This window comes from Barbus barbus, assembly GCF_936440315.1.
Source record: "Barbus barbus genome assembly, chromosome: 19".
In the NCBI taxonomy this organism is placed as follows: domain Eukaryota; kingdom Metazoa; phylum Chordata; class Actinopteri; order Cypriniformes; family Cyprinidae; genus Barbus; species Barbus barbus.
In genome coordinates, this window is record NC_136747.1 from 7613417 (window position 1) to 7757595 (window position 144179).

At 37.0% G+C, this 144179-nt stretch overlaps 6 protein-coding genes across 7 annotated transcripts; 3 read left to right on the forward strand and 3 right to left on the reverse strand.

The window, feature by feature from the left end:
- Positions 1-260: 260 nt before the first annotated feature.
- On the reverse strand, positions 261-45119 carry LOC306885703 (glucocorticoid-induced transcript 1 protein-like). Its single transcript, XM_079442418.1, has 8 exons — positions 43703-45119; positions 18504-18655; positions 10700-10789; positions 7626-7775; positions 7383-7532; positions 6443-6653; positions 6222-6342; positions 261-3350 (listed from the first exon to the last, which is right to left on the reverse strand). Exons 1-8 carry the CDS (start codon positions 44088-44090, stop codon positions 3044-3046), a joined length of 1569 nt encoding a protein of 522 aa, XP_079298544.1. The 5' UTR covers positions 44091-45119; the 3' UTR covers positions 261-3043.
- Positions 45120-46852: 1733 nt separating this feature from the next.
- On the reverse strand, positions 46853-57102 carry LOC306885704 (UBAP1-MVB12-associated (UMA)-domain containing protein 1-like). 2 transcript variants are annotated; one of them, XM_079442419.1, is made up of 3 exons: positions 56652-57102; positions 51803-51888; positions 46853-47155 (listed from the first exon to the last, which is right to left on the reverse strand). In XM_079442419.1, exons 1-3 carry the CDS (start codon positions 56728-56730, stop codon positions 46877-46879), a joined length of 444 nt encoding a protein of 147 aa, XP_079298545.1. In that variant the 5' UTR covers positions 56731-57102; the 3' UTR covers positions 46853-46876. The 2 variants fall into 2 exon arrangements, with proteins under 2 accessions (XP_079298545.1, XP_079298546.1); XM_079442420.1 differs by lacking the exon at positions 56652-57102 and adding an exon at positions 52136-52351.
- Positions 57103-57618: 516 nt separating this feature from the next.
- Positions 57619-59289, forward strand: LOC306885611 (replication protein A 14 kDa subunit-like). Its single transcript, XM_079442257.1, has 4 exons — positions 57619-57852; positions 58074-58148; positions 58232-58340; positions 58431-59289. Exons 1-4 carry the CDS (start codon positions 57754-57756, stop codon positions 58511-58513), a joined length of 366 nt encoding a protein of 121 aa, XP_079298383.1. The 5' UTR covers positions 57619-57753; the 3' UTR covers positions 58514-59289.
- A 6087-nt stretch (positions 59290-65376) lies between these two features.
- LOC306885850 (uncharacterized protein) lies at positions 65377-93116 on the forward strand. The gene is made up of 35 exons (XM_079442636.1): positions 65377-65506; positions 66767-66911; positions 68266-68831; positions 69063-69083; positions 69364-69423; positions 75149-75202; positions 75293-75337; positions 75445-75471; positions 75671-75715; positions 75802-75846; positions 79339-79392; positions 79490-79558; positions 81715-81783; positions 81921-81989; positions 82185-82253; positions 82333-82401; positions 82509-82577; positions 82883-82951; positions 83083-83154; positions 83430-83498; positions 84599-84670; positions 85024-85092; positions 85316-85384; positions 85458-85526; positions 86352-86420; positions 86537-86605; positions 86684-86752; positions 86841-86909; positions 87015-87095; positions 88088-88123; positions 88208-88244; positions 88335-88889; positions 88963-89117; positions 90827-91094; positions 91255-93116. Exons 2-35 carry the CDS (start codon positions 66791-66793, stop codon positions 91425-91427), a joined length of 3522 nt encoding a protein of 1173 aa, XP_079298762.1. The 5' UTR covers positions 65377-65506; positions 66767-66790; the 3' UTR covers positions 91428-93116.
- On the reverse strand, positions 93015-102655 carry LOC306885851 (glycoprotein-N-acetylgalactosamine 3-beta-galactosyltransferase 1-like). The gene is made up of 3 exons (XM_079442637.1): positions 102359-102655; positions 95315-95979; positions 93015-93297 (listed from the first exon to the last, which is right to left on the reverse strand). Exons 1-3 carry the CDS (start codon positions 102501-102503, stop codon positions 93169-93171), a joined length of 939 nt encoding a protein of 312 aa, XP_079298763.1. The 5' UTR covers positions 102504-102655; the 3' UTR covers positions 93015-93168.
- A 1011-nt stretch (positions 102656-103666) lies between these two features.
- On the forward strand, positions 103667-119726 carry LOC306884900 (succinate dehydrogenase assembly factor 3, mitochondrial-like). The gene is made up of 2 exons (XM_079441139.1): positions 103667-104057; positions 119401-119726. Exons 1-2 carry the CDS (start codon positions 103890-103892, stop codon positions 119593-119595), a joined length of 363 nt encoding a protein of 120 aa, XP_079297265.1. The 5' UTR covers positions 103667-103889; the 3' UTR covers positions 119596-119726.
- Positions 119727-144179: the final 24453 nt, after the last annotated feature.

Sequence of the window (144179 nt, forward strand, 5' to 3'; positions counted from 1 at the left end):
GTCTTTATAGGCTTATAAGCTAATGATAGAATTCAATGGATTAAATTTCCCTATTGACTGTTGCATTCTATTGCCAATCACTGAAATTATTGAAAATGTTCATTACTTTGGTGCATTACACCCTTTTAGGCATCTTTTGGCATTTCAAAAAGTCCCAAAAACAAATTTTCTTCAAAAAGATTTTTGTACTACAAATAGTTTTTAGGAAGCATGCTGTAACTGACTATCTTAGGAAAGATGGAGACTGGAGACTTTTATTTCTAATGATTATTTTATTTAAATAAGACACAATATTCCTATTATTGAAATAAAGAAACAATTAGCCGCTCGAGGCTAAAAGTTGCAGAAAGTGTGGCTTTTGATACTGTCACCAGACACGGACAGTGGGCCTATAACCTTGTGCAAGCTCAGCAGCCTGTGCCGCAGAAAAAACAATTCAAGCTACTAAGCTTTAAAAACCATTTTCTTGATGTGAGAATTGGCTATAGGCAAAGAGTAATCACTATGCGGCTTCCAAAACAGTTTTGTTCTTTCGTCCTCAGTCAATATTTCCCCCTTCAAATCAAACGACGTCCTCCATTCACACACATATCTGGTTTGTACAGTCACAACAACAAAATGTTTTATTGCCATTGTGTGTGAACAGACAACAGGTCATCCTGACAATCTCCCATGATGGCCAGCAATGTGCTCTTAAACTGCAGTGCTGGATTTGATAGCAGTGGATGGCTTTATCAACAGGCTCCAGAATCACACATGGAATGGAGACAAAATTATGCAAGATATTCAAGCATTTAAAACAAAAGAACATGATTATTCCAAACCCTTCGAGTTTCATCATATTCTTTTGACATAAGGTGCAGCATAAAATGTTGTATTGTTACTTTTAAAGCCTTTCTTATTGATCGTGTAATATTATGTTGGTTGCCAATGGTTGATCTTGTAAGATGGGTAAATTATTATCTTTCTATTGATTGCAAAAGCACAATATGTTATTGTTTGACAAAATAAAAATTCTGCTTTGAGACCAGAAAAGCCTTCACTGACAAATCATGCTTACCTGTCATTAGTTCATGGACAAAACATTGATTATTCATAATTAGTGAAAATCATAAATGCATGCTTTTGTCACAACAGCCAACATGCGTATAAACATGTATGATAATGTGAATAGATTTGTTTTTTGTTGAACTGCAGATGACAAAACCTTTGGTCATAGATTGATTTAAATATTTGAGGCTTGGTGTTTTATGACTGTTGGGGTTTTAACCGAGCTTTTAGGTGAAGCTCTTGAAAGCTCTCAAATTCATATTTCTCCACAAATAAAAAAGAAAGAAAATGCATAAATGAAATGAACATTTGTTTTAGGGCCCATTAAGATATTTTGCATTGTGACATTTTTGACAATTTAATTAATCCTCAGATTTCCATGACCATAATGTGGAAAATATTATTTCCATATATGCATTATGATTTTTTTCAATACATTGTTTATATAGTGCATTTGTTATAATAATTTTTGATGATTTTAATTAATTTGTGGTCACAATGCCAAAAAAGCAAAAAAGTGATTTTAATGGTCCTAAAAATAGCCTGATTCTTTTCTTTATTTTAGTCACACATTTTTGTGAAATTCACCCCATTATTTTAGACTAATCACCAGCAGCAAGTCCTAATAGCATGTTAAAGCTGAAAAAAATTGAATATTTTGAGAATAAAGTTGTAAAAGTTACAAGACATTATGAGAGTAAAGTTGCAGTGTTACAATAATAAAAAAAAAAAATTAAGAAATGAAGTTGAAAAGTAGGTGAAGTAATAGGAATCATACTCCAGAATGGGATTTACCAAAGAAATTATCTGTCTTTGTATTCTCATAATGTTATGATTTTATTCCTTAAACTTAAATTTCATTATTCATATAAAAGGCTTATTATGGTATTTCTAAAAAAAAAAAAAAAAAGTTACAATTTTATTATCAAAATCAGTTCCAACATGCCATTTAAACAGTACTGCATGAGCCATGAGGGTTGTACGATGTAATGTTTTCAACACAGCGTGTCCGACCCAATCAAACCCGTCATCCAGACAGCACCTCCCGACATGGAATGTGATGGAACGCAGAGAAGGATGAGACAGAGTTTTACCTGAGTTTAAACCGCGTGTGATGCACCTGAAGCGAGGTGGGCCGCAGGCGGACACTGTGCAACAAAGTGTGAAAACAAAACCTTTAGTACATTTCTCGTTTTGTAACATCGTCAGAAAGTAGGAAACCCGACAGTTGTCAACCCGTGGAGTACAGCTCATTTCCCATAATGCACATAACACAGCAATACACGGTTTTAAATTCAACCAAGCTTTTTCTTTATATATATATATACTTCTCATATAGATATATTGATAGAGAGAGAGAGAGAGAGAGCTTATTCATACTGTGGATGTTGAAAGAGAACACGACACATAATTTAATGTTAAACATACTGACACTAGTAAGACCCTCCTGAAAGCGTCAGTCGTCTTTCTCCTCATAAATCGGTGGCTTTGCGCTGATTATAGTGCTCATACAAAAGCCACTTTGCTTAAATTTTAAGCACACGACAAAAGCAAAGCTGCATTTGCTCGGGATCAACGCGGAATCAAACCAGATGGAAAAGTACCACATCCGACACAAAAAAACAAAACAAAATGGGAATATCTGGAATGTGACTGAACTTATCAATAGGCAAATTTAATAAATAAGATTTCCGTATGAGACTCTCACTCATTTATCGAGATAACAGTGAAGCCATTTGAATTTTGGATTTGCATATTCTAAGGTCCTTTTCCCAAAAACGCATCCGTTCCCGTCCAGACGCCGTACTCCAACCCTTCGGCTGCCTCTGTATTTGTGATTCTCGTTCGGGCCGCAGTTGCTATGCCATGCAGATAGTAAAGATTCAGCACAAAGGTGGGGTCCATCAGAGAGCGAGGAGGAAGTTTGGGGTGGGGAACAAACGGTCCTCTACATGGGTGCGGAACGGTGCAACCGAGACCAGCTCTGCCGCATTTAGCTGACTTCAAAGTTCTGAGGCTGGGAGGCGGATTCTGAGGGCGCCGCATGCTGTTGGGAGGGAGATTCGGGAGGGTCGTCTGTGCTCGTGCTGGTGGAGACCTGAGTGGGCATGTGGTGGTGGTGTGAGCCGCTGGGGCCGGCCTGGCTCTCCTCTTTCTCCTCGTCCTCCTGCTGGGAGCCTGAGTGCTGGAGCTGGGATCCCGGGAGCTTGACGGGGCAGAACGCAGAACCGGTGGAGATGAAGTTGACCTTGTTTTTGTCAGGGCAAGAGAAAAGGTGGACGGTGGCTGACTGTCTAGACCTGAGAAAGACAGGAAAGTGATTTAGGAGAATGTTCTAAGTGGAATACTAATATTAAGATGACCAGTCATAGGAACTATCATTTGCCCTATTAAGCCATTGTTGAGTTCTCACAATATTCTCGATCTGATGATCCAATATAAGTGGTTTTATGCTGGCCAAATTTGGATATTTGTGATTTATTGAACATTGCTGCTGTGAATTCTGCTGAATGAAATATGTCATTTGATATATTTATCTCTTTGGTGGCCCTTTTCTTTCTGTATCTTGGCTGACTTGTAAAAATTGTTCCCAAAAAATACTTTAAAATGTTTTTTTATTTCCTATTCATTTCTGATGGCGATCATTTCTGACCACGAATTGTAAAAATGTGCCTTTTTTAAAGACCAAGTACCACAAAAGTCAAAATTTCACATCATTCTAAAAATATATATATATATATATATATATTTTCAGTCAAGTGTTAGACATGCAATAGAGGGCTAATATAATTGTGATTTAATATAACGAAAAGGTAATTATATACAGTGCCTTGCGAAAGTATTCATACCCCTTTTATATTCAGGTTTTGTTATGTTGCCGCCTTATGATAAACTGCTTTAAATGACTTTTTTCCACATCAATCTACACTACATACACCATATTAACAAAGCAAAAACAGAACTGTCAGGACTTTGTAAATTTATTTAATATAAAAAACTGAAATAAGTACATTGCATAAGTATTCAGTATTAAGTATTAACTAAATATTTAGCTGAAGCACCTTTACAGTCTCAAGTCTTTTGTTTGATGTGACAAGCTTTGCTCATCAGCTTTTGGCAATTATCTGCCATTCTTCACCTCACGAGCTCTGTCAGGTTGGTTGGAGGCAGACGTACATTTTCTGGTTTCTCCAGAAATATTTTATTGGGTTCAATCTCAGGATCTGGCTGGGCCACACAAGGACATTCACAGAACCACTCTTGCTGTGTGTTTAGGTCATTATCCTGTTGGAAGGTAAACCTTCTGCCCAGTCTGAGGTTCAGAATGCTCTGGACTGGGTTTTCATTAAGACTATTTCAATATTTTGGTGCATTGAGCTTTTCTTCTACTCTGACTAGTCCCTCAGTCCCTAGCATGAGGCTGCTACCAGCACACTTTACTTTTGGGATGGTACTCTGCAGGTGATGAGCAGAGCTGGTTTCCTTCAAACATGATGCTTAGAATTGAGGTTCATCAGACCAGATAATATTATTTCTCACAGTCTGAGGGTCCTTCAGGTGCTTTTTTGCAAATTCCAAGTGTGTTTCATGTGTCTTACCTGAAGAGAGGATTGAGTCTTGCCACACTACCATAAAGCCCAGATCGATGGAGTGTTGCAGTGATGTTCGTCCTTCTGTAGGTTTCTCCTATCTCCACATATGATCATGGAGCTCAACTAGAGTGACCATCAGGTTCTTGGTCACCACACTAACCAAAGCCCTTCTCTATCAGTTGCTCAGATTGAACAGATGTCCAGCTCTAGGAAGGGTAACACTTTATTTTAAGGTGTCATAATACAGAGTAATTACCTAATTAAGTACTTAGTAGTAGCTGTTGTACTTACACGAAATAAAATGTACTTACCATGTAACTAAGTTATGGAACAGCCTGTACTTACAGTCTGTAATTATGTAGATGTAATAGGCAGCTACTGTTACACATATGTAACAGGTCGAGTCTGTTACACAGCTACAAGTACACTTAAGTACAATCTTGATACACTTTATTTTAAGTAGCTGTATACATAGTCTGTATACTTGCATTTATAATTACGTTGTATAAAGTCTGCAATACACATGTAACAATCTTTTGGTTACATAAGTAGCTGTGTAACAGACTCGGTCTGTTACATGTGTAACAGTAGCTGCCTATTACATCTACATAATTACAGACTGTAAGTACAGGCTGTTCCATAACTTAGTTACATGGTAACTACATTTTGTTTCATGTAAGTACAACGGCTACTACTAAGTACTTAACTAGGTAATTACTCTGTATTATGGACACCTTAAAATAAAGTGTTACCCTAGGAAGAGTCCTAGTTGTTTTAAACTTCTTCCATTAAGGGTAACAGGGACTACATGCTTCTGTGACCCTTCAGTGAAGCAGAATTTTCTCTGAACATTTCCCCAGATGTATGGCTTGACACAAACCGGTTTCTGAGCTCTACAGGCAGTTCTTTTGATCTCAGGGCTTGGTTTTTGTTCCGATATGCATTATCAGCTGTAAGACCTTTCATTAAAACGTGTGCACCTTTCCAAATCATACCCATTCAATTGAATTTACCACAGGCTAACTTCACTCGAAGTGTAGTGACATCTACAAGCAATATGCATGCTCCTGAGCTAAATTTCAACTGTCCCAGATAAAGGTATGAATACTTATGCAAAGGAATCATTTAAGTTTTTTAGTTTTAATAAATTTGCAAAGATGTTAAAAACCTGTTTTTTGCTTTACCATTATAGTGTATGGAGTGTAGATTGATGTGGAGAAAAAGGTAATTTAAAACAGTTTAACATAAGGCAACAAAACAAACATAAAACGTGAACCATTTTCCAAAACTGCAACCTACCTGGTTTACATCAGCATGTTCTATTATTCATATACCAGAAACAAATATGCATTCATTTTTCACATTTTAAAACCAATTCCACGTAAAAATGTTTTGACAACTCATGACATGATGATTGATATGCTGATTTATACATCACTCTCGAAGAAGTAGGTCATCAGAGTATTGAATGCATACACAACATTTGCATGCTGTGCACATTACACACACTGCATACTAATAGTAGCAGAATGGTAGTGTGCTATTTTAGGCTCACTACAGAAATCAAATTCCACTCACGTCATTTCCTCAAACACTTTGATCTTCTCGCAGCCCTCTGGAGGCTCCCGTTTGAACATGTAGCTGTTGTTGGGTTTTGGGGACGAGGTGAATTTAGGCAAAGGAGAACTGCTGCCGCTGTCTGCAGGACAGAATTACAAACATCCAATAACTCTCTGGATCAGACACTTCTCATGATATAATACTGCAATCTGTCTTGGCCTCCGGTGGGCGGGTCTGACCTTTGTCTCTGTCGTCCAGCATCTCGTCGGTGGAGTAAGGGCTGCCATCATGTGAGCGGGGTGGGCATGCGGGCGAGTGGCAGGGAGACAGGCTCGAGCAGCTACTGGAGCGCCCAGGCACCGATGGCGTCTGAGTGTCTATACCGCGACTGCTACTGCTGCGCTGCTGAGGAGGAAACGGAGCCCGTCGCCCGTCAGGAACCTCCAGCGCCTGAGAGACCGTCAGAGAGAGACTCAACAATCATGCTTTACATACAACAGGAGGATAAAATACTGCACAAAATCACAAGTTTGGACACATTTTACAATAGTTAGACTACCGTTCAAAAGTTTGGGTCAGAAAGTATTTGGTTTTTTGAAAGAAAGTAATACTTTTATTCAGCATGAGTGCATTAAACTAACCAAAAGTAACAGTAAAGACTCTTATGATGTTAGAAAAGGTTTCTATTTTAAATAAATGCTGTTCATTTTAACATTCATCAAAGAATCCAGAAAAAAATGTATCAGTTTCCACAAAAATATTAAGCAGCATAACCGTTTTCATAATTGATAATAAAAACATTTCTTGAGCAGCAAATCATCATATTGAATGATTTCTGAAGGATCACGTGAATGATGCTTTGATCACAGAAATAAATTACATTTTAAAATATATTAAAATAGAAAACCATTATTTTAACTTGTAATAATATTTCACTATCACAGTTTTTACTGCATTTAATTAAATAAAGCATTGAAGAGACAACAACATTCAAAAACAACAACAAAAAAATCTTAGATTAGTTTTTAGGCAAACATTTTTTTTTACAAAGTACAGTATAGTAATATAAAACATCTATCTTTTTTTCACCAAAACTGCCACTGTACTCAATGATATGCATTTTTTTCATGCTAAACATTTGTACTTAATGTGATCATGTCTTTAGGAGTGTGTCTGCACCTTGAGCTCCTCTTTCTCGCCGTTGTCTTTGATGAAGACTTTTTCCAGCTCATGGTTGATGCCCTCCATGCTGCTGGGAACCCTGGAGATGGAGGGCTTTGGCACTGTGATGTTGGACAGTGGCATCTGTGCTGACTTCGACATGGATGACTGTACATGAAGAAGACACAAATTCACATTTAACTAACCGCACAGAATTTGCTGGATGTATTTAGTGCATGCACTGATGTAATGTGTGCGGACCGGAGCTTGGCTGGCTGTGCTGATGGTAGTGGCAGTAATGGAGGTGCTGCTGCTACAGCAGTGGAGGGGGGAAAGACACTCTTTACTGTCCTTACACTGCCGGCCTCCGCTCTGCTTACTGCGCTGCAGCTGGAGCCTGAGCTTAGCAATCTGAAAGTCAAAGACAGAGAAACATTTATTCTAAAGTGACGGATACAGATGCACACGATATAATAAAATAAATACATATATGCGTGTATAGAATAGACAGAGAGAGAGGGGTACAGAATTGGCTAAAGACCTCGAGCCGGGACTCAGGTCACTTGAGGTGCAGCTGTGTTAAATGTCAGAGTCCTGTCTATCCCAAATCTATATGACATGGCCAAAATAAAAAACAACATATAGAAAAAAAGAAAAGAAAAATGTATGTATAAAATGAAATGACTGAAAACAAATAATTAAAAAAAAAAACAGGTAAAAAACGAAATAATTAAACTAAATAAAATAATAATAATACAAATAAAAGGCACAGTTTTGCTAAATGTCAAACTGTTGCCCATAGCCCCCTTTGGTCTTCCATAGTAGTCAATATAATCACATATACACATACATATATATATATATATATATATATATATATATATATATATATATATATATATATATATATATATATATATATATATATATATATATATATATAAATAAATGAAAAAGATAAAAATTAACTTAAAAAACAAACAAACAAAATAAGTAAAAATGATATAAACAGAATAATAATGATATAATAATAATAAAACAAAACAGTTTTAATAGTAATAAAAATAAAAGGTGCAGTTTTGCTAAATGTCAGAGTTCTGCCTATAAGACTATATGGCGCAGACAGAATAAAACAATATAAAAGACACATACCAAAAAATACCATCTTGAATTGACCTGAGTGCTTGCCTTAACTCCGCATGGCCTGAAGGGGTCAGTGCAACACAGGCAGCCATGAGAGGAGGCTCACTGTCAAGTCTTTCACTAATACAGCACTGATCAAAGCACATGTATTCCCTGATGTATTAAGATTAGTTACCCATAGAAGAAAGAATGACAAGAAATAAATGATACTGAATCTACAACAAAAATTGCTAAATTATATTTAATCCTCATTCCTCATGGTGACCTGCTCTGCCTTCTCTTGAGATTTTACTTTTGAGATTAATCTGCAGTATATTACAATGTTTCCTGTCTGTAAGTACCAAGACAATGGAACGAGTCTAGACTTGTCCGTTCCAACTGAAAATACAATTATCTGACTCTCTTTCCTCACATGGATGTTTGTCTTGATGATGTTACAGAGCACTGAACTACCTCAGCCGTTCCCTCCACCTCAGTTTACATTACAGAAGCCAGTCGAGAAACTGTGAAGACATGCAAATGACTTGCTCTTCATTTCCTTCAACCAGGCAGCAAAAATACTGAAACAAATGCTGTATTTGAAACTGAAATTACACAGTATATGCTCAGCACTAACAAGAGGAAATCCTGAATGTGCTCTCTTGTAAAGCCCTGCTAAGTATGTCAATATACACAACCTAAATCCACTTAAGAGGTGTAAGGGCTTATAAGCCACTAAGTGGAAGCACTTGACGTGAACCTGGATAAAAATGTGAATACTAAGGACATGAACTTCCCATATGCAGGGACCTTTTTCTTGGAAAATCTCCCAAACTGGAAACAGTGCCATGATTCAGGCCTTGCAGAATGAGCTAGCTGTGATGAGCTCCTAAGAAGCCTCTGTTATGAACTCTCTAATATGAATACAATCCTGTTGCATTTTAATTAATGTAAAATATTATTGTACAAAATACAGTAAGTATAATATATAGTTTTTACTACCAAAAAGTAATATTTAAATTTTGTGAAACCCTGTTACTGCATTATTTCCCCTTGATTACAAGAAATGTAATGAAATCAAGAAATGTTTAAGATTGTGACAACAAAAAAATTAAATGATTCAGACACATTCTACAGCATGACAGGAAGTACGTACTCTTATATATATGTGCTGTCAAATAATTAATCGCGATTAATCACATTAATATATATTTATTAGTCATAAAATGTTAAGGTTTATATTTGACAGGTCTCAACTTTTGGCATAGGGTTGAAAAAGATGTCAAAGCCTATAGAAAATGCATTGCAAATAAAGCAGCTCAATTAATACTTAAGCACATTTCTCCAGCGTCACTGGCTCTTTTTCCCGGTGAAAACTGGTAGAAATAACCTCCGAGCAGCTACAATTTGTTTGAGGGTTTGCACAGGAAACAGATTACTCTGCACCTGCACCCCGCTCGTGTTAAACCGAACAAGTGCAAGAGACGACGAGGCCTTTGTAAACCAGACAGGCTTGCGCACATTACCGATCAGGCCCTTCCATCAACACATAGCTGATAAAAACGTGACTTCAGTGCGAAAGGACACACACGGCATGACTTTGCACATATTACTCGCTCTGAAAGCCACACGCCTCTATTGTTCCAGAAGCCTGGATGCGATGGGAAAGCCATAAACTGGGCGGAGGAGGAAAACGCTTGTTGCAGAGAGGGGAAGTCGATTGTTAAAGGGGGAGATAGTCTTATCTCGTGGTTCCCTGAATCGTCAGGGTGGGGCTGAGCGCCCGTGATAAGGCTGACTCTGCTGTGGCTAGCGCTAGCAATAACACACACCGCGCAGCGCAGGAAGTCTGAAGCCACACAGGAAGTTATATATAGCAGCAAGTGCAGGGGAGATGGATGGGTCGCTGAGACTGGCAGCCTCGTGCAGAGCTGGGTAACATGGGTTTTATTTCCCCCACCCGTGTACATTGCGAGCCACACAAGATGAGATCATCGCAAATGCAGAAGTGCAGCGCTCATCACTTTCAGGACAGCAAGAGCTCTGTTAATAGCTGTTAGTGTGATTGCACTCTCTTGTTCTCCAAACCCAAGGGGGAAAACTACACAGCTGCGTGCGCAAGACACACTTCATATAGTGTTTCACTGTTAAGAGGGAGTGTGTTTTCTGCTGTGGGCGTAAGTGCATGTGTGTGTTTGTGTTTGTATATATACCTCTTTAAGATGGTCAGAGCTGCCCCAGGACGCCGAGCGCTGGTGTGTGTTCCCTTTCTCTTCTCTCTCGTCACTCCAACATCCAGGAGTCTGAAACACAAAGTACATGTCTTTTGATTATGTTGAGGAGTTTATATTTTCTTTACATAAAGCTAATTCTAATAAATATGGACTAACTTTATATTTTTATAATTAAAAAAAAAACTATTAACATCTTGTAAATACATGTTGTAATGCCGTGTCGCGGCGCGGTGAGAAAAACAATAAAACCCACTATAAACGAGGCATTTGTTGCATTCAGTGAGAACATAATTACTGATTATAATGACTCATAAGGTCTTTTTACGCATGAGTCGTGGAGAAACCACGACTCATTTGGGAAATGGGTCCACGTGGAGAAACCCCAAACAAGCACTACTCTACACTGTTCAAAACTCGCGTTTGAATCGTCAGTGGCAAATTCTTTAAATAAGAAAACATACTTACAGGCTGTGAGTCAGAAGCACCAGACTGTCCTTGCAATGTTGGAATTGCCCCACTTTATAGTGTTTACATCACAGCCATTTATAGTGTTCACATTGTAGGCTACTCTCTCCCAGGATCAGGAAACAGTCCTCCGTAAAATGCGCTGCACACACTCTAATATTTGGATTGAACTGTTCTGGAACAGTGTTGTAAATACAACTTAACCACTGATTTCTAGTTGTGTACACATTTGGAGGCCCAAACAAAGTACTTTCGCTTTCACAACGAAACACAGCCGCGACATGGCGGCGGCAACAACAATACTACAGCGAGAATAATAGTTTGATACGTTTGAGCGGTGTTATGCAAATCTTCCCACACCATGACTTAGACATGTGGGGGCGTGTTTGAATGAGCCATATTAGGGGGCGTGTTTGAATGAGCCATATTAGGGGGCGTGGCAGAGTCTCAACTTTTATAAAGAATATCTCTTTGGGTTTGAGACTTTAATCTTTGCAACTTTACAGATCTTATGTATGCACAAACAGATTGTAACCCTCCAAATACAAAGGAAAACATTAAATCGCATCATATGACCCCTTTACATTTCTTATTATGCCCATCAAGGCTTCATTTATTTTAGTAAAAATACAGTAAAAAGAGAAATATTGTGAAATATTATTACAATTTAAAATAAGCATTTTCTATTTGAATATATTTTAAAATGTAATTTATTCCTGTGATGCAAAGCTGTATTTTCAGCATCATTACTCCAGTCTTCAGTGTCACATGATCTTCAGAAAACATTCTAATATACTGATTTGCTGCTTAAGAAACATTCAATATTATTATCAATGTTGAGAACAGCTGCTTTTCTGTATTGTTTTCTTTATTCTTTGATGAATAGAAATATATCTGAATTAGAAATATTTTGTAACATTATAAATGCCCTTACTGTCACTTCAATTTCAAATATCCTTGCGGAGTAAAAATATTAATAAAAAAATATCTTGAACTCCAAAGTTTTGAATATTAGTGCACTGCACCCTATTTACTTTTCTTTCTAAATCATTTTTACCTTTGGCGGTTCCACGGGAAAGTTTTGTCCCCTAAGTGTAGCTAAGTAAACACTGACACACACTGATAAAATCACATTCCCATGCATCCTCCTCCTGACCCACTATTTCACACCAAGATCACAAAGGCCGCATTGTTCCTGCAATAAACGGTTCCTTAATAAACGGTCATCTACATTCCTTCAAAAACAACACTCTCAGTTACTATAGTAAAGTCTGCAGGCACACGTGGATGTGATGTTTGCACCCAGGGATGTGATAGGTTTAGTCAGTCCAACATGCAGCACACACAGTGCATAATGTATAAGCACATGTACTGTATAACAGCACACGAGGGAGGCACTGTACACAAACCAATGTGATTAGCAGCTTATTATTCAAAAGAGGTCTATACTAAAAATAAGCTGATGTCAACTATATTTTCCTATTTTATCATAAATGTTGACTGTACAATTGAGTTTGAGCACATTTTGTGTACGGTTCATGAAGAGTAGCTATAAAGCTTGGTTTAAGAGCTAACAGGCTTGAGTGTTCAAACTACATTTCCCATCATTCTTTGCAGCATCATAAGAATAATAAATGCATATAAAGCATCAAATACATATTTAATGCGCACCCTTGGTTCATAATTCTCTAGCAGTAAATAGCTACTTTGCCAATGTTGAAAAAGAGAAATAAATAGCTCAACGTGTCGAAGTAGTTTTACATGTAGATAATGTAACTGTGACTTCCAAAGTAGCAAACAAGGAATTAATAATCAATAAGAAATGCTTCTTCGGAAGCAAATGAATGCCATTTTGTCAGACAAAATTTAATATAATATTATAAACAATAATATTTAAAATAGAATATTGACATAAAATAGAAATAATACAAATATTAAGAATAAAAAAAAAAGAAGTATGAGGAGTCTCAATAGCTCTGTTAAACAGCAAGACTTTGTTTGTGATCATTTTGGAGTTTTCTTTTTAAGGGCTCCCAGTGGACCAATAGATGTGGTCAAAGTGTGTATTGTGAAAAACAGAGGAAATATATTTTCTAGAGAAAGATGAAAATGACTCTTAAGCATATCTTGCCTCTGTGGGACTACTGCTGTGGCCAGAGGCGGAATCAGGCCTGAGAAACCCCCACGTTCATCAGCCAAACAGACGTCACACTTCAAAGCCTGGCCTTTGGAAACAGATCGACACTAAAAGGCCAAAACGAACAGATAGAGCCTTTGAAAACCTCTCTTTTTCTTTAAAGGACTGATAAATGACAATTCTTACACTATTTATGTTGTTCAAAACCCAGTTTTCCTGAGAAATACACAACAGTCTTATTTACATTTGTCACAAAATGTTAACTATAAATAACCTTATTTACTGAAAATCTTTCCTTCATTAAATGCCATTCACACTTCTGCATATTCAAATGCTTGGAGTGACATCAGATATGAAAATGGAACCAGTGGCTTTTGGAATAATTGATGTCAAATCTGCATGATGTGTCTTCATGTGCCATGTAGGAAACCAGTGTTATTTTACTATCACTGATATACTGAAGTTTTTATGTTGTGATTTTATCATTTTTCTTAGGGTTTTTTTAATATTTTGAATTAGATTTTAGTTTTATTTTTTCTGTTCTGTTTTCTGTTGTGATTTTTTTTTAAAGTATATTTAGTTTTTTTGTAAATAAATTTTGCTATTACTTTTATTAAGTTTAAGTTTATTTAATTTAGTTTTAGTTATTTTAGTACTTCAACTTAAACTGAACGAAAATGAGAAATTTAGCTAAAAAATGTCAAGTCATTAAAAAAAATGTTTTTAATGGTTTTAGTTAACAAGAATAACTTTAAAACAAAAGGAAACAATATTTTAAAGCTGAAATTAAAATGATGCATCTTTATGCGTCACATGAAACCTGTATTTTAGTATCACTGATAAACTAAAATAGGTTTTTTTTTTTTGGTAATATTTTAAATAATATTTAAATTTTACTTTTTGTTTGCTTTGATACTTTTTTTTTTTTTTTTTAAGTTTACCATAAAAACGGTTTAATAATAATTGTCTGAAACACAAATACAAAATTTAAAGCTGAAAGTTTTGTTTTTTTCTTCCATCGTGGAGGAAGGCGAACTGAAGAAATCAATGAGATATATAAAAATAAAGTTTGCCATAGTGACTAATTTTAAGGTACTTTTTCATCCTTTCTGAAGTTTGACAGTTCCTGGTCACTATACAGTATGTTTTAACTGTATGCAAAACAACAGTGTGAATATGCAACAAAATCTCTCCTTGTGTGTTTGCAATAGAAATAAAGCCATACATATTGGAGTAACATGATAGTAGAGTAAAAAATTGGCACAGTTTTCTAACTTGGGTGAAATATCCCTTTAAGAAAAAGTGTAGGGATGCAGTATTCCGGTTATTCTGAGCATAGAGCATCCCAAAGTCACCGCTGTTCACCTGATCTGACTGTGTTACTGCAGAGGAAAGCAGCACGAATCATTGTGACAAAGAGGACGAGCGGTTAAACCCAAGACACTGTTCAATAATGGAGTGAAAAAAAAAAATCAGAATCCCAACAGAGCCGTCGCCCTAATCTATAGTGCTTTTGTGCATGCATCAAACTTTAAAGACTAGCTAAAATGAGAGTTGTTGGTAGTTCTTTGACACCAGTGAGTAATAAAAGGTGAGACTTGAGACGGCCTGTCCTGGTAACACCCATGCTCTGGCAAGTGAACAAAATTATCCAACGTTTTTAAACCGACTGGTCATACAATGTATGTATAAAGAAGTTCTTGTAACCTTGCATGAAATTTCACACCAAGGAAATATAGTAAGCACAAAAATACTTATTATCTTTACGGTATCTTGGTGTCAGTAAGCAGAGTGTGTGTGGCCTCCGTTGCCACGCAGCAGTGAAAACAGGATGCGGCGGGTCATGTGACGCGCTGGAACTCCTCCACTGCTCTCATGACCCACAAGTCCAAATGGACCACAGACCCTGACCTTTGCCCTGCATGTGTTAAAGGAGCCATGCTCTGCTCTTCTGTAGCATTGTAGTCCTTTTATAATGTTACTCAAGATTTCTTGCACAAGAAACATTCACAATATTGTTTTGCATACTCATTTTTCACCAGAAGACAGAAGGGTAATACACTCTTACTCTTACTATACACTTTAAATATACACATTCCATTTATTTAGTTATTTTTTGCAGTAATGCCAATAAAGAGCTTTTCAGCTTTTCCTTGTGTGAGGAGCATGTTTCCGCTATAAAGAACCTTTTGTTCACTGGAAAAGTTCCATAAATGTTGAAGGTTTTTCAGAGAAACACAGGTGGCAAAAAAAAAAAAAAAAAAGTATTTTTTTCAGTTTGATAGTAGTTTTAAATCACCACTTTTATTGTACAGAACATGGAAGCCTGCATACGGAAGGTTTTGCATAGATAATGTGTTTGGAACTACATGAAACGGACTACATGGTGACAAAATGTTCATTTCTGGTGAACTATTCTTAAAAGCACAAATAAAGTTCCAACAGATTTTCATACATTAGGCTAATTCACACTGCACCATCAAACAAGACAGATGTCAGATTACAGCACGTCACTCCTCCGACATTTTAAGACCCAACAAACAGCAATTCAACATGTTCAATCGCCAAAAACAAACACAGAGCAGTGGCAACAAATGAAGAGAGAGGTACCGCCAACGACTGTGACTGTTGGCCGTTGGTCGTTGTCTGTCAGTGCGGTGTGGACGGGCCTATACAGAACAAGAACATTCTGAACAAATGCACAATGTAGGTGTCTTTCAAAACCTGGGGTAACAGTGGAGGCCGGCAAACATGGGGAACGACATTCCTGCGGCATCTCATCTTTCTGAGCGGTTAATTTGACACTCGCTGTATGCTGAAGCACACAATAAGAGGCACGGCAGAGTCATTACCTTTAGACACACTGCACTCCCGCAGGTGCCGAATCTCACCTTCAGTGTAGCGGCAGATGGTGGGTGGAACTGTGGGATTGTGGTGATTGTGTTCCGCCTGATACACCTGCTGACATTTGAGGGCAAATCAGCACCTGACCGTAGGCCAGGTGCGGCGTGAGGTACGGCGTGTTCTCAGGAGGGACATACCATAGTAATCGACTAGTCGAATAGGCTACTTGCTTTGTTTACTGATTACGCTTGAGCTGCAATGACCTTAAACATGCGGACAATATGGACTGTCTGATGGCCTGGGACTGGCGTGATAAACGCTTGGGACAGTTGATGGCTTCGTCACTGGCCTGATCGATCACACGGCAAAGTTATCATTTGCATGTGTTTTTACGTCATGCCAGGTTGAACAATCAAGCAATTTTAAAACATTTAGGTACAAGACCACATGAAAGAGAACTAAATCCGGTACTTTTGTATCTTATTTCTTTTGTCTGAAAACCCCTGACAACACGCAAATACCAAACTGAGTTCTCCTTCATGCGTTCTTGTGCTTTAACAGGCAACTAGTATAGCATAGCATTACTTTTTACTATACAAATTTTATTGCTGAAGAGTGTTGAACTTTCTTCTCCTGCGTCCTATTCTTCATGCAATCCAGAATGGTTTGAGCTATGCCCTCTATTATACAGATATGAATTTACATTTCTGCAAAAGTAACATGTAACATTACTTTCCATTAAAAGTAACTAAGTAACATAATTAGTTACTTTTTTATGGAACAACACTATTGTAATGCATTACTTTTAAAAATAACTTTGCCCAAAACCGTGTGTATCAGTATATTAGATCCGTGAAGTAGGTCTTAAAGTGACAGCAGCCTAATATACCTGCCGCTGTCTGTCCTTAATGTTTGAAGACAAAGAGAAAATCTCTCATTGCGATCAACTGAATAACTTTTGTAACTTTTTAATAAGGATAATATACATTTAATTCATATTCATTGTGGTGATTCAACTGAGTCTTATGTGTGCTTCACATGTGAAATGTGCTTTTTGTGATGCAGTTAGGATGCTGCCTTAGAAGACAGTAGAAAGCAAGGTGGCTCATGTTCATTAATTAACCACTGAATACTCAAACTCCATTACGGTTACAACTGCTGATCACTACAGCCGCTGATGATGTATTACAGTCCCTGAGTGATTTCTGCAATTCAGCTGTGGGTCAAATACCACACCCAATGTGTAAGGTGTGAAAGTGTCGGTTACCAGTCTGTGGGTAATGGTTTATTTAGTGACAATAGGTTTTCATGCCAAATGTTAAAGGTAACTACAGTTTACAACTCTATACTTCTTTGAAAGTTCCCACACCTTTAGACCAATGAAGGATTTAAAAATAGGCTAATTTATATACAATATGAATATTACATTAAAATATTAAGGGACAGCTTGCACCAGTGCAAACCTCTTTTGGCATTAAAAAAAAATAGGATTTGCTAAAGACATGAAAAAATTAGCACTGAAAAGACGTCGACAAAGTTATTTTTGTGGCTGATCTTATTGCATATGTAGGAGTTCCACCTTTAAAAGCAAAATGTATGAGAGTAGAGTACTTAAATAAATCATGCAGCGTGATTTACAAAGTTTTGCCATAGGCAGTTTACTGGTATTTGCACCATTATTTAACAACAAAAAGCATGACTTAACCCATTTGTGATTGACGTCCACAGTAAAAAATAAAAACTAAAATTAATTTCAAATTCATTTATTTCATACTATGTATACTACAAATACATTTACATATTTACAGTGTGTACTGTAAAATATCCTGTAATTATACTTTTAGCATACTAAACTGGTATACTTAAAGTCTGCTAGTACTCCAAATAAAGTTTAATTATAATTTTCATATCAGTAAGCCTCGAGCAATAAGTCTGTAAATATTTTAACAGATTTCAACTATACTTAGTATGAAATAAATGTATTTTATACTACTTTGCTACTAGGAGTGGCTGCAATAGTTGCTAATTGGTACTGCTCTTGGTAGATCGTGTTGGTCACTATTGAAATAATCTGTCTGTAGATCATTAGATCACTGGACCTTTTGAATTTCCTATTTTCACAGCGAGCGCCGACACCTATAGAGAATAATCAGTTGGTATCAGCTTACAGAACTCACACAAAAAAATTAAAATTCCTCAGTGACAGCAAACATGGAAAAACCAAGAAGAATGATGGACCTATAAATGGTGTCAAGCTAACGTTTGCAAACACACCTGAATACACAGGCTTTGGAAGCCAGAGGGTAGATTTTGAACATAGAGGGTGATAGTGCCTACCTGTGTGGACTTGTCTTTCATGCACGAGGGGCTGTGCAGGTGGGATTCACGTGGCCACTGCCCTATCAGGTAGGGCCCGGTGATAGCACCCAGAGAGGAAGTCCGTCTGATAGTACCTGTGCTCTGCACCTGTTGCGACTTTGACCTCTCAACTGCCATAAGGAACAAACAGAAAGAGAAACAGATGGGTGTTGAGCAGATGGACTGAGGTGGTGGCAACCCTAAAGTTATTTCCCCATAAAACACTGAAATGCATAAAATGCACACGTAAATACTACACATTCTCAAAATCAACTAGTGGGTTTCCTGAACTGTTTATTGAAGCTATGTCCAACTCAAAATGGTCTTGGATCAATTTGTTCACTGATCTGATTGTCACGCATCCTGGGATTGCCTTCGGCAAAAAGGATAACCGCTGATTCTGCCTTAAGTTTCTATATTATAAAGTATACTAAAAAGGATAATGTTGTTAAAAACAGTAACTAAAAACTGTTGTTGGAAAAAAGGAGAAGAAAAGTGCATTTAATTGTACTGATATGCCCTTGTAACATACTTCAAATCTTAAAAATATAAAACAAACTGTACTTTCAGGTTATATAATATCAATGAAAAAAAAAAAAAAACATTTTCATGTAGACATTTAAAAATAATAATGCCAAAACAGTTTTGTTTTGAAGTACATTTTAAATCATGTTTTAATAATATTACTATGCTTTAAAGAAGTACACTTATTGTTATGTGTTGACTATCATACTAAAGCACATATAAAGTGTTGTGCAAGTTACTTCCAAACTGTAATACATTACAGATTACTTGTTACTGTTATTTAAAAGTAATTCCTTACCTTACAATATTACTGTCTCAGAATTGTAATGCGTTACATGACTCCTGTATTACTTTTACCAAAATATCTACGTAGAACTTAACATTATAAAATGCCAAAATGTACTAGAGCCCTGCCCTAATGACAAAGTGTTTATATTTAGTTCCGGCTTTTTATTAAGTTCATTTAGAAAAACGTTTGGAGCATTTTTTGTTCATTAAATAAGTTTTTTTCTTAAAGTAACGACCAAGCAGCCAGTGGCAGACTGGCAGGCTGATCATAGCTTATGTTTGATCAATTTAGCCTTCTCAAATCATCATGACTTGCATAAAATAAAATCTATAGATATACTAAAAGTGTTCAAGCATATAACAATGTTTAAACGTTAAACCTAGATAAATGTGCGCTGCATCAGTAGTTTGTGCAGAGAGTGGAAGCTAAAGTGCAGGACATGGAGGCACCAGCACAATCAATTGCAATTTTTTTTTCAATGGAAACAACTTACGCCATATTTTTTGCTCATAAAAGGTAAGAGTAATACATCATTCGTAACTGTAAAGGGTCTACTTTTATTTGTGTGCACTCACAATATCAACAAAACGTTGTGCTTTTATCTTGAACAGGAGCGCTTCACGACATAAATAAAACGACATAACGACATAAAAACGAAAACAAAAACTATTTAATACAATCGTTATCCGTGAAGATGCACTTCTCTCTAAAGGCGCGTCTAACGAGGAGATGGTGAATCCTTACTATTTCCCCCGGACACATTCATGGTAATTACTTTTGCTGGGGCTTTTTCTTTATTGTGTGTATTTGAAGCAGAACTCTTCAGCTGTGCTGATGGCTCGCTGCTGCTGCAGGACACGCTCTTGACAGTCGCAGCAGCACGGGCTCATGTTGTTTCCACCAGCGCGGCAATTTTTTTTCATCAATAATTGATGGATGTCTAAAATATAAAGATAAGGAGAAGCCACCGAGGACCGTCCCGCGTCTGAACTATGACGTGAATATTGGCCCGAAGCCCGGGCCTAGGGACATAAAAAAGTCGGAGCCCGACTTCAAATTAATAAAAAAAAATAATGTAAACAAAATTGGGGGCTAAAAGTGTGTTGTAACGCAAGTGTTTCTGAACATGTACCGAGTAAAATATTACTGAAAATTGATTAGTAATGCCTTACACTACTGCGTTACAGCAAAAAGTAATCTGTTACTGTAATGCATTACTTTTGTAACGCGTTACACCCAACACTGCATATAAAGTACTAAATTATCATTTTAACTGTAGTGTGCATTATTACATTTACAGCTATAATGAAATAAATACAATTGAATTTAAATATAATTTAAATATGCTGAATTACAACATTTCAAATGTGTAATTACAATTATATTTAACGTGTAACACTTTAAGTACAAGTTTCAATAGAAATAACAATAAAGTACACTTTAGATCACCATAAATCCCAGCAGGACACTTTAATCATATTTCACAGACAATAGAAGTAATCATAAAATTACACAAAGACGCACTTAATTTCTACAATTATAAATTTACATTATAATAAATTTTCATTTGATTGCAATTAACATGCAATTAAGAGTCCAAAAGTGTTCAGTTTGTATTTAAGAATATTCTTTAAAGTTTATTTATTTTTTTCTGTAATAAGTTTTCTATTTTTTAGGAATGTATCAGGTTTTTGTCCATAAAATAAAAGTCATTGGGATTCAATGTTGGACACCAAGATTCATTTTATGGGCAAAAACTAGGTCATTAGCGGATTTTTGCGATAGCGATATCCAGGTTGGACCACGCTGGCCAATACCAAATTGGATATTGTACAGAAACTAAAATAGTGCTCTACTATTAAAAAAAAAAAAAAAAAAAAAAAAGTGTTGAACCACACTTTGTAAATCAATAAAAATATTCATATTTATTATATATTGATCATTAAAGATTCATAGATCATTAATGTTAACAAAAGCAACTTTAAAATGTAAAAATGTATCAATTTGCGTGTGTTTTGGTCACACTGTTTTAATCGCTTGAGGTGCCGCTCAGCCATGATCACAAACATACTGCTGTCCTTTCTCCACTAATGCAGCATCTAGTCAACAAATTAATTACTAAGTAATGATATGAAAACATGCACGTTAATATACTATAGCACTATAGTTCGCTGTCAATGTTTTAAATCTGCATCTGAAGTGTCCTGCTCTGTTTAGCGTGCAGTGTCACATGTCTAAACAAACAGCACGTGCGGTCAATGACTTCTGCCACTAGAGGTCACTCTCGTACTGTATATTGACGGCGAAGCTTCAGCCGCTCCAGCAACGGACACAACCTGGAAAAACTATCGGATATGGATTTTTGCCGATAACCGATATATCGGTTGACCTCTAGCAAAAACCATTAAGGTGTTAGTTCACCGCAAAATGAAAATTATGTCATTAATTACTCACCCTCATGTCATTTCAAATCCGTAAGACCTTCGGGAATACTTTTTTTTGCGCAAAGAAAACCAAAATAACAATTTACTCAACTCTTCTCCCCTGACTTACGTCGTCCGCCATTTTAGAGAGTATCACAATGCACACTTTCGCTTAAGCGCAAACAACGCTTATTACGATCAGATGTGCTAAAACATTAGCCACATTTAAATCAAGACTCAAAACTCATCTGTTTAACTGTGCATTTGTTGAATGAGCACTGTGCTATATGTCCGAACTGACTGCAATGAATTTTATGTATAATCATTTTCTTTAAATTCATTTTAAATCAATTTCTATATCATCTTAAATCTCCTTGTTTTTATTATTTTTATTTCCATGTTTTTATTGATTTTTAATGTCTATTTCACTTTCTTTTATGTAAAGCACTTTGAATTACCACTGTGTATGAAATGTGCTATATAAATAAACTTGCCTTGTCTTGCCTACGCAGCATTCATTCATGCATGCGCTTTTCCCCCGAACGTAAAACAACGCTGAATACGTTAAATACATTCTTGGGTACTCTCCAAAATGGTGGAAGATGTAACTCGGGGGAGAAGAATGGTTGAGTAAACTGTTATTTTTGTTTTCTTTGCGCAAAAAAAGAAGGATTCTCATAGCATCGAAAAAAACTGAAGTTGAGCCACTGATGTCACATGGACTGTTTTACAGATGCATTTACTACGTTTCTGGACCTGGGAACATTTCAGTTGTGTTGCTGTCTATGGAGGGTCAGATAGCTCTCCGATTTCATCAAAAATATCTTAATTTGTGTTCCGAAGATGAACGAAGGTCTTACGGGTTTGGAACGACATGAGGGTGAGTAATTAATTACATAATTTTCATTATGGGGTGAACTAACCCTTTAAAATATGCTTTAAAACATTGCCTTGTGTTATCAGCATTGCCTTTTAAAAAGTTGTCTTCGGAATGACATAAGGGTGAGCAAATGATTACAGATTTTTTTTTTTCAGGTGAACAATCCCTTTACATAGCAGCGTAATTACACTGACTACATTTTGGAATGTGTCAATGTTAAGGGTGTAACTTTTATGCCTTAAAATGCTGTCTAGAAAGGCACTATGTAATCAATATTTTATCAGCCACTCAGCTCATAGCCTATCTACTGTAGAGGTAGATAGAGGCACAGGTTAACTTGTTTGCACTTGGTAGAACATGAATCCTTGACACACCTGATAAAAATACCTCATGCACATCCCTCAGCCCACAAAGATGAAGGAAGAGGACGAACTGGGTAAAGGGCACGCAAATTATCTAATCAGTGACAGTCAGAGCGTGACCCTTTCCTATAGCAGAGATGACAATATTTACACCTCACTATGGCACTATGAATACATCATCAGATCCATGGATCACCTTAATGGCTTTCAGAAGACAAACTCAGGTATCTGTGTACACAAGGCAGCTCCAGGCAAACTGCTCATGTTTTTATGAAAAGTAAGGACGTGGAAAGTAAAAGCAATGGCCTGGTATTAAGTTCAAGAGGAATGCAGACGTTTTAAGCCCTGCTGAAAAGATACATTAAAATTCACCAATACCATCCACCATACCACCAATCCATCAAGACCAATCTCCATCAACCTCATCTAAACCTTGATGGTCAACAGTACTTACATTAGGGATCCAACGATACCATTTTTTCAAAACCGATCCGATCCTGAAAATTCTGAGTATCTGCCGATACCGATCCAATCCGATACCAGCGCAGTTTTTTTTTAAATCGATGTAGAATCTATACTTCTGTGTGTATGTGTGTGTTACTCTTTTGTGTGTTAAACACAATCTACTACATATAGATAACATCATTTTAATGAAAAGCAGCAATTGAAAAAATATATAATCATAATCTATGACAAAAATACTATTATAAACTTGGTTTATAATACAGCAAAAGATACTCTAGAAAAATCATGGGTGCACAATTTTATAAAACCTAGTGAAACATTTTTATTTACAATTAAAAGTGAATAAGTGTAGGACTAAATCTGGTGAAATTATACACATTGCTCTTTGAATTGTTGTAAAATACATTCATGAAAAAATAAGCAAATACATTTATATCTAAATATATAGGCTACTATAAAATTTCTTTTAAATCTATAGCACAGTAATGAAGGCAGCAACATATGATAGATATGACAGAACAAGAAAGACTATTAATAATCTTTCATTGCGCAAAAGTATTATAATATGTAAGGCTCCAATATAGAGCAGCAGAAAGCGCTTATGTGCATCCCGTGCGCAGAATGATGCGCATGAAGCAACACGGAGTCACAGCGCGCAGCCCTCTGAGTCCGCATAGAAACGTTGAAAGTACAAAGGGAAGAGATATTGATGCATAGTGTATTAAATCTGTGCGTAAGTTTATTAAGGCTTTTCTTTTAACAGTTTTAAACCTCAGTAACTGTGCGCTCTTGAAGAGAGTTTGACTGTAGTAACCGAACGCGACATGCAGTTTGAATGCTGAATGGAGGATGACAGACAGCCACGGCGGAGAGAAGAGTTTACCTGAACTTGAATTTAAAGACTTAAATATTCATCTGTACCTCAGATTAAACTATGGAACAGCTTCAGAACACTTGAAATGTATAGTGCACGAAAACTTTATGGTGCTGTTTTTGTGCCTTTCGTGGGGCTCAAAAATAACACAGAATAGTATACGCACAATATCGGATTTGGATCGGTATCGTCTGGCCGATACCCGATCCACAGAAAATGACCGTATCGGAGCCGATACCGATCCTGAGTATCGGATCGATGCATCCCTAATTTACATGCTGGACCACCATCTAGACTAACACTAACCAGCATAATCCAGCTTGGACAAGCATGAGACCAGACAAACTGGTTAACTGTGTCCTTTGAACTGTTGAGTTTGCAACTTGTCGTCCTGTGAATCATCTCAAAAAGCAATAACAATAACCACGTAACTAGTTGTTGGATGACTTCAGTCATCCTGTCTCATTCCCATCAACCATATTCACTACTAAAAGTTTGAATTTTGATGGTTAACAGCATGGCTATGCTGGTCCATCAGCTAGACTAGCACAAGCCAGACTGGAGCAGCATGGAAATTCAGGATAAATCCAGGATGAATCCAACTGGTTAACTTTGCATCCTTGATGTTCTAGTCTGGTGAATTCATGGTGAATTTCATTGTGTATTTGCTTCTGTTCAACCTAGGGATGTTCATTTTGGTTATTTTTCCTAACTGACAACCGACGCTCGTTAACCAATTAGTAACCGTTAACGGACAAGATTATTTTAAATTAGAACTGAATTAAATTAGGAAGAATAAGTGTCTGTGACCCGTTAAAAATGCTAACATTTGTTTTCCAGGGATTAATTTTACATGCGCAAAAAGCAGCAAACAACAGAACTTGAAGATTCACATCGTCATATATCACGTCTGCAGTGCTTCTGCGAGCGGAGAAAAACATAAAGCTAGGCGCTACATACATTATAACGAATAAATAGGCCTATACGAGAAATGTATTTTCACTTAAATAATAATTTAAGAAAACGAAAGAAAAACTGTGCAACAAGTAGCCTATGCAGAGTTTCAGTTCATTTTTGTGCTGTGCGAAAAAACCAGACAGCAGAAACAGGCATCCTATTTTTTTAGGCTTATTTTACAAAGGTGCAAAGATTTGCTTTTACTGTGAATGTACACAAATAAAAGCAAACCTTTTACAATTCCGATTATCTTCATGACTAAAAGGAGTAGTCGCTTCCACTGTTAGAAGGAAAAAAATTTAAATAAATGAAGTGATTGCTCCAGCGCCGCATGCGCGCACACAGTTAAGCATTCTACCTTGACAATGCAGCCTGTTTATTATCATTATAAAAAACAATCAGTCAAACATATGGAAAAATAACACACTGCTCAGTTTAAATATGTAGTAAAATATGTGCCGTTAAGTGTTATCACTGTACCGCCGTGAAGTTATGCAAAACGTTTTGTTTTACGTGGATATTGGAACGTGAGTGAAGCAGGCCAACATAAAACGTAAATAATATTTTGGCATTGAAATCGCGAATACGGAAACATTTGATTTTGTGTCGAACGAGAGACCCAACGTTGGTTTCAGTTTCGTTTTAGCCTAAATTAATTTGTTTTGGTTTGTCGTTTATATAGCTATAGCTTCCTACATTTTTAATTCTTGTTCTTTTCTAAATAGCCTACTGTTAATTGAAAGGATTTGTTGCGTTGTGAGGGGAACTAAAATAGCCTAGCTATGTTTACAGTGTTTATTATAATGTTTGTAATTCGCATCGGCCTATTTCTGAATGAAATAATAAAACGCGACTTATAGACGACTTGTTTTTTCTCTCTCCCTCTCTAAAAAACGCTTTGTTTTTTTATACGCGTAGCTTATTGTAATCATGCAGCAAACCTTTTGAAATATTTTGATAAATTACTGAAAAAAATAAATAAGTTACTTTAAACCATTTAACATTGTATTAATCGGTCAAAATTCTTATCGGTCGGTTAACGGTTAAAATGAACATCCCTAGTTCAAGCCCACTACTAATATACGCCCTAGTCAACCACACTAGCCAAGTAGTCTGACTGACTATGCTAGCTGTCTATCCTATCAGCCAACTTCACTAGCATTTTGACCTTCTAGTCTGGTAAATCAGAACAAAAGGGCAATTTAGCATTTTATCACATTTATATGCTTCTGTACAACTACACTAATATACTAGTCAGTTGTTTGAGGACTAGTAAAATAATCTATCCCATCCCTATCAACCAGATTCAATACCATAGTTTGGCTGGTCAACAGCATGGTTATGATGGATTATCAACTAGACTAGCACTAACCGGCATAATCCAGGTTTAACAAACATGAATCCAGACCAACTGCTGAACTTTATGTCCTGTGAACATTTGACCTGCAACTTCTAGTCTGTTGAATCATCATCTCAAAAAGCAATTTTGAAATTTATCTGATTTATAGATCTGTCTGCCATAATACACGTACTAGTCAACTTCACTAACCACGTAACTGGATTTTGGATGACTATTTGGCCATCCTGTCCCATTCCCATCAACCATATTCACTATTACAATTTAGATTTTTTTTTTTTTTTTCCCCAAACAAATACAGAACAAAAAGAACACATTCCTAAGAGCAATTTATATACATAACAGATACAACAGATTTTGCCATACAAAGACACAGTTTATTGATTAGTCAAAAATGACCTAAAAGTCCTTTTTGGTTCAGATTAATATAAAATGACATAACAGAGAGAGACAAGAGGAGAATAATAATAATTTAAAAAAAAGTGCATAGGTAAACGGTAACCGATTATATCTTTTCTCTTCTTCTCAACCATTTCCCCCAACATGATGAAATATTTGTAGATTGTTGTCTTAAGGAAAGGGTCAGCACTTCCATACTGTACACATCATTTATAATTTCCTGCCATTCACATACAGCTGGGGGATCTTCTTTGAGCCATGTCCTTGTAATGACCTTCTTACTGGTTGCTAATAATATATTAAAGAGGCATATATCCTTTGTTATTTTTGAAGAAATTCCCATGTACATTGCTTTATACAATTTTGAATTTTGATTGTCAACAGCATGGCTATGTTTATCCACCAGCTAGACTAGCATAACAATTCGGGACCAGTTGGTGAACTTTTTATCCTTTACCTGTTAGCAAGTTCAAATCTGGTGAATCATCTTGAATTTCATCATGTTTGTTTGCTTCTGTCCAACCCCACTACTTGTAAACTCAGTAGTCAAAAACCCTAGCCAAGTAGTTGGCTGCTGGATGACTAGTTATCCATCCTTTCAACCAGCTTTACAAGCAGCTTGACAAGCAACATCTATTGTGGTGGATCATCTCAAAAGAGCAATTTGGCATTTTATCACATTGATTTGCTTCTATATAACTAACATTGATAAACAAGTCAGTTGTTGGAGGAATAGTTGGCCAATCTGTCCCATCTGTATCAACCAGATCAAACAGCATAGTTTGGGAACACTTCCCAAAACTCCTGATGTACTTGTTACATCATTAGAAGAATGGCATCTACGCTAATATTTGTCTGTTTCTTGCTTATTCCGAGGTCACTGTAGCCACCCAGATCCAGAATGTATCCAGATCAGATGGTGGATCAGCACCTAGAGATGACCTCTACAGCCCTGAACGTCAGCAGAGACCAGGACAACTAGATGAGCCCCAGAGACTGATCCCCAGTGAAGACCCTGTCTCCTAGACGGCCATCGGGACAAGACCACAGGAACCAGATGAGTTCTTTGCACAGTCGGACTCTGCTGCAGCCTAGATTTAAACTGCTGATTTTGTCTGGCCAGAGGAGAATGACACTATTTTGACACTATTTCCCTGTCGAAATACTGTAAAGCTGATATAAAGCCACCCAGCTTTATATCAAGATGATGTAAATCTGCTTTGACACAATTTGCATTGTTAAAAGCGCTATACAAATAATGGTGACTTGACTTTGGATGGGTTAAAACAGCATGGCTATACTGGACCATCAGCTAGACTAGCACGGAAATTCAGTATAAATCCAGACCAATAGGTGAACTTTTCTATCCCTGACCTGTTAGCATGTTCTAGTCAGGTGAATCATTGTGAATTTCATAATGTTTATTTGCTTCTGTTCAACCCCACTACTAGTAAACTCACTCGTAAACTACACTAACCGGCTTCACTAGCAGTTTGACCAGCTACTTCTAGTCTGGAGAATCTTCTCAGAAGAACAATTTCGCACTTTATCAGATGACTGTGGTTCTGTCTGTCCCCACTAGTGCACTTAACTAGTCAACTACACTAACTAAATAGTTGATTGTTGGATGACTAGTCGGCAACGCAGTCTTATTCCCATAAATTTTTTTGTGTTTACTATTAACATTTAGAATTTTGATAGTTACCATGGAAATTCAGGATAAATCCAGACCAACTGGTGAACTTTGTATCCTTGACCTGTTAGCAAGTTCTAGTCTGGTGAATCATCTTGAAGTTCATCATGTTTGTTTGCTTCAGTCCAACCCCACTACTAGTAAACTCCCTAGCCAACTCCCGTAGACAAGTAGTTGGTTGCTGGATGACTAGTTGGCTGTCCTACCAGCCAGCTTCACTAGCAGGTTGACCAGCAACTTCTCAAAAGAACATTTGGCTTTTTATCCATTTCTATACAACCAACACTGATAAACTAGTCAGTTTCTGGAGGAATAGTTGGCCAGCTTGCCCCTAACTAGCAAAGTTTGACTGATCAACTTGACTAACACTAACCAGCATAACCTGGAGTAGGATGGGTATTCAGGAGGAATCACACCAGGTACAATCTGCATTCTTGACCTGATGACCAGCAACTTCCAGTCTGGTCCTCAAAAGAGCAATTTAGCATCTTATATCATGCTTATGTGCGTCTGTGCAACCTCTCCCTGCACACTGAAAGTGACTTTCGACAGAAAGCATGTTAAAGAGAGAACTCCGTACATTAAATGTGTGATTACGCTGTGACCCGAGCCGCCTGCTTATTTTGCAGCTACAGTGTTGGTTCACACAATAGGCTGTTTTAAGCCTGATGAAATCTTTAGTTGCAGGTTGCCAAAAGCTGTTCACACCTCCCTCAATTATGTTACCATCGCCCATGTGTTTGCATGGTGTGAAGCCCACATCAGACGAGCACAGCGAGCATCAAGTGAAACCAACAGAGACAGTAATAAAGAAACTGAGAGGAGAATAAAGGAGATGAGAGAGTAAAGTTAGCTGATGAGTAAATGTCAGAGCAAGCGGGAAAAAATATTAACCATGTGTTCTCAGATATGCGGTGTAAATAATTAGATCTAAGGTACTAGGCAGGATTCACAGAATGAGATTACGACTAAAAGACAAACGCATGTATGAGAGACGGTGTGGATACGGAAAGTGTCCTGTTGCTATGGTGATAAACAGGGTCATTTGGAGCAAAGCTAATGGATTACAGTCCATTCTGGAAGAACATATTTAGACTTGGCCCTTATCTCACTGTGTGCTTTTTAGGAAGTACCTAACTAGAGACTGAGTCACTGGAAAATGTAGGTTAACTCCTTATGAAGTCCTGTTGACCTACAAAGTAAATGGATTTCAACAGCAAAACTGAATATGTTTAGTAACTTTATAACTAGTAATTGTCACAAAGCGCATTGTTATAAAGATGACGTTCATTCAGAAAATCTTATGGTAAGGTCTTTTAACTTCTTCCTGTAGTAAGACCTGTAGTTCCTGTAGTAGACCTGTAGTTCATGTAATGAATTTATCTGATTTTCATGACATGCATTCATTTAAATATACAAGAAAGGAAATTTTAGGTTATCATTGGTTAAAGGAATATGAACCTAACAAACGAGTGCATTGACCATTATGTACTTACAGTACAACAAATGCTAAAAATGTTTGCTTTTATACAAATATTGCTCAATTTTTTTTCTGAGGTAATCAACAGCATGTTGACAGGGCTTAACATGTATTTAACTAATATCATATAATTTAATAATGTTTATATTAATTTACAGAATTATAAAATGTTATCAATCATTTTAGTATTGAATACGGTCACACTTTATATTAGGTGGCCTTAACTACTACAGTGCCCTCCATAAATATTGGAACAGTAAAGACAAAATTGCTCTGTTGGGTGTGGAGTCAAGACATTTGCAAATATGATTAAAAGATGAATATGAGACAAAACTACAGAATGTCACATTTTATTTTTAGCCATTTCAACACATACATGTTTTACCAAATAAAAAGAACAGCACTTTTAGAGTTCATCCCACTCATTGATGTGAGCATAAGTATTGGGACAGTTGAACATAAGGCAGATATAAAAGATTAAAAGCTATTATTTAGTTGCAGATCCCTTGCACACAATCACAGCAGTGAGTCTGTGACCATAGACATCACCAGACTCTTGGTCTCATCCTTTGAAATACTTTTCCCAGCCTTTAATGCAGCCAATTCCAATTGTTGCTTGTTTTGGGGAGTTTCTGCCTTTACTCTCCTCTTCAGCTGGTGAAATTCATCTTCAATCAGATTTAAATCTGGAGATTGACTTGGGCAATCTAAGACTTTCCATTTCTTTGCCCTTATACATTCCTTGACTGAACTGGCAGGCTGTTTTGGGTCATTGTCCTGATGCAATATGAAGCACTTCCCAATGAATCTGGTGGGATTTTCTTGAATATTGGTAGGCAAGATGGTTTTGTACCCTTCCAAATTAATTCTGCTACTGTCATCATACATGAAGTCATCAGTAAAGTTGAGAGGGCCTGTTCCGGAGACAGCCATGCATGCCCATGCCATGACACCACCTCCACCATGCTTTACAGATGAGGCTGTATGCTTGGGATCATTTGCAGTTCTCTTTTTTTTCTCCACAGGTTTGCATCTTTCTGTGTAGCATCTGTAATTCTGTGTCAAAGTCTCCTGAGGACAGTAGATTGTCAGAGCATCACCCCAGCTTTCTGGAAGTTGTTGCTGATTTTACAGACTTGTCTTTTAGGGTTCATTTTCACAGCTTTGGAACACTCCCTGCTACAGAGACTCAATGAAAATAATGTTTACTTGAGCATTGAACTACAAATGTTTTTGCACTATGCGCTGCTTCCCACAAAATCTCTCTTTAATCTGCACAAAAATTTAATGTACGAAATATATATACAATTTTTATTTCTATCTTTTTGCACAATTTCATGTACAGCATATATGTAAAGTTCTTGCACAGTCTCAGTTTGTGTATGTCTAGGCAACTAGGTATAGTAGTTATATAGTATATGTATAGTCAGATGCTCTGTTTTTTTTTTTCTCTTATACTTGCATTGTTGTATGTTTATCTTATGTTTAACTAGTATGTAGCACCGTGGTCCTGCGAGACACGACATTTCGTTCCACTATATGTCAACACATGTAGCAGAATGACAATAAAGCTCAACTTGAACTTGAGCTTTTATTATTTGTCTGCCATCAACTACTGTTGTTTTCTCAGCCGATCAGGTCATTGTTGGTTGCTGGTGGTTTCCAAACTCTTGATTTCTCCATGCCCTTTGTTTTTGCTAGAGCTCTAATTGACTTCCTCTTTTCTTTTAGCATCCAAATTGCTTGCTTTTCTCTCAAAGCCAGCTCCCTCATCTTCATCCTGGTTTGTGTGTGTCATCATCGAATACAAGATTCAGAATACAGAAGTAATGGATATAACTGATACGACACATTCCCTGCTTTTAATATCTGAAGAATTAATGCAACAGGACACAGATGATCACTTAGAAAGACCTGTGAGGCAACTGTTCCAATACTTATGCTCACATCAGATAGAGGGATGAAGGGACAGTTGACCCAGAAATGAAAGATCGGTCATCATTTACTGACCCTCATGTCATTCGAAACCTGCATGAGTTTATTTCTCCTTAGATTTTATTAGCGCATGCCCCTCAACAACCTAAAAAGGCTCATTCGTTCTACATATTAGTTTTGTCCATATTTCAACATTTTGTAGCATGTATGCTAACTGCTATGCCAAAGCTTCAACCTGTAATTATTGTTAAAAACTGTTTTTAAACCAAACTGTGCAATGCATTAGAAATGCACACTATAAAACCTAAAGCTTGAAGCAGTCAGATCGGTGTGGCCCTCAGCATTAATTCACTAAAACAAATGCTTATTCTTATCCCACGCTAGCTACACTTATTTGCATGTCAAACTGGTATTGTTAAACACGAGGTGGCCTAGGTTGACTCGGCGTGTGGTTTGACCCAAATGTTACTCAGTGAGCGTGGAAGGCATTTGCTCATGGAGGCCTGGCACTGGCCTGCTTCCTCTCAGCCTGTTTTACAGTTTCCTGAGAGCAGATGGAAAGAGGCAGGGCAGGTTTATGCCAAGAAGCGTTTCAGGAGAGCAAACTGACACCACCACAGCAGGGCAGGGCCGACAGATTGAGAGATGGAAAGAGAAATATCTTCACTTCATCTTTCCCTCTGACTGCTTTAGAGCTGCAACTAATTTTTTCAAACAAAAGCGAGGTACAGTCTCTCCTGTATCTGAAAGCTTGAAATGTCTACTTTTAAATGAATGAATTCAAATCCAAAATGAATATTCTCTGATTATGTAATCCGTATGAAACTAAAGCGAGGTAAAAGATTAAATTATTCCATGTTTGACTCAAATTGAAAGAATAAAGAGTTTAATTTCTATTGTCTATGCTTTAAGGTTTATTATTTTTAAGATGTAGCATAATTAGTGATGTGAATAATTAAGTTACGTATTGAGTAACTAAATTACTTTTCAGACAGAGTAATTAGTAAAGTAATTTAAATACAATATTGATGTAATTAGTAATAGTAATTAATAACTTTTTGAAAGTAACTTACCCAACACTGTATATGTATGTATGTGTGTGTATATATATATATATATATATATATATATATATATATATATATATATATATATATACACATACATACACACACATACATACATACATATGTACAAACACACCATTACAAGAATATAACAGTAAATGTAAACAAAACACTACATAAAGAGTACATGAAACTATAAATCTACTGTATCATATTCTTCTAAATTATCAACATGATCAAAACTGTTGAAAAACCTGTTGAACACAATCTAAGGCATGCCTTCTGTTGTCTGACTGATAAGCAAATTATATGGTCTTTCAGTAAAATTGTAAAAATTTGGTTCACGTGTCTTGTTGCTGTTAAATCTTTAATAATTTTTATAAAGTACATATATCAATAACTTTTATATTGTTAGTACTGTTTCAAGGTGAACTGAAGCAACTTAGGCTTACTTGATTATACATAAATTGTTCTTTTTAAAGCATGTAAAAATGTTAATATCAAATATGATCCATCATTTGAGGAATGTTTATTTGTTCATCTCTCAATCGTAATTGCATTGCATTATGTTTTGCCTCCTATAAAACAAAGCTAAGACATTTTATTGTGAAATCTATGAGTGACAACTGATATTTATATGATTCCATGTAAGCAGTCTGCTATACTTTTATAAAAACTGACTTATTACAATTTACAAGCTATCAAAATTTCATCTTACGTTTAGTCCATATCAGCAACTGCACCAAATTGCATATTCTAGCTCAGTTTTTCCCTCGAGTACAAAGACTTTTGTGTTGTCGATTACAGTAATTATGAATTATTATCAGTTTTATCCATTAGCTGTGCTGTATCTGAAAGCTGTGAACGTGGTAAACGGAGTAACACAGCGAATGCCGTTAGTGAATCTGTAAGAGGTGACATTCAGTAAAATACTGCGCTTGCAAACCGAGAGAGAGCATGTGTGGGTGGACGAACACTGAAAGTCCTTCTGTTGTTATTCACACAATCACATTTTGACAAACATCAACCCAATACAGGCAGTTTGGCTCGGAGCTGTGAATTAGGTCATATTAGACGAGGGACAGGTGGTTTTGCTCGCTGCACGGTGGGGAAATAAAACAGAGTAATAGCTTCGCTGTAGAACTGCAGCCTGCAGTTTATGATGTCTTCACATGTTTGGAATTCTTTTATGGCATTAATATGATCTAATGGGAATTGATGATCGCTGCTCATGGCGTTCGCTCGTGATTGGGTTACTGTGGGTAAAGTGGGGTGAGCAAACTTTATTCAGTGGGATATAACGCATTAGTCTGACAAGCCAAGGAAAAGGAAGTGCGAGCCACACCATGAACACTGAATATGTGGAAGTTTAAGGCTTTCAGAGGTAAATACAGTCCCTGTTTGGAGTTGATTTGCACTGCAGAAAACACAGGCGCTATTGTACGACATCCATCAGCACAGTTGGAGTGCTGTTGGGCCGAGCGAAGCGTTTCGTGCAAGGAAACAAAACGAAGCGCGAGGCAGGGGGACATGCAAATGTGAACTTTTCCCCTCCAAACGCATGAGTGTTCGCCGCTCTTAACCTGTTACCCTGCGCCCCTATTTTTGAGCATTTTGTAAAAAACGATATAACCAAATAAAAATGTCTGTAGCTCTTGAACCCTAAGGTCTATATTTAAAAATCTGGTGTTGTTTGAAACTAGACACTTGATCCTTTGTTACTCTAGAGTCATAATAACTCAAAATTAGTATAGCAATAGAGTAAAACAAGGTAAAATATACATGAAATTGACTCGCGATATGTTTTAATGAAGCTCACTAAGGGAAAAATGGATGAGACTTGCATGCCAAAGGCCTGAAAACACCATAAAGATAAAGCTGAACATCTGACCATGTTTTGACTCAAATTTGAGGATGATACTCCCAAAAATGTAGTTTCTGTAAGCTTTTATTTAAAAAAAATCTAGGCGTCCTTTCAAAAAAGCCATTTGGAGACCCCAAATAGACACTTTGTAAACAAATGTCCAAATGAGTCAAAACTACATAATACATATATGTATATCAATTCAGAACTGCTCTGCCCACCAAAACACACAATAAAAAACTATTTCTGAACAGCATTTGTAGTGCTGACTCATTTAGTCATTTGGTTAGTCTACAAATGGCATTTTTGAAAAAAAAAACGCCTAAATATTTCCTGAAATAAAATATGAAATAATAAATTTTTTATAGGTAAAGACTTACAGAAAGTACATCTTTATGGTATTTCATTTCAAGAAAAGCTTTGGAAAAGTCATTTGGATATTTTATTTCAAGAAAAGTCTAGGAATCCTTTCAAAAATGCTATTTAGAGACTCCATAAGACACTGCATACTACATATGTATATCAATTCAGAACTGCTCTACCAATGAAACCACAAAAAAACACAAAACTATTTCAGAATTTGAACATAACTAAACAGTCTTTATTCTGAACAATTCCAATAATGAAAACAGTGAACCAAAACAGATTTGATCATTTTTGAACTAGTGAAAACACAAAACATGCAAAATACATTGTTTTTACAACATTTGTATTTTTTATTTATTTTATATGGTGAATATTATGAATATTACTATTTTACTAATATAGTAATAGATTACTATTACTAATATTACTAAATAATAATAAAAAAAACTATTTACAGTATTTACAGTGGAGGAAGACGCTCTAGCAGCCACTAAAATGGTTTTTTTCTGACCATCTGGATTCACCAGACCTCTGAAAAGACAGGAAAGAGTGAGAGAAAAAGAGTGAGAAAGTGTGTAAGCAAAACAAATCAAACTTGCAACACTGTTTACATTTTGTACACACACACACACACACACACGCGCGCACACACACACAATACTCGGGACATACCCACAAACAAACACACCCACACGAACAAAACTCATGTAATCCCCTCATATTATCCCTCTCCGTTGTCATTTTTAGAATCTAAAACAGCTAACATGAAACAAAAGCTGCAAATAACTACATGATAAACACACAAACATTCAAGAGGAGGGTGGAGACACTTACGTGCTAATGCTATCCACGCTTCCCAGCGATCTCCGTGCGTTTTCGGTTACTAAATTAGCCATTTTGTCTCCCCACGTCCTCCAAAACACCACCAAACGCCACAGAAACTCTTCTCAAGTCGAAGATCCATGATGGAGAGATTCAGATGTGAGCTTTGGACAACATCTGTTCGCTGATAGCCAGTCTGTGTAGCGCTGCGACGCCATTATGTGTACGCTTCATGCGTAACCCGAGAGCGCACGAAAACACACGGACAATACGCCGAGCTATTCTCTAAACAATCTTACGTAAACTATTCAAACTGTCAATCACTGTAAACGTCCTTGTGGTTGGCTAACACTTCCATCCATCAAAACTGTGCTGGCGAGGCATTGGCTGGGTTCAAACACCCCTATTGTGATGTGTCCGGATTGACACCTCGCTGACCCATTCACGGACGCGCTTACTGTCCCGGGTTATAACAGCTCCTGCGATTGAAGGAGAGAGACGAGGGAGGGCTATTCTTACTCGGAAGAGACGATTCTGCTGGAAATAGATGGCGTTTCAAAGCTGGAATCCGAATTATAATCGATATTTATTGGAAAATGGACGCTATCGATAACTATAACTCGAATCGCTTATGTAAACAAAGGAGGATCTATCGTGTTTTCCCCTATTTTTTCGTTGTTTTGGATTAAAAAGTGGATGCATTTTGAAGAGTGGACCCTTCTCTTGAAATGTATGCTGGTGTGTCTTGGAATAGTCTGAGCTGACCAGCGCTATTGGCGATCAAACGTGAGTACTGCGGTTCGCTTTGTTCATTTTAAATGGCCGGTCTTTCAGCATTTCTGTTAACCCTTTCCTCTCTGGTGTATTGATTTCAAAAACAAGCTCAGATCGTTAATCTTGAGTGTTTTAGCTTTCAAATGATATATAGTTAATGATAATTGATTGAATATTGTTCTAAAACAAAGGTAATAAAAAGCCCGACCACGCCCGACCACGCCCTTCCGGCCCGCCCACGGGCCGATGCGGGTTAACTTAAACAAACTCACCCATGCTTGTCACATTTTGAATCACAACATCACCACAGTATACAGAAAGTCCTCTTTAACCTTTGGACCCCACAAGTCTCAGATCATATTAAAAAAAGCTGGAATTCATAATATAACTCAGTAAGAAACATTTAGGTTTACGCACTATTTCTTGGTCAGTCCAATAAGAAACTAGGCGAAATCGACTGTCCAAACTTCAGACTGTCAGATTTTATTCTACCACTGAAGCTCAAGATGCTTAAACTGTTATCAAAGCAAAAGTAAAAAAGTAGCAAAAGCAAATACTAAAACATCTTAAATCAAATTATATCATTTGTATATAAAAGGTATTTTAAAAAGCAAAACAGGAGCATTGCATTTCAAATTTATCAACATAATTGCGAACGATCACTTGTTATTTTATAGATTTTTTTTTTTTTTTTTTTTTTACTTTATATGACCTTATACAGTCAAACCAAAAATTACTCAGACACCAGATATCATTTTTTATTTTTTTTTTACTAGTGGGTGCAAGACACTATAGTTAATGTAAGTGAGGATAGCAAAATAAAGTAAACTGTGACATATTATACCCCCAAATTCTTCATACAGTGGACTACCAGGAAAAAACTGCTAAAAATTTGGGACCAAAAATGATTCAGACACTTTGACCCAAGCATGTTTTGCTTAAGTGTTTGTTCTGACACAGTTTAACTGAGTTCTTGTCATATGTTATTACCATTTTCTAAACTACAGCAAATAAACGGTGATAATGTGAACAATGTTGAAGGTGTCTGAATAAATTTTGGTTTGACTGTATATTATACATATTGTTGGTATATGCATTACCCACTGAATGTTGTTCATAATGTAAGGTTTACAATAAACAGGGCATTTCATTTGCAATGTTTTTTTTTATTTTGGGTGGTAATTAAAGCACTGGAACAACTAATGTGTGGTATTGCATATGTAATACAAGATTATAGTCATTAGCAAATCAGGAGGCAGAGCTTACAGCTGTCGAGGTTTATTAATAAAAACAAGAGTTGCTTTAAAAAGGCATATGCTCTGTATCCTGGAAGAATGTATATCAGCCCATAAAAAGTACTTGGACACTTATGCTACACTAAAAAATGTCATTGCCATATATAGAAAATATCAAACCAAGTTAGCAAAGAAATTATGATATATTATCACTAATGTTTGGCATCTTTTGTATTCATTTTAAACAATATATCTGTTGTTTTTATCATTTTCAAAACTTTTTTTTTTTTTTTTTTTTTTGCTAGAAGTGTTTTATTACTATATTCCCATAAATGCACTAATCATAAATGACAAATTGTGTATCTTAAATGTTCAAATACCTTGTATTTGGACATTTAAATGTATTTGCATGTTCAGATATGTATTTCCGTGTTCAGATATTTCAGGTTTTTTTTTATGTTCTCAAACATTAAACAATTTAATACTTGATTTAAAATAATTTGTTGTTGCGGTGCCTTTGAAAAAACATCATATAATAAAAACACAATGTAGGGTTTATGATTAAGGGTCTGCATATCTCTGCAAGTATAATGACAAAATAATTCTATAAAATCAGTCATATCTCTACAATATGGTAGAACTGTGTAAAGCAGCTGTACTAAAATTAAATCTGCTAAAAGTAGGAAACAAGTCTTTTCTGATGACACTGCAAAATGATTTATGGTGCAAAAACACTTATATTCCAGAAATAGCCTTTATTTAATAATTAATGCAAATAAGAAGTGAAGTCAGGGCAAGAAGCAAGCCAGTCTCAAATATAATGTGGAAAAGCCTGAAGCCAGAGCTATTTTCAGACTGAACTACATATGGCAGATTAAAATAAATGCAATCAATCAGATATTGAATTACTATATATTACTATTATATTACTGATAATTGTATAGTACCTCAAAACTAAAAGCTTTAAAATAAACACAAAGAAACACACCAGTATGTCTAAAAACATGTATGGTTTTACATTTGTAACCTACTGTAAACAAGTTCTGCTGTTCAAATAATAATCATTCACATCACCATAACACTCACTGTAGAGCAAAACGATGGCAAACATCCCTGTAAATGTTTCTGGGGTTTCTTATAATTAAAAGGAATTGTTCACTCAAAAAAAAAAAGCAGCTGAAAATGTACTCTTTACCCTCAGGTCATCTAAGATGTAGATGAGTTTGTTTCTTCGTCAGAACAATTACATCAGTTGCTCAGTGGATTCTCTTGCAGTGAATGGGTGCCGTCAGAATGAGAGTCCAAACAGCTGATAAAAACATCACAATAATCCACATCACTCCAGTCCATCAGTTAATGTCTTGTGAAGCAAAAAAGCTGCTGTGTTTCTAAGAAGCAAATGCTATTGCTGTTGCTTGTAGGCAGTGCTTGATTTGTTCATATTTCTCTCGACTCAGTCAAGATGACTTTCTTAAAGAAAGCAATATTTTGAATCGCGGATTTATATTTTGCCCAGAAGCAATAGTATAAAGTTAAAACGTCTTATTGATGGATTGGTTTCTTACAAACACACAGCTTTTCACTTCACAAGATGTTAATTGATGGACTGACGGCACCCATTCACTGCAGAGGAGTATGCACTACATATAATATGTAACATGATTATTAGCCTTTCTAGATTGTACAGTTGTGTGCTAGTCCTTTCTGGCACAGACACAAAGATCAACATGGAAACTGATAAATATAGATATGTTTCATCTGTTGTCATTTTTATGTACTGTAATCTATTTCAAATAAGTCTAGCATATGTTGTAGACAACAGAAGCGAGAGAGAGAGAGAGTGTGTGTTTTGTCATAATAATGCTCTCAGCTCTGGGAGGGGTGTGCGTGCGTGTGTGTGTGTGTGTGTGTGTGTGTGTGTGTGTGTGTGTGATAACAGGCCTGAGTCAGACCGCTGCTACCTTCAGCTCTGCTTCAACAGAACTCCAACACAAAGCCACAGACAAAAAAATGCTATCTACTGAACAAGACAAGCTTAAGCACAACAGAAGAAATGAACTCCCCCAGTCTACACTCACGGTCTATTAAATGAATAGTGCTCAGCTCAACACTGAATTATGAGAGTTACAACTCTAAAAATATCTGTTCATTTAACACACAGCAAAATTCAAGAATTCAAATCTTTGACAGCTTCTGTAATTACAAGAAACTACTGTAAATTAAAAGCCCATTTCTGTCAGTGGACCGTTGACTATATCTCATGCAGTGTGACGTGATTCATTTAAACTATTTGAACTAAAATTATTTTGAAATTCTTGTGTAATTTTATACATTCTGCTTTTACAGGCTTTTATCAGGGATGGGTCACACTTTTTACTAGGCGCTTAGAGAGGTTGACTAGTTTATCCAGACTTTCAAACGGTTTGATAGTGCAAAAGTGTTTAAAGCTTTTAGAGCAATCAACCTACTTAGCTAAATATTAAGCTGGAATATGAAACAAGTCTTTAACATTAACAATTATTTGTTGGATTGTAGGATTTTCACAAATAACTACAAAGATTCAATGTGAAATTGTGAAGTAGAAAGACTGAAATAGTATTTTCTTGCAAAACCTACTCCAATAATCTTTATTTACAACTACATTGCATGACGTTTAAATGAAATCAAAATATAAAATACACATTTTCAACCTAAACTCTTGATGCTGAATATTACAAATTAATAATAAAGTCAATATTATATAAACTTTGAACAGTATAGCACATAAATTAGTGAGTAAAATAGTCAAAATAAATAAACAATAAACATAAACACATAGTAAATATTAGTAAAACATGAAAAAATATAGTAATTGTATCACTTAAAAATACATTAATGAGCAAATATAAGTGTTTTTGTGCACTGCAATAAAATCCAGAAATATATATATTTTTTTCCCAGTGCCTTTTAAAATTAGAAACAAAAATGTCTAAACAAAAGGAACTCAGAAAAGAAAGTTTGCTTTCTTGGCATATTAAGGTTAACGAAAGGAAAGCAAACATTTAAACAGACATCTGCTTCCTGAATTTCTTAAACATATTTCTGTAACGATGAGAGCATACTACTAATAAAAAACAGATAAACTGTCGTCAGCCGAGAAAAAACTACTTTCATAAAACCAACGATATCTCACATATTACTCATATTGCACTCATGAACATTTACCAACTAATGTTGTGATATTTGTCAATTAATAGGGTTGAAGTCTCTTGCCATATTTCTCTGGCAATTCAGAAATTACGTCACAGTAAATCATCATGAAAAGTCATGATGAAATATTATTCATGCTCGCTGGCATCATAATACAGGTTTACTTCAAATGAGATGCACTTCCTGTTAACCTCCATAAACCCTCAGAGAGCTTTAAGATTGTCCTCACAATATAATCAAAAGTGATGGACATTCACCATTTGCCTGTTTCTCTGCTACACTGCCTTACCACAAACACCTATTAATAACCAAAGATCAAAATAATGTCCAGGGATTCGTGAAAATAAATGTCAGTCTAATAGTTTTGATACACAATTAATATAACTATGAGCATAAATAAAGACACAAATGACTGCATACTTGAAACCACAGTTTCCTTCCATAAACACTGACCTCAGAAAGTATTTGGACTCACTGTCTGAATGTGACTACATTATGTACACTGTAAAAAAAAAAAGAAAATCCTTAACATTTACGGTAAAAAAACGGCAGCTGTGGTTGCTGGAATTCTACCGTAAAAATACGGTAACAACATTTTAGGATTTAACTTAAATTTACAGTTAAATACTGTAATTTGATTAACTGATATAATGTTAATATACCAACCTACTGAAGTCCTGAAATCTGTTTTGTACCTTTGAAATACACTGATAACCACCAAATGCAGGTGGTGATGAGAAAGTCACATGATGAGCCAAAGCCCATCACAAGCAGCTTTTAAATATTAACATATACAGAAGGTGCACAGTGTCATTGACACAAGCACTAAACACCATCATGGTGAGACTCATTAAACTGAAACATTCATTTAACAACCCTAATAAACATAACTGATGAGAAAAAACTAAGAAACATAGTTATTTCAAAGAAAAAACATCAAATTCATACAAAATTTGAAATGCAACGCAGGGAATTCTGGGAACATCAGAATTTTACAGGAATTTACCGTTAACCGTTTAACAGGTTATTACTGTAGCATTTTCACAGTCTTTTACCGTTAAAATAAAGGTCATTTTTTACAATGTACAAATTATAATTGGTTTAATATTTAGTAATGAATTAATCAAATGGAATGAATTCTAAGTGTAATTCTTAAGCGCTCAAATCATTGACATCTATATATGATCTCTTACTAGTAGATTAGTGGTCAATATACATTGGTGGAGACGGTGTATAATAATTATTATTGTTAAATCCTCAAACCAATTTCAGTTTAATGACAATAGTGTCCAAGTCACCAAGTTGTAATGCAGTAAATATGGCTTTGAACTGAATAGGAATGCAGTCATGGGAATGAATGAACAGATTCTTAGATGTTATCCTCATTCATGTATCCTAAATATAGAGTCTGCGCCATACAAATCGTTAAATAAAGCTTTAGGCGCTCAATTCGCACCATTTAGGTTTCATAATAATACTACTAATAATAATAATGTGTTATGAAGCAGAACAGCGGGGTTGAGGTTGTGTGTTTGTGAAGAGGCCCCCTGTGTGGCCTAACACACACACACACACACACACACACTCACTCATCCACTTAGCCTCCAATTACCCACGTAATTCTTTCCATCCCTCCTCTGTAAACAACAGCGAATTAACTACAACCCTGAGAAACACATATACCACCTCACATAGGACCGGAGACACCGAAATAGCGCAAATATTGGGAATTGCGCATGTTTACGTAGCTACAAGAGCGCTAGCTTTAGCAGGAGCAGAACCAGCGCGGGCTGTGGCTCAAATCCTAGCGAGCTCACTACATAGACGGCTTCTCACAGGGGGGCGTGCGCGCAGGACGCGCTCGAAATGGGTTCCAAACGACGTCGAGGATTTGTAGGATTTCCGTTGCCTATCTAGGCAGCTCGCTACGTTTTAAGACACAGTCACAAACACCATTATTATTTACATTCTATATGTACGCTTTAAACGCGTTTGGCTGTGTTAAGATTTAGCTAATCATGTCTAAAGCATTTTATGTGTATTCACTGTATATAAGATCCACATAAACCTCGCGTTTCTTTTATAATAACAGTTATAAATGAAGAATGGATGTTGTTTTCATGATAAACAGCCTGACCCAATTAAACGACTCCCGCAGCAGCATAACGTTATGTGAAGATGCTTAAATGAATGGCAGTAGATGAAGCAGGCCTGTTGTTTACCTCTAAGGACAGGTGAATGAGGGCAGCGCTCCGGAGGAGAGCGCCTCTGTCGCGGGATCAGCCGAGCGTCCAGCGAGCCGCTTCCTGCCGGGATGCCGGGACTGGAGATGCGGTTCTGGGCTGAGGCTGTCGGTTCGGTATTGCTTCCGACTGAGATGGAGGAGGAGGAGGAGGAGGAGGGCGCGGGAGGGCGGGTTGGGCTGTGATGCTGATTTCCACGCAGGAGCTGGTAGGGCACCGTGGCGCGAATGGGCTGCAACCGGCTCGTGTTGCCGGCGGAGGATGAGGAAGATGATGCTGCTACAGAGGAGGAGGAGGAAGAGGTGTTGATGGGGGACCCGTTATTGCTGCGCCTGACCCCAGCTGAGTGCACAGGTGATGCTGACATGACTGAACCTAACTATGTGGAAGTTTCACTGCAAAATAGGCGAATAAATTCCTCCCCAGGCATTCATTAACTTAAGTCATTAATTAAACTTCTTTAACGGTTAGGATGTTGGTGTAGCGCGCAGCTTCGGTTTGTCGGTTAGTGCGCTGAGTTTGTAGCAATGTAGTTTCCCTGAACGACGTTTTCCTCCTTTAGTCATGCAGATGTTTGGTTGACGCGGACTAGTCTTTAAAATGTGTCAGGAGGAGTTCATCCGAGTCTGGAAACCTAAAAAAAGTTGACGTTTATCGCGACCGTCGTGTGTCTCAGCACCCCTCTTTTGCCTGGTGTTACTCCAAATGACAGGCACTTCAGCGGCGCAGTCACTGAGCCGCGTGGGCGGGAGCGTAGGCGCTCTCACGGCCTCTGATTGGTGCATCGCATGAACGAACTAAAATATGATTGGTCTGGCGAAAATGATGGACTTTGAGAGAGCCAATGGATTCATTGTGGTTTAGAACGTTTGGGTTCTGTCTTGCTATTGGTTGGGATTGTAAACCGATTGACTAATCTGAAGGTGCAAACATTAGTACTAGACAACACAGATGGTCAGTGTAACGGACCTAACTCAATGCAAAAAGCGCGAGAGGACATTAAAGAGAGGCCGGGGCTAGTTGTCACAAGTGTTGTATCTCAAACTATAATGTTTTAAGTAATATAATATAAATGTGGGTTTCTCTGTCAGTGGTTTTTATATGTTGGTTTCAGCCACGGGTAGAAAAAGATTTTTCATACAGCTGCTGGGCAAACAAGTGAACCACACCTGACACATTTAGACAAGGGTCAACTTACAATTTTAAGTCAAGCTGTCAGGATAAAAATGTCAGGCTGGGGCAAGTTGTCACATGTTTTAAATTTAGATTTGATCATTTGGTTAACCTTTCCATTTGTGCTTGTTATGTACTCTTTAGAAAATCCTTAGATGTGCTAAATAACATTTACAAGATATGCATATACAAAACAGCAAACTGCAACAAAATGTTATCAAATAAGATTTTAATGAAACATCATATTACATGCTCCGAATTTAGCATAAACATCATGTGGGATCATAATCGATGAATTCCGTTCCAGATATAAATCAATAAAGAATCCAGCAAAGGAGTTAAGGTAATATAACATAACATTAATATTTTTATAGAGCAAACACCACACAACTTTGATTACTTCAGTACAGTGTTTTGAAAAGGATAGGTCAGTCAGATACATTAAGAGGAAGCTTAGATGAAATAACCATATCGGACATACAGACAAATCAAAACAAAGACTATTAAAATATTTTTTTATAAACAAAAGTGAGATATGCAGTGGTATCAAGTAAAGTACAGAGGATGTAAGGGAGACCCAGCTAAACTCCTGAGTGCATTGTGTAAATAGCAGCACGCACTATGATAAAACCCATCCATTAACTGAAATTCAGATGAAAGAAAAACAAGAAAAAACAGCTCAACAACTGTGTGGCCTATTCAAACAGAACAGTAAATCCTACTAAAACCCATGTGCATGTGTTTGCAATCAAACTCTGTTCAGATTACATATCTGCCTCCCAAAATGGGGTGCGTCATGTTTAGAACTTCAAAACGTCATGCATTAAAACCAAACAACATCAGTCGAGGTATGCATATTCACACAAACAGAAGAAAAAAAAGCTGACTTCTACAAACAAAGAGATATGATATTGGCCTATTTATAATGAGCCCTGCGATGTCTGTCTCGTGATTTTAAGTTCAATCCATTCATAAGTAACTTAAAGTAATGTAATTTTTGTGATTTAAAAATACTTCATATCCCAGCATAATACGCAGAGAATATATTCTATCCTGAATCCCCTGAAAAGTGCAAAACACTACATTAGTATCAGGACATTGTTCTGTTTGCACATCCCAACCAGCCATCTGACTCAACCAATAGCAACAGTTTAGGGCGGGATAATGTTTGACTGACCAATAGCAGACAGGGCGTGTTTTTGCTTCGCCTTTAAGGTTGATAGGTACTAAATGTAGAGTTACAGTAAATAGAGGACTAGCCAAAAGGCCATTTATATATATATATATATATATATATATATATATTTTGTTTTAATAAATATAATTTGTATTTGAATTAAATACTTCTATTAGCGAATTATTTATTTTACATATGTTTATAGGTCATTGTGAGATAGATTACTATAAAATACATTTCCTATGACTGCTTTCAGTCAATGATCTTAAAACCGATTCCATAAATTACATGAGCTTCCAATAAATTGAGTCTTTGCAGAAGTAAGAAAAACCTAAGGAAGGTCAACCCAGACAGTGACGTCTGAAACATCAAACAGCTCAATGCAACTAAGAAACATAGCAGTTTCAAAACAACCCTATTTCAGTTCATCATCTTATATGCTACAGGACCCCACAGTCAAAATGCTAAATTGCACAGATTTTACACCCGTAAAAATTTGAACTACATTTGAAAAATGTAAAGTCGCAGGTCATCTTATAAATACTCGTCTACTGCGTTAAAACAAGGCAGTAACGCTCATCTCGCAATCAAGTGCAAGATCCTGAGAGATAGTAAACCATTTTGATGCTAATTTATTTAAACTAAAAGGACAATATGTTGAGCTCAACACCCTTTAAGTCGGTGACTGATTTTTGTCAGCTAAAGTAGATCTTTATTTAAGAGGCAAACGGTTAAAGAGAATCTCAACAACCAAAGGCTCATAGTTTACCACGCGTTTAGTGATATAACTGATGGGTAAAGAGTTACGGCTCACAAAGCACAGAGTTCTCCAAGGTGAAGTCATAACGAAAGTTGGCTAGTTTGTCACTCATGTCATGAGGCAGGGTGATATCTGTTCCAAAGGGCAGGCCCGCTTGCATGGCCACGATGTGTGGTGCTAAAGTGAAAGGTATGTCTCCCAGAAGCTCAGGGAGGGCCGGGGTGGCGTCTACAGCATGCGTTTCTGAAGACATCTTGGCAGACGTGGGCTGGGAGGAAGGCCGAGTCGTCTCTGTAATTCCTCTGTTCCCGGCACTGGATGGCTGAACAAAAAGAAAGAGAATCCGCAGTGAAAACTGAGAAACCGGATCTGTTGAGGAGCAGCACTGTTATTATATTCATCACAGCATGTGTGACTCAACTACTGTGCCACTGTGAGCAAGCTCTTTAAATCCTCATTAATGCTGGTTGAGTTCAGATTTTACTCATTTTCATCAAAGTTGGGTGAGATATGTCAGATATCGGTTTCTTTATTACTGTTATGACTGCATATGAATGAGTCAATGAATTTTATGATCTATAAAATCTGGCTCATATCAGTACCCCAAAAAAAGAGCAAAGGCTGCAGCCGCAGAGATGAGAAATCTGGTCTCGTTTGAGGTGGATGAGGAGTCATTACAGGCCTGAAACGTCTCGATGAAGGAAGTCACATGCTGTACCACAGCTAGAGCTGAACTTCACGCTTTAACACAAGTAATGAGGCACAAATGGACAGAGTACATAGATAATAACTGTTTGTAACTAAGAGGGAATCTTTTTAAATCAATGTAAACAATTCTCATTCAACCACACTACTGTTCAAAAGTTTGGGGTCAGTACTTAAATCAAACTTTTACATTAAATTGATCAAAGGTGACAGTAAAGACACATAATCTTACAACAGATTTTTACTTTTAGTACTTTAAGTAAACTGTCTATTCATCAAAAAATCCGGAAAAATAATGTTTTCATTGATGATAATCATAAATGTTTCCTGAGCATATTAGAATGTTTTTTGGAGGATCATGTGACACTGAAGACTGGAGTAATGATGCTGAAATTTCAGCTTTGCATCACAGGAGTAAATTACAAATTAAAATGTGTTACAATAGAAAACAGTTATTTTATATTTATATTTAATAACATTACTGTATTTTTTGGCTTACTGTACTTTACAGCTTTGGTGAGAATAAGACGCTCCTTTAAAATAATAAAAATCATAATATAAATCTTTAAATCTTACCATCCCCAAACTTCTGAAAGGCAGAGTAGACTGTAAAATGTACAGTAGTTTGGGTGTAGTGGTAGCTCAAAAACATCAGTAAGCGACACTGTCATTCCAGTGCATTATTAACTAAATGCACAAAAAGATGTTAGTTTATGAGTGATTAAACGAGAAAAGCTTTCCATTCATGGCTGAGACTTAAGCTGGTGTGTCTGGTGCTGGTTGTCAGAGTTGTGGAGGTGGTTTCACACCCTTACCTCTCCTGTTTGTCTTATATCAATGCCAAACACATGTCAGACAGAGAATAATAATCTATTAATGTCAGTTCTTTACTGTAACATAAGACTGGTACGGGAAAAGCAGAGCAGAGAGGGAGAAGCAAAACCCAAATAACTAACTGAACTAAATAAGGTGGAACTCTGCACTTCCATACAATGAAAGTGGATAGGAGTGAAAGCTGTCAAGCCCCGAGGCTAAAGAGCACAATAAATGCAGTCCATAAGAGTTGAGCACTATATTCCAAGTGTTTTGAAACCATATGATGAGAAACAGACTAAAATTTGACTAATTCAAAATTTAATTGTTGGTATGGTATGGAGAAGAGTATCTAGGCCATTCTATATGAACAGCGGCTTTTGTCTTTCAAGGAAAAAAGTAAATCATAGCAGTCTTGAAAGACGAGAGGGTAAGTAACTGATCAGAACGTTCCAACTATTCATATAAGCATCTAAATAAGGTTTCTGATAAATTCCACTTTTGTGTAGCTCATAAGACACATTTTGTGGTTTCACTGAGTCCCAGAGCTGCTGATTCGACTCTCTGGTCATTTCTGAGGATGTGCTTTTGTGGTGTTTCAACAGCTATCCTGTGAAGTGTCATTCTGTTCTGGTCCATGTTTTGCATGTGGTGTCAAGTTCGTTCCCCTAAAAGTCAGCATGAAATGGAAATTTCAGTCATCATTTGTTCCTTATCGTGAATGAAAACTTTTTTTTAATATGGCTTGTCCATTATTTTGTCCACCTAATTGCAAAATGCACTTTTCCCATTCACAAGTCAACCCCAATAACTCCATGCAAATGTCAACCTTACCATGAAAAAATGAATTTACCAAAAGAACAAAACCCTGTTTAAGTTGTGCGTTTAGGTCTGTATTTTACTGCATTAACGTGCTTTAATAGAAATTTGAAGGAAATCGCTATGCTTATCCACCACTTATGAGGGGTGGACCTATAGTAAAAATAAATTTTCATTCGACTGCATTTCATATTTTGAAATGAGATATCAAATACTGCCCATTTTTACATTTATGTCAACAGTAAGTATTTTGTAGAAAGATGGAGGCCTGTCTGAAAAGTAAATACACTCACTTAGTCTAAACAGCGATGATTTACAAGGTCTAGATTTATGACGTCAGGACGCTTCAGCGCTGTGTCACGTCCGTAACGGAGAGATGTCACGTCCGTAACATTGATTTTTCCTCTGACACGCGAAAACGAAAACTTAAACAAAATTGATATTTTAGGTTTTATAAATGGCCAACCCTTCTCCATTGTGCAGATATTGTTGCTTCTGGTTTGTGCATTGTAATTCGCAGAAAGTCTACAAAATATGTTGTCTCCCAGAAACTCGTGTCTTTTTTTGTCACGTCTGTAACGCATGTGTATTTCCCTCATTTAAAATATAAAACAGGTTTATAGATTGATACTTTTCTCATATCTGGACTCTTTAAGGGGTTTTGACTGCGAATGTCACGTCCATAACGCTAGAATTGCTCTCCAGGCTTATGGGTTTTGCGAAAGCCCCTTTTATTCAAAGAGAAAGAATGAGACTGAGCGTCTTTCATTAGCCACATGTCTCCAGGTGGTGCTGTGGAACAGATTGCTGAATGGCAGCAGCACATGTTGGCGCTGTTCAGTCCTGCCACCTGTCACACACCTGCTCAGCCAGCGCAAACTCAAGGGGCTCTTTCTCTCTCGTCCAGCACACAGCATATGGAAATCACGCCGGCCCGCTAACACTGATTACTCTGCGAGCGATCCTTAAGATTTAATTACTCATAATTACTTCAGGATCAGATTCCTCTGATCGTGTTCATTTAATAATGAAGCTTCCTAACAAAAACTTCTTTCTGTCAAATTGGAAAACATAGTGGTTTGAAGGGCATTAGCAAAGTATAAAGATTTAAAAATGAAAGTTAATTGATATTTGAGGGCTGCACTGTGATGCTTAAATAGAGTCTTTTAATATGTCAAATAATTCAAGTTTTAAATATACCTACAAATATTTTTTTGGTATATAAATATTGTTACACTGAATGACATTTTAATGCGTGTCTTCTGTCAAACATGGTAAAAAATGCATGATAATTATTATTTTTTGTTCAGAAAAATATAAACTTAAACAGCACACATTCTAATGTATGGGTAAAAATCAAAGTTGTATTGCACTTCTATTTTTTTGATGCTTGAAACACACTTCTCGTCTTTGACCCATATATATATATATATATATATATATATATATATATATATATATATATATATACACACACACACACATACAGACACACACACCCACACGACTCAAGCAAGTGCATGATATTAATTAACATTTTCAGAATTTATGCACATCTTGGCATTTTTATCCAGTTTTTGTTATGCAATATCCAAATATTTGCATAAAAATGGGTGGACGGAAACATAACTATTCAGTCTTTATGGAGATTTTTCCCAAATAATGAAAATGAAAATAACAAAACACCAAAAATGACCATGATGCTGGTGCTGTCAAATTAGTGAATTTCAGCAAATTAGTGAATTTCCAACAAGTCCATTGTCAATAGTGGAATGATGTGTCAACCAAATGAAGTTACATTCAAACCAACAGAGCCTTCTATTGGTCAAAACTTAGAATTTGCATTATCAAATTGAACCTGTTGTGAAATCTGTATGGGGAAATTTTTCCACATTTCCAGATTTTGTGAATTCCTACTGAAATGACTGGATTTTTCCAACTGAAATAATGATAAATGTCATTGTACCTTGAAAGTTAACTACATGATTCTGACTTGTATGTGCTACACATTTACATTCTTCTGATGCCATGTGATGATAAAATTTAAGTTATTCACTAATAATTTTCCCCTTCAGTGAACTGTTAACTTGTAAACCTTTGTGACTGGATTAATCAGTTCGTTAAATTATTCAATCTTTTGAGCCGGTGCTTTCAATGAACCGGCTAATCCGGTTCACAAATCACATTGAATGATTCTCACTGACTCAGTGATCCATTCACAACACAAATTCATGGCAATTCATAACTATTTTACATTTTGGTGAACTGGTAGCTAATTCGTAGAAATTTGTACGTTTTTATACAATCTGTGTATGCCACACTCATGGTTAGGTTTATGGACGGGGTTAGGAGTAGACCTTCATATTTACGAATGTGTATGAATCATACTGTACAATTTCATACAAAATCACCATCCTGAAGTTTTCGCATGAGATCATATTGGTAGTTCTTACATTAACAGCTCACTGGTTGGGAAAATTATAATTGAAGAATTATTTCAATTTCAATAGTTAGACCTTGCTATCTGCTTAGGATAATGTATATCAAATAGCTGTAAATGTTTGAAGTTTGTTGTCGTACTGTCACTAGGTAGTTGCAGCATTAATGGATCATTCAATAAAGTGAAACTCACCTTAGATGGTTGTACTATTACATTTGTTGTGGGCTGTACAATGTTCATGGACTGAATCTTCTGTCGCTGCTCCTCAACAGTTTCGCCTGAAAAGCAAAAAAAATAAAAATAATTAATCATTTTAAAATCAATCAGAGAAGAAAGGTGCATTATTCAGCACCCAGCGAGTCCCAAAGCCAATCACGGACCCTTCACGGCAACAGCTTGACTTTCAGCAAGAATAATTGATTTTCCTTCGCTGCCAAGACAATAATGTGGATTAACTACACTTAACAGGGTACTTTTCTGATTACATTAACAGATTATGAAGCATTAGTCCATCAGGGTACTTACATCCACAATCAGCAGTGTTACTTGACAGAAACCTGCAACACCTTGGAATCATAACCAGACACTAACAGAACGACGTATGATATATACATCCTCCATGCAGGACCTGTTGTTTACATCTTTTCCCTGTGTGGAGCAGGATGGTATAACTCCTCCTTGAAAATGAAACCCAGACTCTTCCTGTTGCTCCCGAGAATCACAAAGCTGAATGTCTTGGTGAGCGTTTACTCATCTCTGGGGCCTTCTCACACACACACACACACACACCGCAGCTCCTCCCTGTTACTACCAACAACACCTGCACAAATAAGTCCCTCCGAGATGCAGCCCATTGTTTATGCCCTGGAAAAAAGCGTGTATAACTTTGGTCTAAAGGGGCATTCACACCGAAAGCGATATTATAACTGGAGGTCACGGGGTCATGGTGTTGGTTGCTAGTAGCTGTTCCTCCTGCACTGTAGTTTTCAACTGCATCATGTGGTGGGTCACATACTCTGCTCACATTTGTTACAAATTTGTTTGTTTAAAACGTCCATCTTTAAATGCCAACCAATATATATTTTGCGGCAAAATTCTGTCAGTGTGAATTTCTTATAAGACGTTCCATACCAAAAGGAAGTAATGATGCACCAAAATAAATTTCTAACCAAAACTGAAAGCTTCCTTTCATTTAGGTATGTTTAGGTAGCTGAAAACCAAAACTGAAAATCAAGTTTGGGCAATTGAAACTAAATTTGAGTGACTGAACTCTACCTGTTCTCAGGTGACAGATTAAAGGGGTCATGAACGTCTTTTCTTTATTATTTTGTACTGTTCTCTGAGGTCCACTTAAAATGTTATCAATATTATTACATCAAAAACATCATGAATTAGAAGTAATAAGCTATTTTCTATCCTGTTTTTGACCCCCCTCATCAGAACGCTCTGTTTGAATAGTCTGGTGGATTGTAGACTCAGAAGTTTAAGAGGGGTCGTCTAATGCGGTTTCATGCATTCTGAGTTATCTACACTGTTAAAGAATTGGATTCCCATGCTAAACATGGCCAAAGTTAAAAAAAAATATTTGGCGTATTTCTGTGCCAAATACACTCCTTCCAGATTCATATAAGTGTCGGAAAGGTTTTTTCGATCATGGAATTCCTTGTATGGCCACTTCTCTCAGAAGAGTGTGCGCACAACTAGAGCCCGACATCTGTAAGTTTTTGGGGGCCGATGCAGATACCGATATCAGACAACGTAGTGCTAAATCACTATTCAACAGACTCAAGCCACCACCGCACTGCCATCTATTGGACTGCAGAAAGATATTAAAGGTGCAGTAGGACATCTTGGAAAATGCTAATTTTAGCCTGATAGCACTGAAAGCGTACGTCCCACCCTCCTTGCAAATCGTGACATGGCAGTTTTAAGGGACGGGGTTAACGTTATATTGGACTTATATTGAAAATTCACACAAATGCTCGTGACTCTTTAGCTCCGCCCACGGCACACCTCCAGGAGCTCGGCTGGGGAAAAAATTGTAAAGCTGTATCTTTCTTTTATAAGTATGAAAAAACTAAAGACTCTTTGGAGATATGAAGGACGCAACACTACTCTATAGGTACTCAAGATGAACTTGAGATTGCGTGAAACTGTGTGTGTTATGTCCCCTTTAATTTGGTTGTACTGGACAATATGGCACATTATGTTGGCCGGTTTTTTTTAAACAGGTATATTGAATTCATTCACAGGAGGTAACTATTGTAAATTGGTAATTAGGGTATATTAAACCTAATCAAAAAACAACGTTTGGAAGAAAAAAACACAAAACTACTCACCGATATTGCCTGTATAACTTTAGCTGTAATACATACAATTTCCAAGAGCAATAAATCTGTATTAATTTACCATATTTGATCACTCTTAATATTTATTTGCACTGTCAATGTTGTCATTGTTGCCTTTTAATCTTCAAATTGTACAGTGAGTCAAAGTGTGAACATGAACTGGGTGGTCCTGGGACAGGATGAAATGGATTAAATGCATGTGCCAAATGCAGTCAACTGCTTTAAGACGTGAGCTATAAAATGCAACACAACAAACTGACCCTTCACTAAACTCCCACCTATGTTATAGCAACTATTGTTATTAGTGCACGATTAAATCGCATCGAAAATAAAAGTTTTTGTTTACATAATGTGTATGTACTGTGTATATTTATTATACATATATAAATACAAACACACGCATGTATATTTAAGAAAAAATAGATATGTTTATATATTAAATATATAATATAAATTATAGTAATATAAATATATAAATGTATATACATGTAAATATTTTCAAAATATATACTGTATGTGTGTGTATTTATATGTATGTGCACTGTGTTTATTTGTTATGCAAACAAAAACTTTTATTTTGGATGCGATTAATCATTTGACAGCACTAGTTGTTATTTTACAAATCATATATGGTCAGTATCATTTGCGCTTCAAAGTCAAAAGCAAGGAATATCTTTCCCCAAGAGAAGCAGATCTGTGGCACCGATAAATAATGCAAAGTAAGCCTATATAGTCTCCCTTATGTGTTGTCAGCAAAATCACCGCAGCCTCGTCACCCGGACTGAACCACAAACCCAGGTCAAATGGGCCTGGTCTAATGTGCTGGAGGCGATCCGCTCACACTCTTGATCTCCAACCACATGCACCTGATGAGACACAAGTCAATGACAGACGACTAATTGTCAACTGCAAATTCATTCATGCAGGAAAAAATAACTGAACATGCTTTAAAAAAAGCTGTTTTGTGACTCCTAAAAATTTCAGAAAGTAAATTTGCTTTAAGAATAAAGGTAGTTTCATAACCAAACCATATATAATGCTCCTAACAGGACCAACAAGTGTATTCTGCTGCAGCCTGAGAAATCCATTTCCGGTTGAGCCAGAGCACTTGAATCCTGCACTCATGCCTGGGTTGAGTTCATTTCTACCATACAATTCTAAAAGTATTGTAATTCTAAAGTACTGAGACTGGGACACATGAAGCAAGCTGCACTCTAGACCGGTTTAATTACATAATGTTGCATCATGTACAGTTTGTGTTCCTGTTGCCAAGCACACTACTTAAACCCATGATGAAGAGGTTTCAAACATCAAAACAGACATTGAGTAATTCACTTGGTTATGAAATGAACCTGAAATGCTGAGAAAGTACTTTGAAGATTATGACTAAAAAATAGAATAATAATGTCTTTAAATTATTTTATAATACTGCAACTTTGCATAAAGAATAAGTAATAAAAATGAGTAATAATTTTTTTGTAGAATTTAGTCCCAGATCCAAATGCACTCTGTATAATCAATACGAAATCACAAACTGAGCTTATATACTCTATTATCTATCACTGTAGACTTTAAGACATCCTGACAATAGTGCAAACGCAGTAATTTAATATCAGTTCAAATGAATGTCACAAGAGTTAAGTGACAATCCAAAACTGCAGGCTTTGAATAAACATCAACTTCAAATGAATTCTCTGTTCATTTCCAAAGCTTTCTCACAGCACGGTTAGCCTAAAATTGGAGAAGCATTCAAGTTTGCCAAACATCCATCTATCCTCAAATATTCAGCAGTAATTTTCCATTCCCCGGTTTGCAATATTTCCTCAAACTACATGGGCACATGGAATGAGCTTTTCAAACCTGGCTCGAGCCCTCAGTCAACATATCCTGCACTTTATGAAGCATGGGATATCGCGTTCCCTTTGACCTACATTCCCTCTAAAATAGTTACAATGCAGATTATATAATTCCTATCTGCCAGAAGTGCAAATATATGTTACCGTGGAGCTGTCTGACAAGCAGAAAACATAATTACTGCAACTAGCACAACAAAAGGAGGAAGTATGTGGTTTCACTGTATCTGTCAAGGTTACAAAGTCAATTAATTTGACCGACGCTGACCCTTTCCCATTTGTATCCACTCCAGGTACAGGAAATCAGGGCACAGAGAACCCCAACATATGACGTACTATGGCCTGATTAATCAAACTAAGCACAGAGTTAGAGAAATCTACAGCAGGGGTGTCAAACTCAGTTCCTGTAGGACCGGAGCCCTGCAGAGTTTAGATGCAACCCTAATTAAACACACCTGATCCAGCTAATCAAGTCCTTCAGGCTTATTTGAAAACTACATGCTTTGTGTGTTGGAACAAAACTCTGCAGGCCTCTAGAAACTGAGTTTTGCACCCTTGAACTACAGCCTTCACACTAAATGTGAGGATTGAATTATACCGCCCCCTTGTGGAAGATCAGCATTAACCAAACAATGTTTTGTGTGGTTTATAGTTAGGATTCTAATTATAACAATATTTCGAATGGCTCTCTGTGTTGATGGATGGAAAGATAAATAGATAAACACAATAGATAGACAGACAGACCGATCTATAGACAGGCAGACAGATCTGGTAGTCAACTAAGAAAATAAAAATGTAGACAATAATAAAGGCAGTTCTAAAAATGATCAAATGACTTACCAATGATGACAAATCCATCAGTTTCTCTCTCAGAAGATTTTTTGGCTCCATCATTCTTGAATCCGAAAAACTTCAACATCCTGTGTCAGAGTCACCCAACAACAACAAAACGTGATTTGCTGCTACGGGCCGAGTTTTACAATTCTGATTTACCTATTCTTTGTGGATTCAAAAACAAAACGAACGTGGTCTATTTAAAGCTATAACATGAGCTGAATTCTGGGATGTTGTTTTGTTTTTCCTAGAGGGACTAGCAAGTTAGCAAGCGTTAGTTTTTAAACAATCACGCGCTATGCTGCCATACAACATTTCTCCTGAAATACTGTAAACAACAAAAATAACAATCTCTTTGAGATAAACACTGTCTTACTTTAAATCATATATGAATAATATTCCACTTCGGCTGTAGTAAACACCGAGCTAACGTTACTCGACTGAAGTTTTGTTTACGAGTCCTTCCCACGCGCCGCGTCCAACTGCTTTTTCGCTCCGTGTGGAAACCAAAGCAGGTTTTAAAAAAAAAAAACTACATAATAATAATAATAATAATAATTAATGTTTCTGTAAATATTTTACCAACACCAACACAAATGTGAAAATCTTGATTAGGAAAACAATTAAAGTGCTTATTAATTAACCAGGATTATAATTTAAAAATATATATAAACAGAAATAATATGTTGTATAATGTGACATCTTATCAACGATCTCTATATTAAGAATGTGTAATTATAAAAAAATAAAATAGTCAAAACGCACTCTGTAAAGCTTTTAAGTTATTTCTGCAGAATTGTTGAATATCTGTTCAACAAAATGTTGTACTGTATTTTGATATACTGTTAATTATACTGTTTGCTGATCATTTGATTTGCAATACAAATAGAAATAATAATAATACTAATTTGAAGTGTTCAAAAGAACCGATTCGCGGACTGACCACAACTAGGAACTAGTTCACAGGTCCTTTGTTTTTAACATGTTTCTCTGACGCAACGGAAACGGTGTCTTGCTCTGAGTTTCCCCGCGGTTCTGGAGTTAGACTCGACTGGTTGGGAGTATTTTCGGGTTTTATTTTTTGTATAATTTGCCAAAAACATCCACAATGACAGGCGTTTACGAGTCTCCGAAACCCAGAATCAGTGCGTCGATGTTGGCTCAATACATCGGTCGATCAGTCTGCTTCGTGGGACGCTTGGAAAAGGTATTAACCTCTTATACACTAATAGTCTGAAATGATTATTAATGAACTTAATGTATTTACTCCGCACAGTAGCCTCTGACTGTATATAATGAAAAGATAAAAGTGAATGATACATGATATGAGGGTTTCATATAACTGTAGAAAGTGCACATTAATGGGGATTGCTATGCAGAATGCAATATTAAAGTGTTTTGTGTAACAGTATGGTTGTGTATTGACAGGTGCATCCATCAGGAAAGGCTCTTACTCTGTCAGATGGAGAAGGAAAGTCTGCATCAGTGGAGCTCAATGAACCTGTGAGTGATCAGATCAGTATGCTGCAGCTCTCTGTGTTTGTCTCTATTTATTAAGTATGTTTCTTCTCTTCTGTCCTGTTCAGCTGGATGAAGAGCTGAGTGGGATTGTGGAGGTTATTGGGATGGTGTCGAACAAAGGAGCAATTATGGCTGTTTCATATACTCAGTATCGAGAGGACAAAATCTCTTTTGGTAACGTTACTCATTATTATATTGATACTGAGTTTTATTTTTGTGTCATTGCATGCAATGGGATGTAAATAATTTTCATTTGTTTTGCAGATCTGGAGCTGTACAACGAAGGCCTGAAAGTTCTCCATGATTTTCCCCAGTATTACCCGTTTGAGGTTTCATTAAGTGCTTAAACTGCACATTTTTATTTGCCTTTTACAGTTTCTGTATAATTGGATATTTACTGTGTTTGTAAAAAAAATCTGTAAACGTTGTTTTGTTTTTGTTACTTGAAATAAAACCTTAAAACCCTTGGTTACATTATTGACCATACATTGACAAAATAAGTTTGGAATTAATTTACCGTTTTACAGTGTTTTTCTTTTTTTTAAATCAAGAAGCAAAGCATGATTAGGAGGCAAAATTTAAGAAATCAAACATTTTCTGTAATTCATTTGTATAATCTAGCACACCAATCTCTCATAACTAATTTAATCTCAACTAAAATGGATTTGCCTCCATTAAGCCACTTAATTTAATTATTATGAGGGGGTCTACAGATGTTTTTTTTGTTATTTTAACTGTGTATAATTGGGGGGGGTCGGGTCAAGTTTAAATGATAGGCGTGTTAAGATGTAGTTTTGTGTTTTTATGGGCAGTTTTCTATGTCATATACCTGACAGACAAGCTTATTAAGGCAAGTTATTGCTAACATTGGCATCGCTTTGGCAGAAAGTGATCAGTTTTTATGACCGTGTCACTGAAAAAAGCAATTTATGAGGTTGGTCTACAGACATATCCACATTCAAAGAAGAATAATTTTTTTTCCCAGATCATTTTATTCTATGCTTGTCTTCCAACATTTTCTGCAAGTGCAACCAAGCTAATTTATTTTGGTCTTTTTTCACTCAGTTCTGTTTGCTTATGTATTCTACCACTAGATGGCAATAAAGTGAAAAACTAAACGGTCAAGTCGGGTATCTTATTGTGACTTCTGAGTTTTTTTTAAAACCAAGACAAGGAAGGCAGTAAGAATTAAAATGCATTTTTGCTTTAAGGTTTTCTACACAATCAACCTATAAAAGTAAATCACTCATGAATGAAAATCAGATAAAAATGTACTAACCCTCAGTCTATCCAAGATGTAGATAAGTTTGTTTCTTCATCATTTAGAATTACATCACCAGTGGATTCTCTGCAGTGAATGGGTGCCGTCAGAATGAGAGTCCAAACAGCTGATAAAAACATCACAATAATCGAAAAAATCGAAATTTCCACTGGAGGAAGGAAGCATTTTTATGGATTATTATGGACTCGTTTGGCTAGAAGCAAAGGGACAGATTGTCTTGTCTGAATTCAGACTATTTTCAAATAGCCTAACTAACATTATTCAGAAAATATGGTCTTATACAACAGTGAGCAGAGGACACTATTTCCACTGACACTCGTGGGAAACTAAAACCAGAACTCTGGAATGTTCTTTAATGATGTGAGAGAGGCTAATATTTCTGTGGAAAAACTTGTACCTTTACAAAATTCATCAATGTGTCAGAGGGGGGAGGGGGTACTAACAGCAGTTAGTTGTCATATTTAGTAACTCCCATGTTTTTATGACAAGACAAACCATCTCCATCAGGATAAACTCCTTTAGAATTAAAGATGCATTCAGATATTGTAGTTTTTATATGATGATCAATAGGTGCCCTTTGTAGTGCTCACTGGTGTGGTGAGGAGTTGCCTGAGGTCAAGCAGCTGCCATATTGTTGCAAGTTCACACAGGAGTGTGGCAATATCTGTAGCTAGCCTAGTATGTGGAGAAATATGTAAAGAATTGACAAATTTTAATATATTGGAAAAGAGTAACATCATATTAGGTTTTAAGCCAGCTATTTCTATCCTTTGCTGTAGTGTGTGCGTAGGAAATATCTGATCACATTTCCAAACATGGAATGACATGAAGAATCAGAATAAAAGGAGACAGACCAAATCCAGAGAAATGGCAACGTCTCCAAGATGCTTGAAAAAACCTCCCTTCAAAGTTACCTGAGAAACCATGCACAAGTGCACCGAGAGCAAAAGCTGCTTTAACACAAAGGGTGGTCACAACAAATGTTGATTTAATTTAGTTAACAGAAGTTAATTGATAAAGGGAATCTATTTATGACATTATTTTTGAAAGCATCTTCACTTTACAGCATTTTTACACAAATTTTTAACAGTTCGGTAGCTTTGCAGGGAGACAGACTGGATGATGATCAGATCAGATCTCTGTGTGGCGCACTGGCTGTTGTCAGACAAAAATCTCACTGGATTATTACAATTAATTACAAAATGAATGTTTGGAAATGTAAACTGATATTTACTACTGACTCTCTACAGCAAAAGACAGAAATAACTGACTTAAAACCATTTATTTGTTGGTGAAAATACTACTTTTGCACAGTACTATATACAATGGTGTGAAAAAGTGTTGGCCCCCTTCCTGATTTTAATTTTGTTTTTGCATGTTTGTCACACTTTAATGTTTCAGATCATCAAACAAATTTAAATATTAATCAAAGATAACACAAGTAAACACAACATGCAGTTTTTGAATGAAGGGTTTTAAACATAACTGTGGTTTATCACACCTGAGTTCAGTTTCTCTAGCCACATCCAGGCCTGATTACTGCCACACGTGTTCACAATCAAGAAATCACTTAAATAGGACCTCCCTGACAAAGTGAAATAGACCAAAAGATCCTCAAAAGCTACTCATCATGTTGAGATCCAAAGAAATTCAGGAACAAATGAGAAAGAAAGTAATTGAGATCTATCAGTCTGGAAAAGGTTATAAAGCCATTTCTAAAGCTTTGGGACTCCAGCGAACCACAGTGAGAGCCATTATCCACAAATGGCCAAAACATGGAACAGTAGTGAACCTTCCCAGGAGTGGCCGGCCGACCAAAATTACCCCAAGAGTGCAGCGACGACTCATCCAAGAGGTCACAAAAGACCCCACAACAACATCTAAAGAACTGCAGGCCTCACTTGCCTCAGTTAAGGTCAGTGTTCATGACTCCACCATAAGAAAGAGACCGGGCAAAAATGGCCTGCATGGCAGAGTTCCAAGACGAAAACCGCTGCTGAGCAAAAAGAACATAAAGCCTCGTCTCAGTTTTGCCAGAAAACATCTTGATGATCCCCAAGACTTTTGGGAAAATACTCTGTGGAGAAAGTTGAACTTTTTGGAAGGTGTATGTCCCATTACATCTGGCGTAAAAGTAACACAGCATTTCAGAAAAAGAACATCATACCAACAGTAAAATATGGTGGTGGTAGTGTGATGGTCTGGGGCTGTTTTGCTGCTTCAGGACCTGGAAGACTTGCTGTGATAAATGGAACCATGAATTCAGCTGTCTACCAAAAAATCCTGAAGGACAATGTCCGGCCATCTGTTCGTGACCTCAAGCTGAAGCGAACTTGGGTTCTGCAGCAGGACAATGATCCAAAACACACCAGCAAATCCACCTCTGAATGGCTGAAGAAAAACAAAATGAAGACTTTGGAGTGGCCTAGTCAAAGTCCTGACCTGAATCCTATTGAGATGCTGTGGCATGACCTTAAAAAGGCGGTTCATGCTCAAACTCTCCAATGTGGCTGAATTACAACAATTCTGCCAAGATGAGTGGGCCAAAATTCCTCCACAGCGCTGTAACAGACTCACTGCAAGTTATCGAAAACACTTGATAGCAGTTGTTGCTGCTAAGGGTGGCCCAACCAGTTATTAGGTTTAGGGGGTAAGCACTTTTTCACACAGGGCCATGTGGGTTTGGATTTTGTTTTCCCTTCATAATAAAAAACTTCATTCAAAAACTGCATGTTGTGTTTACTTGTGTTATCTTTGATTAATATTTAAATTTGTTTGATGATCTGAAACATTAAGTGTGACAAACATGCAAAAAAAAAAAAAAATCAGGAAGGAGGCCAACACTTTTTCACACCACTGTATATATATATATATATAAAAGAAATGTCTATGAATCCTTCTTACAAAAATGTATTTATCACCTTAAATGTCAAAAATGGTGCTCATCTGCTTTGTATAATAATAGTCTTCTTAATGCATTTTAAAGATTTTGTTCATCATTACAAATGCCCCTGACCAAATATGTGTAAACCTGTTTAAAGTTCATGACCTTAAGTAAAACATATTACTGCCACATGCCATTGACAGTGGAGGTAACCTCACCTTGACCTTTAAAAAAAATACACAACATGCTGACAGAATGTATCTGACATGCTTTATAATGTGTCTTCCTTTTAAAATAGCCCTTTTTGGCTCATCTTGGGTTTAAGTGTTTTCATCAGATCTTTTTGCTCCACGGATGTACTCGCTGCCTCGGGAAGGCTTCTGCATATCATCTTCTGACATGTTTAACAAATCACCCACACACAATGGCTTCAAGAAACCCTTCGTAGCCTGTGGTCACACATGTAAGTTCCCAGAGCCGTTAAACTGTCTATTAGCACCGTGCAACAGCAAATCTGTGCAGCACTTTGAAGCCACATATCATTTGTTTACACTGAACACCTAAAGTTCACAACCCACAAAGTCGAAGCTCATTCTGCGGTTGGTTCTAGCGCTTAAAGGCACAGAATGATTAAAACGCCACTCCATTAGTTTTTCCTTGTCATGACTCCAATTGATGCGCCCCAGGCAGCAGATTTGGAATTTACTTCAATTTGGCCACTCTATGAAATAACTCAAATTATTTAAAATGAAAAATGTGATGTGAAGTATAGCAGCTGAGATGAACTGTCACATTATTTTAAAATTAACTTGTCAAACTCAACCAGAAGCAATTAGAAGAAATTAACATGTCATTCTCATACCGTCAGCAAATAGAGTAAATTACAGGGTAAATTATGGTATCATCAGTCAAATACTTTGGCTTTATTGACTTATATCACACTGAAAAAACAAAAAGTAAACTAAAAATGGTAACATCTAAATAAATTTTATTCAAATCAAAAATATTATTCAGCATCACTGAACCAATTTATACCAACAAAACTAATGTTAATGTTCTCAATAGCTCTTTGAGGTAATAATAAGAAATTGGATATAGGCCTATATTATGATGTTAAAATACAATGACAGTTTCATAGAGTCAAACTTTTCAACTTTGACTCAAACATTTCATGTTGAACAGCCACTTTAAGAATGGGGACAAAAATCTTAAGGATGTAAATAGAGAAGACATCCTGCATATATCACTTTTATCAATTGTCAAGTTTCTCCTTATGACTTAGTGCTGCAAGTGACAACTTAAGTACTGTTTAAAAATACGACTCCTGTTGAAATCACATTGTCAGAATACTGTGATCTGATCTTTACATACTGACGCATAGCTTAGATGTATACAACAGCACAATGTCTGAGGTGAATTTAAGCAGATTTATGATTCTTACATTAGAGGAAGGATATATTTAACTTTCTGAGGCATACCAATTACAAATGAGTTTTCTCCTAAGCATATAATAAATTAATGGCAGCTGTATTTACTGTGGTTGTCCACTGATATTCTTCCACTCCTCCTCTCTGTAAGTCATTCTGAGTGCCTCGTTGCCCTGTCACTTTTTTGTAGCTTGTCAGGCGGAGAGGCATTTCACTCAATGGGCCATCAAGAGGGTTTGATAGTCTCTGCATTTTTCAAAGAGCTGAGGTTTATCAGATGAGTGGAGGAATGTGCATTCATGGGACTAGTGTATATGACCGTTTTCTGACCTGTGTAGTTCAAGGAAACACTCACAACAAAGTTTGAACACGCCAAGCTTTATTATTGTTTCTACATTGGAGAATGATAGTCATAACTGTGTAATAGACAACCTGAGGGTAAATTGGACTTATTTTGTCTTGTGGGAGACGTCTAAGTATCTTCTGTGAAGGGCAGTAATAAGTGAAACACACATCTTCATCCTGTTCAAAAGTTTTCACGCCCAGCTCTTAATGCATCGTGTTCCTTCTGGAGCATCAGTGAATGTTTGAACCTTTTGTAATAGTTGTGTATGAGTTCCTCAGTTGTCTGTAGTGTCAAAATCATACAGTCAATTCTGGAAAGGGCTCAAATATGCAAAATATGCTGGAAAACCAAAGAATGTGCAGACAGTTTAACTGTTCAGGACAAACAAGGGACTCATGAACAAACATTTATCATATGAGCTATTATATGAGCCGTTATTTTACTTTGTGGACTATTTTTTATGTAAAATATCTGATTCGGGACTGTACTACATAAAAAGCGTGTGTGTGTGTATATATTAAAAGATGGACATGTATATACACACACACACACACATATATAGTTCCATATAGTAGTAATTTTCTATATATTTACAAAAATCGTCTACAATTTATCTAAATACTTATTCTATGCTTTTAATTATAAGCCAATATATTTGTTTTTATGAAGTTTTTTTTTTTTAAGATCACGAAAACCTATATTCAGCCTAAATTGTGACACATCTAAAAATTCTTTAAGAATAATTACTTTTAAAAACTTTACAAAAGTTACACTTTTGACACTATGGAAAAATAAACAAATATGGCGTTATATTAAAAAGCAATTTCTGAGGTGAGAGAGAAGTTCTGTTTCTAAAAGAGATATTTTTAGCTTGAGGACACTGACAGAAATCCAGTTTAGACCTGCAGATTTCTCAGAGGATTTTCCATCTGCCCATAGTTTTATTAAAGTTAGAGACAAGCTATTTATTAATACTATATTAGTAATCCAATTTAATTTAAGACAGACTTTTTTTAAAAAAATTCCAGGGGTTTTTTACACTATGTCTGTGAGCTAATGGTTGAAAAGACACACATAAAATGTTTGACAGGAGTACAGGAATCAAAGCTGTCAGAATAATCACCCTCCCTATCCACCGACAAAAGGGGGTTTAACTCTATGGGTCCCAGAGCAGTGGGCCGGTTACTGTCAGGATACTGGCACACTGAGCTCTGACAGAGTCTAGAGAGGGTATTACTGCATTATTCACAGATTATATGCCTGGCCGCAATGAAACTTTGCCTGTTCTGCCTCTAGTTCTTTCACACGGAGGTATCACACACCATGAGGATGTAACTGGAGCTCAGTGATTGCATTGGATTATTAAGGAGACGGACAGTACAGACAGCAGTCAACATTTTGGTAAGGTACCACTATAATAAATGCCTACTGTTATATTTTCAGATGATATTCGATATTGTCTTGGACACAAGACAGCAGATATATATTTTGTGTTACAGCTGATATAATGTGAAGTTGAAAAGTTTAGATCTTAATGATGAAGAGTAAGATAAAATAATATATTAAAATAAAAATGTGCTTAATATAATATTTAATTAAGAATTAAATCATTTTTTATTAATATTTGTAGCAGCACAGAAGCAGTTTTAAAACTTGAATTCAATTGTAAAAAGAAGGATAATATCATTATGAAATAAAATGTTAATATTTCCCAGTAAAATATTTATAGCAGCAGCATGCTTGTGTCAGACTGAAGTGATTTTTTAGCAGCTTCAGGGCTGAAATGGACAGGCCACGTGCATGACAGCCTCAGGAGAGTTCATAGGATATGCCCTTTCTGACCCCTCAGCATTTCTACAGTCAAGATGTAGATTTTCCTAGGTCCAGGTGTAATGTATTGCAACAATCAGTTTAATTGGTTGAACTGCACTATCAATCACTGCAATAAACTATTATCTACTCATAAATATAAATTGGATTGGAGTTGGCTTGAAAATATACTCATGTTTGTTCAGGAGTAAAGAAACATTGATAATGGGGCAGACGTGGCCTAATGGATAGAGAGTCGGACTTGTAACCCGAAGGGCGTGGGTTCGAGTCTCAGGTCCGGGATTGTAGGTGGGGGGAGTGAATAACCAACACTCTCTCCACCCTCAATACCACGACTGAGGTGAGACCCTTGAGCAAGGCACCGAACCCCCAACTGCTCCCTGGGTGCCGCAGCATTGGCCGCGCACTGCTCTGGGTGTATGTTCACTACTGTGTGTACACTTGGATGGGTTAAATGCAGAGCACAAATTCCGAGTATGGGTCACCATACTTGGCCACACACACACTTCCCTTTCCCCTTTTATATATAATTAAAGCTAAAAGCTATTCCGGGCTATTACAGTGATTTTACCACGGATAAAAAGTTTGCATAGCCTAAAAAGCTTATTGTTTTAAAATTACGGTAATACATAGCCACACTTGGCTAACTGCTTTAATGAAGGTTTTATTTTGCATTTGCATTGTTTGTCCGACTACTATAAGACAGGCTAGTGGACTTTAATATACTCATGATGTACCGTACTTAGGATGACAAAACATAAATACACTATTTTAGGGACATATTTCCAGTTATGTGTTAAACAGTGAAACAGACATCTGATTGGTTTGTAGAGTGGCGGTGAATAAGCAGGAAGGATGCAGGGTGCTGTGATGCTGTGTGTCCTGCTGCTGATACTGTCCTCTAGTGCTAGAAACCAGAACAGAAGAAAAAACAGACAGAAGCCTGACAACAGTGTCATGCAGAATGAAGTCAAAAGTAAGAAACTCTAATTTTCTGTCTGTCTTTATGTCTACCTGTTTGTCTGTCTGTCCATCTTTCTTTTCTGTCTGTCTGTCCATCTTTCCACCTGTCTAGCTTTCTCTTCTGTCTTTCTCTTCTGTCTGTCTGTTTTTCGTCTTTCTTTTCTGTCAGTTTGTCTGTCTGTCTGCCTGTCTTTCTACCATCTGTTTGTCTTTCTATTCTGTCTGTCTTTCTACCATCTGTCTGTCTGCTGTCTGTCTATCTATGTCTTTCTTTCTCTTTGTCTGTCTGTCCATATTTATCTGTCTGTTCGTCCTTCTAACAGTCTACCTATCTGTCTTTCTCTTCTGTCTGTCTGTCTTTCTACGATTCTACCTATCTGTCTGTCTCTGTTTTTCTCTTCTGTGTATCTTTCCATCTTTCTCTTCTGTCTTTCTACTATCTGTCTATATGTAATTCTCTACAGTCTGTCTGTCCATCTTTCTACTGGTCTATCTATCTATCTATCTATCTATCTATCTATCTATCTATCTATCTATCTATCTATCTATCTATCTATCTATCTATCTATCTATCTATCTATCTATCTATCTATCTATCTGTCTGTCTGTCTGTCTGTCTGTCTGTCTGTCTGTCTGTCTGTCTGTCTGACTGTCTGTCTCTTCTGTCTTTCTGTCTATCTGTCTGTCTGTCTGTCTGTCTGTCTGTCTGACTGTCTGTCTCTTCTGTCTGTCTGTCTTTCTGTCTATCTGTCTGTCTGTCTGACTGACTGTCTGTCTCTTCTGTCTGTCTGTCTTTCTGTCTATCTGTCTGTCTGTCTGACTGACTGTCTGTCTCTTCTGTCTGTCTGTCTTTCTGTCTATCCATCCATCCGTCCATCATCTATCTATCTATCTATCTATCTATCTATCTATCTATCTATCTATCTATCTATCTATCTATCTATCTATCTATCTATCTATCTATCTATCTATCTATCTATCTGTCTGTCTGTCTGTCTGTCTGTCTGTCTGTCTGTCTGTCTGTCTGTCTGTCTGTCTTTCCGTCCGTCCGTCCGTCCGCCTGTCTGTCTTTCTCTTCTGTCTGTCTGTTCATTTTTCTACTTGTCTACCTTTCAGTCCGTTTTTCAGTTCTGTCTGTCTTTCTACGTCTATTTATCTGTCTGTCTGTCCATCTTTCTAATGGTCTACCTGTCTGTCTTTCTCTATGTCTGACAGTCTTTCTACCTGTCTGTTCATCTTTGTCCTCTGTCCGTCTGTCTGTCTGTCTGTCTGTCTGTCTGTCTTTCTCTTCTGTCTCTCTGTCTGTCTTTCTCTTCTTTGTGTCTGTCTACTCTAATCTGTAATATCTTAATTTAATTTTCCTGCAGCTCTGTTCTGTCCAGTGGAGTTGGCGTTTTTAGTGGACAGTTCAGAGAAAGCCAAATTGCTTCTGTTTGAGAGGCAGAGGGAGTTTGTGTTGCGCTTCAGCACCAGGCTGATGCAGCTCCAGGTGTCTGGCTGGCGTATGCGGGTGAGACTCGCCCTCCTGCAGTACAGCAGCACCGTCTCAGTGGAGCACAACTTCCGCGACTGGCAGGACATTGATGTGTTCCACAGCCGAGTGGATGCCATGACTTACATCGGCCATGGCACCTACTCATCTTACGCCATCTCAAACGCCACTCGGCTCTTCACCCGTGAGACGTCGCCCAGTAGCTTAAGAGCAGCGCTTCTGTTGACGGAAGGGGTGGATCACCCGCGCAGCCCTAGTGCTGTGACTGCAGCCACAGATGCCAAGAACCACAACATCCGCATGTTTGTCATTGGGCTGTCAGGATCCACACGAGACGAGCAGGACAACGGTAGACTGAGGTCCATCGCCAGCGCACCACCTCAGCAGCACCTGTTCAGCCTCACTGACCCACAGCTGGATGACAAGCTCTTCAGGGAACTGGTAAGTGTTTAGAGGCAGGGCAGTTTTCACCTAGAAGACATGAAAGATGGACGGGATACAGTACCTAAAGGTCAAAAGGTGGTAAAAAATATGTGATTAAAAAACTATAGTCGTTAAAAGTCATTTTGATACATAACTATCATCACAGTCCCCTCAAAATATGTAGGTATCTGTTAATGGTTTACAATTTTGTTCAGTTCAGTCTACAATGTTCTCTTTTGTCTTTTACAGAGTGAACTTGCGAACACAGTTGTAAGTATAGTTATTTCATAAAAACATTTTAAAGTGTATAAGTTTGTTTTTCAAAGTAAATATGATTTACTTTTTACAAAATGATGCAGTCATTTTGTGATAAAGATCAGCTGACTGTACTGACCGTATTCCACTGAGAATATTGATTTGAGTTGGAATTGTTTTAATACAAAATAAAATAAAGTCAAATAAAATGATTAAAAAAAAAAACACTACAATACCAAATAATACAGTGATGGCATATAATTTCTCTTTTATTATTATTTTTTCTCTGTTACAGTGTCCACAACCCAAATCCTGTCAGTGTGAAAAAGGAGAGAGAGGTCCTCCCGGAAATCCAGTGAGTTTATATCAACACTGTTGATATTTCTGCAGTCAATTCTCATCATGTCACATCCAGCATCGTCTGCAGATTAATAAAACAGTAAACATTTCTGTAGATATTCATAATTACAAAAGCACCAACATGATTATTTATTTATTGCCAAACACTATAGTTGTTTGGAATTTGCTTGGTGAGCTCATCAACAATGATAGCATACATTAAATACATACATAAGTACATACACATACATAAATCCAACTATACATATATGTCCTATCAATTATAAGGAGTGAAAGGCAGATGCATAGATACCAGAGGAATTAAGAGCATGGACAATCCTAAAATAAGTACTGTTCAGAAAACGTGTAGACTTGCTCTAAGGCGTCTGCCTGAAGGAAGAGGTGTAAATAGGTGTCTGGCTGGATGCAAGGTGTCTTTCAGGATTGTTAAACCTTTTTTTCTGCAAACGTGAGACATAGATCTCATCAATAGTGAGATCACAGCCAATAATTTTTTGAAGCAGCCCGAATGATATTACAAATCTGACTTCTCTGCTGTACTGTGGAGCTACCAAACATAATGTAAATGAGAAAGTCAGCACGCTTTCAATAACAGCTCTATAAAATTTGAGCATACCAACTTTAGATACACCAAACTTTTTAAGCTGTTTTAAGAATAATTTTTTCACAATGCCTCTTAGGTTGTTGTCCCACTTTAATGTTGCAGAGATGGTAGTCCCGAGAAATGTAAAACATTGAACATTTTCAATGTCCTGACCATTAGTAGTCAATGGCGAGACAGCATTTTTCCATTTCCTTTGTTTTTAGGACATTCAACTTCAGATTATGAGTACAACTCCATTCAAACGGTGTAGAAACCTCCCTTCTATAGTCCGATTCGTTATTATTTGTTATTAAACCAATCAATGTAGTGTCATCTGCAAACTTAAAAATTTGCACTGATTTACAATGTGAAACACAAACATTAGTGTATACAGAGTACAATAATGGTGACAGTACACATCCTTGTGGGGCCCCCACACTAATTGTTAAGACTTGAAAATGTATTATTAATTTTAACTACTTGTGTTCTGTTCTGCAAAAAAATCCAAAATCCAAAGAGCAAGGGAGTGTTGAATCCCCAATTGCTTTACCATATCAAAAAGTTTAACTGGAATAATTGTATTAAATGCAGATTTATTGTCAACAAAAAGGACTCTGACATAAGTGTTGGGGACTTCAAGGTGTTGCAAAATTGAATGGAGAGACAGAGCCACAGCATTAATAATAATTATAATAATTCATTACATTTATATAGCGCTTTTCTGGGTACTCAAAGCACTTTACATAGAAAGGGGGAATCTCCTCAAACACCACCAATGTGCAGCATCCACCTGGACGATGCGACGGCAGCCATATTGCATCAGAAAGCCCACCACACACCAGTTTATTGGTGGAAAGGAGACAGTGATGCAGCCAGTCAGTGTATGAGGATGATTAGGAGGCCATAATTTGTCAGAGGCCAATGGGCAAATTTGTCCAGGATGCCGGGGTTACACCCCTACTCTTTTTCGAAGGACATCTTGGGATTTTTAATGACCACAAAGGACCCACACAGACCACCCCCTATTGGCCTCACTAACACCTCTTCCAGCAGAAACCTAGTTTTCCCAGGAGGTCTCTCATCAGGTACTGACCAGGCTCAACACTGCTTAGCTTCAGTGGGCAACCAGTCTTGGGCTGCAGGGTGATATGGCTGCAATTAATCTGTCATTTGTTCTTAAACAGTAATTTTACAGCCAGGGATAGTTAACTAAAACTAAAAATAAATCCATAAAAAACTTATATATATATATATATATATATATATATATATACTGCCATTCAGAAGTTTGGGATCAGTAAGATTTTTTACTGTTTTTTAAAGAAGTTTCTTATGCTCATCAATGCTCTATCTATTGGATCAAAAATACAGAAAAAAACTGTAATTTTGAAATATTATTGCAATTTAAAATAAGAGTTTTCTATTTTAATATATTTGAAAATATAATTTATTCCTGCGAAGCAAAGCTGAATTTTTAGCATCATTACTCCAGTCTTCAGTGTCACATGATCCTTCAAAAATCATTTTAATATGCTGATTTATAATCAATGTTGAAAACAGTTGTGCTGCTTAAAGGGGTCATTGGATGCCCATTTGATATAAGTTGATACGATTCTTTTGGGTCTTAATAAAAAGTCTATAGCATACTTTAGTTAAAATTTCAAATTGGTAGTGTAAAAAACACATTTTTAACATGCAAAATCAGCTCTGTTTTTAGCAAGCCATTTTAGTCCATGTTGCTTTAAATGCTAATGAGCTCTGCTAATCCCGCCCCTCTCTTCCGTGGGGTGATGAGCAGTACTGTTTACTTTATCCGAGAAACTGGCTAAATAGCACCTTATTAGGAAAGGCGATTTGCAAAGATTCATTAAAAAAAAAACTTATACTCACTTCTTCTGTTGATGAAGCTGGATCACGAATGATTCGCGCAAACATAGACGCATTTAGGCAGATCGGGGATCGGCACATTCACTTCAAAGCGAAAGTGACATTAATCCTCTGCCTCTTCAGCGGCTCAGATGTCAGGAGTAAATGACGACTGCTCTATTCATTATTACATCCAACAACAAAACACCTCAATCACTTAATCACATTTATGTTCAAACAACTTGTAAAATGAATTTTGCATCCGATGACCTCTTTAATATTTTTTGGGACATATACTTTTTTCAGGATTCCTTGATAAATGAAAAGTTAAAAAGAACAGTGTTTATTCAAAAATTGTAATACTTGTAATACTTTAATTCAGCAAGGATGTGTTAAATGGATAAAAGGTGATCTTAAAGACTTATATTGTTAGAGAAGATTTCTATTTTAAATAAATGTTGTTATATTTTAATTTGAAAGAAAAAGGTGACACAGGATCAAAAAATATTAAGCAGCACAACAGTTTCAACACTGATAATAAATCAGCATATTAGAATGATTACTGAAGGATCATGTCACACTGAAGAATGATGCTGAAAATTTAGCAATGCGTCACAGAAATAATATATATTTTAAAGTATATTAAAATAGGAAACCAATATTAGAATTTGCAATAATATATCCCTATTATAATAATAATACAATAATCTAATAATATAATAATAATAATATATCCCTATTATAATAATACAGCATTATAGAATAAGAGACTCCATATATATATATATATATCGCTTCTCGGCCTTTTGGCTAAGATCAAGTGTAGTATCTGTTCTTATCAGTTTAATATCTGATACGTCCCCTACCCGGGGACTGCATATTAAATAGATTTTTGGATCACGGAGCTGGAGCCGGGGCTTGCTCCGTCCACTCCACGCATCGGCCTGGTATTGCAGTGTCTCCAGGAACGGTGTGCTTCCCCTTTTCGGGGATTGCCGCCCCTACATTTCACTGCTGGTTATACTCTGTATAATTGTATATGTGACAAATAAAACTCTTGAATCTTGAATATATGAAATATCTGTCAGTTTAATGTTAACTTAATTAATTAGGTGGAAGTCGTGGCCTAATGGTTAGAGAGTCGGACTAGTAATCGAAAGGTTGCGAGTTCGAGCCCCCGGCCGGCAGGGATTGTAGGTGGGGGGAGGGAATGTCCAGCGCTCTCTCCACCCTCAATACCACGACTGAGGTGCCCTTGAGCAAGGCACCGAACCCCCAATTGCTCCCCGGGCGCTGCAGCATGGCTGCCCACTGCTCCGGGTGTGTGTTCACGGTGTGTGTGTGTGTGTGTGTGTGTGTGTGTGGATTTGTTCACTACTCACTGCTGTGTGTGTGCACTTGGATGGGTTAAACGCAGAGCACCAATTTCGAGTATGGGTCACCATACTTGACAATACGTCACGACTTTACTTTTACTTTACTTTTTTAGGTATGAAAAAATAACACGATTAAAATATATTAACGCAGTTAAAGCACTGGCCCCGTCCCTAGATCTGTACGTCATCTTACATTTCATACAGTTGACTGTTGAAAAATATGATGCAGGGCAACAACTCCCTATGCCCTAAAATTCAAGATATTAGTGCAAAAAATGCTCCTGTATGAGTTTTTGTTCACATATTTATATCACATGATAAGCGATATCACACTCCGTTTATTTCTAGATTATTTCTCCATTTAAGCATATGTTCTCTATGTTCTATTATGAATAAAATATTGGCTTATGTGAATTGAAAGTCTTTTAGTTTTCATTTTATTTAAATGTAAAAAGCGTCCCAACATTTCCAGAATTTGGGTTGTACTCACAACACAACCAAAGAAAGAAAGAAAGAAAGAAAGAGCATTTGCAGCATGTATGTTGTCAAATTGATGAAGGCTGAATTCCTGAATGAATCTGCCATTTGAATGAATCAAATGAAAGACTCATGAAGACATTTACCACCATCTGCTGGCAGGGGAAAAAAAGGAGAAAAAACTTTAAAGGGATAGTTCACCCAAAAAATTTACTCAAACCTGAATGACTTTTGTGGCACATAAAAGTGGGTATTTTGAAGAAGTTTTGGTTACCAATGACTTCCATTGCATGAACAAAAAACAAAAAACTGGGATGTTTCTCAAATTATCTTCTTCTTTTATCTAGCCTAAACATTTATGTGTAGCCTAATACATTTTATGTTGAATCAATTAAAATAATTCTTTCTAAAGATACTATTTGTAATGTCTACTTAATACTTTCTCATTTAACACAAAAATAACATTAAATAATCTTTTAGGGGTATTTTCACAGCCAAATGTAATTTGCGATTAGTTAGATTAATTAATCGACACATGTAATTAATTAGATTAAAAACTTTAATCGACTGACAGCCCTAATAACAAATAACAATATTTAATTTTTTTATTTCAGTTAGTTGCCAAGGCATTATTTTTCATTTTAAGTTAGTTTAACTTGATGTGCTAAAATAACTAAAACTAAAACTGAAATAAAATAAAAAATTAAAACTAATAAAAGTAACACCCACCCCCCCAACAAATACACTAAAATTCTAACTAAAATTAAGATGAAAAACAGAAAATATAAAATATTACAACACTATTTCAATACTAAAAATCGCATTTCTTCTGGCTTTTTTTTTTTTAGCTGTATATCTGTATCTGTAAATGGTACTTTCTGAATGGTGTTTCAGAGTATAGACATCAAACATCAGGCTTGTGATTTAGAGGAAACACTTGGTAGAGCCCAACCTAAACTATGCTCATGAACAAACAGAGTTAAAACTGTTTGAGGAAGAAGTGTTAAACAGCAGTAATCCTCTCTCCGAGCTGTGTTTAATGAAGCGGTTAACTCCATCGCTCTGAAAGCTCGGCCAGAGCATAGCAGGTGGATTCAGGGCGGCACATGAAAGACTAGGAAGTGTTTCCCACACTGCAAGTGTAGCAGGTGCTGGAGCTTCGCCTGGGCCTCTCTGTGCTTCACAGACGGGTTAAAGATCAAGACCAGCGGATTATGCAGAGATAATAAAAACAAAACGTCTTGCATCAACACTCCATCATTCTCAGAAATCAAATCCACAGACTTTTATTGAACTGAATTGAAAGCCTGCACTTGTCAATGAATATCATTCAATTGCACAGAGAAAAATGTATCTAACCATGTTCTTTAAAACTGTACAATTGAAATCATTATTATGTAATTTTTTGTAAATATTAGGGTAAACCAGGTGATCCAGGATTTGATGGACCTCCTGGTCCAAGAGGATCTAAAGTAAGTTTTTTAGTGCACTGTGTCTTATTTTTAGCATGATGTTGTGTTTTCAAATCTGATTTAATCTGATTTTCTTTGTTTTATCCATAGGGAGAGGCAGGTTTAAATGGACGTCCAGGATTAGAGGGTCTAAGGGTACTATATCCTGATACTTTACTCTAAAATAGTTATGGATATGCTTTTTATTTGTATGTTCATTGCTGGGTCTCTGATTGATCAAGTACTTGCTTCTTTTATTGCAGGGAAGACCAGGATCAAAAGGAGAAAAGGCAAGTATATTTGACTTAATGACAGTGAGTTCACTTATATTACTCAAAGCTTATCAGCAAACGATGAGCGTGTTTCATCCTGAATGATGCTTTTAAAACATCAGTACAGTGTTTCACAGAAGATAGCTTGATGGTGAAGTGTTATAGATGATATCAGCAGGACAATGACATTTACGTTCACTCTCTCTCCGTTCTGTAGGGCGGGAAAGGAGAATGTGGCGCCCCAGGGATGAAAGGAGATCAAGTAGGTTTTAGGAAAAGATTCTCTGGATCTGTTGTCTGTATGTGGCCCACAATGTGTCTTGATGATCCTGTCCCTCATTCCCACAGGGCCCAGATGGACCTCCAGGACCACGTGGACCACGAGGAGATCAGGTTGCCTGCATCAAGTTTGTGATATATGCATGAATTTACCTTGATTTTTCATTATGATTTGTTGCATTGTGGCACTATTTTTGTGACAGTTATTCTTAGTAATGTAATGTAAAAAAGGACGATTTGAATATTATAATATTAATGATTTTACAAATTAAAACTGAAAAACTAAATAAAAATGAAAATATGATGTACAAAATCTACTTTCTATTGAAAAAAAAAATGCAGAAAATAATTGTTAAATTTATAAAACTCATCACTGTTTCCACAAATATATTAACACTTTTTTAATTGGTAATAATAAGAAATCTTTCTAGAGCACCAAATCAAAAATAATAATGATTTCTGGAGGATCACGTGACACTGGCGACTGAAGTAATGGCTGCTAAAAATTCAGATTTTTATATAAAATATATTATTACATATTAAATATATTATATTTAAACAATTTAATATGTTAAAATACATTTTAGATGGTATTATAATTATTTTAAATGGTAATAATATCTTACAACATTAGGTTCTTGTTTTTTGCTGTTTTTGTGCAGTCTTGGTGAACATAAGAAGCCTTTCAAAAACATAAAAAAAAAATCTTGGACAAGAATATGACATATATGTTATATTTATATCTGGTATTATTTTATTAATTAATTATTGAATTTTGAATTATTGCATTTAGACAGGATTTTTTTATTGCATTGAATAGTGATGATGAGCTTTTACATTAAGGTAATGAGAATTTGAGCTGAAAATTAATGTCAAAAAATGTTTAATTCAAAAAGAAGTCTAATTTTCTTTATGCAAAATTGAATAAATAATAATATTTTCCAGTTTTTGTTATTAATAACCAATTAACTATGACTTTTGCCTTAATAAACTCCTAATTTGCTCCTTATTAATAGTTAAGGTAGTTGTTCAATTTAGGTATTGTGTAGGATTAGGGATGTAGAATATGGTCGTGCAGAATATGTGCTTTATAAGTACTAATAAACAGCCAATATGTTATTAATAGGCGTGCTAATAAGCAACTAGTTAATAGTGAGAATTGTTCCTATACTAAAATGTAAAAAAAAATTCTTTTGAATTATGGGTGACATACAAGCAGGAAATTTCAGACTTTTGATCCCACTTCAATATCTGGAAATCTGCATATAGACAGAACGATATAGCACAACCTTATAAAGAAGTATATCATTATTATGAAATAAGAGTAACGCACTTCCCAAGCACAGTGAGGAAACGATCAGGCTCACACAATCAGATGATCTCTTCTGTCCCTGCACTAATGGAATGTGATCGAGGGATTTAGTGCTGTTCTTACACTAATGTAACATAGCTAAAGCAGTGAATCCAGGCCTACAGGCCATTGTTCCTCTCTGACGGCTGTCTTTGTTCCTCTGGATTAGCATAAGGACAGGGGTTACTATGTCCTGCCCTCCTCCTTCAGTCTCAGTCTCTGTCCCTGTGCTTTTGGTGTGATGACAGCAGCCTCTGTTTTTTTAACCGATTCAGATTTAGAGAGCTTCAGTTTCCCACACAGTCTATTCTCTGCTGACGGGGAATCTGTCTGTCTGGCTGTCATGTGTCCAATGAAAACGCATTATAAGTGATGGCATGGCTAGCTTTACTATCCTTGTCTGTTTCAGTTTTTTTGAAGCAGCTACAATTTGTGGAGCAAGGTCTGCATAAAACAGTTTACAAGGTTTAATTAAATAGTCTACAGAAATACATGCAATTCTGAAAATGCATAACGGAGATATGAATTGATATGCATTTGTGTACTACGTTAAGTTATTCAGTTATTCAAACTGACTAAAACTGTTGGGAAAAGATTTGAAATGCAATGATTTATCCTGATATGATGACTTATCCTGTGGTTCCTCTTTTGGACAACATTAGTATTATTGAATTGAACTGAATTGAATATTAGACTTCATCTGTGAGTTGAAATGTTTTTTGATAAGTTTAGACTGTGCACAAAGGATATAATTAGTCCTAATAGGCCAGACCTAAAAATAGGATTGTATCTGATTATATTGCTAAACAATTTACGACAATCCAATAAGTTGCTTAAAACAATGGAAGCCTATTTCCACCACTGAATAAAAAAGAATTACGACTTTTTATCCCACAATGCCAGTTCAGTTCTGATTTATTTTTATTTTTTTTCCCTCAGAACTGTGTGATATAAACTCTGAATTCTGACTTTTTTCTTAGAATTACAAGACATAAGCTCAAAATTGCAAGTTAAATTCAGAATTGCATGATATAAATTCACAATTGTGTGTTGTAAACTCAAAATTGTGAGATATAAACTTGTGACTGTGAGGATATAATCACTCTATTTTTCTCCTCAGAACTGACCTTTGTAACTCGCAATTGTGAGTTTATATCTCACAATTCTGAAAAAAGTAGTCCGAATTAAAAGAAAAAAGTCAGATTTGCAAGATATAAACTCACAATTGCAAGAAAATAGTCAGAATTGTGAGAAAAAACTCGCAATTCTGTTGTATCCCGCAATTCTGATTTTATAACTCGCAATTGCAAGTTTATATAACACAATTTTGAGGGGAAAAGTCAGAATTGCGATTCTGACTTTGTTACTCGTAATTGCGAATTTTTATCCTGCAGTTCTGACTTTACAACTTGCAATTCTATGAAAAAGTCACAAATGAGTGCACAAAAACTCACAATTGCAAGACAAAATTCAGAATTGTGAGATAAAAAGGTGCAATTCTTCTTTTATTTTTTATTCAATGGCAGCAGGCTTCTATAAACAACAGCATCCTCTTCTGCCAGATTTTCACAAAATTTAGTGCGTTTATTATTCATTTGAAGTTATTACCTGTTGAAATTTGATTGGCTGTAGCCGAGTCATATTGGAGAATATTTTATCACATCCATGGTCCACTATATGGTTACAATGTTATTAAGGATTTTTATTTGTAATGCCCCACATAGGTACGATTTTGACATCTGAATGTCATATGGTCTAAGTGTATCATGTTTTGTTAAGTTTGAACATTGCGTTCAGGAGATATAGCTCAGTTCGTGAAAAATTAGCAATGCCAGACCATTTAATTCACTTATATCTCCAAAACATTTAGATAAATCTTAATCCTTTTGAAATTTTACCAGCACCGTGCCTAGCTGCTATGTGCAAAACTTGGTAAAGATCGGATGAATGATCTATGACAAATTCCTATAAGGTTAACTTAATATAAGATTTGAGTTCTATAAGTTCTATTTTCTAAGGGAAGTTAATTACTAACAGGAATCTTAAGTCAAGATGTGTCTGTAATATGGCCCCTGTATCAGTAATACTTTATTTTTTAAAAAGCCTGTCACAAATGCTATGAACTTGTAATGAATGGGTACTTTAACATATCAAAACACACACGCTGTCAGTACAGTTAACTCATAGATGAAGTGTAATTAGTTTGAAGTGAATTATATAATATAGACCAATACTTGAATGTCTGTCTGTTGCAGGGACTGAATGGTAACCCTGGCGACTCTGGCCCCGAGGGCCCCGTCGGACCTAAAGTAAGGAGACTGCCTCTCACCATTAGTATGTGATGTGATAATATGAATGATAAACATGAAAATGATACGACATGGAATGACAGTGACATCTATACAGGGTGAGCGAGGACCTAGCGGACCCACCGGCCCTCAGGGGGACCCAGGGGTTGGGTTTCCTGGTGCAAAGGTAATCGAATGTCAAGATACTCTTAAGAATTCTGAAGGATCATGTGACACTGAAGACTGGAGTAACGATGCTGAAAATTCAGCTTTGCATCACAGGAATCAATTATATTTTTAAATATATTGCAATAAAAAAAACTGTCAATAGTATTTCACAATACTACTGTTTTTACTGCATTTAAAAAAAAATCGAATATAATTAGATTAGATTAGATTAGATTAGATTAGATTAGATTAGATTAGATTAGATTAGATTCAACTTTATTGTCATTGCACATGTAAGGTACAGGGCAACGAAATGCAGTTAGCATCTAACCAGAAGTGCAATAAGCAGAGGTACAGGATATACAGTGCCTACAATATGTTACATATGTACAGAAATATACAGATAAGGCAGTACTATGGACATAATTTACAAATTTGAAATACTATCAGTATGATATACAGATGGGTGATATGAACATACTATACAGATGGATTATCAATAAATGTATGTAAATATAAATGCAGTAAATGTATGTACACTATGAGCAAAAACTATGAACATAATTACAAATGGATATGAATAAGCTATACATTAAGATATATAAACACTAGTGCAATGAACACTGAAAGTGCATAGAAACTTTTAATTTCCAGTACATAGTACTCAGTGTGTAGATGCATTTCTTTTTTTTTTTAAACCGATTTAGTGATGGGGAGGGGTGAAGAGTTTGTAGTGGTGTGTGAAGGGGTATCATCGGGCAGAGTTCAGTAGGGAGACAGCTGTAGGGGAAAAGCTGATCCTGAGTCTGCTGGTGTTTGTTCGGAGGCTCCTGAAGCGCCTCCCAGAGGGCAGTAAGTTAAACAGTCTATGGTCAGGGTGAGAGGAGTCCTTAAGAATGCCGCGAGCTCGACGTAAACAGCGTTTTCGCTGGACGTCCTCAATGGCAGGAAGTGGTGTCCCTGTGTCCCTTAATGTGGATGGGGTCATGCGTGCCACTTTTCTTCTTCCTGAAGTCCATAATAAGTTCTTTTGTCTTGCTGGTGTTGAGGAGCAGGCTATTGTCAGCGCACCATTCAGCCAGGTGCTGTACCTCCTCCCTGTAGGCAGTCTCATCGTTGTCTCTGATGAGGCCAATCACTGTGGTGTCATCAGCAAACTTGATGATGGAGTTGGATCCATGCACAGGCCTGCAGTCATGGGTGTAGAGGGAGTAGAGAAATGGGCTCAGCACACAGCCCTGTGGTACGCCGGTGTTGAGTGTGATGATGGTGGTGGAGCAGGTGTGGGCTGATCTAACATGCTGAGGTAAAGTCCATAATCCAGCTGCAGAGGGAGGTGTTAACACCCAAGTCTCCAAGTTTAGTGGTCAGCTTGGAGGGAATGACGGTGTTGAATGCTGAGCTGAAATCAACAAACAATATCCGTACATGTGTTGTTGTTATCCAAGTGTGTGAGTACAGAGCGCAGTACTGTTCATACTGCATCCTCAGTGCTCCTATTGCTTCGATAGGCAAATTGGTGTGGGTCCAGTGTGGGTGGGAGGCAGTTCTTGAGGTGTGCCAGGACCAGTCTCTCAAAGCACTTCATAACAATGGGTGTGAGTGCTACGGGGCGGTAGTCATTCAGGCACGTCGGGGAGGAGTGTTTCGGCACTGGCACAATGGATGTGGACTTAAAGCATGTTGGCACAGTTGCTTGGGTAAACTGTGCCAACAGCAGGTTGAAAATGTCTGTGAAGACCCCTGCGAGCTGCTCTGCACATGTCCTGAGCACACGTCCAGAAATGCCGTCAGGGCCAGCAGCTTTGCATGCATTGATCCGGCTCAATGCTGTGCAGAAATCTGTGGAGGTAAGTTTGAGGGTCTGATGGTCTCCTGAGAGTGTGATCTTGGTGGCTGTCTCCTTGTTGTTATTGTCAAAGCGAGCATAAAAGTCATTTAGCTCATTAAGGAAGGAGACATCTGTGACCGTCAGAGTGGAGTTGCATGGCTTGTATATAATGCCAGCCATGCAACTAATATAATATAATCCAGCCTTGGTGAGCATAAGGGAATAGAACAATTAAAAACATCTCACCAAATCCTAAACTTTTGAATGGTAGTGCATCAATATGCATTTATTATTGTACAGTTATAATGGAATCATATTTTTGTATTCTCTTTGTGTTTTGAAAGGGGGAAAAGGGTGGCCAAGGCAGGCCTGGGCCGACCGGGCCTGTTGGTATTGGCGAGCCAGGAATGCCTGTAAGTGATACGTCAGTAACCACTAGAGGGAGATACACACCCTCAGCCATGAGTTCTACTGTACCAGACAACTATCAGACATCTTATCCACTGTATATGTATATATAATATACTAATATTTAGTATCTGTTTGTTAGGGCCCACCAGGACCTCCAGGAGTTCAAGGCAACCAAGGGTTTCCCGGAGAGGGTTTACCAGGAACAAAGGCAAGAGTTAACAATAAAAACCTCCATCCAAATTTACATGTAATTAAGTGTCTGAAAATATTACATTCAGTTTACATTTAAGTATATTATGTCATAATCAGTCATTTACAAGGGTCTGCTCATTAGCACTGATGTGACTGGTTGAGCTCTATGCATTAATAATGTACTGATGCACTGTTGTTCACCACATTTCAGGGTGACAGAGGATTTGAGGGTCCTAAGGGTGGACGTGGACCTCCTGGGATTAGCATCAAGGGTGATAAGGTATAGTATAATATCAATTTAATAAGAAACATGTAATAAGATCCAGCAATAAGACACTAGTTGTTCCTTACTTCTGTAGGGTAACACAGGGGAACCGGGTTTGCCTGGACTGATGGGATTTCCAGGAGTTGGGCTCCAGGGTGAAAAGGCAAAGTTCTTATCTATCCATAGGCTGCATCCTACATAATTTTATAGGAAATCATAGTATGGCTTCAATTTTGAAAACGCTTTTTGATATGGTGTTTCTCACCGCAGGGAGACCCGGGACCCATAGGTCCACCTGGCCCAAGAGGCCCTCCTGGAGTGGGCATGGTGGGAACTAAGGTACATTTTGTGTGTGTGTTTTTTTTAAATTTGTGGTCTGATATTAATTCAATGCAAGGTACTTCATCTTTAGAATAAGTACTTTTAATCCATACTATCATAAATATCCCCTAAACAACATTTAAAAGAATAGACCCATAAAAGAAACTCGCCATCATGTTGTTGATGTTGTTATTAACGCCCAAAAATGAAATTACTTACCCTCATGTCATACCGTTTTTTGGGGAGAATTATTCCTCAAGGGCTTTGCGTGTTTGGGTTTGTGATTTTATGTAAATATACAGTACATTCAAATTTGATCCCAGGGTGATCAGGGCTTTCCAGGAGAATCTGGACCACAAGGTGAGAGAGGAATAGGAGAACCAGGACCAAAAGTATGTACAATTTTAATGTCCTTACTAACTAAATCAAATATTATCTATTTCCATATTTTCAGTATACACTACTGAGTATATAGCACCGTAATGTTTCGAATAACAGTGATATATTGGTTTTATGACTTTAGGGAGAACCAGGCCCAGACGGAGCACCTGGTATTCCTGGTATCCCAGGTGAAGATGGATCTGTGGGTCCAAAGGTAGGACACAATTCCTGGATCACAGGTTCCTCGTAATATGATTACTATTTCATTTAAAATTTAACCAATAGAAGAGCTTTAAAAATAAATGAATGTCAAATTAAGTCATTTGTAGTTTTAAGGTGTGGCTAAGAAATATCTTTCTTATTTGTTTTATGAGTGCAAATATAGGTAAGCGTCTAATAAAGCTGCGGGATTTCACCACAGCATGCACTGAATTCCTGTTTATGTGTGTTTACTCGCCTGGCATTTCTATATTCTGTCCATTATGTTAGGGTGAGATGGGTTTACCTGGTGCTCGAGGTCCAGAGGGCTCAGCCGGGAGAGGTATTCCTGGTGAGAAGGTACAACGATGCTCTGATAGGTTTTCTTAGTTACCACAACTATATGTATAGATCAAGTTATAACTGATAGTGATATGTGCGTGCAGCTCTTATGGTCAAACAGTGACTCACAGCATATATTCACTGACACTAATATGTCAATATGTCAAACTAATATTTGCCCTTTTAGGTGACAATGATAATATATTTCCTGCTATTAAATGCAAGTTTTACATTACAGTATAAATTTACTGAATTTACTGATTCAAAGTCAGTTTAAGACAGGTTGTAAGCATTTCAAATGATGGAATTATGTCTGACACCAGATATTTTATTTAATTATTTTAGGAATATTACAAAACCAGCCAGGTCCAGTTTGTATTTTACATTAAAATTATTATTTTTTAAAAATCTTTGTAATTATTTTAAAGAAATTAAATTGAACAAAATAAAAAAACATTTATAACATTACAAAAGATTTCTATTTCAAATAAATACTCTTCCTAATAAGCAGAAATAATTGATAAAATAATAAATCTTTCTTGAGCAGCAAATGAGCATATTAGAATTATTCCTGAGGGATCATGTGACACTGAAGACTAGAGTAATGATGCTGAAAATTCAGCATTTATCACAGTAATAAATTATCTTTTAAATTACTGTATGTTTTTTATTAAATAAATCCAGGTTTGGTGAGCAGAAAAGACTCTTTAAATAAAAGAATCTTTGCAAAAATGTAATATTGTAATAATATTTTTTATATTGTTTTAAATTTTCACTGAGATTGAGAAATAAAATCCCTCTAAATATATTCTGCCACCAAAAAAATAAAATAAATCCTAAATCCTTAGAGGCATTTAAAGTTCTTAAAAGTCCTTAATAACATTTAACTTTTAGACTTTTAAGACCTTTTCACTTTGCAGAATATGAAATCTTATTTTTGCATTTTGATTTTGGGGTAAAATATGATCTGAACGTGTATTCACGATGCTTTTGTTTAAAAATAAAATAGTGCATCATATGTTATTTACAACCAAAAAGCTGAAAATTACTCAAATACTGTCTCATTTGAATAAAGTGGAAAATGTCACTGTAAATTTTGTTTGTGAATCTCTCCACAGGGGGACCGAGGGGACAGAGGATCTCGGGGTCTCGCAGGAAGTGCTGGAGCAGCAGGACCCCCAGGGGCCAAGGTGGGTGGGACAGTGACAGAGCTTAAAAACATACAATCTGGTTTTGAATTGGGAATGTGGAGGTTAGTGTCCAGGTTGTTATGTTTAGAGGTTTGGAATGTCAGATGACTTTTAAAGAGTTCATAAAAGGTCTTTACTGTTTGGTTGTATACTTTTATGGCTGCTCATAATCAGTCCTTTAACAGTCATGCTGGGCTGTGAGAATATTCACCCATAAAACCCATAAACTCATAAAATACATTGAAAATCAAAAATATATTCCCTGGTCTCTGATCTCTCACCATCCATGTTCTCTTATATACTCTATAAACATGTTTTAAAAACTGGTAATAGAAGATTTATTTTATGCCTAGGGAGAACCAGGAAGTTTAGGCATGATGGGTTTACCAGGACCTCCAGGTCGAGGATTGCCTGGTTCAAAGGTGCGTAAATGACTCTCTAGGTGCAAAGAGTGATAGATGCTATTCAAACAAAGTGTAAAAAGAAGTAATATTTGTACTCAAGGTAAATATCTGCACACCAATGGATGCCTTTGCCAACAAGGTTGGCTATTTGCATTCTAACCTAATGTCATTACTGTATATATTGTACATATGCTCTTTACATTATGTTGGTTGTGTGTTTTTTGTTTTTTTGTTTTGTTAGGGAGAGCCAGGACCTGCAGGCCCCCCAGGTCCTGTTGGAGAGCCAGGTGTCGGGACTACAGGCCCTAAGGTTATAGCCTCAAAGACTATTACTATATGGATTAATATGATTATTTTTGAGAATCTATGTTGGCATGTTTCAGGGTGACCGAGGAAGTCCAGGACTAGTGGGGCCACAAGGAATGAAGGGGGAGGGTTACCCCGGATCACAGGTGCGTACAGGAGACAAAGTTTTAATGATCTAAGTGCAAGGTCTAAAGCGCAAGGTGCAGGTGCACTCAGGCCATGTCCGAATCCACTTTTGCTAGTTTAGCGATGGGAAAAACGGTGGTGCGCCCGGCACATGGGCTAAAAGGGTTGTCCCTATTCTCTTAATGAGTAATGGGTGTGTTTTGGGTATAGCGTGCAATAAACCAATCAGAGTCTCATCTCCCATTCCCTTTAAGAGCCTGTTGCGCTCGCGCCATGGCAGAGTCGCTATTTACATGGCGGAATTTGCAAGAGCAAATACTGAACGCGTCTCCAGAGAGGAAGCGAGCACGTGCACAAGCAAATAAGTAGCCTCACTCTGGTACATGCAATGACTTTCCATTATGGCTTGTAGGCATTTTTATATTTATGTAACCTACACAATAATAATCTTTTACATTGTAATCCTTTAATTTTTAATATTTGACATGTTTGTGTGCTGCTGCGCATCCCTGTGTGTGTAATACGCAGAGTGAATGTGCGTTGTGGACCCGCTTATTGGCACATTTTACTAACGCACTCTAACGCAATACTGCGCCATTGACTTCCAGGTTTCAGTTGGTCAATGCCGCAGTCTATTTCAGTTGCCTCAAAATAGCAACACGCCAACAATGCGCCTGAACACACCTCGTTTTCAGACCAGCACGCCCACTGGCGCACAAATGTGGCGCAGGATGTGAAAATGATAACTGCGCATTGCACCAGGTGTATGATAGGGCCCAAAGACTTTGATAGGAAGAGCACAGAAAACAAAACCAGTAACATTTATACATATGATATATTCTCAGGGGCTTCCAGGATTGCCTGGGCCACCAGGTGAAATTGGACCTGAAGGACAAGGAATTGCTGGAACAAAAGTATTTGTAATTTTTCAATTCACAACAAATGATTTTTCTGATCAATTCTGTCTTACAGAAAGTCTGCAAAGTCTAGTCTAGTATTTCGGCTAAACTGATGTAGTTGTTGTTTTCAGGGAGACCGGGGCTCACCTGGAGTGACCGGCCCTTCAGGTCCTCCAGGGATTGGACTGATGGGACCAAAGGTTCAATATCACTTCTTAAAATAAATTGTGCATCGGCTCAGAATATATTCAACATTGATTAATATGAGATTTTTATAGGGTGCAATTGGCCAGCCTGGTGTTCCTGGTCTTCCAGGACCTCCAGGAGAGGGAATTCAGGGTCCCAAGGTAAGGACCCATGGCCTTACTATAGCTCAATCAGCTTTAAACAAGCAAAACAAGCTTAGACCTCTAAATTAACATTTTGTGATCACAGGGAGATCCTGGGTTTCAAGGGCCCCCTGGCCCTAGAGGGCCTCCAGGTGATGGTCTGCCTGGAGAGAAGGTACTAGATAGGCAAACACTGACTGATTGTATTATATGTCAGTGTAGTTAATACTATGTTACTTTTCAAATGCAATGCTAAATTAACAAAGTCTGATGGTTTCAGGGTGATAGGGGCCTAGCAGGGGAACGCGGAAGAAAAGGAGAGAGAGGAGAACACGGAATGCCTGGACAAACAGGAACCAAGGTAATATCCAGTTACCAGATTCCCATTCAGTTCCAGTTAATGTTTCAATGATTTGCTAGGCAGAGTTGTAGTCGAGACTGGCTCATTTGAGTCCAAGTCAAGGTTGATACCAGAGTAGAGTCCAAGTCCAGACAAAGACCTTAAGATGGTCTGAATGGACCACATACCACTATCCACAATGTTTTAGTACTCAAGACCGGAATTGGTCTCAAATCCGAGTCAAGACAGAGTCCAAATGAGTCCATGACAAGATCATTAATATATGGTTTCAGAAACAGGCTCGAGACAGAATTAAGTTTTGAGCACTACAACACTGTTTCTTAGTTAAAAACACATGAAAAACCATTAACCTTACAACAGAGATATTCAACTCTTCCCATGGAGATCCAGCTGTCCTCCAGTTTACCTCCAATCCTAATCAAACACACTTGAATCAGTTTATCACTTGGTCACTTGAAAAATCACAGGTATGTGTGTTGAAGAAATAAACATTGCAGGACAGTAGAAAGTTTATAAAACACTCTTTAACATACAGTAGCATCTACTGTCCAACATTGCACATGGACATCAGGCTAATCTGGGGAAATTGCTCAAATTTGATAAAATTCATATCCTGGGGTGAAGCTCCAAAAGAAGGTCCATTGTCCAGTGTCCGTAGAGTAGCGATGCATGAAATCACTTTCAAACCAAGAAGCTTACTGTCACAAATAGGTGTGAAGAACTTGAACCCGATGCAAAATCTGTGAAGGGGAAAATGTTACACCTTCACGTGAAATTCCCAATCATGTAGATTTCTACTGAAATTACAGTATTTCCCCCATGAAAATTTGACGAACAACAATAAGTGTGACCACACCATTACGCTAATGGAACTGCAACAGATTGTAGGCCACCTTTAATTCAGTATTTACCTAAATCTGAGGTTTCAGGGAAATGTAGATAATTCCTTGAACATTTGCACTGTTAATAATACAATTCAACTTAAATTATAGGGAAAACCAGGAGGGAAGGGAGAGCCCGGCCTATCTGTGAGTCAAAGATTTTTATTCACACTTTTTTCAGAACACTGACTTCTTTTGTATAAATAACATATGTTGAACTTGATCCCACAGAGAGACCAGGTGATCAGAATAATCCGGGAAATATGTGGTATATAACCATCCCTGTTATTCAAGCAAAAAACTATATATAGGATCTGTATTAAGTAGGGGTACTTACTTTTTGTGCGTTTTCTCTCAGGATGTGGTCTAAAATGCAGGACAAGTCCTCTGGAGCTGGTCTTTATCATCGACAGCTCAGAGAGTATAGGTCCGGAGAACTTTGAGCTGGTGAAGGATTTTGTGAACGGATTGATCGATCGCGTGTCCGTGAGCCATGAAGCCACACGTGTTGGGGTGGTGCTCTTCAGTCACATGGCCATGGTGGTGACCAGCCTACAACAGCTGTCCGACCAGGCAAGCATCAAAGATGAAGTGCGCAGGATGCCGTATCTGGGTGAGGGCACCTTCACGGGCAGCGCCATCCGCCGGGCCACTCAGCTTTTCCGAGCAGCACGGCCGGGCGTAAGAAAGGTTGCTGTCGTGCTGACGGACGGTCAGGCTGACAAGCGGGATGCAGTGAGGCTGAAAGACGCTGCGGAAGAGGCTCATAATGCTGGGATTGAAATCTTTGTGGTTGGCATCGTGAACAGCAGTGATGCCCAGTATGCAGAGTTTAAGATTGAGATGAACATTTTGGCATCTGATCCTGATGAAAATTATGTCTACTTGATTGATGACTTCATGAAGCTGCATAGTACGTATGCCTGTATTTCTTTTAAATATGCTAACTTTTTAGCTTTTTATGCTAACTTCTTGTGATTTTTCAGCACTGGAGAGTAAACTGTTGAGTCAGATCTGTGAGAGTGTTAATGGGCCACTCTTCAGACCGAATGGCAAAACATTCCCTCCATTTGAGCCTGAGCCAGTTCCAGACAGCACTGAGGCTCCCACCAGGAGTAATTTCATCACAGAGGGCAAAGAGGTCATTTTTTCATTTACTTCTACATAAAGACAATAATACATTCTGATATAGCAAATAAAGACTCTATTTAAACTCATATAAATAAACTCAAACTCAAATATAAACTTTTCAGTAAAATTTTAAATGGTACGGAGCCCCACACATGAAATGCAGAGAAAAAAAAAAAAAAAAACATATTGTGACCATGAATTAAGGATTTGTTCCTGTGACTTCATAGTTTGTTCCCTCATACTAGCCAGTTTGGGGGAAAGTTTATTTTAAGTAATCGATTACAGTATTGCGTACTACATAAAAAAGTAACTAAGTGAGTTACAGTAACTTTTTATGGAAAGTAATGCATTACATTACATTTGTGTTGATTTTTGTCACCTTGGCTGGGCTTGCTTGTTTGTTTTTAATAACAAAAACCCAAGTTATATTTTTGGCAGTTGTAAAGACCCTTTGGGGTGAAGTCTCAGGTTGAAGGAAACGCCTTTTTTTCTGACAGGAGCGGTGTCAGTGAATCAATGGGAAAACAAAGTAACCTGCTTATTTGAAAAAGTAACTCAGATATTTCATAAATTTAAATGTAATGCATAATTTTATTAGTTACTTGAAAACGTAATCTGATAAATCGCGCTACTTGTAATGTTTTACCCCCAACACTGGTCTTGGGTATATTGTGTTCACAATGTGTTAATTCATTTCCTCTTTGTAGTTAAAATATGCCCACAATTTTATTAATTATACTAAATCATGGTCACAATTTACCTAAGATGGGAATGAATTATTAAAATATGGCCAAGATTTAACTAAACAAGGGAATGTATTAAGGAAACTTGGCCACAATTTAACTAAAATTATGAAATTTAGTAATCAAATGCATCCACAGTTTCTCTAAAAAGAGTGAAGTAATTAATAAAACATGTCCATGAACTAAAAAAACTGTAGGATTTGTGGCATGATATCTTTTTTCCCATGCCATTTGGATGAAGCTTACTTAAATGCTATGTGGTGTAGCAAACAAGTAAAATTGTAAAAACATATTTCCCTTACAACTTGAATGCATGTGAGTATACACATCTTAATAATTATTATTAAAAGTTTTAAAATCGATTTCAGGATAAAAACTAACAAAAGTTTGTATTAATATTAAAAAGCAAATATTAATGAGCAGTGAAGCGGTTTTGAAAATATTAATAAGTAGTGAAGCAGTTTTAATCAAAGATTATGCCCTTTTAAAAAAAATTATTAGAAATGAAATGCATGCGTGTCACTGAAGAAGTGTATAAAATGTCATATGTATGAATTGCTTTCTATTTGCATTTCTAAAATTAATAGATCTGAAAAAAAAAACAATATCATTGAAATATGAACAAACTACAACCTTGGAACCATATGGAGAAAAGTGTGCACATGAAATGTTCCATTTTTAATCATAAAATAAATACTAGCTTAATGGTAATATTTTACTGGCAAGAGCTTGTGTTTCCAGATGAGATGTTCTGCCCTATCCAATGCCACACAGTCTTTAAAATAGCCCTATTATGGGTTATGAAAGGTTCATATTTTGGTTTTGGGAGTCCCCAACAACAGGTTGACATGCATGCAAGGTCAAAAACACTTTTATTTTCTTATAATATGCATTTATTTTTACCTTGTTTGCTCAACAACTCCCAAACGATTCGCTCAACGATTCATAATAGGGGCACTTTGTCTCTGTTTCACAGGCTGCACTTCCAATAGAGTTTGAGACCACTTCTTCTCCAGATGATTATGACGACATGAATATTGACAACAACTGGACACTCTCTGTTGATGGGTCTTTAAGTGAGCTTCCTAAGGTGACAGTTGCCCCAGCTGGAGATAAGAAGAGACAATACTCCATCTCAATAGTGGGACCCCAGACACCCATAAACTGGCAGCCTGTTCCAGAAATGAGCCCACCTCCACGGACTCTACCTCCACCAGCCCCTCAGCCTAACGATTTCATGAAAGGTAAACACACTTGCTTACACTACAAATACAGGCCAATTGATGTTTAATTCTGGTATTAACAGGCATAGTCAATGCATCTTGAGTGTTCACATTTAAATTTAGACTGAAACCTGATTCAGTTCACTTTGGAGTACTTCAGATGTATGTTGTTGTTTTTCAGAGGTAGGCTGTAGGCAGGGATTGGATCCTGGGCCATGTCGGGAGTACAGGGTGATGTGGTACTACGATCCAGAGGCCAACGCGTGCGCACAATTCTGGTATGGTGGCTGCCAAGGCAACAGCAACCGCTTCGAGACTGAAGACCTTTGTCAAAACGCTTGTGTACAGACATAACACCCTCACAAAGAAGCACAGGCCTTCATTCAGCAGATTCACATCAAGCTGTGTCGACTTTGCAATCATGCACTATGCAGATATATTTTCATTGTCGTACATGTGTTTTATGAGAACAGTAAGGAATCCTGCAACACTGACTGTAGATCAGATTTGTTCTTTGGGTCAACACTATTTTAAATATTGTTTACTAGACTAGTGATGCTCCATTTTCTAGAAAATAACATGTATATTCAAAGTACCACATTTTCCTAATCGCACTGAATGTTTTACAAAATTCTTTATTTTCAATATTCCTTCCATAGAACTAGTAAATATTTCTGTTAATTGTGATTTCTGTTAAAGGAATAGTTCACCCAAAAATGAAAATTTGATGAAAATGTACTCATCCATCAGGCCATCCAAGATGTAGATGAGTTTGTTTTTTCAAAAGTACCATTAGATCACTTGCTCACCAGTGGATCCTCTGCAGTGAATGGGTGCCGTCAGAATGAGAGTCCAAACAGCTGATAAAAACATAATAATAATAATCCACAAGTAATCCACATCCACATCTTGAAAAAAGCCGTGTGTTTTTAAGAAACAAAGCCATCAAGATCAGAAGCAGTAGTTTGAACTTAAATAGTCTTTATGATGCTTTTTTTCTTGCATACAGCTTTTCACTTCACTAGATGTTAATTGATGGACTGGAGTGGTATGAATTACTTGTGGATTATTGTGATGTTTTTATCAGCTGTTTGGACTCTCATTCTGACGGCACCCATTCACTGCAAACAATCCACTGGTGAGCAAATTATGTAATGCTAAATTTCTCCAAATCTTTTCAGATGAAGAAACAAACTCATCTACATCTTGGATAGACTGAAATGTTCGGTAAATTTCAATTTTTTTCCTTGAACACTATAATCAATGCTCAAAGTGGAAAAAAGAGGTGCTAGTACACCCCTTGTTATCATAAAATAAATGAGTAAATACATTACTATTTTTATTTTAATACTATATACATATATTTTAATTTCAATCAAAGCTAATGTTAAGAAGCTAACAATATGTCCCTGATTTACACTGTAAAAAAGCACTGCACAAAATTACTAATATTGTGTACAAGACAGCATCAGCCCACTTCTAGCCACTCTAGCACTGATCATGACAATTATTTACATGTGTCAATCACATATAGAGTTCTGAGTGCTTGTATATTTTAAATGCAAAAAGCCCAACATTAAAAATCTGTGTTAAACTCTTATGGACAGTATTGTATGTTAAATTTGTGTTATATTGTATGATTAACATGATTTCCATCAATTATTTCAGCAATGTTTATCCACGTTTCATTATACAGGTTTCCTTAATAGTAATCGTGACTCATGAGTTTGGTAATGAACTTTTCCCATCAATTCTTAAATTACAAATCAAACATAGAGAAGTTCTTTCCTCTATAAATGAATGACACCCAAAGTCTGGATTAACCAACACTTCCTGTCTTACTTGTATTTCTACGTTTGGACTATGATGAAGCAAACCACCGTGTTTCCAAAACTAATGTTGTTAATGTTTTGGACAATAAAGTTGTTAGTCTGTAACTTTGTAAAACCGGTTTTAATATTGTATAGAACAACAGATATAACATGATTTACATTTAATGCTACAGTGAAGTAAAGTATACATGTACAATAAATTTCACTTATAAAGATTACATTTTGAACGTGGTCTAATTTTTAGATTAGATATTATCTGAGCATTAATCTGGCTTAAATCTGTATTTATATCCGTATGGGTGTAAGTGATAGGTGTAGTACTCTAAAGTGTGCATTTTCACTGCATCTATGTAGTGGAAAGAGATGGCTAAATCTGAACAGCATCCAGGACCCTAAAAACACAAGAAAAGAACAATATATTTAACATAAGCTTATCAATCAATTGATTTCCATCTGAAAAGAAGTGTTTAAAGGGGGTTAAGATCTAGTTCTTGCTTCTCTCTTTTAGAGACGATCTAGACCCAAATCATTACTGAAGCGGGATATAAACGGAATTTATTTTTACTACATTCTGGCTATATTTTTATCTGACTGATCATAACTTAGGTTATGTGAAAAAGGCAAAAAGTCAAATACAGCTAATGTTAAAACACACATTAGTTACAAAAACACTGTCGGTTATGTCTGTGAAGTTGAATACACCTAAAGTTTAGGTTAGGGCTTCTACACGTTTTTATTCACCTATCATTTCCTTCTGATTTTGCATGTATGTTATGGTTAGGGTTAGGTAGTGTAGTATATGCAGTGAATGGTTTAGCACAGGACACCCCCACACAGTTTGTGTAGTGGTTACGCCTGCAAATGTACTGCGCTTGTGCCCTCTGAACTTGTCCGAGTTTAGTTCATACGACAAGTAAAAAAAAAAAAAAATCCATGTGCGATGTTGTGCGTGTTTTATTGTTACCAGCAAGTAACAAAAGATACAACAGGTCCCTGCTAAAACAAAACAATAGAAGCCCAATAGAAACCACAGAAATTCCAATGGTTTCCATTAAGATACCATTATAAACCATTAGCTTTTTCCAGTAAAACCATTACAAAATTCCTTTTTGTAATGTGTTTTGGGCATTTTTCCAATAGGATTTAACATCCAACCAATAGAATCCATCACATACCAGTAGACACCATTATAGTTTCCATTAAAACCAATACAATTCCCATTAAATCCATTACATTTTCTATTGTGTTTTGGGCAGGGTTCTATTGTTTTTTTTCAGCAGGGTTATAGAGGTAGAAGTTAGTATGATACTTTTGGACAGGGATGTTGTTCCAAGATCAACAAAGTATGTTTATTCAGGAACATGTCTTACTTAGAAAACTCACATCTACTAGTATCCGCTTGATAAGTCTGATATCACAAGTCAACATTTCCGGGTCCTTAGACATGCCTGTGTTGATGAGAGCCAATGAACTGCTGATAGTATTAGCATATGTGAACTGAGGACTTGAGGGTGAAATGTAAGCTTCTTTAATAACAATGAATTGAATAAAATGTAAATCCGCTACTTACTTGGCTTTATTTGTGCATGAATGTTCACCCGCATGGATGATATTATGCATTAATGACATCATTATGTGATGATGTAAAAGGTGAATTTTTTTATTTTTTAACTAGTTGTTAAATTAAAACGAACTAAAAGAACTGGTTCGTGGAAATGAAGTGCTATGCTGAATGCATATTTACTAGAAGAAGAACTGGACGGCCTATATGTTGTAAAAACATTGTAAGAATGTGGTGGTGTAATCATTTAAAAGTAGCTGATGACCCTTAAGACCGTAATACACTACAGGACTTTAAAACTGCACATGCCGACTTTGTAAATGGTTACATAGAAAACCTGGGGCATAATTCACTAAATGAGGATCACTACCAGTCGGCACAAAATATCATTATCAAAATATCAAATGTCTAATTGATGGATTTGCTTCATACAAACACAGTTTTTCACTTCACAAGACATTAAATGATGGACTGGAGTGGTGCGGATTGTGACGTTTTTATCAGCTGTTTGGGCTCTCATTCTCATTCGGCAACCATTAACTGCAGAGGAACCATTGATGAGCAAATGATGCAATGCTACATTTCTCCAAATCTTTTCCCATGAACCAGTAAAATTCTTCTACATCTTGGATGGAATGAGGGTGAGAAAATTCAGCTAATTTTCATTTTTGGGAGAAGTATGTGGCCATCATACACTACACGATCTTCTGTAAAATATGTCAAATCTGACAGCAGAAAATTTGCAAACTAGCATTGACTCCTGCAGACTGTAAATTGGGGCAAAACCCCGGGTAAAAGTTGTTTAGTGTATTCCAGCCTTAATCCCCCCTCAAACATCTCATTCTTACCTCAACAGGGTGGTAATGCTCATAGAGGAGGTACCAGGGTCGTGCTCTGGGTGTCTGTCTGGGCAGGTAATAATCTGGAGGGTAAGGATGAAAGGTTTGTCTCCCCAAAACATCCCTAGAATCACCCAGCTGAACTTTCATTGTCTCCATGCATTTTCCCAAACCAACATCCTCAGTTTCTGTGTTGTGTGTGCAAAGACCATCAGCAAAGCCCTTCACGAACCTCCTCAAAGCTTCCTTACTGAGGACATAACCAGCTCCTCCGCTCATGTAGCCCTGTGTGATGAATGGTGTGAACCTACGTCCAAAATACAGCGGCTCCTCTGTGTTGTGCTTGGACAAACCATAGCGCAAATTCTCAAGGACAACAAATGTGTCATCGTCAGCTTTGAGGAACCAATCAGCATTGTCCAGATGGTGCGTGTGGATGTGCTGGAAGGCCCGTATTGTCTTCCAGTAGAGTTGACTGCGTCCTTCTGACACGTTGAGCCCTACCGTGGGGAAATCAGATGCCTCCGAGCTCATGTACAGAACTATGTTGCAGCGTTTGCCCCATGTGGCACGAACATGTTGGGTTCTGGACTTCAGGTGTTTGGGCTGTGTCATTACCCAGCACAACACTCTGACCTTCTGGCTGAGCTCCAGCGCATCTCTTCTGTTCTCAGCTATAAGAATATTAGAGTTTAGCTTAGAAACAGAAAGAGACTGGCAAACAAATGTAATGTAGAGAATGACCTAAAGTATTGTGCTATTTCTGAGGTATGTTCACTGTAAAAAGTGATAAGTTGACTTAATTTTAAGGCAACGGGTTTCCTCAATTTTTTTATCAAGTAAATAGTAATTTTAAAAAACAAGTTAAGTGAACTTGACAATTCACTTTCAAATTTCAAAATTCAATTTTCAAAATTATTATTTACTTGATAATTTTAAGGCAAACGGGTTTCCTCAATTTTTTTTAAGTCAAGTCAACTTATCACTTTTTACAGTGTATACTGTGAGCAGCACATTTTCTGCGTGCAAGGAACACTAATTTGGGTGACCTAGTAAATTTATGGAAGTGTGCAGGTATGCTACAGAGCACACTGTACTAGGCACTGCATCACAATGCATTATGCCCCCTTGATGTGACCTGGCATTTCTATGTGACAAAGAATGAAAGTTATATTTTGTATATACATTTTTTGAAACTTTAAATGTTAAAACATGTTTGTTTTTTGCAAATTTCATAAAAAAAATGCTAATTAAAAAAGTTGAATAATTCTTTTGATAAAGAAAATTGCATAATTAGTGCAGTATTGAATGTGCACTTGATGTGAAAAAGAAAAAAAAAAAAAAAAAAAAAAAAAAAAAAAAAACTGTACTTGCAGATAATATGCAAAAATAGAGTCATTTGTTGATATGATGATGTCATGACATGTGACAAAAATTATGCAGAATTACAATGCATGTGTCCGGTAAGTGTTGGGAATTTGACTCATTTTAGGGCTGCCACTAACGACTATTTATTTAGATTAATCTATCGACTAATTTTGATTAATCGATTAATCTAAACTATTAATTTCCCGCAAAAAAATCTATAATTTTACTTAAAAATATTTTATTAAACCAAATGAAATCCAAATTTCTATGAAATCCTTTTTTAAAGCAAAAGTGAAGTGCAACAGAGTGCAAGCAGCAAGTGTCCATCTCATAGTACAAATCACTGAAATCAGTTCAGTATTATAGTGTGAGAATGACAACATATCCACGTGTTCTAGTCTAATAATAATAATAATAATAATAATAATAATAATAATAATAATAATAATAATAAACACTTTTAAAAAGAGTATTTACCAGAAATATTTACCAGAATTTATTTAGGTGAAAAATGTAAACGTGTAGTATTTCTGAAAAAAAACTTTTTTTTAAATATAAAAATCAATTAATTGGAGATGATTTTAATTTTAATTTTTTTTTAAATGGAACAATTCTAATGGAATCCAGAAAATAACGGAGAACAGAATTTGGTACAGATAACACTGTAAAACTCAATTAGACATGCTTTTTGATTAATAATAAAAAAACAAAACAAAAAAAACTGAATATGGAAATAAAACGGATTTTATAGGGCCCTATAATTATTATTATTTTTTTTTTGTGGTAATAAAAATGGATTTTAAGTGAACAATAGCTTTTAAAATGTACATGTATAATAGCAATGATGCAATAATAATTAGTTCAAATAAAGTATCAAAAGCAAGAAATCATATGGTTTTATTGAACAAAACTGTTAAAATACATAATGTATTCTAAACAATAGAGTTAATGTAGATTACGCGTTATAACAAAGGCCTGCAGGGGCGCTGACGGCCTGATGATTATTTTTACACATTACTGTTTAATATCGACCAAGCACCAATTCAAACGTACACTTAATCTTTAATATTTGGCCATTTCTTTAGGACAGAAAGGCTACAGCCACTGTAATTACATGAATATGTGGAAACTCAGAGTGAGGGGTTGAGCTTTTATTTTCAAATCGCGATGTATTCTCCTGTGTTTGTGTAGATTTATAAATGATTTACCTTACAAATCTGATGAAATGGCGCACGTTGCGTTCCCAGATGACCGTTATAATAAACAAACTCACAACAACATGCAGAGATGAGTATGAGACGCTCTACACATGTAAATGATAACAGTTTCTGTGGAGCTACTGTGAACGGAGCTGCTGTGAGACTCTTGGGGGCGTTCTGGAAGCGCAGACTCTTGGGGGACTGGCCCTGGAGAGACGGGCACTGGAGGGCGCTGTCGTGGAGCGGGCACAAGTTTGGAGGGAGCTGCGACCAGCGGGCTTGCCATACTTTGTCGGCGGGCTGGGGTTTGACGAAGAGTTTTTTTTAATCAAAATATAAATTAATCAAGTGTAATCAATGTGAATATTGGCATTTATGCATCAAGTTATTTTACTATTATAAAAGTGTATCTGCCTGTGTGAGTAGAGGCCTGCAGAAGAATGGAATATGCAGACATATGGTTTAAGATAAAGCTGCACATCTGGGTTTGACATGATAGGGTCTCCTCCTTTCACGTAACGTAAATTGAGGCCTATAATCTGCTCCAGGAAGCAGATAAAGGCACAGCCAAAAGAAGATAAACAATGACGTAGGAAATGTATAGAACACCCCTAATATAGTTTTTTCCTTTAGGGTGTATGGAGACACAGACTCGGGAGATTTCGCTGCAGCGTCTCTCGGTTTTATGGTCTCTGATAATAAAATCTAAATTCTGGCATCAAAACCCCAAGGTTTCAAGAGTGATTTTTAAGAGAAGACGGAAGACACGACAGGTTGTCCACAAACGGCAGCAGGCTTGCGTGGACGCGGACGGCAGACATGCGTGGGCTACGAACGGCAGCGGGCTTGACTTCGGAGCCGCAGGCGGCGGCGGACATGAGAACCGCGGATGCCAGCGTTGCTTTCCCCGCGGACGGCGGGCTTGGGAGAGCTGCGGACGGCGGCATATAATTAACCAGTGGACGGCGGGCTTGGGAGAGCTGCGGACGGCGGCATATAATTGACCCGTGGACGGCGGGCTTGGGAGAGCCACAGACGGCGGCGTACATTACTTTGGAGCCGTGGACGGCGGGCTAGAGACAGCGGCGGCAGACCTGCTTGACTGGGCAGTGGCGGAAGAGCTTCCTCTACAGTATACGGTGAACAATCTCAGGATATAATCGAGAATTTTTTTTAAAGAACCTGGAGTGGTACTTGCTGGAACTAGCTACAGGTGTTCATCCAAGCCGCACCAGAAAACGGTTTTTAGTATGTCATCGTTCCAGGATACTTGATGTGAGAGCTCGAGTAACTCCTCCACATAGTCCTCAAGCGGGCAGCCATCCTGAAAGCAGGAGAGAATTAGGGTTGGAGGCTCTTGAGGGGTGAGGAAAATGCCCATTGTGTCAGGCAAACGTCCTGGTCCGGTCTTCTGTCACGATACAGGCTAGGAGACACAGAGGTACATGGTCAAATAAGGGTATTTATTTGAAAGAGACTGAGGAGTAACCAGGAGGAACGAGAGGTGAGTGAAGCACAACGTGACAAGGTCCTGATGGTTTAGCTTGCAGTGACTGACTGTGATCTCTTGCAGGAGTCTGGTGGAGAAACTGGAACTTCTGAGGTAAGTACAAAGGGGTCTGGCTTGGTTCAGGTACATGAACAGTAGACCGGACGAGGAGGAAGTGTTGAGAGGGAGCAGATTTAGACGGGCTTGATGAGGTGCAGCAGGTGCGAGGAATCAGAAGGCAGGTGATGAGCAATAACGAGGAGATCGTGAACAGGTGAGTGTGCAGACTGGGCTGGTGACAGAGGCTGTGTCCAAATTCAGGGTCTGCATCCTTCGGAGTACTCATTTGAAGGATGTTACGTCACAGCGCCGCGACGAAGGCTGTCCAAATTCGTAGGATCCTTCAAATGCGGCCCACAAATACGTCCTCCTTTTCCCCGAATTGGAAGGATGGGTGTGGTGGATCCTTTCCCGTCCTACCTATCCCATAATTCTTTTCGGCAGAGCGTAATGGCGGACGAAGCGAGCGGTAGCGGAGTGGGAGAGGAGTTTCTCTGACAAAACAAGCTAAAGTTTATGCTTCGGCTCAATGAATTTGTAGGAGAAATTAGTAGAATACTTAAAAACAAATAAAAATAGGCTATAATGGCTTACCTGGATGTGACTGTCTTGTAGTCTGATATAAAAAACTCTCCGACAACGAGCAAAGAAAGTATTTAATTTATTTAATTGCTTTATTTCTTCCAAAAGAATTAAAATGAGGAGAATAACTCTTTGTTTGTCCATTTTCCCGCTTCTTGCTTGGCGCTGTCACGGTTGCTAGGCGACAGGATATGAGCAACAGGTAAGGGAGGGAACTGAAAGAAGGGTAGGCTGTCCAAATTCACAAACACCGACTTCCGGGTTTTGCGGACGTCGGAGGATCCCTCCTCCTTCAACCGGGTAGGAAGGATCCTAAGGAGGATGCAGACCCTGAATTTGGACACAGCCAGAGACTCCCTGACACCTACTATAGGGGTCAAAATAGAACTTTAATAAAATATAAACGTTAATAATTAAATAAATTGCAATTAAATTAAATTTAAAAATTACAATTGTAGCTCTAGACAGTTACCTATGGCTATTATTTTATTAATACATTTGTCTGATTGATTTTATGGTCTCAATTCAGAAATCACGCAAAAGAAAATTAAGCAGTTTTACTACGATGAAACCGTGGTTAATTTTTGTAAGGGTTGTGATGTCCACTTGTTTTTTTTGTTTTTTTAAGAGATTATAGAGGCTGTGTCATCTATAGCAAAAAGGTGGCCAAAAATGAAAGATTAAGTGGATATTTGAATTAAATATTTGGTCTATAGCCTATTAAACAAGGATATGATCGTCCTGTAAGTGTAACAGCAGCAATTACCAGGCCTTTGGCTCCCTTTTGAGGCATTTGTAATAGCATGTTGAAAAAAACAATAGACACCATGACAAAATTTGTAATGGTTCTGCTGGTTATAATGGGACTTGTATTGGTTTTAATGGAAACTGTAATGGACCCTGTTGGTCTCTATGGTAATTGGTCACCTTCTATTGGTGCCTTGTTAAAACCAGTAAATCCTAATGGAATACATCCCAAAACACTACAGAAAACCATTTTTTAATGGTTTAAATGGTTAAAAGTTTATGGTTTGTAATGGTAGTTGTGATTTGTTATTAATTTGTGATGGTAATATAAATTTCTGTTATGGTTCTATTGTTTTTTTTAAGCAGGGTTGCCTCATTGTTTTTATAGAATGCATTTTAAGTCATTTTAAAGGCTGTTGTTGGCTTAGGTTTATTTTTACAACCACACAAAAAAAAAGTCCTTAATACTTCTTTGTAGATTATTATTTGAAGTAACAAAACCATGGTTAATTCGCGGTTACCATGGCTACAAGTACCATGATTTTTTTTTTTTTTTTTTTATTATTATTCGGGTTAAAACCATGGCTAAGTTTCGTAAGGGAACATGGAAACTCAGAGAGAATATTAGATGCATTGGTGAAATTATTACCGACATTAAAACCAGTTATTAACCTCAACACCTCCAAATATTTCACAGGATTATTTCACAGGGAATGTAAATGCCCACATCGCCTCCGCTTAAACAAACAAGTTCATCTCAGGTACTTTCTGTATCTCGAAGGAGAAATAACCCAGAATTTCAAAATGTTGGCCAGATTTTCTAATGTTTTTGTAAAGAATTCTCTTCTGCTCACCAAGCCTGCATTTATTTGATCCAAAATACATAAAGTTGTATTTGCTAAAGCAGTAATATTGTGAAATATTTTTACTATTTAAAATAACTGCTTTCTATTTTAATAAATTTTATACCTGTGATCAAAGCTAAATGTTCAGCATCTTTACTCCAGTCACACTACAAAAGCTTGGAGTCAGTATATACAGAAATTAAAGCTTTTATTTAGCACACAAGTGATGATAAAGACATTTATCATGTTACAAACGATGCTGTTCTTCTGAACTTTCTATTCATCCAAAAAATTGAATTGCTTTTCAACATAATAATAATAAATGTTTTTTGAGCAGCAAATCAGAATATTAGAATGATTTCTGAAGGATTCCTGACTGAATGGCTCGTTATGCAGCTCGTTATGTGGGCCTTGTCTTCTCAGGTGTGAATGTGAAGGTTGACGCTTTCTCACATAGACCCATTTTTACTCAAAAATTGTCTTAGAAAATTGAAATCAATATATTGTTTTCTGTGAGCAAGTAAACAAGATGATTTTCACATCATTTTGAAGCAAAAACTCCAAGATCCAGTTCCCAAAAGGCTTGTGAACAAATGTTCTGTATGTTTTTTATGGCCTTATTTCAGTGACTACTACATACCGCAACAATAGTAGGAGTAGTATATTAGTATGTTATTTCCATCTTCTGTCCCCTTTCTCCTTTTTAATTTACTGGTTGTAGCTGATTGCACATGTAAGAGTAGAGAAAAAGCCTTTGTCTTACCTGTATGTTGTACAGCAGGTATATCACTGTCATTCTTAGCAAACGAAGGCGTTGGAGTCTTTAAAACATGTGAATAAAATATTGAGAGAAGAAGACTCACTGCTACGCCACTTAAAAATAAAATGTGCCGCTTAAATGACCTCATGTCTTATGCATGTGTGATAAAAGCTACTTCTTCAACTCATTTAAGCAAATATAACATCTATGCTCCAAACGTCCTGCCCTCAAACCAGTGGTTTTTAAACCTGCCCTGCACATTTTGTTTGTCTCCCTTATCAGACACTCCTGATTCAACTCAAACTCGTTAGTAGAGACTGCAAGACCTGAATTGGGTGTGTCTGAAAAGGGAGACATACAAAATGTGCATACAAAAAAAGTGCCTTATTCACAGAGATGACTTTACAGATTGTGCAACAAAGTTCTGCAATCTAGGTTGCATCATTTACATCAGTACATGAAAAGCCTGTAAATTATTTCCTCGTGTTTATTATTATATTGTATTATAGTATACACTTAAAGGGATACTTCACCCAAAAATGAAAATTCTGTCATTAATTATTCACCCTCATGTAGTTTCAACAATTCTTCTCCCAGAGTTACCGTCTTCTGCCATTTTGGAGAGTATCACATACGTAAACAACACAATCAGCATTGCTTACATTAATTTGCATGCTTTCGCTGACATAATCAGTGTTGTTTACGTTGATTACGCTCTTACTCTCCAAAATGGCAGAAGAAGGTAAGAATTGTTGAATAAATTATGTTATTTTTGTTTTTGCACACAAAAAGTATTCTTGTAGCTTTGTAAATTTACGGTTGAACTCCTGATGTCACATGGACTATTTTACCGATGTCCTTGTTACGTTTCTATGCCTTGATCCTGGTAATATCCTTGCTGTCTATGGGAGGGTCTCAGATTTCATAAAAAATATCTTAATTTGTGTTCTGAAGATCAACAGCATGAGGGTGAGTAATGACAGAATTTTCATTTTTGGTTAAACTATCCCTTTAACATGTTTAAATATTTCTGGACATAAGTGACCATGGACCACAAAACCAGTCATAAGGAACACGGGTATATTTGTAGCAATAGCCAACAATGCATTGTATCCAAAATGTTATGCCAAAAATCGTTAGGATATTCAGTAAAGATCATGTTCCATAAAGATAGTCTGTAAATTTCCTACCGTAAATTTTTGATTAGAAATATGCATGGCTAAGAACTTCGATTTTCTCAACATTTTGATTTTTATTTATTTTTTTGCAATACATCCCAATCACCAACAGAGGACAGCAGCAGCTCTGCTTACACTCGCGGCGCTGCGGTGAAGAAGTCTGCACATACACAAGGACAGCACGGTTAGGTAATAAATGGAATGTAGAAACCTTTTATAATATCTCATATTGGATAGGCTCACCTCTCTCATAAGCCTTGGGTTTAGTTTTTTAGCACTCGTTCTGGGCTGTTGCTGTGTTCAAACAGGACGCGCTTGTCATATCTAGAGTTTACTGTCAGATACAGACTGAAGTTATGGCTCATGTATCAGCTGTAAGGTCTCTGTATAAGAGGATCCTGCTGCTGCACCGCTTCATGCCCATAGACCTGCGGGCTTTGGGTGATCAGTATGTGAAAGACGAGTTCAGAAGACACAAGACCGCATCAGCTGAAGAGGCGACACGCTTCATGGCGGAATGGCAGGTAAGACAAACCTGCTGCTGTCAGTGTCACTTGACTGCAGAGAAAACTAATGCATTTAAATCACATAGGTTGCATCAAGCCCGTAGGCCTTCCACTGATAAAATATTTGAATTCAATGGCACATGTATTGGTGTGATACCTTTAGTGTTGTAAAACACTTAAGACATAAATCTATCATTTCCTTTTGGACTGATATTTAGTCAGTGACATGAATAAGTTACATGTAGCATTGCCCAAAAACAAGTTCACTTTAGCATACTTTTAAAGAGGAATGGAGATATTCTTTAAAGCGCAAACTTAATGTTAATGTTTGTGGACACTGAAAATGCTGAAAAATATCATTTCTAGTTAAACTTAATTTGAATTACACATCATGAAGTTGCAATTTAGTACATTTCAAATATAATAACTTTCAATGTAATAATGAACAACACACTAGTTAAATTGTACATGTGCTTTAGTATGGTAGCTAACACATTAAAATTATTGTAATATTGCACTCGTGTAAAATAATTGTACACTTTAGGAATTTTATTCTTTTAGCATAGCAAAAGAATATTTAAACAATGATTATATATATATATATATATATAGATATTAAACTTTTTACAATGACATACAAAACAAAATATTTAAACAATATAATACAATAGAATACAATACAAAAAAACAAAACAAACAAAAAACAAGGGATGGAATGGGCTAACATGGATTGTTGGAATAAAGCAGGAAGAGTTTTACATAAAAGTAGATTAGACAGGCTTGACGAAATCAAGGAAGAGCTGCCATACATCTTGGAATCGACCATGTAGTTTGGGCTCCAATAAACGTATACCTTCCAATCGGGTAACATGGAACAACTCGGACAACCAGGTTTTGAAAAAAGGAGCATCTGAAGATTTCCAGTTTAAAAGTATTATCTTTTTGGCAAGAACCATACCCAACAACAGTGATTGTTGTTGAGAGCTTGAAAAATGTTCAGAAGTCCCCTCAGAAGTCCCCAAAATTGCTAGAATGGGATCAGGCTTCACAACCCTTTGAAAAAAAAGTCAAATATGCTACTCTAAAAATCAAACCGGTTCGTACAAAACCAGAACAGATGCAATAGGTTGGCCTTTGTCACTTTACATCTATCACATATTGGAGAAATAGTGTTGTATATTGGCGTTTATTGAACAATATTGGAGGCAATCATTCTATATTTCATCAGACAAGTCTACGCCAAAATCTTCTTTTAGGTGGTTTGTGTTTACAGGCATTGGGAAGACATTAACAAATTGTGAGATCAAATGTCTAGAGGTTGGATTGACATAATATATTCATCAAATGTATTAGTCTTTGGTTTGCTAACAACCTGACTGCTGACTTCTTTAACATAATGCCTTATTTGTACCGAAAGAAATCAGACCCAGGAAGATTCAATATAGACTGTAATTGACTAAAGGATTCAAACATTTCATCTACATAGAGATCCCCAATGAACTTTAAACCTTTGCTTCTCCATGCAGCAAACCCCAAATCAACTTCTGATGGCTTAAACAAATGATTGCAAGCAATTGGAGTATGAACAGAGACATCAGGCAAAGTACAATATCTTCTTATTTGGTTTAATATTCGTATTGAATTTTTTATCATAAAAATCATTCCCAATAGATTTTGATGGAGACACCTTTGAGAAAAGTAGAACTGGAAGACAAGACTTAGTTAGGGTTATTGTCTCTATCCTAAGCCATAGTGGATCAGCTATAGAAGAAATTTCACTAAGAAGACCCTTCTGCCCGTAGGATAGAGCTCTAGCATTTGCTGCCCAATAGTAAAATTTGAATACTGGAAGCCCAAAGCCTCCTATCTTTGTGGGTTTTTGTAAATGCATTTTTGTTATGCGGGGAGTTTTATAGGCCCAGATAAATGGCATGATAATTGAATCTAAAAGTTTAAAGAAGGACATGGGTAGATAAATGGGAAGATTTTGAAAAGGGTATAGAATCTGTGGTAAAATAATCATTTTAATAGCATTGATCTTTCCAACCATTGGTAAAAGAAGTAGCCTCCATCAACCAGTATTATCCTTTACTTTATCAATCATTGATGATAAATTCAGTTTAAATATGTGTTTAGGTTTCTTTGGAATCTTTAGGCCAAGATAAGTGAAGTGATCTTCAACTAGTTCGAAAGGCAAAGAACCAAAGTGATTGGGATTTGTATGCTTAGAAAGTGGCATAAATTCACTTCTGGACCAATTGGAAGAAGGCGGACATTGTCAAAAAGAGAACATGCTAGGTATGAACCCAGTTTGATCTGGATGTATTATTGTTGCAATATGTTTGCCTAATCTATTAGCCAGTACTTTTGGTATTACTTTCTGATCAAAATTGAAAAGCGGTATAGGCCTGTAGTTGGCTGGATCAGTGTCATCTTTTCCTCTCTTCTAAAGTACAGAAATATTGGCCTCATATAATGATCTCGGAAGACTATAATTTTTTATAAGAATCATTAGTCATTCTCAAAAATTAAGGGGCTAATTTTGAACCAAAAGCTTTATAGAATTCACATCCAAAGCCATTGGGTCCTGGTGTTTTACCAGACGGGAAGGACTTAATGGCCCCCAATATATCTGCTTCAGTGAACAAATCTTCTAACTCCTCTTTTGAAGCCTCACTAAGTTGAACTAGGTTAAGACTATCAAAGAAAGCATCAAAATCTAATTGGCTAGCATCACATTTTGTGGAATGGATATCAGTATAAAATTCTCTAATCTGATTGGTCTTTGCCTTTTCGATTTTATGGATTGCTTGTTTTGCTTACTCCCCTCTTAACTGTCTTGCCAGTAGAGTTCCCGGCTTATCACCTTATCGATCTGTTTCAGTTTAAGTAGGAGGCCCTCAATTATTTTACCTAAAATGGAATTGTATTCATATTTTAGCTTCAAACTTTTGTTGTAATCCTCTTGTGATCCAGAGCTTCTATATGCCTGTTCAAATATGGGAAGTACATTTTCAATTTCCATTAATGTTATTATTGGTTCTCTTTTTGGCTGCTTCAAATGAAATAATGTGGCCTCTCATGACTGCCTTAAGGGTGTCCCATAAGACTGAGACTAAGCTGTTATCATTGGTAAAGAAATATTAATCAAGTTTAGTACCAATATATTTGTCAAAAGATGGATCCTTTAGATCAGGGTTTCTAAAAATCTTGCCCTGGAGGGCCAATGCGCTGCAGAGTTTAGCTCCAACCCTGATCAAACTCATCTATTTGTGATTTTCTTATGATCCTGAAGATGTGATTGGCATGCTCAGGTGTGTTTGATTAGGGTTAGAGCTAAACTCTACAGGAAAGTGGATCTTGTGGGCCAGATTTGAAGATCCCTGCTGTAGAAGATATGGATTAAACCGCCAATGATAACTTTGCTTCCACAAAATATCCTTAAATTGAATAGAAATGGTACTGTGATCTGAAATCAACCTGTTGTGATACTGTGTATCAATTATACTAGGCACAAGCTCAGAAGTAATCAAAAAATGGTCAATATACGATTTATGATCTGAGAGTAAAATGAAAATTCTTTATCTGTAGGGTGTTGCAGCCTCCAAATATCTCCCATGTTCCTGTCTTTAAAGCTGCAATCCGTAACTTTTTTTGGTTAAAAGTGATCCGAAATAAATATTTGAGCAAGTACATAACCAGCCAGTGTTCAAAACTATCACCTTACTTTAGCCTGATTCACAACAGTAAGCTTATAATAATGTTTTCTAATTTGAGTGGTACAGGTAGGTTTTAGCAGGAAATTCGAGCATGGCACTGCGTCATTACGTCACATTTGTAAACATAAAGAAGTTGTCCCGGCTAGTAGGCTATCGCACGTGAGGATCCTGCAGATGGCAGATCGTTTATAGCCTTTTCTCACAGCAGCTAGAATAATTAAATGTATCATTTTGATGGTGGATTGTGATCCAGAAAGGATTGTGTGTTTATGAAACACATGTGAATGAAATTAAATTATATTCCAGTTTTAAATATGCTTCTGATTACAGATAGCCTGGGTTTACATTCTTTGTATTTTAAAGAATTGCTTTTTGGGTATTTGATACGCTAACAGATGGTGTCAGAAGTGTAGGTTTTGATATGTCGATGAGGTGCAGAGTGCAGCGAGTGACACAACTGAACGGAACGCGCCAACTTCAACGAGCACAACAATAGCCTCGAGTGATACAGCGATCAATGCATTGGTGGGCATGTTTCAGGCATTCATGCAATTTCAGAATAAACGAGACGAAAGGCAGGAGCGGGAAATGTCCAGAAGAGAGCAACAGTTTAAAGTCCTCACTCATCAAATCAACCAGTTACAGGCGGATGTAGACAACGTCAGACATGGAGTGACGGCTCAGCTGTACAGACGCTGGGATATGGTATGTTGTTGCCCAAGTTACAGGAGGATGACGACATAGAGCAGTATCTAACCACGTTTGAGTGACTGGCTGAAGTGTATCTGTGGCCAAAGGCTGGGCGGTTCATTTGGTCCCGTTGTTGACAGGGAAAGCCGGAGCTGCATTTGTTGCTATGGCGCCTGATACTACTATGGATTATGACAAGCTGAAAGAGGTACTTTTAAAGAAATATGAAGTGAATACCGAGACTTATAGAATTAAGTTCCGTGCTTTGAATACTCCAGCGAATGAGTTGCCGATGGAGTTGTACGTTCGATTCAGGACTCATTTTCAAAGTGGGTTCGGCTGGAGACAGTGACAAAGAAGGAATTAATGGAGACTGGTGCTGGAGCAGTACATGAGTGTTGTTCCCGGAGGTTCGCACGTGGGTTAAAGAGAGGAATCCGGTATCCACCGAGGAGGCAGCCCTGCTGGTTGAGTCATACCTCACGGCAAGAAAAGGTTCTTCGATATCCCTTCGCTTTGCTGGCATTCAGCAAAGTAAAAGAGGTAAGTCTGTGGAGTCGGGGGGTAGTACACACTCACAACAGCAAACACAGATTATTAAATCCACCCACCTTAATCCCAGACCTTTTGTGTTAATGTGTCAGTCAGTAGACAAAGACAATGTTGTTTGCTATAATTGCGCAGAGCCGGGCCATACGAGTCCTCATTGCTCAGTTAGAAAGCACAAGACCGCTCATTTGTGTTACATACTCACTTCAAGTATACCTGCCACCATTAAAAAACTAAGGCAGACACAGGACACAGAGCTAGATACACTCCGTGAATTGCCCTTTGCTGATGTTGATATAGAAGCTGACACAAAATGTGAAGTTAGTCGGAGAATGCTGAAGCGTAGAAATGAGGTAACTGAATTAATGCAGGCTTCACAGCAGATCAATGTAGAGCTAGAGGAGTCTGAAGACACTGAGTTGAGTTTCAACATTTCAAATGAATTAGCACATACGCAAAGAGATGATGTTACACTAGCAGAGTGTTTTGACAAAGTTGGGAAAGAAACCAAACTTTGAAAAGCATGCTAATGAAGTTCATTTCTGAGACTGGGACAAATGGCTACCGCACCTGCTTTTCGTTTATCGCAAAGTCCCACAAGCATCTACGGCAGGGGTTTCAAACTTAGTTCCTGGAGGGCCGGAGCTCTGCAGAGTTTAGATGCAACCCTAATTAAACACACCTGATCCAGCTAATCAAGTCATTCAGGCTTATTTGAAAACTAGATGGCTGCAGCCCTCCAGGAACTGACTTTGACACCCCTGATCTATGGGATTCGCCCCATTTGAACTTCTATTTGCCCATCAAGTAAGAGGGCCGCTAGACGTCCTGAAAACCAGCTGGGAGGAGAAGGATAAACCTTGCAAGTGAAACATTCTGTCTTATGTAAACCTTTTGGCTTGCATGAGGCACCTTCGGTATTCCAGAGGATGATGGACCACATCCTCAGAGAGACAGAAACCTTTGCAGCAGCCTGCCTAGATGATATAATGATATTTAGCGAGACCTGGGAACAACACTTGCAACATCTCAGTGAAATTTTGACAAGAATCAGGTCAGCTGGCCTTACCATCTGCCCTGATAAATGCAGCATCACCAAATCAGAGACAGTTTACCTTGGACATGTGTTGGGACATGGGGTAATTCGCCCTCAGCAAGGGAAACTCAAAGCCATTCAGCACGCTAAACAGCCAACAACTAAGAAACAAGTCCGCTCTTTCCTTGGGCTGGTGGGGTGGTATAGACGTTTCATTCCACAGTTTTCTTCCAGACCGGTCTTACTGACCTGACGAAAAAAAAAGACAAATCGAACAAGGTCATTTGGACTGAAGACTGTGAAAAAGCATTTGTTGACTTGAAAGAAACTCTGTGCAAGGAGCCAGTATTGCAGAGCCATGATCGACCATTCACGATACAAACCGACGTCTCAGAGTATGGTTTAGGTACCGTACTTCTTCAAGAACAGATAGACCAATTGCACCCTGTGGCTTACATTAGCCGCAAACTTTTGCCAAGAGAGACTAAATATTCTGAAATTCAAAAGGAGTGTTTAGTGGTGAAGTGGGCATTGGACTCATTCAAGTATTACCTGCTAGGCAGGAAATTTACCTTAAAAACTGACCATCGAGCCTTAATATGGCTCAACCGCATGAAGGACACTGACGCTAGGATTACACGTTGGTTTCTATCCCTGCAGCCTTTTGAGTTTGAATTTGTGTACCGTAAAGGACAACAGAACTGCACAGCAGATTTCCTCTCCAGGACACCACATGGGTGTCGAAGGGAATGGTGAGGTAATGTCACAGAGTGACCTCGTGACCATGAGACTATGCACATGCATACACCCATACCGCATGCAACATATCGCACTACACGGTCTAAATGCTGGCACTGATAACATCATAAGTAGACTGTTGTAAAGTGTTTGTGTTAGTATGTGTCAGAATATTCTTTGGGTGTAGTTATGTTTTCAGTACAGTGTTTTGTATTTTTTTGTTTTGTGTATTTATGTTTATGTTGTAGATTGTATTGTGTTTTTATGTATTGGAATAGCATAGAAATGCTTTAACTTGCCGATTTTTGGTATGATCCAGGAAGGGGAGGAGTCATGATTATAAATTGGCTGCCAGAGTTCAATAGGTGTACGAGTGCTAACTGTGGCTCCGGCCTTTTTAATGTTTTCACAATTGCAGTGAGTAGTGTTGAAAATATGGTACAGTTTTGTTTTCTGTTTCAGTGTTTATTTTCCGTTGTGCTTCTACGTTTGTTTGGATTTCACCCCTGCACTTGTAAATAAAATCACCCAGCTCATTGTAAGTCCTGTCTTATGGATCATTATTTGGATCGGCTGGTCGGTGATCTCTAACAGTTGGTCAGAACAAACATGGCAGACTTACTTACTTGTTCAGATGACAATATCCGGCAACAATTCTTATTTGGGTGATATATTCCAAGACGTAGGCTAGAATCTGTTATCGCGAAGTACAGTAAATATCCACACCGGTGCGGTGACTGACTGCCACGCATACTCTTCAGAACATTAGATTCATCCTCGCTGGAGCCGTGCCGACTCACAACCCCACGCAAGGAAGATAATTCCCCGCAAGGCTGGAATTCTAGGTTTTCAAACAGAGATGGCGACAAAGAGGCAAAACTTACATACTGCATCTTTAATGGAAATTAATTTAAGTGAAATTTAATTTGACATTTATTTCAAAGTACACTTAGATATATAAGATATTGATGATGATTATTATTATTATTAATATATTTTTTTCAAAATATATTTTATATTTTTATAGATTTTTAATTATACTTTTTTAACGATTTAATATACTTTAAGATTTGAAGTACAGTAGAAGTGCATATTCACTACAAATAGTAGGGATGCACAAAATTAAAACAATGGATAAAAGGACAGTATTAACTTTTTTAACTATTTTGTGTAAATACGCTTTAAAAACTAAAATCAGTCATTTTAATGTTACAAGTGAGTTTAGGGTATCAACACATTGTGTTGTACATCATGAAAAAAGAGATTCATTTTGACATTTGTTACATTATTACATTTAACTGTTTATTAATTAATAGTAGTTTTAAAGATGTAACTGTAGGTGAACTTTAATTAGATGAGGGTTAGGGTTAGTTAAAAGAGCATTACGGTAAATATCTAAACTGACTGATATACAGTTTATCCAATATCAACCAATACTCAAATAAATAAACACAGTATCCAATATGGTACTGATATATCATGCATCCATACATGTCACTATATATCACAATTCTCACATGTAAATAATCTCTTATTAATCTTCATCCTCATCCTATTTAGCATTTTCCATCTCGATTAGGTTGTCAGCAGCCATTGTGATAAGATGGGTATGAATGTGCATAAATTTTAAACGGAAACCGTTGCATTGCAAAAGGAACTGCTTTTACAAGAGATGTTACCAAATCTCCAGTTCCTTAATGAGTCAGGAAAACTCAGGCCTTTGCTGAAGGCTTTCCACACGATGGCAGCACATTCATAAATTCTCCAGCAGAATGAAAACTTAATGCAATTTATCCATTACCCTTAACTAACAAATCCTTTTCTCTCAGGGAGCACAACCGTGTCCAGACACCATCTGTGTACATCAATTACACTTTAATCCAGCATCACCTTGATAAGAGTTCTTTTTTTAATTTCAGTTCTGTGAGGACAGAATCGTGCCGTTTATGAGAGCACTGATGTCGCGCTCATATGAAAATCTCTGTGACAAATCCAAAGATTAAATTCAATGCATGAACTCCACTTGAACATGCAGCAGCATGCATTCAAGGTGCAATGATGCTGATCTTCTATTACTCTACGCCTGGAAATTGGGGATGCTTTTTTAACAGTCAAACTTCACAAAACGAATTACACCTGCAGTATGATTCAGTGTCAGCAGCTCTGACATGAGTGTGGACAAAGCTGACTCTTATTGCATTATTGCATTTTTCGTGCAGTGTGAGAACGCGCTGTTCCTGGATTGGTAATGACAGTAACAGATATTCTTTAAGAGGGTAAAAATCACACACTTGCAGGTAATGAGAGTCGCTCTGTTCTTGTACAGAAGGACATGTACACTTCCTTCCAAAATGAGCTTCTGACTGTCAGGAGGAAATTCTATTTTTTTGCAGCAGTTCAGATATACATCTAGGCAGTTACAGAACAAGGTAAACAAAGTAATAGAATACACAAAGTAGACCTTAAAGGGATAGTCCACCCAAAAATTTCACCCGATTATGTACTCATCTTCATGTTGTTCCAATCCTGTCACACAATAGCTTTGTGTGAGAAAAAGGAAATTGAAGTCATTGTTCACTGATAGATTGTCCTCGACTAGATCATTGTTTGAGTTAAACTCGACTACAGATTCATCCAGAGTGGTTTTGTGAAATGGATAATGCTATTCATTGAAAATATTTGCCTCAAAAGAACAATTTATTAATTAATCAGACTTCACTAATTATTTCATATTTAGCATATTTACATATTTAGGTCTTTTTCTTGGCAAAGCTGTCGTATGACTTCAGAAGACCTGGAACGTAGCATTCAAGTCACTTTTAAGATGTTTCTTCTTTCATTCATTTTGACAGCTCCAGTTTCACTTTAATTGTAATGAAAAGAGTGGCCAGGATATTCACCATTTGTTTTGCATAGATGAAAGGAAATGACATCGGTTTGGAATGACATCAGGGTGAGTAAATGATGACAGATTTTTAATTTGTGGGTGAATTCAACTGATGTGCTGGGGTGAGGAGGCAAAGTCCTCAAAGTCCTTACACTATCAGGAAAAAATATATTTATATATTTTTACATTAACAATATAATCAATATTCTATTCATTAAAGCCAAGTTATATCTAAGTGTGTGAGTTGTTTACTTTTTTAAATTAGTCTTCCCATTAATGCCATTTATATTGTTCATTCAGACTGCTTTATGAACATGCACAACCACAAGAGGCGGGATTTATCATATGAACCAATCACAGCCGAATATAACCAGTCATATCCAATCATATCGCGATGGAGGCATTGCCTCCTCTCATGTAACTTTCCCCCATTTATTTTTAATTACACCCCACCAAACTCACCACACACTATAGGAGGTCTCTCACTATAGGTCACTATAAATTCATATATTATGTAAACAAAAACTTATTTTGGATGCGATTAATTGTTTGACAGCACTAGTTAAAACTCAATGGGCTCAGGGGAGGCAAGAGAGACGCCAACTCCCACTGAAATTTTACCTGCTGGTGTCGCTGTTGGACAATTTTTCTTTAGAAAAACAAGTGATTTTTTTTTTTTTTTTTAAATATTGTGTAATATAGCTATTGTTTTATTTTTGTACTCATTTGTACTGAATTTTTTTCTCTCATCTAACATTTTGAAGAGACACTGCCTCCCTTGCCTCTTCTGAGGAAACACTCCTGACTCATAGGTATACAGGATTCAAGTAGAGTTTGACATGAGCAGTACTAAGTTAACCACGTGATATTCCAAAATTGTAAAATGGGTCACTTTTTTATTTGATTGAACTGCTTTGGAATTGAGGTCACTTGCGGCAAGGCAAAAATATGTTTTGTGGTGGCTACAATGTGATTGAGTGATTTCAGAGAGCATGAAACCATTTCAACTCTATTTACAATTTATGAAATAAACCATTTTAGTATTATATTAGGTCATCACTTAAAACCTGGGTCCTCCCGAATCAACCGGTTGAGAGCGTTTTGGTGTCAGGAAAATGGCTAATGCTTTAAAGGGAATCTCTCACCCAACAATCTGTCATCATTTACTTGTTCATATCATGAAACAAATCATATGTTGGTTCAAACTTACTTTCTTTTGTGGATAAAAATGTTTGTTTGACATGTCAGTGGGCTCCAGTGTTTGTTTCCCAACATTTTTCCAAACATCGGCTTATGTGTTCTGCAGAAGAAAGAAACTCATACAGGTTTGGGATGACATGAGGGTGAGCAGAAACCCCCTTTGAGATGTTGTCTAGGTGGGCAGCTCACTAGGTTTTTGAAGTACTTCACACGGTCTCTGCTCTGTGAACGGTGGAGTCCACTCTGATGTGTGTTTAAGAACCCCCTCCCCGCTCATTCATTAGGAGGTGAGTGAATCACTGTAGGGTCTCACTTTTCAAAGCACTGCTGGGTAAAAAAAACAAAAAAAAAAACAAGGAAGGGCGACGGAGCCAGGAACAGGCAAAGAGTGAGCTTCCAAATGTGATTAGGAGCACTGAGTGTTCACTTTAATCCAGTTACAGTAGAGGGCCCAGGGGACTTCTCATCGCCTAATAAATCGACCGCATTGCAACAGACAAGCCTTCCCTGAGGAATACAAGAAAAGAAGAGAAACAGAATGTGACGGAGTGAAAGTTCTGTTTTTTATATATGGCTTTGCCGTTTTCACCTGGTGGACGATACATTTGTTGAATAAATTCCATAGACTTATTTTGATAGAGGGACCAGAAAACCATATTAATCCTTGATGCAACATGCTAAAAACCATTCAGAACACCATTAAAACCTTATGACAACCAGCAGGCAACCAATCACAACCACACTTGGTAAGCATGGTTATTTTATAGCTGTATAACTGCAACTTAAACTTTAACCATAATTTTAAACATTTTTGTTACTTGAAATAAAATCAACTTTTACTGAAGGAAAATAAAATATTTAAGGTTACACTTTATTTCGATAGTCCACTTTAGACATTCTACTAACTATAAGTAACTTTGTAACTACATGTCAACTAATTGTCATTAATTTGCAACTACATGTCTACTAACTCTCAGAGTAGACTGTTAGGGTATAGGTTTAGGGTTAGTAGAATAAGTTGACATACTTGCAAAGTTTCTCATAGTCAGTATGTTGTATGTTGTGGACCCATCAAAATAAAGTGTTAGAAGATAATAAGCAGACAGTCTACTAATACTCTAATGACTGCTAGTTGACATGTAGTTGCAAAGTTACTTACTGTTAGTAGAATGTCTAAAGTGGACTATCGAAATAGTGTTACCATATTTAAAAATGGAACTTGTTTTTAATTATTGTCCAAGGCAACATTTCTCATTTTTATTTAGTTTAACTTGATCTACTATAAACTAAAACTGATATAAAAATGAACAGAAATTGCATAGACGTAAACTAATAAAAATGACAAATGCAACAAAATTACAAATGTTTTATTGCGTTTAAAATGAAAACAAGCTATAAAAATAGATTATTTGCTGTTTATACTAAGTGAAAATAGTGGCAAATATCTGCACCTCAGTATTGTAGTACATTATAAAACAGTATGCAAAAGTAACATAGTGAGTATAAATTATAAATTTCATCAAAATTATTAAATGGATGCCACCTTATTTCACCCACAAAGAAGGTAGGGTGCCACAGCATTATGTAATTAACATGGACCAATGATAGTTCAGAGGTGTTTCACAGTCAGCGCAAAGTTTTTTTTGGAAAGTAAACCACCAAAACACTTTGTTGGAGACTTTCCTTGATGTATATTGGTTCCTTCTCATTAACCTCGGGTTGCTCCTGTGGGATTGTCCCTGTAATAATTGCACTATATGTCACTTTGGATAAAAGCATCTTCTAAATGACTACTAGCATACCAGTAGTTTCCAAGCTATTTTGTACATACAGAGTGGTGGACATAGAGCTAATCTATTTATCTGTATGGATCTCGAAAGTTCTGTGTCCTTGAGAAAGTCAGGCTATTCCAGACAAGCATGAAACGGGTTGCCTGATTACGTCATTGTGATGGGAAGTGAGGTGTTTATATTCAGAAGGTGAGCTTCACCAAAAAGCTTGCCATTCAGCATGCCCACATCCCCTCCATTCTTAAAATATTACTCCTTGGCAAATGTTCAATCTAATTACATTATGTAGAGGAGGAAGCTTCTCAGACAAATGGCTTTTTGCTTCCAAAATTGAATTGCATCCAAATTCCAAGACGTTAGGAAAGTGAATGAGAGTTCTTAATGGTTTTGTTTTCAGTGTGTTTTTCTGAATGAGTCTCTCTGTAATGTCTTGTAGGTTTGATCGTCAGCAGTCGTGACGGACAAGTTTCAATTAAGATGTCAGAAAACCCAAGCTCATATGATAGAATCAGCGGTACGCTGTAAATATGGTTAGTACTGCAGTTTGGGACTCTGTGTACTAGAGTCTTACAAGGATTGGGGATATGAATAGTATGTAACAAATCTGGTTCAGATTATGATTTCAGTCACTGATTCTGTTAGTACTTTGCGGATAACCAAACTACAATCATTTACAAAGTAAATAAAAAACTTAATTAAATTAAAATATATTGTACCTAAAAGTGAAATAAAAACTGTACTGTACTTACATGTTAAAAAACTGTACTTAAAGATTAAATGAATATGTACCGTACTTAACATTTAAGCCCAACTCTGAGTGCTTGAACGGCGAACGTGACAAGTATAAAAGCCTCGTCCGTTTGGGAAGGTGCGCGTGCAGTCAGCGGAGACAGGCTAAAGTATAAATCCAGCTTGAGAGGGCAGCGTTTTTTGTTTTATTTTTTTTCAGTTGAGATGCTGTGGTTGCTATGATATGGAATATCCCCTGAAGTAATATGGCCGATGCATTGCGAATTAAATGTTTCTCCAAGCATTATTTTTCATAACAAGGAAGCTCACGTACCACTAGTGATGCGCGTACCACACTTTGAGAACCACTGGTTTAAATGATCAAAATACTTTTCAATACAACAAAACTAAAGTGAATTTCTGTCTGTAAGTACACATTATACTGTAAATCAGACATGACTTTAAGGTGACTTGCTGTGAGGGAATCACTAAGACTGAATCAAACTATTTGAGCGACTCATTTAAATGAACAGTGGTGTAAAGTATTTGAGTAAATGTAATTAGTTACTGTACTTAAATCTCTTTTTGGCTGCTTTGTAGTTGTCAAAGATGTTAACAACTTTTACTCTCTACTTGGCTACATTTTTGAATAAGTATATGTATTCTTTCCTCCAATACATCTGTGATGAGTAACGCGTTTTCTGCATCATTTTATGTTACAGAAGAAATGATATCGCCATCTACAGGGCATTGAAGGTACTATAGCTTGTGCGTTTTGCCATTACTCGCTCAAACTTGTCAACAAGGCTATTTGATGTGAATATGAGTGCAGTAGCAGGTAGTGTTTCATATGAGATGAGGGCATAGTTGAGAACTTTTTGAAGAATATTGGTTTACTTTTTGAGTACTTGAGCTTAACTAAGTCCTTTAGTGTTTGTAGACATTTAAGAGGCTGTTGAGTCAAACTTGATATATTGCAATTTTGAGGTGTTCAGTTTTATTTAGATTTTAGAAAATAAACATGTGATTGCTCTCCTTGCAAATTAGCTGTTTTTTTTTTTTTTTTCACACTAGCATTTCTTTTAGGTGTTGAGGACTAGTACATCTTTGGGCCTACATTCAGCATACGAGTATATTACTGTTAAAAGCCAGATACTCTAAGAATTTCACTAAAGTTGTATTGCAATTGATGACTTGTTACTTGTAACTGAGTCCCTTTTGATGATCTTCGCTGGAAGGTATATGTACTTTTACTCAAGTATGCTTTTCAGGTACTTATTACACCTCTGTAAACGAATGTATTCGACTGCACTGGTCACATTGTATGTTTTTTCATTTCTTTCATTGCGGCGCTGTACATTCAGTATAAAATGTGGTCCGTGAGAATAGCAAAAGAATGTAGACCTTGAAGAACAATGCATCCGTGCGTCATGGAAATAGTTTTTTCTTTTTTTAAATGGAATTTATTCTGAAAATGTAACCAAACTCACCAAGAATGCACTTTGAGGAGCCAGTATGTGTCAATAATGGAAGGACTGTTCTTTAAGAAGTTAACAAAAAAGAACTTCCAACTCTGATATGCTGAAGGCCAGTTTTACTAGCAAGATGAAGAATGTCGGTTTTGTAGGACTTTTTGTAAAACTTGTAGACCTGTGTGGACCTTTCATACAGACGGTAATCAATGATATAGATGGAGTGATTTCGACGGACTGAGAGAGAGCAGTAGGCATTGACCTCCATTAGACCTTAGAGGATTCCCTGATCCTACACATCCCCCATCAACCCCCGTGACCTGCGTTTCATCATGTGAATTGCAATCAATGAATCTCCAACAAAGAGAAATAAATAATTCTGTCACGGTGTGTTATAGTAAATCAATAGCGCTCTATCAAATGAATACCTCACTTGTGCCTGAGTGTAAAATCAATACAAGAACCAATAACAGGCACACGAACATTGAGGCTTTGAAGTTCCAACAGGTTGCCTATGTTTTCATAAGTAATACTTTTGTCTTTCTGTGCAGAACTACAAAGACACTCTACAGAAGCAGGTGATGGAAGCGGTGGGAAACAAGAAGTTGGAGTTTGGCTCTGATTTACCTGAAGAGAAACTCAAAGACTTTCAAGAAGAGCAGATCGGACAGCTTTATGAGCTTATGCATGAATCCACAAAACCCAACCGGCAGTTTGATATTCAAGAGGAGGGAACGCCAAAGTAACACTCTCTGAAGGGAAAAGAAGGATTCTTTCCTTCCTCTCTACGGGGAAGTCGTCCCATTGGGACATGTTCTGACTCTTTATGAATGTCTTTTGTTCATAGCTAAGACCGATGATTACATTAAAATGCTTCAAAAAGTATTTGTTGCCGCTTCTTTTTGATGTTTCTGAGGATAGAAGAAAAAGATAAAGGTGGTTTTGTGAACAGCAGTTATAATGAGGATGCTTCATCTTTGGTAACAGCACCACCTCCGATCAAAATTTCATTATGTTCGCTTCCAAAAATGTGGTTTAACCGCTTGAGCAATATGGTTGAGCGCACTCAGTGCTTGACATACATCACAACTATGCAGTGTTTTCAACCACATAATGTTTATTTTAGGTTCCAGACATTTTAATACACATAAGTACTAGTAAAACAATACATATATAGTTTGTAAAATACATACTGACGATGCATACTAATCCGTTCAATTATAATCTGATGTTTTTTTATTCATATCGGAGAGTGTAAATAATTATAAAGTTCACTATATTCTTCTCCCAGTGCTCTGGCAACTTTCATTTATTTCAGGAGAAATAGATGAATTTACATGTTCTGGATCCAACAGATACAATTCTCTGAATTGCGGCGTAAACTAACAAGATGGCACCTATTACTCACCCTCATGTCATTCCAAAGCCGTAAAACCTTCATTCATATTCAGACCACAAATTACAATATTTTTGATGAAATCCGAGAGCTTTCTGACCCTGCATAGACAGCAATGCAACTTAAATGTTCAAGGCCCAGAAAGGTAGTAAGGACATCATTAAAATAGTCCATGTGACATCAGTGGTTCAACCCTAATGTTATGAAGCTACAAGACGACTTTTTGTGTACAAAGAAAACAAAAGTAACTCTCAAAGTGTTTCCCATTATGGTGTACAACAGTTTGTCTGTTCTGCAGCAAATTGTTCCAGATAATCCTCAGGCCGAATAGTATTTTCAAAGCCATTTGACCTCTAACACTCGAGAGAAAAAAAAGGATGCTAAGACACCTCTCTTTCGCTGTTCCTCCATCACAACTTTCTCAAAGGATCACAGAAGGCACTGTAAGAGAGCAGAATGCTCCCAGCAAACAACCAACCAGCTGACTGCAGCATACTGTGCCACATTGTTGTTTTAAACAATGGCACATCCTTCTTTAAACAGGTAGCGAGGCTTTATCTCAGCAGTACTTTAGTGAATTGAAAGTTTGCTATTGTCATTGGCATCGTGTGCATACAGGAAAAGTTTGCAGACACTCTAAAAAGCCATTCTCCAGACAGTCTTTGCCTTCATTACATCTGAAAAAAAGCCCGAATCAATAATGCTTCTTTCACTCTCTGAATTATTAGATTGTCTGAAAAATAATACCTCATTAGCCTGAGACAGTATCTGCTCATACACTTTCACAGCAGCGCTGCACAAAAAGCCTCTGCGCTGTCAGCTAGCATCAGCTGATTGGTTGAGCGATATTTCCCCCCGTGTTGAACTTTACCAAATACTGCACTGCAAGACAAGCATCTTTAGTCAAGTACGAAAACCAATTCAGTTGCTAAAATCAATGGGTTGTGAAGAAATCAGTATTCATGTGAGAGCATTCATACAGTCTCGATACAAATAATGGCAAGGAACGGTCCAAAGTGTTTTGAATAGAGGCGTTTAAGCGGAGGTGGTTTGTTTTGATGCACTTAGCACAGCTCCCTCATCATGCAGATTAATTTCTGAACGCCACTTCAACCGTAAAACACACTGTAATGACACAATACAGCTCATGTAAGTGTACACGAGCCATAAACAGTAATCTCCCACAACAAAAACATTGCGCAATGACAGTCATGCCACAGAAATCTGTTTCTTTTTGTGATCATTTTCTACTTTATTCTAGTAAGTTTGAGTTTAGTGGAATAAAACACACGTAGCATATTCACTTCATTAAGATGTACACCCTCAAGTTAGAAGGGCATGGATCAGATTGCTTCTGGCTGGAGAGAAAGTGAATGTGTATCCTTGGGGATTATGGGAAGACTTGGTGGTAATCTTTATGCTTTTCACTCTGAACACAGAGAAAGTGATAAAACAAGAGCATACATATGGCAACCTTTTGCTTGAGATTCTCGAGTAAAGAAAAGCTGAACAAAAGATGGGGAAAGGGCTCAATGAACACTATTCAACACGTCAGCTGTATACACTAAGCCATTGGACAACCTTTACATACTGTAAAAAACATTTTTTTCAAAGATGAATGGAGTGCGTTTGCAAGAAAATACCCTTTCATTTTTTTTACTTCAGAATTTCATGCTTAATCCAATGTTACTTGCAATTCTATGCAATTATTTGTGAAATTTACTAGCAATTTCTGACTGAAAATAGTAAAATCAACGTAAATCCTTCACTAAATGTTCTTGTCTGCAGTGTTTTACTTGAGACACATGGTCGCTTGTGTTTCTAAAGTTAAATATCAGGGATTGATTACCCAAAAGTCCTTGTAGGATCTTTGAAGGCGAAGGTAGTAATTACTTCTGGTGTAACGTATCATCATTGGTTTAAGTGACAAGTGGCCTGTTGTGTGCTGAACTATAACGTTTATACAGTGTGTAATTAGCATAAAAGCTTGATTGAGGCCAAACCTTATAGGGAAGACTTATAAATGTTATACACGATTGTCGGTCAACAAGCTATTAAATGAAGCGGTGGAAAGGATATACGCAGAGCCAATAGAAAGTTTCCATGTTATAATCATGCCCCAGGAATGGAGACATCAGGCTGTGTGCCTTGGAAAAATCAATTTTCAGGTGTTGACACATTGCATTATTCATAAAATAAAGCACTGTTTTATTCAAACAAACCCGGCCCATCGCAAACAATTTGGCACAACGGATGCAGATGATTTGGTTAATGTAGATTGACACAGATATAATGGAAATTAAATGGGATTTTTTTCTTAAATAAAAAAATCTAACAAAAAACAAAACATGAGGAAGAAAATTACCTTTTATCTTTTTAAAGTCCCAGATGTCTTAATATAACTGAAATATAAAGATGAAATCTCAGGAAATCTGTCAAGAACATGTCCACATTACATTTCACCCTTGAATTAATAAATAAATAAATAAAAATAATGGTCATTTGCCTATTTTAAGACCTTTTTTCCCCAAATTGACATTATTTGAATGACAATTAAACAACAATATGGACATTTTGCTTCCGAGGCTCATTTATTCTAATATATCTTTTCTTAAAACAGTATTTTTCTCTCTGCTCCCTGTAGTTTTCCTGTATTTTATCTTTTAAAAGTTAATGTATAAAACTTATATACATATATTTAAATAACATCCCCATTCCAATTATGAGTATTTTATTGATAATGACAAATAATAATGATCATGTCCTAAAAAATGGTTTCATTAGATTCTCCTATTCATTCCATGATAAATAAATAAACTTCACGACTTGCGACACATATAAGTGCTCTATTTTTTCGTCAAGTCATTTCAATAAAGAGTTGCCATGAAAAGAAAATTCAGCAATTGCTTTACTGCTTTAAGTGCTTTTGTGACATATCTTGGTTGTATTGAGAGGTTGTGCTTGGCTTGAATCCTCTCATATATCTCCAGTGAACAAGAAGAGCTGAGATCCGTGACTTTGAAGAGTACATTCAGGAGGTGACTCACCGCCTCACTCAGAGATGCCTCTTTAAATCTCAAGAGCTTTTCTACACTCTCTGTTTATGTTTCAAATATCTTCTGCAAACCACCTCCGTTTCAGAGATGTTTATGCAGTGCTGCGCATTGTTTACTGAACTAAACAAGACTCAACACTGTTTTTTCTGAAGTATATTTCAAACACAATGTAAATGAAATGCATTAAAACATACTGCGTGGTGAGAAAAGCACTTGTGACAACAGTTTTAATTATGGCTTGTAGGAGCACTCTGCTGTTTTCAAGTGTATGATGTTAAAGGAATAGTTTGCACAAACAGAAAAATTGCCATCATTTAGTCAGCCTCATGTCTTTTTCACTTTCCTTCATCAGCACAACACAAGAGGAGTTTGCAAAATGCCCAACACTGAAAATAAGTTGGTGTAGGATCTACTTTGAAACAAGTTTCACTTAGAAATTGCTAGTAAATTGTACAAATAATTACAAAGAAATGGCAATTAATATTGAATTAAATAAAATTTCAAAGTAAAAAAAATAATAATAAAAGTTTGTTTCTTCATCAGATTTCTAGAAATGTAGCATTACTTGTATGTGATATAACCAATAAATCCTCCGCAGTGAATGGATGCCGTCAGAATGAGGGTCCAAACAGCTGATAAAATGTCACCATGCTTCTGGTCAAAATACCAATCCTAACCAACATAGTTGTTTAAAACTGGACTGTTCTTTCTTCTAAACGGTGCTTGACCTGTGCATATTTCTCTCCTGATTCAGACAAGATTATTTTTGTAGAAAGCAATATTATGGATAGAGGACTCATATTTTAGCTGAAAACAATGAGTTAAAAATGTCTTGATGGATTTGTTTCTTACAAACATGCAGCTTTACGCTAGGCATACATTGATGGACTGTGCTGTGGATTACTTGTGGATTATTGTGATGTTTTTATCAGCTGTTTGGACTCTCATTCTGACGGCACCCATTCACTGTAGAGGTCCCACTAGTGAGCAATTGATGTAATGCTACATTTATCCAAATCTGATGAAGAAACTCATCTACATCTTGGATGGCCTGAGGATGAGTAATTTTTTTCAGATCCTTTTTATTTATGAGTGAACTATTTAACAGTGCCTGGTCACCATCCACTTTCTTGGTATGGAAAGGCCAGCTTAATTTCAGCTCAGCTAAATTTATTCTTTTGTATTTCCAATCAGGAAGTCATACCGGTTTGGAACAACATGCACTCTTTAAAATAAAGGTTCTTCACGTTGATGCCATAGAATAACCATTTTTAGCTCCACAAAGAGCCATTCAGTCAAAGGTTCTTTAAATATCTATCTCTTTCTTATCTTTTTATAATCTGAAGAACCTTCTTTCGCCACAAAGAACCTTTTGTGAAACAGAAAGATTCTTCAGATGTTAAAAGTTCACCGAAAAAAAAAAAAAAAAGATTTATTGAATTTACTAAAACAAATTTAAGGTAAGTGGTTGCAATCAATTTATTTTAGTTACATTTAAATAAACAAATTTAGTTGACTTTCAACTTTTTTTTTAAATGTAGCAAAAATAATTTGAATTCAACCACTTACCTTAAAAGGATCATCAGATGCAAAATTCACTTTTCAAGTTGTTTGAACATATATGTGCATTGGAAGTGAGACTATAATTATATAAATCCATCCAGTGTTTTTTTTTTTTTTTTTTTAAATCCCTTTTCTCAAATCAGGCTGTTCTGAGATTCCTGTCAGTATGACGTAGTTCTGCAAAGCCGTCTTACCTTAGACCTGCCTTGAGAGAGCTAAGAGCTGTCCACCATTGTGTCGACTCCGGAACAGGGGAAGACAAGATTTCTCAGATTAAGCGATTGAGGAGTTTTGTTGTTGGATGTAATAATGAATATAACAGTCGTCAGTAGGGGTGTGAATCGGCACTGGTTTCACGATTCAATTCGATTACGATTATCATGTCAACGATTCGATATTGCAACCTCGGTTTTCAATAATCCTGCACATGGCTACATTTTCATCAGTGAATAGTCTACAAGCAGTCAGATATATTATTTGATCTGCTTCAAACAAAACTTAAGTCTGAACAGAGTAAATACACTAGTAAGTGAACACTAGTAAATACTAAAGGCACATGAAACTGTCAAGTACTGAAGGCAAAAAAAGTGCAGTGTACTACTTCAAAAGTATTTAAATGTTAACAAATGTATAAAAATTAAGTTAAATTATAACCCAAAATAAATAGTACAGTCTGCAAAACAAAACTTTCTGCACAGCTCTAATATACAACATAAAATCAAATAAATATAAAATAACAGCACTGGGCACAGGGCACTTCCTGAATGTAGCAAAAATTAAACAAAATTTAAGTCTGCACACAACAGACAACAGAGCATTTAGAACTAATAAATACAGGTCCTTCTCAAAAAATTAGCATATTGTGATAAAGTTCATTATTTTCTGTAATGTACTGATAAACATTAGACTTTCATATATTTTAGATTCATTACAACACAACTGAAGTAGTTCAAGCCTTTTATTGTTTTAATATTGATGATTTTGGCATACAGCTCATGAAAACCCAAAATTCCTATCTCAAAAAATTAGCATATCATGAAAAGGTTCTCTAAACGAGCTATTAACCTAATCATCTGAATCAACTAATTAACTCTAAACACCTGCAAAAGATTCCTGAGGCTTTTAAAAACTCCCAGCCTGGTTCATTACTCAAAACCGCAATCATGGGTAAGACTGCCGACCTGACTGCTGTCCAGAAGGCCATCATTGACACCCTCAAGCAAGAGGGTAAGACACAGAAAGAAATTTCTGAACGAATAGGCTGTTCCCAGAGTGCTGTATCAAGGCACCTCAGTGGGAAGTCTGTGGGAAGGAAAAAGTGTGGCAGAAAACGCAGCACAACGAGAAGAGGTGACCGGACCCTGAGGAAGATTGTGGAGAAGGACCGATTCCAGACCTTGGGGGACCTGCGGAAGCAGTGGACTGAGTCTGGAGTAGAAACATCCAGAGCCACCGTGTACAGGCGTGTGCAGGAAATGGGCTACAGGTGCCGCATTCCCCAGGTCAAGCCACTTTTGAACCAGAAACAGCGGCAGAAGCGCCTGACCTGGGCTACAGAGAAGCAGCACTGGACTGTTGCTCAGTGGTCCAAAGTACTTTTTTCGGATGAAAGCAAATTTTGCATGTCATTCGGAAATCAAGGTGCCAGAGTCTGGAGGAAGACTGGGGAGAGGGAAATGCCAAAATGCCTGAAGTCCAGTGTCAAGTACCCACAGTCAGTGATGCTGGTGTTGGTCCACTGTGTTTTATCAAGGGCAGGGTCAATGCAGCTAGCTATCAGGAGATTTTGGAGCACTTCATGCTTCCATCTGCTGAAAAGCTTTATGGAGATGAAGATTTCATTTTTCAGCACGACCTGGCACCTGCTCACAGTGCCAAAACCACTGGTAAATGGTTTACTGACCATGGTATTACTGTGCTCAATTGGCCTGCCAACTCTCCTGACCTGAACCCCATAGAGAATCTGTGGGATATTGTGAAGAGAAAGTTGAGAGACGCAAGACCCAACACTCTGGATGAGCTTAAGGCCGCTATCGAAGCATCCTGGGCCTCCATAACACCTCAGCAGTGCCACAGGCTGATTGCCTCCATGCCACGCCGCATTGAAGCAGTCATTTCTGCAAAAGGATTCCCGACCAAGTATTGAGTGCATAACTGAACATAATTATTTGAAGGTTGACTTTTTTGTATTAAAAACACTTTTCTTTTATTGGTCGGATGAAATATACTAATTTTTTGAGATAGGACTTTTGGGTTTTCATGAGCTGTATGCCAAAATCATCAATATTAAAACAATAAAAGGCTTGAACTACTTCAGTTGTGTTGTAATGAATCTAAAATATATGAAAGTCTAATGTTTATCAGTACATTACAGAAAATAATGAACTTTATCACAATATGCAAATTTTTTTAAAAGGACCTGTATCTCCAATCTCTCCTCCTCTGTGAGGAAAGGCATTCCCTTAAATCGAGGATCCAGGGCAGAGGCTGTGTAAAGGATCTTCTTCTCTGCCTCACTACTGTACCACTTCAGGAGATCTGTTTTGATTCCATTCTTTATCTCATGGATCATGGGTGAGTCTCCGATGGTGTCTGACATATTCTGGAGGAGTTGCGCAATTAGAGTAGCAATTAGAGACACGGTCGGATTGTGCTCTTCTGACATCATGTTGTTGCATCTTTCACTGGCTTTAATGCCCTCACAGCATCCTCTGCATTTGTCACATCTGTTTCAGTGAGAGTGCACAGGTCTGACTCTCCTTTTCTGACCTCTGGAGACAGCAAGGTGGCACAAATTGCAGGTTGTTGTTCCAAGAAACTCTCAACCTTGTCGTAAGCACTGTTCCACCTTGTTGAAACATCAGTTATCAGCTTATGGTTATTCAGGCCTAGACACTGCTGTTTCACTTTCAGACAGTGGCTCGCTGTGGTGCTGCGATGAAAGAATGTTGATATTGGTCTGACTCTGCCCAGAAGCCTGGAGAACGTGGCCCCTTTAAGTGCCCGCTGGGATGCGAGATTCAGTGTATGCGCGAAGCATTTTACATGAGGGAATTTTCAGACTTGTGCTGCAACGCTCATGTTCAACGAATTGTCTGTCACAAGCACTACATCTTTATCTGATAGCTGCCATTCCTTCACGACATGAGACAATAGCTCTGCCAGATGAGCACCCGTGTGAGACTCATGAGCGGCTCTCGTTTGCAGCACATGTGACAAAATCTGCCAGTCCTCGCTAACATAATGTGCCGTTATTGTTACATAAGACACTGTAGTGACCGAAGTCCAAGAATCACACGTTATTGCTACTCGATTAGCTTGGGTCATTGATGCCATTACCTGGGCTTTGGTTTCATGGTAGAGTTCAGGTATAACCTTTTCCGTAAAGTGGCTGCGTGCCGGGAGCTTATATCGCGGCTCTAGGTTCTTTAACATGTGACGAAACCCGGGGTTTTCCACAACAGAATAAGGCCATAGATCCTTCGCTATGAAAGCTGCCAAAGATCTGGTTATTTTCTTCCCTTTCTCTGAGTTGTGCGGCAGAGTTGATATTGTTTGATCTATTGTTGGCTGAGCTGGGTCGGCCTATTACTGCATCGATGCAGAATCGTCCACATCCGCATCGCGATGCATCGATGCAACAATTAATTTCACCACCCCTAGTCGTCAGTTATTCCCGACATCTGAGCCGCTGAAGAGGCAGAGGATTAACGTTACTTTTGCTTTGAGGTGAATGCGCCGATCCCAATCTGCCTAAATGCGTCTATGCTCGCGCAAATCATTCGTGATCCAGCTTCATCTACAGAATAAATGAGTATAAGGGTTTTTATGAATCTTTGCAAATCGTCTTTCCTAGTTAGTCAGTTTCGTGGCTAAAGTAAACAGTGTTCTTTATAGAACCATTTAGACAAAAAAGGTTCTTCTATGGCATCATGAAGCACCTTTATTTTTAAGAGTGAGTCTGAAAAGAGTGTGAGTCTGAAAACGAGTCATTTTTGAGTGAACTATTACTTTAGGTCTTATATTGCCAACAAACAATCTCAAGAACAGCTGTAATTCAATGCTCTTTAATTTGCTTCACTAATTGTGAGTGTGAACACAATGCATTGAAAAATGAAAGGGATCTGGGATTGTTTGTTGTGCTGTCGTCACTCATGACAGTGTTTTGCCCTGCTAAATGTCCCCCTGATGAAATTCATTCACTGTTTCATTATGATTCAGCTCTCTGCACTGATTACAGCTTTTACATTTTTGATGCGGCAAATCTTCACAGCTATTTCTATCCTTTCTTTTTATTCTACTCCTAAATCTGCAACATCAGTTCCAAAAGGCTGAACAATGATCATTCATTTCCCCCTCTTCAGCTTTGCTCTGGTTAGTGAAGAGAATTAATATAGTAGGTGGGCAAAACATGAATTATTAAAAGTCAATTATTTAAGAGAGTTTCTGGATGGAGCTGCTGTTCAAATGTGACCTCTATTCACGGCACTTCATCTATCACGTACAGAATATTCTACTTTATAATGCTTTCTCAGGGTTATGGACCCTATAGGCAAAGGTGATTTTTAATTATTAAAAAACTTTCTACAGTAATTGCCTTTTTCCTCAATAATATAGGCATTTAATATAATAATAAATGTGCGTTCCTGTGTTAACGTTTCAGTTGGTAGAAATAATTGTTTCACTCAAAATCCTTGTAATATGAGTTGCTACTGTTGATGGCAGGTGACATTTGATTGGACAGTAATTTTAGACGTGTATAATATGAGTCAAAGAGAAACGCTGTGCATATTAAATACATTCTAAGTTAACTTAGTCATCGTTTACAAGTGCACTCATATATATGATCTCAAAGTGAAAAGACATGACTAAAAGCCACAAAACTGCAACTGAAGTATTTATTATATATTGATATTTATTGTAATGTTCCCCTTTTTAAAAGAAGTGCACTTGATTGTATTGAAAGTGCACTTGTAAAGCCAAGTTCACACTACACGACTTTACACGTCGGCAGATCGCTGTGCCATTCAGACTACATGACTTGATTGTCTGTCTTTTATTCGTTGTGGTGTTCACACTACCTGACTCTATGTAAATTATCCGCAACCAGGGGTTACACACTACACGAGCTGACAACAACTCTGTCACCCAACTACTCGATTAAACACGCGAGAATTGACCGTTCGCAAAGAGCTTGATTGAGAGGTGATCTGACCAATCAGAACATGCCTGACAGCTGGCCAGTCTTCACAGAAATACGTTAAAACCGGGTGAAAAAGACTGAATTGAAAGTTTTTCAATATAACTAAATATAAGTATGTGCTGAGGGTTAAGCTGTGCTGTTGTTGGCTGCCATGGTAACGGCAATAAGCTGAGGTATTTAAAAGTGCTTGTTTTGCTTACCAGAAAATCTGGTCATGCACTGTATGCATAGCTTGCAGCGCTCAAGTTAAATGCTGAGTATTAAATAATAAAAGAATATGTTAAAAAGTGTGCTCTTATCATTCTGTAGACAAAATGAACTTCGCCCCGATCAGGAGCTGTAGGCTATATGCACATGCAGCTCATCTGTTTTCAATGCAGGTTAACCGCGAGCTTCATGTCATCTTCCCACTCATTAAACTATGACAGGTCCTTTACTGCAAAAAGACTGTCACTGCGACACTCGCAAAGTGATAAAACTATGGCGCTATGTGCTTTTTAAAACCATTTTCATTGGTTTCACGTTATATTGTCGGCTCGGAAAAAATGTAAATGCGCATGCCCAGTAGCCGCAGCTGTATCCCTTCTAGCCTTAACCACAAATCAGACAGGAGATTAAATTAACTTCGGTGGACTTAAAATGGTGTGTTCCGCGGTTGAAATTAAACACCTTCTGATGTTTATTCATGTTCATTTCGTGCACTAAGTAAATATGAAAAGACGATCGGTTCAGATGTTTGAACTGAGGCAATGATCTGTCACTGAGGCAATGATCTGTCACGACACATTGAAGAGCCACAAAAAGGTATTTATTGTTTGAATTTCTTTAAAAATGACTCAATTGAAAAGCTGAGAGTCCTGAGACCTTGTTTCATATCAGCAGTAACCTGCTCTGTCTTCTCTGTCGGTGTGTGGTCAGTTTCCTCTTTGCTCTGCGATGTGTTTTTCACTGCGTGAGATAGAGTGTAGTGTGAGTGTTTGTCGGTCATGGCAACATTAGCTATTGGTGGTTAATAAAAAATATAGCAGCCAAAAGTCTGTGAAAGATGCTTATGTGCAAAAATATAAGCATTTTCTTTCAGCGAAGTTGCTGCTGTTTTTCTTCCGGTGACCTCAACCCATGCCTTGCTCTTTCATTGGCTGTAGCGCATCACCACACCTGACACCACGTGATGTCAAGTCGGCCGACCGGTCCAGATATTTGGCATGCTAGATATTTGTTTGGCGTCGGCGAGGTGTCGGCGACGTGTCAGCGAGCGTCTTAGATGCATCGCTGTGTAGTTCACACATAAAGATCGCGAAGCGCCGATCACCCGCAGATTTTCCCCCGATTACAGCCCGACCTGTCGGCGAGCTCGTTAACTTGCAAATCGGGCTTAAATCGGTCTTAAAATCATGTAGTGTGAACTAGCCTTAATGTACTTCAAATCTTAAAAATATATTTTTAAAAAGCTGTTCTGAAGTGAGTGAAGTGACATACTGCCAAGTATGGTGACCCATACTCGGAATTCGTGCTCTGCATTTAACCCAACCAACGTGCACACACACAGCAGTGAACACACACACACCGTGAACACACACCCGGAGCAGTGGGCAGCCATTTATGCTGCGGCGCCCGGGGAGCAGTTGGGGGTTCGGTGCCTTGCTCAAGGGCACCTCAGTCGTGGTATTGAGGGTGGAGAGAGCGCTGGACATTCACTCCCCCCACCTACAATCCCTGCCAGCCCGAGACTCGAACCCGCAACCTTTGGATTACGAGTCAGACTCTCTAACCATTAGGCCACGACTTTTTGATAATAAAATATTAATTAAATAAAAGGCCACTTAAGTGTACTTTAAGAGAGACACCATGACTGTTTCTTAACACACTTTAAAAAGTGCACTTTGTAGCGTCAAATTAAAGTTTTACATTAAAGTACATTTAAAATCATGATATCTTGTGCTTTTGTTGTGTTGACATACTAAAGCACATAGCCTTGATTATAAATTGAACTGTAGTGTGTTGTTTGACATTACATTTAAATGTATTCATATTTTAAATGTACTAAATGTGTTAATATAGATATATATCTTAAATTATAATATGGTTAGTTCCATTCCTCGATTCTGATTGGTCAGCAGCTGTGTTTTATCAAAGTCCCTTTAAGGCAAGTCACTCGGCGGCCATCTTTGAAACGCCTCTCGGGCATGCAAGTGCAGCTCCTATCTTCGAATGTGGAAACATCAAATTCTCCAAAACTGTTCACCAAGCTTATGATTAAATTTCCTATTTGAAATCACCAATGAAATCTGACAACAACTGCCTCATAAATATTGTTCATTATGCTCCAATAGCGTTAAAAAGCTTATTTTTCAGACTAGATCAGCCAGTGCGCATGCGCAATCCTGAGCGCACGTCTCAGAACGATGACTGTTTCTATAACAACTGGGACTTCTAACAGCAGCTGCAGTGACACGCGGACTTTACCGATTAGCGATTGGCTCTTTTGCTCAGAAGGCGTGGCTTCGTTCGATAGAGCGGCCATATTGAGCGTTGCATTTTTCCCCATTCAAAACTATACGAGTGACATATCTTGGGTTTTCTATACATAGACATATACATATACAAATCTATGATTCTATAGTCTTTGGATTTATTCACGATGCAGCATGGCTATGACCGCTTCACCCAACTGTTCTGTGTATCACTGAGCAACACCCTTAGCGAGACACGAAATGCGTACCAATAAGTAGATATCGCTGCAGTTTCCAAAATAAATGAACCCTAGAGGCAGTAAAACTCAGACGCCTTTTATTACTTTTCACACAAATTTACAGAGTTTCAATTAATATTCTGTCAGGACCACTATCGTCAAAGATGATTGACAATTAGCATATAGTTTGGATTGGCGGAATGGTTCTGTTCTGGGCAAGAACTCCCTGCGCATCCATGCAGCCTAGCATGGATGAGAGCAGGGAGAGCAGCGATAACCCCCCAAAACAACACCATATGCTGACATCCCCCAACACAAACTGATAGCAAAATCTCAAAGCCTTTAGCAACAAGAATGTTGCCCTTAACCAATACCAAAACAAATATTTAGCAAAACCCACATAACCTGTAGCAACAAGCATGTTGCCTTCCTCAGATGGCCTAATGAATGCTGCCAATACCTTAAAAGCTTAAGCGATATGTTCTTCATTACACCTGATAGGCTAAGAAAAACATATTTCCAATTCAACTACAGCTTTAAGAACAAGCATGTTCCAAATAATGACCGGACTGCTCTGGAGCATGTTCCCAATAACGGCCAGGCAGTTTAAGAACAAGCATGTTCTCAATACAACTACAGCTTTTAGAACAAGCATGTTCCAAAAACAACCAGATAGCTGGGAGAAGCGTGGTCCTGATAATACAGCTTTAACTAAGAACAAGCATGTTCCCAATTAGGGCGGTGCGATGTGAGAAAAAATTCATATCACTGTATTTTTTTGGACTGATTTGCAGTATACGGTATATATGTCACATTTATTATTTCAGCAAAATATTTCGTACTCTCAAATAACATACTCTCAAATATTTCTGCAAAATGTATATTTTAGTCAAGAGTTATTGCGCTCCTGTTTCATTGCACTCTGTTTGGCGCGTATGTGCACAGCGGCACTCGTTCTAAATGAAGTCTATGAAGTTTAGCGAAGAATCGCAAAGCAAAAGCTCAGGCACTTCTGACAGCAAAATGGAAATATTTCCATGGCTTTCTAACATTTACAGATGGAGAATACCTGTGAAATGTAAGCTATGCATTTAGGAAACAGCACATCTCAAACACATTAAACAGCGCGTCTCTGTCAGCGGCACACGCAGCCTTTCTGTCAGAGCATCTGACGGCGAGCCGCTTTAAACTGAAACTATAAACTATAGGCTTCTATATCTTACAAGTCGTCAAATAACTGCTATTAATATACAGAGTTCTGGCATGAAACTCTAGATGGAGCAGTCTGATAGGTCTAACTCAATCTGACCTGATGACATCATTATCACATGGCACAGCTGATTGGTTCTCTCCTGTATTGGTAACCAATGAGCTCTCTGCTCATTCAAATATATGACTAGTGCTTGTTGTAGTAGTTTCACAGTGTGCTTCAGAAACCCTCCACCTTCCCCAGCTTCACCTGTACAGATCTGCTACGAGGTGATTCATGTATGCGATAGGGGTTTATTTCATGTATATTATATTTGCAGCAGCAGTATTTCTTACATGCTCACAGCAGCATGTTGTGGATGTATTGGCAGTAGCAAGACTCGGTACTTGCTCTACTGCAGCAGGAGCGTAGCAGATCTATTCCGCCAAGACATTAACATTGTCATGTACATTACCATGCCAATCCCTCCGAGAGTTGTCATGTCGCTTTGGATAAAAACATCTGCTAAATGACTAAATGTAAATGTAAACTATAATATATATATATAAAATATATATATATTGTATATAACATTCAGTTTGCACTTAAAGGGATGGTTGAATAATGTTGGTAACCAAACAGGTTCCCATTGACTTCCCTTGTATATTTTTGCCCATACAATGGAAGTCAGTGGCTACAGTCAACGCTTTGGTTACCAACAATTCTTCAAAATATCTTTTGTGTTCAACAGACGAAAGAAACTCATATCTCTGGAACAACATGTGGATAAGTAAATGATGACAGAATTTTTATTTTGGGTGAACTATCCCTTTAAGTATGTTCTTTTAATGTATATTATTTCCATAATAAGTACTCTTTTTAATTATTTATTTTTCACAAGAATCGTCATACTTGATCTTTTTAATAGTTATAATATGTTTTATACAGTATATATAGAAAATAACTATTATGTAATGTTGCACAACGTTAATGAATCATGTCAGCCTACACTAATCTGTCCTCCTGAGAATGGAAACCATCCAGTTGTTTGCTTTCATTGAGGGCTGTGAGTCTAATCACAGCTGTTTGACAGACAGGCGCTGTGTGTGACTCTCAGTGGAGCTGCGTTCCTCACAGGTCACTGAGGAGGCTGATCACACCGAGAGACTCAGGATCAATCATAGCCCTGCTAATAAGGAGTTTAATGCAAGCAGGCAGTGTGGAGAATAGAGTCACCTACCGGATTGACACGCCAATGAGTGGCCATGACATCCCATCTGCCTGCGTCTGCACCTACATCACACTGACAGATCAATATATTCCTCATCTGAAGAAACCACAGATCCACAGAGTCTGCTGTAAACCTTAACTGGACACAGATGGATGAATCGAGATGTATTTGCTGTGTGAAATGAAACGTACTTGATCAGTTTTGTCTTTGGAAATGTTTTTCTTTCATGCAAAGCAGCATTATGGAAAGTGGACATGAAATATTTTTGGGAAGTTGTCCTGAAGTATGACGTGCTAAACTCTCTAATCCATGCTAAAACCATTTTAATAATTCCTTTATAATTATTACTATTATTCATGCAGCTTTTATGACATCATATTAATTAAGAGACTATGTGGAATATTTGTTCTTTTAAAAATGAATGTGTCTCACCATGGGAGTGACTGAATGAACTGGTAAAGGTGATTAAACACGATGAGAAAACTCAAAAGAAATGTTGATCAGCACCTAAAAAAACACATATTGGAAATGGAAATCATTCGATTACCAAAAAATGAATCTGAAGTTAGTGCAAAAATGTATCAAATACACTAGCAGCAGCATCAAAATTGGACTTGCAAAGCCATTTATTTTTAATTTAATTAAATTAGGAATAAATTATCTGTAAGGGAAACATCTTTGCAGCCGTAGTGTCCACCCAGATGTGGGACCAAAACCCACCTGATCCTCTTCTAGCTCCATTTTCGGACCGTTTTGGGACTGAGGCAATCCTTGAATAATATCTCTGCATTTTAAATGAAATTTTGATTGGTCTGTAATGAGAGGCTATTTTAAAGTACGAAAACAATGTATTAATGTATGAGCATGCACAAGACTGCTGAATATTCATTAGCATATTCTAATCAATCTGTTATAGACTATGTAAAATATGCCATAAGCAGCTGTCATCTACACCTGCCTATGTACCTCCCATAATGCAGTGCGACCCTGATTTACAAAGATCACAAACACAGGCTGCTCATTTGCATGTGTATATTGCAAGAAATTGACTGAAAATAACAAAATAGCACATAATCACACTTGCAAATATACAGTCAGGTCCATAAATATTGGACATCGACACAACTCTAAATGTTTTGGCTCTATACACCACCACAATGGATTTCAAATGAAACGAACAGGATGTGCTTTAACTGCAGACTGTCAGCTTTAATTTGAAGGTATTTACATCCAAATCAGGTGAACGGTGTAGGAATTACAACAGTTTGCATATGTGCCTCCCACTTGTTAAGGGACCAAAAGTAATGGGACAGAATAATAATCATAAATCAAACTTTCACTTTTTAATACTTGGTTGCAAATCAAGTATTAAAAAGTGAACGGTTATATGGTTTATCATGGTATACACGTATAGTTATATGCTGCTGCTGAAGTCATCAATACACAATAATTAAACTTTTTTTAAATGATCAAATTCAACATCAGAATTTCTGGTAAAAACTACATTACCCATGATTCTGCAGAGAAACTCCATCAATCAGAGAACTGAAACAATGAATCACACCAAAAGGACACTTTTGTTCTAGTCTCTCTGAGCTAGTGTCTTACATTCTTAAAGTCAGTATTACTTAATTGTATATTTTGCAATAAACACAACGTACACATATAAATAAACATATTTTGCAATAAACAGGAAATATGTTGCTTCTATGTACAAACAATTGAATAATTGAATTCCATTGTCATTCACAATGCTCCATGGGATTGTAGTTCTTTCCCTCATTAACATTTTGAATATAATTTCATTGCTAATAACATTAGCATTTTTATTTTTTTATTTTAAGCATAATTTTCACAAAATTGTCATGGCCCCCAGAATGTTTGTATTACTCTGGACATGCAATATTTCAAATTAAAGATCAGAGCCTCTGCTTTTTTGTTATTGTTGTTGCTGCATACTGCAATGTGGGTAAGTTTCATAAAACAAGTTTTTGTACAAAAAGCTGAAAAAAAATCGGGCTTTTGTCTTTTCTCATTTTGTCTTTTCCCTTATACACATACAGTCTTTACTTGTAAATTAAATTCGTTCCGGCAATTTACCGTATGAGAAATTTCCAGTAATCTGCTCTGTGTGAACGCAGAATGAAGATTACTGTTATGAGCACGTACAAGTTCAGAACGCGGAGAAGTAAGATGTCTACTTTGGGCCAATCAGAGCCATTGAAATTCAAAATTCAACGTCTCAGGGCCAACCATAACATTCTGATGCAGATGACGCGTTTACTCTGTGATGTGTAGTTCGGTTTGAAGTTGTGTAATGCGATGTTTCTGGGCCTAAATCACTGCATGAATGTGAACGTTTGACACAAAAAATTAAAACATCAACCATGTTTTTGAAATTTTAAACTGATGTGTGAATGGTGCTTTACTGGTAACAAAGACAGAACGTTGTTTTGTGTGTGAACAGTGCATTTTTTAATTTACCAGTAAAGTCACTCTGGCTATTTTATGGCAGTTTACTGGTATTACTATGTGTAAGGGGCTAAAGACTACGTTCAAGTTGGATTCACCCCAAAACACTCCCAAATATTGCACAGTCCTATACCTTGGTCGGCATTTCTTTCGGGCATTCATAACATTAGGCAGTTTTGATTTATGCCGGTTAATGTTTGATAATTGTGTTATTTTATATATGCATCTGCTTGCATATGATGGCCCTGTCCCAAATGGCACCCTAAACCCTCACAGTCTTCCTCTGAGTCCACACTTTCGGAACGTAATGTTACTTTGACTGTTGGGTAGAAGTTGGCTGCGTAGCTTGTAGGCATGTGTGCTCAGCAGAAGTGTGGATCGAGGGTGCATATAGCGGCCACAAAGGGGGCACTCGTGAGCACCCTTCTGAAAGCTAAAATGACAAATGGGACACCTCACGGTCTCGTGGACTTAACGGACATGCGCATGCAGCAGCTATTGCAAGTCCTCAAGACAGGGCCGATGTTGTTGTCTGCTTCTTCTTCATCAGTGTTTTGATTCAGAGATTCTGTCCTAAAAAAGTGTTTAATAGCGCACCTTATCGTTTAACAGAGAAAACACCGAAATCTGGAAAATTCCATCTATGGTGGGGAAAGAGTTAAAGGAAGTACACAGTCTTTCCTTTGGCTTTTTGTCCAATTTTCACAAACTTTTCTGCTAAAATCCAAGTTTGTAATGTGATTCACCTTGTAGCTGGTTGGTTTGGTTCTTGACTTATAGCTCTTTAACGAAGACTTGTTTAAAAAATCCCTATGGCAAAAAATGAATGGGCAATAACCTTCTGGGTCCAACGCAGCTGAAAACGTAAACAGGCACTAATGCACTCTATGCACAGAAATGCAGAGTGTGTTGCATTATGAATTGCCTTCTTTTATTCTGAAAAACAATAACACATTAAACTGAGCTAGAAATGTTTGCATACTTGCATTTTGGGCCTTAGTCTTAGTCTTACAGTAGATTTTTACACTGTAAGGGTTAGGTTAAGACTCTGTTAGTGACAGGAACAATCATAGACAATTTCCCAGTTATGCTTTCAATTACCACAGCATTCAGCCTGTTATTGACACATCAGTGAATTGTAACCCCGCTCCATGGGAGGTCACATTTACAAATCATCAGAATATTGATCTACTACTAAACAAACACAATCCAGATCCAAGGCAAATAACACTGACCCTTCATTTCTCAATTCAAAAACCACAAAAGCACCTCTGTGAATCTGATAGATTTTTGCAAAGGTCATAGCATTAGAGAATCCCTATTTCTGTCTTACAAATGAAACAATACTTGACAATGGAAAGAGGCCAAGTGAACTTGGGACGGATGAAGCATGGCTCCTGGGTAATGTGCTGGCATGCACAATATGATTAAAGATTTGCTGCTAACATTAATGTCACGGGTTCAGTCATTACAAATGTTGAGTCCAGCAGTGATGGTTTACTGGATCAATATTGTTTGAGAGAGATGCCCCAGGTTGTCCTGTGCTGACTGAGTCTTCAATTAGTGTACTATAAGTTGTTTTGGATACAAAGTGCCGGCTAAATGTCTAGCAGCAGCACTCCACTTCTGTAAGCATTCATTAATGTTTACTTAACAATCAATTAGGCTCTGCTGTTACTTTACACTATATATCCAGGGAGATCTATAACCTCCCTGGGCACCTAGCAAAAGTTCACATTTTCAGATTAGAGTTTGATCAATGTTGTGACATTAAATGGGCCGAGAGCTTTACAGCTGTAACACCTCCCATTCCTATTGATTTGTCCTACTCTAACAGGTGATAAAAAGACCACTGGGCTGATTTCAGCCCCTCACGAGCAACTCCTGAAAATAATGTGTGGGGAAATTGATGTTCTGAAAAAAAACAAAAAAAAAAAACAAAAGAAAAACACTATATTGCCATATACACTATATTGCCAAAAGTATTGGGTTACCCCTTCTAATGAACATGTTTGACTACTTTAGTAATTTCTATGAGTACAAATCTTAATGTTTAAGCATATAATGATATTCTAAGGAATTGTGTGCTTCTAATTTTATAACTCATCACCAAACACCAATGACTTGTACATAAGGGTACTGTCATTTTAGACATGTCCAAAAATGTTGCAACAGAGATGGACATTTTTGGAAAGTATTTAAAATTTTTAAATACATGAATTATGTTTCCATTTTTGTTGCCACAGTTTTGTTAGTGCCTTTCTCTGTTCTAAAGAAGGGGGTGTCCCAACACTTTTGTCCTTATAGTGTCTATACAAGTCATTGGTGTTTGGTGATGAGTTTTTGGCTCAAGGTCTATATATATATCCAACACCCCCACCAAAACAAGTTAATTATGTTACTCTGAAATGATCTAAATGTTACTTTTGCAATTGTGAAAATATATATTGTACTTGAAGGATGTTTTCTTGAAATAAAATAAAATTGATTTTGGTAAGTCAAATTATAAATGATACTCATCCTAAGACATTGATATCCATTAATTATTTAAGAATGTGTTTTAAGAGAGAATGGCTAAACATGGTTCAGAAGTTCAAACACCGACACAGCTTAACACAATACATCACATAGAGGTCACACACATTCAGTAATACTTAGGACTGATTCAAAAAAAGAAAAATTACATTATAAAAGTTAAAAACAGAATATTGTCAGAATTGGCATAAACCAAGAATGGATGACACCAACTAAATACATTTAAGACAATGTTTTCAAACGTTTTTTTTAGCAAAAACCTTATATTTCCGGTGCACTAGGTGGCGCTGTGTTCAAACTTCTCAGGTACCTTTGGGACATGCTGTCAATGATCCCTACCAAATTCTGTGCCAATATGTCAAATCATTTAAAAGATATTGCTATTCATAGCAAAATTCAATATGGCGGACAGCAGGTTAATTCAATCCTGCATCTTGGCAAAATCAGTATCCACGGATTCGGCATGCCCCAAAGAAAATGAACAAAATTTGGAGGAGTAGTATATACTTTAATGTAATTTCAATTGAAACTTGTGTCACATACTTAAATATATACATTTGTAAAGATGAATTTGCAATTTAATGTATTTAAAATGTATTAACTTTAAATGTAATATCAACCTGTACTTTACATTGAAACCTTAAATGTGATATTATTATAAAATGCATTTTTTTAAAACTGTAGTAAAGTGCATTAAAAAGTTATGAAAGTTAAGTCTTTAAGTACACTTAAATAGCCTTTTGTTTAATTACTTTTAACTGCAGTATTTTTAATAATATACTTTTAAGATGTCAAATACACTTGGAAAATTAAATTTTAACAGCATGATTTTTGTAAATGAAGTAAATGTAAATGCGTTTGTTTTTTCAGACATTCAAGTTGTTCTCGTCTTTCATTGCTAAATTAATTGCAATACATGTCTTGTTGTGTCGCTGGAGTTTGATCAGATAATAAAATTTTCACTTTTTTGGGTGACCTCTCGTGACATCCCGTGAACATCCTGTAGATGTCAAATGAATTTACAAGGTAGGAACAGGGTTCAAAAGATTTTCTGAAATATCCAATATCTTATTTTCAGCAGGTGTATTAGGGTGAAGTGCCCCTGGTGGGCTGAGACCAGACACATGCTTATTATAGAGCGGCACAGGCAGAGTGAGAGTGGGTGGCCTGGGTCACATCAGCCAGAGTACTCCACTTCAGCAACACCATTACAGCAGCACACAGAATTCAAAACAGCAGCTCGCCATTGATCCACTACATGGGGAATTTTCACCCTGAGCTGTCTAGCATGAAATGTCTAGCATAACAGCAAATTTACAAACACTGCACAAGTTCTGATTACTGATGAGATCTAAATCCTGTGAATAAAATGCTTACATAGATAAAATATTTTTTGTGTTGTGAAAACCTTGTGAAATTGTGTTTTGTACTAATGCAATTGAAAACACACTAAAATGTTTGAAGTGCATTCATGATGATCTGTTGTGAGATCAGTAGTATAAGTTTTGAAAATGCTTGTGAAAATTACACCAAAAAAGAAAAAACCTGTAATCTGAAAAATTACCATAGTAACTACAGTAACTGGCCAAGAAGATTCATGCTAAATGATATGGAAAGTGGCTGCCTTTTTTGGAACACGTCTTTTAATTTACCCCCTTCTAATAAAAAGACGTATTGTCTGTTTATTGCATTAAATTAAACTTTTGTTATTAGCATAAATTAGATTTATGCTAATAACAAGATAAAATATTTGACAGACACTTTACAGACACTTTTAGTGTTACAGTTACAGATATTTATGAATATTAGCAAAGAAAAGAAGAAATAAAGACAAAAATCACTTTACTAAGTAAATGTAAATAAATAAATGTTACATAAAAGGTACATGAAAATAAGTATTTGATGTATAGTGTAAGCCAATTAAACTCAATACAAACAAATAAATTTTAATAGATAGATAGATAGATGAGAGAATCTTTTTAATTAATAAATTTTTTTTTTTTACTACTGTGGCAGTTTCTAAAATTGATTAGGTTGCTGTTTTACATGTCAAATGAAGTTTAAATAAAATATAGAGCCACTCATGGTTTTACTTGGTTAATATGCAAGAACTTTTCATGAGGGTAAAAGCTGGACATTATATAATAAAATAATATCTTTAATGGCATTAATTGCTGTTTATATATATGATGTAGTGATGCACAGCACATAGTGCTCTTTTAAGTTTTCAATGATTATTTATTCAGAATTTTAAACAAGGGCAATTTTACATTTTATGTAAAATGTACTCAAGTAAGAAACAATAGAATTAGAGGGAAAGACTTCCTGTTGAAAGAGTATTATCACCCAAACACTCCTATTTTCACAGCTGCAAGAATAGCAGCAACCGACAGGGACACATCATTCTTCGAGAGGAACAGCCCATTTCACGTTGAATCTTAAAGACATATTCATTCCATCCCACTAATTCTCTTGTATTTTGTCTCTGTACTTCAGGAGTTGACAGTGAGCTGAGTCACATGGTCATAAGAATGTCTGTTCAATTGCGTGAGTAATCTGTGTAATAGCGTGTGTGTGTGTTTGCTCACAGGGAAACCTACTCATTATTGCTCTGAAAAGCCCTGCTGGATTCAACAGCTCAGACGGAGAACTAGAAGGGGGTAAATTAAAAGACGCATTCCAAAAAAGGCAGCCACTGCAATTTTTCAGTCAAGTTTCCAGCTGGTAGTCACGGGACCAACATATGTGACGATACAAAGAGGCACCCACAGTGGAACGTGTCAGATACTTGAGAGGACGCAACACAATGCAATGGAAACATTGAGCTCACTGAAGAGGAGATTATTTAAAACACAACCCAAAATTATGTAAAATTATATAAATCTCAGGTGTACCTAGAATGTGTCTGTGAAGCTGCATATCAAAATACCCCACAGATCCTTTATTGTATCATTTTGAAAATTATTATTTTGAGTGGGAGCAGAAACTTGCTGTTTTCGTGCATTTCTCTTTAAATGCAAATGCATGCCCCCTTTTCCAGAATAGTGCCTTTACAGATACTCTGCAAAAAAAACCATCTATTCGCACACATCTGAAGCACACACACAGAAAGCGGCTGTCACATGCCACGTGAGTACTAAGCTCTCGTTAATTTCTTATTGCGCTTAATCTGTCAAATACACACAAGTTTATGTTAAAAACACACAAGTTACAAAAACAGTCAGTTATGTCTGTTAACGTAAAAAGAAAGAAATTGCATGTTTACATTAGATCTGTGTGGCATCAGCGTAATATACAGCAAATAAATATAAAATCCACTGCTCTTTTGTCTCCTCTGAGGCTGGGACACTAAATAGCGTTCTGTGCAGCCAAAGACAGAAGAGTTAGCATGCTTTGCTTGAAGTTCGCCATGCCGCTTGTGAAAATACAATGCCGGCACCGTGGTTGGCAACTTGCAGATTAAGGGGCGGTAATATTATAATAAAATGCCCTCACCACATCATGTGGGGAGCAAAATCTGAGCGGCTTGTTTTTTCACAAGCTTGCAGAGAATGGCTTACCAAAAAAATTTACTGGGTTGTTCTTTTTCATGTTTTCTGAGTTGGTAGATGCACCGGGGACCCAATTATAGCACTTAAAATTTTCATGATATGTAACCTTTATGTTCACTTATTTATTCAAGTATAATCAACTTAGTTGTACAAGTCATTTCAACTTAAATTACATTAAACCAAGCTCAAGCTGAATTGAGCATACTAGCAGTAAAACACCAACAACTTTAGTTCCTTTTCACACAAATTAATGTTTTCATGCAGTTCAATGCACAATACTACAGTATGTTATGGCCTCAAAACATTTTAACCATAGTGCATGATTTGTAAATGAATGTATTTTGATGCATCACATAACTGGCTAAAAATGTATATGGCTTTTCTGATGTAAACTTGCTCGGTAGCCCACCCTGTACAGCATTGCACTTGCGATCAGAAGCAC

Excerpts from the sequence above, each read along its gene's own strand:
- LOC306885703 (XM_079442418.1), bottom strand. The coding sequence starts at position 44,090 with ATGTCAGCATCACCTGTGCACTCAGCTGGGGTCAGGCGCAGCAATAAC. Across the intron at positions 10,790-18,503 it reads TGAAAGACAAGTCCACACAG|ACTCCTGGATGTTGGAGTGA; the intron begins GTAGGCACTATC and ends TTTGTGTTTCAG. Across the intron at positions 7,533-7,625 it reads GCACAGCCAGCCAAGCTCCG|TCATCCATGTCGAAGTCAGC; the intron begins GTCCGCACACAT and ends CTTCATGTACAG.
- LOC306885850 (XM_079442636.1), top strand. The coding sequence starts at position 66,791 with ATGCAGGGTGCTGTGATGCTGTGTGTCCTGCTGCTGATACTGTCCTCT. Across the intron at positions 82,254-82,332 it reads TTAGCATCAAGGGTGATAAG|GGTAACACAGGGGAACCGGG; the intron begins GTATAGTATAAT and ends TTACTTCTGTAG. Across the intron at positions 82,952-83,082 it reads TAGGAGAACCAGGACCAAAA|GGAGAACCAGGCCCAGACGG; the intron begins GTATGTACAATT and ends TTATGACTTTAG.
- LOC306885704 (XM_079442419.1), bottom strand. The coding sequence starts at position 56,730 with ATGTTGAAGTTTTTCGGATTCAAGAATGATGGAGCCAAAAAATCTTCT. Across the intron at positions 51,889-56,651 it reads TGATGGATTTGTCATCATTG|GCGAAACTGTTGAGGAGCAG; the intron begins GTAAGTCATTTG and ends TTTGCTTTTCAG. Across the intron at positions 47,156-51,802 it reads TAATAGTACAACCATCTAAG|CCATCCAGTGCCGGGAACAG; the intron begins GTGAGTTTCACT and ends CTTTTTGTTCAG.
- LOC306884900 (XM_079441139.1), top strand. The coding sequence starts at position 103,890 with ATGGCTCATGTATCAGCTGTAAGGTCTCTGTATAAGAGGATCCTGCTG. Across the intron at positions 104,058-119,400 it reads GCTTCATGGCGGAATGGCAG|AACTACAAAGACACTCTACA; the intron begins GTAAGACAAACC and ends CTTTCTGTGCAG.
- LOC306885611 (XM_079442257.1), top strand. The coding sequence starts at position 57,754 with ATGACAGGCGTTTACGAGTCTCCGAAACCCAGAATCAGTGCGTCGATG. Across the intron at positions 57,853-58,073 it reads TCGTGGGACGCTTGGAAAAG|GTGCATCCATCAGGAAAGGC; the intron begins GTATTAACCTCT and ends GTGTATTGACAG. Across the intron at positions 58,149-58,231 it reads CAGTGGAGCTCAATGAACCT|CTGGATGAAGAGCTGAGTGG; the intron begins GTGAGTGATCAG and ends TGTCCTGTTCAG.
- LOC306885851 (XM_079442637.1), bottom strand. The coding sequence starts at position 102,503 with ATGAGGTCATTTAAGCGGCACATTTTATTTTTAAGTGGCGTAGCAGTG. Across the intron at positions 95,980-102,358 it reads ACCTGCTGTACAACATACAG|CTGAGAACAGAAGAGATGCG; the intron begins GTAAGACAAAGG and ends ATATTCTTATAG. Across the intron at positions 93,298-95,314 it reads AGCATTACCACCCTGTTGAG|GGTCCTGGATGCTGTTCAGA; the intron begins GTAAGAATGAGA and ends TTGTGTTTTTAG.